Source organism: Lutjanus erythropterus, chromosome 23 (assembly GCF_056507025.1).
Source record: "Lutjanus erythropterus isolate fLutEry1 chromosome 23, fLutEry1.hap2, whole genome shotgun sequence".
Lineage (NCBI taxonomy): Eukaryota > Metazoa > Chordata > Actinopteri > Lutjaniformes > Lutjanidae > Lutjanus > Lutjanus erythropterus.
The window spans coordinates 19,986,599-20,118,904 of record NC_139339.1 but is presented as its reverse complement, the minus strand read 5'-3'; the positions used below and the strand labels follow the sequence as shown (position 1 = coordinate 20,118,904).

The 132,306-nt window shown below is 40.1% G+C and overlaps 1 protein-coding gene across 1 annotated transcript; it reads left to right on the top strand.

The window, feature by feature from the left end:
- The first annotated feature begins 15,076 nt into the window (after nt 1-15,076).
- Nucleotides 15,077-89,463, top strand: dnah2 (dynein, axonemal, heavy chain 2). Its single transcript, XM_084711711.1, has 87 exons — nt 15,077-15,177; nt 15,319-15,483; nt 15,713-15,938; nt 16,966-17,076; nt 17,423-17,661; nt 18,825-19,016; nt 19,590-19,747; nt 20,035-20,122; nt 20,748-20,953; nt 22,357-22,486; nt 22,845-23,030; nt 23,234-23,448; nt 23,700-23,843; nt 25,414-25,570; nt 25,787-25,896; nt 26,674-26,803; nt 27,569-27,757; nt 27,947-28,091; nt 29,493-29,685; nt 29,774-29,974; nt 31,160-31,316; nt 31,600-31,774; nt 33,437-33,600; nt 33,980-34,141; nt 34,591-34,694; nt 35,593-35,749; nt 36,247-36,329; nt 37,544-37,724; nt 38,488-38,626; nt 39,672-39,889; nt 40,140-40,232; nt 40,776-40,901; nt 42,087-42,200; nt 42,428-42,616; nt 43,321-43,415; nt 43,841-44,030; nt 45,038-45,218; nt 45,383-45,510; nt 49,252-49,404; nt 49,836-49,961; nt 51,139-51,357; nt 51,970-52,087; nt 53,119-53,255; nt 54,140-54,277; nt 54,378-54,536; nt 54,787-54,939; nt 55,506-55,597; nt 55,927-56,122; nt 57,979-58,203; nt 58,453-58,557; nt 59,834-60,022; nt 60,564-60,649; nt 60,872-61,002; nt 61,196-61,345; nt 62,325-62,492; nt 62,700-62,860; nt 63,236-63,375; nt 65,786-65,918; nt 66,417-66,556; nt 67,476-67,686; nt 67,920-68,036; nt 68,802-68,943; nt 69,249-69,418; nt 69,883-69,999; nt 70,102-70,266; nt 70,432-70,554; nt 70,769-70,917; nt 71,121-71,187; nt 72,868-73,018; nt 73,149-73,297; nt 73,658-73,791; nt 74,167-74,311; nt 74,512-74,711; nt 75,119-75,245; nt 76,189-76,375; nt 76,596-76,744; nt 76,928-77,111; nt 77,407-77,597; nt 77,796-77,987; nt 78,363-78,547; nt 80,402-80,636; nt 82,753-82,904; nt 83,720-83,834; nt 86,995-87,171; nt 87,607-87,681; nt 88,504-88,654; nt 88,864-89,463. The coding sequence occupies exons 1-87, from the start codon at nt 15,145-15,147 to the stop codon at nt 89,016-89,018; spliced, it is 13,308 nt and encodes a 4,435-aa protein (XP_084567837.1). The 5' UTR covers nt 15,077-15,144; the 3' UTR covers nt 89,019-89,463.
- The last annotated feature ends 42,843 nt before the right edge of the window (nt 89,464-132,306 follow it).

The following is a 132,306-nucleotide window of genomic DNA, read 5'->3' as shown; positions in this document are numbered from 1 at the left end:
CAAACTGTGGCTTGATATTTCTCATTAGTGTTCAGTTAGATGTATGGTTTGTAATTAGTGCATCGACTGTCCAATAAAAGTTTCTAGTTCTTGTCTAATTTGATACAAAGTATGGATTGTTTTATCTTTTAAGTGTAAAATAAAGTGCAACCCATAGTCTTAATAATAACATATAACAAACCCTGCTTTCCTATCTACTTTTCTTTCTTCCTTCCTTATATTATGTATTCTTTGCCCTTTCCACTTAGTTTCTTCTCAGCATTTTCTTACTTTATCCATCCATTTCCCCCCTTATTTCCCAACTGCCTTGTCCTCTGGTTTTACCCTTCTTATCCTAGGTTACAGGGATCAGGAGAATAGCTATAATGAGCTGCAGAAGATGTTGATGTTGTTAGCTCTCTGCGTCAGAGCCGCACCTTCTCCTCATCACCTCCTTTACTGTTAACAACATGGGCTCTCGCTTTGTGGAGCCTCCCGCTCTTTACTGCTCTTCAAGCTGTGAGTGTCAGCTGCTATCCCATCAATCCCTGTTGCCTCTTCTGTCTTGTTCTTCTCTGCCCATGTGGCCGTCTCTCTTTCTCTCTCCCTCTCTGTTTCTGGCTGTGTGACTGAGCGCCTCCTCCCTCCCACCCACCCACCCACACTCCACCATAAGCCCCTCTTTGATTAACTCTGATGGCTAAAATGGCCACCAGAGACCAAGGCAGTGCCACAATGGTGCTGAGATTCTCACTTGTTGAGTTTAAGTTGAGAACTGTATCAGACTTGAATTAAAGAAACCTTTCATGCATCAGTTGTCAAATTCTGTTAGATAGTAGCTCACTTGAAAACTTGAAATCTCACAAAATCCCATCACAGGGTTAGTATTAGGTGTCAAGTGAGTTACACCATGTTGGCTCATTCATTTTCACTTTCTCTGCCCTCTCCCCAGGTTGTGTAGGAATCCTCCTGCAGGAATCCTCTGATCTCTGTTCTGGCTCCTGGGGTGGACCCCACAGGAGCCCTGCTGCAGCTGGCTGAGGCCTCTGGCATGAGCAACCACTTCCATGCCCTCTCCCTGGGCCAGGGACAGGCCCCCATTGCCAAGAGCACAATAGAGGAGGGCATCAAGAGCGGTACAACAGCATGTTTGCTCTGTCTTCCTGCTCCTCTGTCCCTGATGCTCAGCAGTGTTGTTTTTTTCTCTCATAAGCATTTCTTTTAGGCTTGAGTGTCATTTGTGCCTGACAAAGTGCACGAAATACTTGATGAATATTTGATTGATTTGGCTTATTCAGATGAATCTTTCGCTCTGCGTATCGACCCACTGTTCCCCTGCTCTCTCATGCTCATCAGCATGATTTGCAGCTATTTATTAAACCAGTGGAGGCCTGACTGTCAGTTTCTATGGTTTGTTGCTTTTCAGACACGCCTCTCTGTAACTAGGGAAATGTCACTGTTATACATCAAGCAATTTGTTTGTTTGGGGAAGTCGATTTTTATTGTCTTTCCTTTGATTCATTTTCAGCCTTCCATGTCCTCCCTCTTCTTTGCCTTAGATGCATAACAGCCGTAACGACCTGAGCACAAGTGGCACACAACCAACTGCTGCTGCCACAGAGGAATCAAATCATCGCTGTAACCTTACTGTGCTTTCTACGAAAGCAATGATTCTAAATAATATTACATTAAAGGTAGAATATGCAGGATTTTTCAGTTGCTGTTTGTTCACACCAGAAAGACTGATTTTTGAGTCTCAGTTGTCAAATACTGATGCTTTGGGTTGATAAGTGTCCGAAACACAGCAAAATAATAAGAAAATAAAGTAGTAGATAGTTTTGGCAGTAACTAGATATGTAGCTAAATATTTTATTTTATTGGCTTGCTTGTTTCTTTTGTCTTACCTGCAGAGCATAGCAGATGTAGCAAGCGAACACAGCTTATTCCCTGATCTATGATCTAATGGCACACAACCTCATGGTCAATGGTTATGTATTAATCACTGGAGCAAAGCTTGGTCGACATATCCAGCTTCCTTCTTTTACTAAATCATACTGTCAAACCCATAACCAATAAAACTGCAGCTTACAGGTAGATTCAAGTCTTTGCTGTCCTCTTGTGTTTTGGAGTATTAATAACTCCATTACTGATAATGGGTGCAATGGTAAATAAAAAAAAATGATGTTAGTTTTCAATAAAATATTAAAGCTACACTAAAATTATATAAATGCACTAAAATAATATAGCCATGTGTGCATTAATAAGAGAATTATGGCAGATGTTTAAAACTTACTTTAATGAAACATGCTTCTGCTGAAAGCCAGCATACCGGTGTTTATGAGATCGCGGTCAAGGGTCAGTTTCTCACTATTTACTGCCAATGCAGGTGCAGCAAGTCTTGGCATGTGAAACAGCCCTGCTTAGACCACTACACTCTTTAATATACAGTACATTAGGTGCTTGATTGATTCATTAGGTCTCTCATTAAGCTTGGATACAGTCAAAGCCAGCACCTTCTTAAGATACAGCACCTCACCTCATGTTAGTTAAAGACATGCATGAAAATAGGCGGGCGTGGTGGGCCAGTGCTTCAGACACATACCAAGCAATGTCCCCGGTTTGATCCTGACAGGGGATATTTGTCGCATGTCGTACCTCTCTTTTGCACCCCTGTATCCCTTTCCTATCTGTTATTCATCTGCAATGTTCAGACCAGTCACCTCTCTCTCTCTCTCTCTCTCTCTCTCTCTCTCTCTCTCTTGGATGCCTGAGTTGAACAAACCTAATGGTGCAAAAGCCCCACTGGGGCCCAATATAAAATTCCATATGAACATAAGATGTGCATTATAGTATGAAAGTTTGGAATCACCTTGCACAAAAGCTTGATTTGGTACAATCAAATGGCTCTGACAACTCCTCTATATGTCTGAATGGTCTGTCATGCTTTTATGTTGTAGAAAGACCTCTCTATGAATAGAAGTTATTTTGTATGTAAGGGTTTGAATTTTTTTTTTGTACATAGAGAGCAAGATGCTGAACAATAGTTCAACCAGACTGACAATTGAAAGAGCAGAAAGAGACAAATATACTGCTCAGCAACAGGTGAATAAGAATAGAAGAAATCTCCCATCACTGGTAAAAGAACCTAGAAGTATCAAAATAGGAGCAGGTTCCCATTTCACTGTCAAGCACACAATGAAGCTTCTAACAAGCTGAAATCAACAGGTGTGTTGCCTGGTTGGGAGGTCGGTCTAGTGTTAGCATGATTGGAATATCAGCTGAGAATACAAAGAACTGACAGCACCATTTAAACCTACTCAGTCCAACCACTGACTAGACAGCAGCTGGCCCAAAGAAACACTATGTAGAGCCCAGTTGTAAGCGCTGTTTTGGTTCGATAATGATCTCGGATCACTTACACTTTTCTGGACTGGAACACAAATTCAAAACAGTACATCAACTAAATGGAAGTTAGTATTTCAAATGTAGATTAGAGAAGGTCACTGACTAGAGTGCAACTCTCCGCCAGAATATCTGTATTTAACCCCTTTGAAATAACCAACTTTCTAATTAGTAAATCACTTATTTTTTATAGCAATTGTAACAGATTACAATTACATCTATTTTGTCATTTAATTAGTGCATATAGTGTCCTGTAAGACATTTGTGTGAATATTTTGTCATTATTAGCATCTGAAGTCTTAGTTAGTTATACCACTTTGCAATTAGTGAGTTATGGCCACAGATGTGTTGGTGACAATGACCTTGTCGGGGAAAATACATTTATTCTCTGAATTATAGTGTTTTTATCTATGTTAGAATAGCCATTGTTCAAGTAGAAGAAAAACATCAATATAACAGGTGCTCCCAAACTTCTTAACATTACTGTAGAGTGAAACATGTACATTGGTGTGAATGCCAGTGTGAATGAACATGAACATTTTCTACTGGGGCTTTTTCTCCCCATCCTGCTGGAGAGGAATAAGTTTCTGCAGTAGGAGCTGGAACATTGTCTTTCGCTTCATGTGATACTGAAGGAAACAGTTAATCAGTGACAGTTATTGGCATATCCACCATCAGATGGACTGCCATCAGTGCAGGGGAGATGTCGATGGTGACAACTACTGAATGATCGAGTGACGATGGCTGTGATGTGGCAGTAGTTATGACGATGAAGACTGAGTGGAATTTATTCATGGCTGATGCGTTCTTTGGCAGTAATGTGCTTTAAAACTTGAATTTAGACTTAACTCAATCAGAAAGGCCATTTTATACCCTGTCAGAGTGAGGGCCAGTTAGACTAATGAATAATGACAATCTTGTTCAAATGTATGTGGCTGAATCCGACTCATAGCCCTTTAAACATTTCTCACATTTTTACTGCTTCTGTCCACTTTCTGCAGCAGAGAATTTCTTACTTGCCCTTGGTCCATATCTTGCATTTCTTATCCTCTTATTCAGTCTGTTAAGATCATCGTCTTGATGCCCCCCTGGGTGAGTGAGTCTGCTGAGTCTGTACCTGGATGAATATGAAGAGATTGCCTGGGATGCAGTGAAGGATCTCATTGCTGGGGTAAGCTATGGAGGTCATGTCACAGAGGACTGGGACAAATGTCTTCTAACCAATGACTGCTGTGATGCTACCATTAACCAGCCAGTTTTTATAAAGCGCGCCTGCAGGCTCAAACTATGCTGCAATGTAAGTACCCAGTATGAAGGTACTATATTTAAAATGCACACTGATCAACTTTACATAAAAGCACGTATTTGTGTGTTTGTGTCCGAATGCCGCTGACGTTATAAACACCTTATTTTCTGAGGAAGCGCACTGCGGCTGCACTCGGCAGACAGAGGCCACTTCAGCTCCCTGCTGAAGCCCCCTCCGGCCGCAGGGTGCCAGCACCACCAAGTGGACCCTCCGATTATTACATCCGGGGAAATATATAGACACAGTGCCACCTTGATGAACACTGACAGGAACACTTAGTCCTTGCTTTTTTTCATTTAATCACTTACACAAATGCACACAGGCACCCGTGTCCACTCACTTCATTTCTAACCAACCATTTTCAACAGACTTGAGGCTGGGGCAAGCTGGTGGTAGAGCAGATAAAATGCCACTTCGTATTCACAAAGAGCCAGCTGAATTGAGGTCTTCAGGATTTTTGTTGTCACTTGATCCAGCTGTCATGACATGATTAAGGTGGAAAGCCACATGAGTAAAGCAGCTCCTAAAACACGAAAAACCAAACCAAAATATTTGAATTGAACTGTGGCAACTAGTTATTCATTTGGCTTACTTTTTGTTTATTTTTGCTATTTTTATTCTACTGTATTATATGCTTTTATCACAATAAAATAAATAGAATAAAATGTGAAGATTCTCAGCTATCAAGAAGAAAGTATATCTCAATCCAAACAAACGCATATTAATACATAACTAAAACATATATAATGTTTTAGCTACTGTGTCTGACAGTATTTGCAAGTTCTGATGGGTGCTTTTGTTTGGTAAAGCATGAACTTTTGTGTTTTATGAATGGGTAATGAAGAGGTTGTGGCCAATATATAGCTGACTTTGCAAACATATTTTTTTTATTCAAGTAAGTGGAAAGAAATGTTTGAAAGTTGTACGTGGAGGTGTGTGTGTGTGTGTGTGTGCCACACACTGTCGAGTAAGGTAAGAAATCTCAAGATTGATGGAATACTCAACGGCCGGTTTACATAAATAAAAAGTAAACAACATTAATAATTCAGGTAATGTGGAATAATGATGTATATGTGAATGTGTCTCTGAGAACTACCAAGAGTTACCATAGTTTCACAGACTGTGTTCAACGCTCCTGCTTTAACTTTTTCCTTCATTTGAAACAGATTAAACAGATAGTTTGGATTATTTGAATGGGGTTTGCTATTGATAGTCAGTGAATTAGGTACAGTAGATGGCGGTCAACACACCACCAGTTTGGAGAAACAAAGAGGAATGCTAGCACAGAAGCTAAGTGATGCGTCTGATATAAAAATAATCAATATTAGTTCAAGTGTATGCTATATTTAGAATATTTTCACCACTTAAAAAGCCTTTTCCAACATGAAATAACATTATATGTTTGTGTGTGTAGTGTTTTGTCCGTGTTGGAGCTGGAGAAAATGGCTTTGTGGTGATGTCATTCAGTTTGGAGAAGACCTTCTACTGCAGCTATGACGTCTGTGGATCAGCACTGTGGGAGAAGGTGCCAGACACTCACTACACTCACCACACAGACACGCACACACATACACACACACACACACACTCCACTAAATCATCTCCCAAACCAAGTTCTTCCAAGGCTATGGCTTTTTGTGTTTTTAATGAATTCTTTCCCAAATCACAACATGTAATTTTCAGCTTCTCACTCATCATACTGATGCACTCCTTTACTTGCTGCCTTCCTTTTTTCTCACTTCATAAAGCGGACAGACACAGACTAGAATGAAGAAGTGCTTGGATCAATAATATTGACACAACTCGGAGAATGAGTAGTCTTGAATAAAATGAAACAAAAAAAATAACAAAAAAACAAAAAACAATGCTGGGTCAGGATTAAAAATATAGCAAAACAATGCTTTTGTTAATTTTCATCACACTGCCCACCTGATCACTTACAATTTATTTAAATACAATAGACTGTAGCAGGGTATCATTTAATACTCAGTTATACAGTGTGGTAATCTTAAATATTCAGGATTTTTGTGTATTGATCTTTGTGACTGTGATCTGATCAACTCTCCTCTATCCCACTGCCTTCAGCCAGTCAAATATCTGCAGGCCTCTCTCTGTACTGACTCACTGGTCTGTTATTAAAGGTGTATTTATCCATCACTCTGCCTGGCTGCACAGACACACACTTATTGTTCTCTTCTATCCGCACACACACACACACACACACAGAATGATGGGGCTTTGGCAGCAATCCAGCTGTAATTCTGTCCGAACTCTCCACTCTGGCTTCATTATCACTGGACCTCTCTTTACAGTGGGCTGCTGTCGGTCTGGGTCAAGGGCCTAGAAAAGATTCGGGCTACAAGTGTGTGTATGTGTGTGTAGTGTATGACTCAGTGGAATGTGTGTGTGTGTGTGTGTGTGTGTGTGTGTGTGTGTGTGTGTGTGTGTGCGTGTGTGTGTGTGTGTGTGTGTGAGCCGAGGTCACTGGGGGCAGTTCATGTTTATCTTCAAGTGTCTGATTCTGTCCTCGTTATGGAATGTGCATGAAAGCATGTATGTAGATGCATGTGTATGTTTGTGTGTGTGTGTGTGTGTGTGTGTGTGTGTGTGTGTGTGTGTTTGCACGTGTGTATTTGTGAGTAGCTGCTCATCAGGTGGAGCATACCTCGGCCCTCAGTGGCTGAACAAAGCCAGCGTCTGTGGACTAATCGTAGTGTAATAAGCAAAGTAAACCTTCCAAGGCTGCTCCACTTTCCTAAAATGACCCTGAGCTCATTGTGCTCGAGCCAGCAGCTTATTACTGCTGGATGTACTGTATGTGCACTCTTACAAATAAAGATGCTAACTAGAGCTATAACATGTTCTTCGGCTTGTCCCCATAGGAGAACCCTTTTTGGTTCCTGATAAAATCTTTTATAAAGTTTCTGCTTTGATTCAAATCAGATTGTTTTAACTACAACCCAACATTAAGGGTTATACCTACAACCCTGTGAAAGGTTTCACTCAGAACCCCCTATGTGAGGTTCGACAGAGAACCCTTCCATGCTGCGTTGGTTCCACCCAGAACCCTCTCTGGGGGTTCTATTCAGAACATTTCCACCTTCTAAGAGTGTTAGAAGGTGGAAATGTTCTGAATATTTCCACCTTCTAAGAGTGTTAACAAGAACCCACTCAGGGGGTCCTACAAAGAACCTTTTTTTTATATTTAAAGGGTTTAGTCGAGAACCCATCCAGAGGTTTCTCCTAAGAACTTTCTGGTATTCCAAGGGTTTAAACTAGAACACGTCCAAGGGGTTCTACCGAGAACCTTTTCATATTCAGAGGGCTTTATCTGGAACCCATCCACGCTCAACCGAGAACCATTTTATAACCAAAGGGTTTTGTCTAGAACCCACCCTCGGGGTTCTACCGAGAACCATTTTATATTACAAAGAAACCTCGATGACCTTTGATGATAGAGGGCTCTTTCTATTTAAAAAAGGGTTCTGATTGGAACCCTTAAGAGCCATCTACACCAAGAACTATGACTATATTGTAAAAAAAATCGCTCAAACTCAAGATGATGGTGAAGTCCACAACCAAACTATAATGCTGCAACTTAGCCATCCACTTTCACAATTATATATTTATATTTATAATACTTGGTATGGATAGAACAAATAATCATTGATGAACCCTTTCTTTTAAAAAGAGTTCTTGAGAAGCAAATGGTTTTAACCTTGGCCCTGCAGGGAGAACCCTTTCGGAACCCTTATTTCTAAGCGTGTTCATCCCTCTCTTTCTGCCTCGCTGTATCTGTGTCCTTTTATAGGAGTATTGGAGAGCCATTAAGGCTGCTGCCTCCAGCTGAGCTTGTCTATTCTCCTGACCACTTCTAAACGAGACAACTCTCTGCTTCTCTGTCTTTTTAGAATTTATTTCTATTTGTGGCTTTCATCCATCCCCTCCATGTTTTCTCATTTTACTAAGTGATGCGGTATATCTTTGGCCTCATCTGGTCTAAACAGCAACAAGAACCCCTCTCTGGACTCTGTCCTGCTTATTTATCCCTCCATCCCTTCATCCCTCTCTTCTCCACCCCTCCTTGGCATGGCAGCCTGTCATTAGTTCTGAGCTCACGACTCATGGCTTTCATTTTGGCCTGCCTGCCTCTCAGTCTTTGGATATTTTGTATCTGCTTTCTTCAAAAGGCTGTGCTATATGTGTGTGTGTTTCACTGTGTGTTCAGTGATTATATGGCATAATCATTAGATATTATGGCTGTTTTGCATGCATAGGTGCTTTCATCCCTCCACTTCACACATGCATGCATATGTTAGCATCTAATATGTTCATGGAGCTTTAGGACCTCAGTCTAATCTGTCCAGCCCTGTGTCTGCATACATGGAAACATCTATAGAGCCTGTGACGGTGCCAGGATTACATCATGGTGTAAACTGGAGGCAAAACAAGGGAAAAACTGGAGGCAAACATGAATCATCACATAGTAGACCACATAACCAAGCAAAAATGTCATATTGCTGTGCTGCTGGGTGCCAGAATCAAAGTGGTAATGGCTCAGAATTGAAGTTTTATTACCTACCCAAGTGCCACTAGCTGCCAGTCAAAAAAAACCCCCAGAGATAACTTTGATTAAATGCAGTAAGACAAAAGCTGGGAGATGTGAGCGAGCTGTGAAAAAATAAACAGACTGAATTCACAAAATGTCAAGATCTATTTTCCTCATTAGACAAAAAATGAAATGAAATTAAATAAGATGAGCTTTAATTGCCTTGATAACTCCTTAAAACACACTTCATTTAAACTATTCAGACCGATAGAAACAAAATAAAACCAAATCCATTTTGGTCAGTCTTTATAACAATAATCAACTCCGATTGGGTCGAAATAAATCCTTAATTCACCACATTAGATGTGACAGTATTCTGGCTCTACAAGCTGTTTTGCTCTCACTCGTCCTCTGGCTCAGTGGGTGTGTACTGTGCTGCTGAGTGCGACCATTAAATTAACACTATAAATTCAAAAAAATTGGCCAGGAAGAACAACTGGTGATGGATTTTACTAGTTGAGGATAACCAGTTTATTTGTCCAACTGTAAGAAGCTCGTCCATCCGTTGAGTGAGCGTGTACAGGTCGGTCCGTTTGGTCTCACTGATTAATGTGAACTTTTTCAGGTAACACTGGTGGTACTAGAGAGTGAGTGACTGCACATATTCAGAAGAGCTTGTATTTCTTCAGCTGATGTTAAGAAACCAGCCAATAAAACTTGCTAGCTAGTGTTAAGTAACATTATTTTGCCTCTACCTAAGCTCCACCAACAAAAAAATATAATGTTTATCAGCAGAACAGGGGTCAATCTCACTGTCAGTTTCTCACTGTCACTTGAATTCAACAGAAACAAGTCAGTTATTGGTCAATATCTAAAGCACAGAATAATATTTCGAAAATTACACCCATGCTTGATTTGACCCACCCAGATTCAGAGAAACTTGCACACAGTAAGAAAGACACACATGCAAACAATACAGTTAATCAAGGTGAGGTAAAGGATATTTTTATGCTAATACACATTTCCCCCAAGCTGCAAAAGAGGACAGAGGGAGGGAGCGACTGAAGGAGAAATGAACCTATTCAAACAAATGAATTCTAATGAAGCTTCGCAGACAAGACGTTTGGAGTCACACAGCGTTGTGAGAGAGAGAGAGAGAGAGAGAGAGAGAGCGAGAGAGAGGGCCTGGACTTCCCCACTGAAAAGAACTCAGCCCAAACTCCTGAAAAGGAGGGAGAGAAAAACAAGAGAAGGAGCCTGGAGAAAGTGAGCCGGGAGGAAGAATGGTCCAGTAATGAGGGAGGGTACCAAGGAGGTGGGGGCTGAGTTCAAGGTTGTATTCAGACGTAAGGATTGTCCCCCTAAAGACCGAACACAGACTTCCTCAGGGTTTAAGAGCCTCTTGATCAGACCCAGGTCAGTGTGTGTGTGTGTGTGTGTGTGTGTACACTGGTGGTCTCTGGTTGGGTGGGAGATGGAGGGGGGCACTCATAACAACATGCTGAATTCAAATTCAAATTGGTTTATTCTCAGGCCTGGTTGTAACAAAAATATCACACATTGGAGGTGTTTTTATGGATAAAAGCTTCGGCTGAAATGAACTAGAATGTAAATGTGGTGTGAAAACAGTTAAAATGTGTTATTTATAATAGGGCAGTAATTAATTTTCTACTAAGTGAATAAGAATAGTGTATCCCCAGTACAAGAATGCTGTCTGTTTTGTGACTAATTTGCTTCAGAAAAGTGACATAATGATGCAACTCTGCATTTTGTAGCATTTTGTTAGAGGTAATGTCCGGCCTGTGAGAGTCTCCTTTTGTTTTTTCCTTTCCCAGTCTGTGGAAATATTTAGTGCCTGGTTGCAAAAAGCACCTTAAGTTTCAAGTTTCAGTTTTTGTCCTTCGAGAAAAGCATTTCCCTAAACTAGGGGGTCACTTAGAAGCATTGCATGAAGCCTCTTAGTTTGACTGCTTGCCTAAGTGTGTTGACAAAGGCTTTCACTGCAGTTACTGTCATAATACAGCACTTTAGTTATCATGGTTATGCTTCATTTACTCATTATTTAATGTTACTAAACAGCATTAATGTGTTGTTATCTAGCTCAGATATCACACTTAGTTATAGCTTCTCCAAAATGGATAATAAAGAGAACAGAAAACGAAAAAGAAAGCCAAACTGGATGAAAGATGAGAATGTTGTTCTCCTTGAAGAATGTGAAAAACACAAGCAATCCCAAATAAATTCAGCCTAGCCTTAATAAATATTTAAAACAAGCAGAATTAATGGAGAAATATAAGGATATTACTGTGACACCAAGAAAGGAGATCCAAACATTGATGCCCAAAACAAAATTGATGAATTTCAATAAATCAATATAGCTCATGTTAATATATGAGACAGATCTATGTTAACATTTGTCTAACTAGCTATGCAGTTGCTAGCGCTAAAGTCAAATCTATACTCTCTAACAATTTGCAAACATTGCTCATAGTGTCCACTGGGTTTTCCTGAAAAATGCTTCTTGGTATCTCCTCCTCCTCTTCGAGAACCATTAATTCAGACATTGCCTTATGTTCCATAAATTATTTCACTTTTAAGGGACTGTTATGGGTCCCCCTTTTGAGGAAAATGGTCACGCAGGACATTCTAGCATATTCAAGAAGCTAAAGGCAAACGCTTGGTAATCTAAGGGTTTCCCTTACAACAGCCAGCGGAAATCCTCATAGGGATTTCATGCAAATTATTTTTTCTCAGGCATCCTCAGATGAAAATTTAAGGGAAACCTTAGCATTAGTGGATTTATGCAACTGGGCATGGTTCTTTGGGTCATTTTAAGCCAAATCCTTCCATCTGCTTATCCACTTAAAATATATAAAAAAGGTTTATCTGTTAGTTACACTTAGTAAATGTCAGTGATTCAGTCAGTCAGTGAGTTACCAACTTTTTCATATTATAGACCTCTTAAAAATCTATTTTCTGCAGACCTGTGGACCCCCATTAGCAAATGTTTTCTGTAACTAAAGTGGAAAAAGGGTCATTTTCTGACTGAAATAATTATTATACTGTCTGACGACTGAAAGCTTTATTACTGAAGTTTGACAAATGTGCAGTTTACCGCATGGCGCTCCCACTAACAACACTTGCTGGGTGGAGGTGCTTGATGAGTTTGCCTTGAAGTTTTGAACCAAACCAAATTCCCCCAATGTACTCTTGCTACAAAACACCACTTTTGATTCCTTGAGAGACTCTTGGCTCTCAGTTACTACCTTCCTTTGCTCTTGAAGCTACTGGAAAGATTGGAGAGATTTAGATTTCCTGCACCAGAGGGAGATTTACACACAGCAACATACAGATATAGATCCATGGACTGAAAATAAATCTGCATGAGAAGTGAGATAAAATGAGAGAGGGGACAAGGGAAAGGGGTCAGATGTAATTCAGTCTGTGTTTCAACAGAAAAATAAGTGCAGTTTTCAAAGACTGTTGGCTCTGATCCCTTTGGACCATTCCTCTGTGAGAAATGTTGCTTACTAATAATATTTTGGAGTCACTGTGGAAGCCTACATTTACAAGTAGTGAGAGCAACCTAATCTGCCATTTTATTATGGATGCGTATAGGATACTTTTTCTTGTTTATTAGAAGTGTACTTCAGAGGAGGAAACGAGCTGTGCGATCATTAAGATCATCATTTAGAAAGGCAATATGACTGCAGAGGTGCTAGATTGGTGATAAGTCTATCCGTCATGCCGAGCCCATGGGCGAACACGTCTGCATTTTGTCAGTCTGGGCTGTGATGTGGCTCCTTGTGTCAACGTTAGTATCTAATCGCATTATGGATGTTTGTTTTTATTTTTGAAAAGCATTCTTACTTTACAGCATTTATTCACACCTACCTAAAACTTTTGTACAGTACTGTATATCAGGTAAATATTTAATATCCAACTTTAATATAACTGAATGAATAGTTGTTGGGTGATGTGACAAAAGTGTCACATTTCCTTTTTGAAATGTACAGTAATGGCAAAGTTTACACTGATTTTCTTCACACTTCTTTGTCCTTGTGTCCCTGCAGCACTGTCGTTATTCTGCCACTGGATGGCAACCCAGGACAGCTGCTGGTTGTTGGAGAGACTACATAGTTATATCCTCACTAACATTTCTACGTTTTGAAAATATTTTTTGAGTGTTTATGTGGTGAGTTTCTTTAAAAAAAAACACTGCTAAGCAAATATGTTCTCTTATGTTTACTGTATTATACATATGATTTTAGTGTAAACTATATATAGTTTGGAATGAATAGTATAATAGCATAAAATATCTTTAAATTTATCTCTATCAACAATGACATTTAGAGAGAATTTTAGGTAGCTGGCAGCTAATTGCTGGTTGCTGTTTTTTTTTTAATTACAAGCACTTTTCATCATAGATATGACATACAAACACACTGCAGCATGGGATCAGCCACAGTGTTGCACTGCTTCTGGCTCTCAGCAACACTTTGTCCTAAATCCACATGGCTTTCTCACAGTACATAACACCATGCCTTGAGACATCACACTCCAGGACGCCATCTGGGCTCCACTGTGTCGAGGCAGCTTGGACCTGGATCAAGGCCCGGAGAAGGTCAGCATGTGTGGAGAAATCTGTGGCATACTTTTTATATATTAACAACCTACATCAGTGACATACTTTTCAATCTTATAAGCTAGAAAATATCTACATCAAATGCACTGCAGATGAGTCGGGTACTTTGATAAATTAAAATACCCCTGGCAGGTTCTGTCCATCTTGCAGGGGTTAAGAAGTATGGCTACTTAGATGAGGTTATATGGTTATTTTTAAATCAACCTCCCCAGTCACACTGAACATGAAACATGAAACAGGACAAAATATGCTTTCTGTGTTCATTACATTCACCCTACCCTTAAATGTTACTGGAGTCAAAACTAAAACACATTGACAGGTGAATGTTGTGGTCAGTTTTATCTGTATGGTAGGTAAGTTCTTTTGCCACATAGCCAGACTTATCTCCACAGACAACTTGTGCATGTGCATCACTATGTAGTGTTTGAAAAGTCTACATGTCACTCCTGCATCATAGCCCACGTCGCTCTACTGTCATTTCCAGAAGGGGAACCTTAGTTTGCTAAACTCTCGCGAGATTTATATGTTTTTCTTCATTTTGCACCGTGTACAAACTAGTTATGTTTCTATGTGTGTTGTGAACACACCGTTATTAAAATAGGTTTGCGGACAAAAAAACGGTTGTTTAGGGTAAAGGAAAAGTCATGGCGAGAGCTTTACTGTGTCTGGGGTAACCTTCTAATCGCTCACATGCTTAACCATGCCCGGCCCCTCTTCAGAGTTACCCAGGCGACCAAACGTTTCCATGGAGATATACACATTCACCGGTGCTGAGCTCAAACTCAAGTTTGACTGGAGAAAGAGAAAATGAAATAATAAAGGGGAAAAAAAAAGTATTTAAGAATGACTTTTCGTAAAGCACTTCACTCGTAAAGCGAACATGAGTGGTAAGTAACCTCGCTAACGTCAGTTGCTAAAAGTTTGTTAGCTGGCTAACGCTAGACACATGCAATCCGACCAGCTGCGCTTGTTAGCTAACATGAGTGGTAAGAAACCTCGCTAACGTCAGTTGCTAAAAGTTTGTTAGCTGGCTAACGCTAGATTATGTGTTTACAGCTAGTTTGTAACAGCCTAGGGCTACTTTATAAGCCAACAGTTAACGTTACCCAATCTAGGTTCAAAGCTTGATTTGCTCATTAGCTATATATTGGTGTCTCAGTGTGTCATAGCATGTGAGTGTATCTTTTGTGTGTTTGTGTGTGCTTATCTGCTTCAATAACTATAGAGGAAGAAGAAGTCTTTGAGCTGGAAGCTCAGAAGGAAATGGAAGAGGCATATTCTAAAAATATTCGTCAGGTAAAGCTGGGTCATCAATTTCAATTTGTACTTTTTCTTCCAGTACCATTACATCCTATCACTACATAACCACATATATCTCTTTCCCTCTCTCGTTTTCTTCTTGAACCCCCTCCTTTCATCTCTCCATTCCCCGGGAAGATGTTTATGCGTTGTGTGTGTCTTCCTGGTGTAACTGAAGAGTTGTGGAAAGAGGAGAATAAGAAGGCAGTGGATCAGTTTATTATGGACACCAGTATCAAAACCATGGTGGTCTACGTGGACACCTACACCAGGCTGCGTGTAGAGTACTCCATACCCTCACCGGTAAAACTCACTTTCCTCTCTGCTTTTAAACCTATAATGGTCATTTTGAGCAGTTTAATATTCAAGTACTTGTGTGATCCTGACAGTGGAAAGTGTCCCTTTGTTCACACGCCTAAAAAGCATACACCTTGTCTGAAAAGGTTAAGTGCTCTCTTCTCCTCCTTTACAGTGTGTTTTATTTTTTGTATTTCGTCTGTCTCTCTTCACCAATACCTAAACATTTGTTCAGGTGGTAGAGCCGCTGTGCATATTCATACGCAAGCCAGACGCCATAATCACACCAGAGATGTTTGAGACTGTTGTGATGTGCGACACACTGCGGGGAAACTCTGCCAAAAGGCAGCTTCAGTACATGACCTGTTTGCATGCCCAGGCTATACTCAGCAGCTACGAAGGGAGGAGCTTCAAAGGCAACTATACCAACAACATGCACTGCTACCTTTCTGGTCTTACAGGTGGGTGCCTCAAGGCAGAGGAGACAGTTCACTGGTAAATGACACTACACAATATCTTCCCTCATTTTCTGTCTTACAAAACAAAAACGCTTTTATTTCTACAAAAAACAATTCTGATAATATGAAAATAACAGATAAAGTCAAATAAAATAAATAAAAATAGAATATAATTATACAACAGAAATACAACAAAATAAGTGAATAAAATAAAGTCAGTAATGTCTATAAACACTTCAGCTGCCCTCAGATCCTTAGGCAGACTCTTCCAGTAGCTGGGAGCATAAAAACTAAAAGTTTCCTCACACAATTTTTTTAGTCCTGCACTTGAACAACAATTTTACTAGTGAAGCACATTCCATGTGCACAGCTTTTGAAAATAACAGAAAACTCCTACTTTTTATATTTTGTGAACTTATTGTGCAACAGTCAGTGAAAGCCCAAAGTTTCAGTGCAGTCGACAGTAGATAACTTCTGTGTATTAAATACCAATATATTTTTTTTCTGTGATATTAGTTACCCGGGACCCTGAAGTTTGGTTTTCTATTGTCTGTGTCTGTAAAAATGTCAAATGTTTGCCACTAGTGTGGAATGGTTGGATGAATGGATTTGATGGTGTTTCCTGGTTTCTGTATACAGATAGCTAACAAAAAGGATGCTTTAGGTTTCCCAAATGACAAAGATAATCATGACAGAGCCAGACCACCAAGAATCAAAGGCATTTCAAAGAGTTTCATCCCATATCTCTCTTTTGTAGCCATAAAAATTGATTCAGTAACTGTGAAGCTACTCTATGATTGCAATTGGTGGGTTTAAGGACAAAGGTATATTTATAGGCGCTGGTATACAGGTTGCACTCTGTGCCAGGATGATATGGTACTGTATAAATCATGAAAAGCAGAAGATATATCACATGGACTTCACATTTGGTACAGTGTTCACAGGATGGCCATCATAGCTTGTTGAATTTTCAAGGAGCCACATTCACAAGTGCTGCAGTGTAATATTTTATTGTTTTATTGTCGAGCAGAATATGTTTACAAGAAGGAGGGCACAACCGTGCTATATATTCCAGTGGAAGCTCTACAGTGCAGCCCTGAGAAGGCCAGCAAGGACAAGAGGCTGGTGCAGAGACTGGAGAGTAAGTCTGGGAAAGTCTGTGTGTGCATGAGGGGGTGCCTTTTTCTTTATCTTTGTCTCTGTGGGGTTTGTGTCAGACCTGTGGTCTGCAAGGTTCTGTTCAAAGCAACATTGAAATTGCAACGTCAGATTTCTGTTTCAGATGCAACCTGTTTTAATTTCTCCCCACAGCTCCTTTTTGTCATCAAATCCATGTTTTTATTCCTACATTTCCTGAGTCATATTTAGTGCCTTACCTTTGTTCTTCTTTGTTCCCTCCATACCTGTCTTTTCCTTGTTCTGCTTTTGCCTTTCCTCTTACCGTTATCTCTCCCTTGTTTCTCTGTACTTGTTCTTACTGTTTTTAGTTGTCGTGATCCACTGGACAGATCAGATCAAGCACGTACTGAATGACCAAGAAAAAATGAAAATGGGGGACAATTGTGGCCCGCTGCAGGAGATCGCCCTCTGGAAGAGTCGGTCTGCCAAGCTGCTGGACATCAGGCAGCAGTTGCAAAATCCAGGGGTCAGGCACATCCAGAACATCCTGGAGATCTCCAAGTCTCTCTACGTGACGCACTTTTGTAAACTGGCCAAGGAAATACAGGTGCAGGAGGTCTTAAGTCTAAATTCTTAAAAGGTTAAGTTAAGGGGATCTATTGGCAGAAATGTAATATAGTATTCAACATTCAAGTATGTTTTCATTAACTTATAATCACCTGAAAATAAGGATCATTGTGTTTTTGTTGCCTTAGAATGAGCAAGTTTTATTTACATAGTCCACAGGTCCTCTTTACGGAGTCTTCCATTTTGCACTGCCATGTTTCTACAGTATCCCAGAACAGATTGACAGCGAAAAATGAAAATTCAGTCATTATCTACTCACCCTCATGCCGATTGAAGTTTGGGTTTAGCTTTGCTTTTTAACTCTGCTGGATTGTCACTGGAAAACACTGTTGAAAAATCTCCCAAACAAAGTGAAAGGTGACCCGTTTTCAAATGGAAAAAATAATCAAAAACAGAATATAAAATGCCTCCAACCTGCTTGCCTGGCATAAATCCAACATCAGATGAGCAGTATATATAATATATAATATTACGTATTTTTTTGTGTTTTTTTTTTTTCCTAACTTTTGAAAACTGGTCACCATTCACTTATTTTTTTGGAGAATCTGCAGCACTGTTTTCTAAAAACTAAATGCAATCTTCAGTCAGCATGAAGATGAGTAGATAATGACAAAATTTTTATCTAGGGGTGAACTATCCCTTTAACATTGGCTCTAGATAAAGCCTTTTTAAGTTTTTTGCTGATCTGGCTTGACTCAGTTTGACTCGGCCCGCCGGCAGGGGCAGGGGATGGAATTTCCATTACAACAGGGCTACTCACTTGAAGATGTGTCTTTTAACTGAAGACAAGCTTGAGGAGACTCGAGTCAAGCGGCGTTAAGTGGTGGATAAACTTTCCATATATGTCTCTGGTGTAAACATGCCATTTCCTTAAATTCTTCAGAATAAAAGTCCCCTTTTGTTTTGTTATTTAAACACTTTTATTATGAGGCAGCATGGAGCTGGTACAGACAGTCGCACAAGTTAAAATGAGTGTTTATCTTGCATGACACATGCAAGTGAAAAATATGTCTGACTCATTTGCAGCTGAGACGGGGATATTCACAGACTTGAGTGCTGCTTACTGTTGCTGCTTATTATTGCAAAACTACTGCATCTAAGTTATAATAACATTAATTATCGTTCATATTATAAATTGTCCAGGATTGTTCTCTGGAGGCCGAGTCAAACCTGGCCTACCTATCCATCCTGAAGGAGCCATGTGAAGAACTTGCCCAGCTCAAGCCTGGCCAAGTTGCTTCTAAGCTGCGACACATTGTTAATCTCATTCGCATCATCTGGATCAACTCCAAACACTACAACACCACGGAGAGGATCAGTGGTCTGTTCCTCAAGGTACTTGCAGTTTACTACATTAGAATAATGGCAAGTAGTGTATTAATACCAGGTTTCTTTTATTAACCATTTTTATGACTCTCATTTACTTCCATTAATCTCTCACGCAAATGCCCTTTGAATGCATTGTACATACACAGACCTGGTGCAGTCCTTCCTTCATATTTTTTTTACAGCTGCATTGTAGACAATTGATAGACATGTTACTTGAAGTTACACAAACAGTCATGTATTGCACAGATAAGTGAGTGGAGCAACATGAATAGATAACCCTTTGCTGTCAGAATGTCGGTTGTAGATCAGCTCTCCAGTTGGATTAGGTTCACATCAGAGTAACAATACTATGAGAGTGAATACACCAGATAAAAGGCCCCATCACTGTTTTCATTATCGCCCAACTCTTTTCATTTGAATAGATTTGCATTGCAGACCAAGGAAAAAATGTTCAACCTTAAATAATTATGTTCTTACCCACCACTAAGACACAAGGAGATGTGAGTGAGATGCATGGACTTGGCACGCACCCCAATACTTACTATTTATAACAAATGTGCGTTTTCCTTTGTGTTGTAGACAAGTAACGAGATCATCCGCCTGTGCTTCCAAAGCATTTCTCTGGACCGGCTCTTTGAGGGCTACGTGTTATCCGGCAAGCAAAACCTCAGTGACTGTATCCAGTGCTGCCTGTCCTGGAAGGAAATTTACCAGCGCGCCTCAGAAGTTCACAGCAAGTAGGAGAAGTCTCACTTGTGTAGACTAGAATATAGTGTGTTTGTTTTGATTAACTATGTAATATTCAGTGCTTGATATGACTTAAGTGTAAAAATGAATTTATATTTTGTTAAGACAGTAAGTTGTTAAGTAGAACAAATGTTTATTGTGACCTTAAAGACCAATATCAGACTGTAAAGCGTTGATACACCCAGTTCCAAAATACTTAGGTGCCCTGTTTCTCTCCACTACTTCCCCATCTCATGGCCCTCCTCTTTTTTCTTTCTCTTACTCCCTTTTACATCAGGTGTTCTCCCAAAGGGTGGGTCCTGGACCCAACAAGCTTTTTTGTGGTGGTTGACTCTTTTATTCAGAGGTTCAGAGACCTGCTTGAGGTGAATATGCCCTCACTCACTGATATAGAGACATAAACACATGCACAGTCACACATCTCCACACTACAACTCTGTAAATTCTTGTGAAATGCATGCCTGACCAAGCAATCTCACCTGTAATTTTGTGTCAGGGTTTTTCTCAGTGGTTATGTCTCTTTGAGTTTTACAACATCCAAAACAAAGATACAGTTTATAATCACTGTTTTTTTCCACTAAATAGCTCCATTACAACATCTGTCCTCAAGTGATTTGTCATGACAAATGTTGGATTTGTGTATTATGTCAAGTATTATAACTTTTCATATGAATAGTCTGAGTGAGGTTGTATTGCCACAAATATCACAATAGAAAACGTCAAATTGAATGTGATTTGTGTTGTCGTCATTGTGATTTTAACAGATCTGACTCAAATACAGTGTAAGAGTAGCTTTCTTTTCCCATTTTGTTTCCACTTTGTATTCATATGTTTTGTGTCCCTGCTACATTGTCCTCAATGTAATGGGATATGACCTCAAATTTATTTAGTCTTCAAGCTGTGCATTACATTCCTACATATTTTTCTTACCTGTTTATCCAGTATGTATGTTTGTTATTTTTGATAGTATGTTCTCTTGTCTTCTCTCAGGTATGTAACTGTCAGTATCAATTTGCCCGTTGGGAGGATGGTCAGCAGAGGGACCTGCCATGCTTCGGTGGTTGCCAGGGACCAGAGTTCACCCGCTCGCTCCTGGAGATAGAGGGCAACTTACACCGTGGTTTACAGAACCTGCGCTCTGTTGACAAGGGCATCCTTGATGTTGAGAGCAACACATGGTGCACTGAATTCAACAGGTAGGTCTATTTCTCTTTAACACAATCAACAAAGACTAAATATGATCGTATAAAAATGTTACATGGTTTATAAAGCCCCCCAAATAAGTTCAGTTCAGTTGCATCCTTTATTATGTTAAGTTACAGAAATACAAACTAAAACAAAAAAAAAATCATTCCTGGTTAAGTGGGGTGAACTATTTTAGAGAAATATTGTTATAGTTGAACCAAACCATTCCTCCTACAGTGCTCCTTCAGAAGATTTACCATCCCTTTGGCTGGAATAGTGTTGTGTGGCACAGTCTGAGCCATTTTATGTTTACCGTTTACAGAACTCAAGCTTTGGATCAGAACAGAGAGCTAGAGGATTGTGAGGAGATATTTGCTGAATTTGATAAAAATCTGATAAAACCCCACCTTTAATACACGCTAAGCAAAAATTTTAGCTACTCTTTGGCTTCAGCTAATTTCTATCCGTTTCTCCAGATATCCATGTATAGGCTCTTTTTTCCTGAAACAGGGCACAAATCCAAGCAAAAGCCAAACCGAAGCCGCAGCTTCAGTGCATGCAAAAAAGTGCATCTCCATGAAGCACCTGAAGTTCACACACAATATCTCAAACTGTAAAAACCAGTATTCCTCACCCTAAATAAGCAGGAAATGGTAGAATGAATGGCTGATGTATCTTGTTTCTCCAGCTGCTGGAAAATCCACTGGTTTTGTTTGCACAAGCAGTTAATAAAGGCAAAATGTTACATTTAAACTCTGTGGTTCTTCTCCTCCTCTGCTTATTTGAGTATACTAGAAAACACAATAGTGAGGGAACGTCTGCCCCTGTAATCGGCATGTATCACTATGTTTTTATTTATTTTTCATAATTTATTACTTCTTATCAATTTTCCCTTGATATTATCCTGCACCGCAAGCCTTGTCTACCCAGCAACATCTCTGAGCCCACAGTATACATCATTTCGAGTCAGGTCAAGTCTAATATGAACTGTCACATTGGGTCTTGAATTGATTTAGAGATAATTGCATGTAACCAATCAGGTAGCGTTGAGCTTTGCCAATACAGGGTGGGTACAGGTTTGCAAACTGGACTTGTGCGGGCATGCAGGATGGATCACTTTGTGGTCTTACTGATTATATATATGCTACCATGCACATAATTCCCAAACACAAATGTTTCAACATATCATCGTATTAGTTTGGAGCCAGGAAATGACCAAACAGGTACAGAACACAAAAAACAGCCTAAGGAAAACTGCGTAAAAACTGTCTGCCTGTCTGCCTATCTGTCTGCAGGAAAATAGATCTCTGTGTGTGTGTATGTGTGTTTGCACTTCTGTTTTGGTGTGTTTTTGGTATATTTGTCAGCTGATCATCATGCACATGTGTATTCATGTGTGGATATGTCCGCACAGGTTTCGTGCATTGGTAAAGGATCTGGAAATGATGGTGCAGAACCTGATCAATTCAGTGTTCAAGACAGTGTACGCAGTGGACGAAGGAGTTCGGCTTCTGGACATTTTTAGGCCTATATCTGAACGAGAGGTGTGTCTCTCACAAACACACACACACCCATCCTCAGATTGCTTTTACACCACTCACTAAACATGCATTACTCAGTTAAACATATTCTCTTGCCTTCTGTTTATTAAATGTTTGGAGTTCCTATAGCTATATTGGTTTATTCATTAGATATTTGCGGTCTCTGCAGCTAACCCACACCAAATTAGTCCAGGCATATAGTGTTTCATTGTGTTCTTTTTATCTCAGTTGCATTCAGTGCAATGCTAATTCGCAATTTTCTTTGCTGCTCAACTTTCATATTTCCCTCTTTTTTTCTTTTCTCATATCTCCACACAATTCATGTACTCATTTTCTTATCATCCAATCTTCTCCATCGTAGGTCATTAAGCGCATCCTAGAAGAGAAGGCTGAGGAAGTGTACAACATTTTTAACAAGGAGCTCAAAATGGTCAACAAGGAGCTAAGCAAGAGGGGGTCTGACCATATACCTGACCATATCCCCCGGATGGCAGGCCTGGCCCATTGGATCAAGTCCCTCAGAAATCGCTTAGATAGACCAATGGAAGTGAGTTCATCAAACTGCACAATAATCTTTTCCTTTTTGTCTTGGTACATATGCCAGAACTCTGTCCATACTGGATCTAATTTGATTGAGTTTTAACCATATATTGACTGTAAACCGATATTATTCATGGTCTTAAGTGAATCCTCCTTCTGGACCTCCCTTCTCAAATTCTTCCTTCTTTGTCCCTGATGCTTCCCTTCTAGGTGCTTCAGAAGGCCTACTTTATGCCTGAGTCATACAGCCGCAAGCAGGTAGTTTCCTACTATACTCAGACAGTCCAGGCTTTGGATGAAATGGTGAGGAAGATCTTCAGTGAGTGGAACCAGAACCTGGATGGGCAGTACTTGAAGAAACTGGAGCAGCCACTAATGGTGCGCTGCAAGGGCAATGCTGCCCTGCTGGAACTCAACTTTGACAAGTGGGTTACACAAACACACAACACACACAAGGCATTCCACTATAGACTGTAGTTACTGTACTTGTGACACACAAAAACTTTCGCCCATATTTGTGCATTGATGCGTACGCAAGAGGTTTAGATGAACTCTCAGCGTCACAGTATTTTCTCTTGCACAATAATTTTATTTTCATGTAGAAGCTAAACAATTTACACAAACACAAAAACACAAATATGACACGTACATGTTCTAATGCTGTTTTCTATTTAAGCAACCTGTTGGACCTGTTCTCTGAGATCCACTACTGGGATCGACTCAAGTTTGAGGTTCCCCAGAGTCCTGACATTTACCAGGACAGGGAGGAGCTCCGAATCCTGAGGGAGAAGACACTGCTGCTGATCAGGAATTATAACAGGTCTCTCTCTCTCTCTCTCTCTCTCTCTCTCTCTCTCTCTATACACACACACACACACACACACACACACACACACACACACACACACACACACACGCACACACACACACACACACAGAAGAGGAGATTAAACATCCATGTTTTCTGATATCATAGATCTGATGCATGATTATGCTTTTAACTTCCTCTATACTTGCTGCTTGCACAATAACTTTGTTTATACGTGTCCTTTGGGGGCCAGGCACAAGATTTTAGCCATAGTGGGCAATTAATATCACTTGCACACTTGTTGTTTTGTGTTAGAGGGTGAGTCTATTTTTTGCTGACAGCTATCGATCGCACTGAGCATCTTTGAAAGTGTTCATTTTTGGCTGTTTTTTTGGCTGCATTTGTAGCCTTGCAACAAAATGAAAGGCCTACCACGGATACTGATGTGTGTTTTGTCATGACCTCAACACTGTCAAACATTCTGAGGTTTCTGTGCCAATGACAGGGATCAGTGTTAATGTATTTTTTTTCTTCACTTGCACAGTTGGACAAGTGGGTCAAAAATCTTATTTCTCATTCAGTTTTTACTTGCCCCTTGTTTAGAGGCGATCACACAACGATAAAGGCTTAAGTTAATTCCCAGGTGCAAAGTCCAAGTTGATTTCATAAAATGTCTTTGTCAGTTCGAAACCCAAAAATATTCTGTTTAGTATTGTAATAAATGAAAAAAATCCTGAAATTTCTATATTTGAGAGGCTTAAAACAGCTTTTTTCTGCCATTTTGTATGAAAATGACTTGCAAATGACTATCAAAATTGTGAAATTCTTTTAAAAGAATGTGGGCAAGTTGCGTTGGGCAAGTGAGTTGCTAGATTTACTTCCCCAACATGGCATTTTACTTGCTCCGAGCAAACGGGCAATCCTTGTTGTTGAGCCCTATAATTATGATAAAGCTTCACACAAATGTCTAACAAGTGTCTGACAAAGGTCTAATATGATGAGTAGATCATATTAGAACATTTTATGTCTGAAAGATCAAAGGTCAACGTCATGATTGACCGCCTAAAACTTTTGTAGCCTCTGATTGCTTATTATGGGTAAAAGTAAGAGTTAAAACATCATGATGTTCTGCAAAAACACCCAAATCTCTTTATTACTCCTCGGTACTCCTCTTTGAAAATAGCCTCCAAGTGAAGACGAAGATGAAGTGAAGCTTGTTTCTTACTAGAAATTACTCACTGCAATAATACATGTCAATGTAGTGATTACATCCATTTCAAATATACTCTTAATGCCTGTTCCTAATTCCTTTAAAGTCTACCCAGGCTCTTATTATGAGTCTTGACAGACATGGATGTCAACTGCAACTTGACAGATGAGCAGGTGCATACATCTGCGAGGTACTAATTCTAGTTCCATCAAGCATAAATGTTTGTGTTTCTCTTAGCCGGCAATACAAAACTTTACAGGGGATTTAACACACATCAGCACTCACAATGACAAACTTTCAGTGGTTGTCACCCAGTAAAGAACACACACTAATATTTACATAATGCCTCTCTCATGTTTGTGTGTGTGTCAGGATCATTGGAATGTTGTCTCCTGACGAGCTGTGTCTGTTTCGGGAGCGAATTCGTTTCATGGATAAGAAGATTGAGCCGGGACTGACCAAACTCCAGTGGTTTTCTAAAGGAGCTTCTAACGTCTTCATCCGAGACTGTCTCCCGCACGTTGACAAGGTTAGAACACACAGTTCACCACTTACTGGCATGGGCATGTGTACAGTTTTATTTTTACTGTATTAGCTTTTTTTTTGTTTACTAACTGTCTCATCATCAGGTAGCATGTTACCTCAAACAGATCTGAAACCTATTCTTAGCCCAGTAAGAAAACCGCATTGGATTGTTGTCACTGAGGATCTCCTTTCCTCTTCTTTCCTCTTCTTTACACTCCAGGTCCAACTGATGGTTGATGAATACAAAATATCCAATCAATCAATCTCCAACCTCTGTCGACAGATCAGTGAGACATTGCTGGTTAGACTGGATGGAAAGACTGTGTACAGGTAACAAGAAATATGGGTTTTCTTCCTCATTGCATGGGATGCCTAATACAGTAAATTCACAAATCAAATAATGTAAATATTCTTTATTAAGTCACTTCTGAAAACATGGATCATAAATTTAATACTGCACATACCATTAGGTAGAGTAAAGTAGTGTGTAAGGCAGCTTTTTAGTTTGATTTTAAACATCACACCATTTCACTGCATTCTTCTTACTCATTTGTTCATTCACATACTCTTGTACTCAGTGGAGACATGTAGCTTTCTTCTATGCTACCTATGATTTGTTGAAATCTCCTTCCCCTCAATTCAGACGTAGAGGTAATTGGCTAGAAAACCAACAGATATGTGACACAGCTTGCGCTCCTGGCACACCTGACTCTTAAAGGTGATGAGAGCTGACTTTCTGATTGGTTTATTGTATGTTCGGCCTAAACTCACAAGGGAATTAATGAGGGCACTTGGGCACGCCTTATAGGTGTATCCTGCTGTGCGCAGCTGCAAGGGGCAGGACAGGGCAGGATACCCCTGTGCCTCTGGTGCAAGATGGAAAATGTGTATTTGGACACACCTTGAATAAATTAAATTCATTGCACCTCACACTTTCCACTTGTGCTTTAGATCAGCGTAAGATAGGGCCCCAAGTGTCTCCACTTCCTGACATTGTCTGAGGCAATGAACATGGCCTGCATCTTAATTGTACAGTGGTTACAAGTGATGTACATTGATGTCCTGTGTTGGTTGTGTCTCAGGTGTTTCTCTTGTTGGAATTATTAGGAATGTGGAGTTTGAGGATGACCAGAAGGCTCACCAGCAGAACTGTCTTCAAATACTGCGCTCAGCACACCAGGATATTGTTGATATCATGACCCGCATTCACAAGACCTTCTCTGATGACGGACCTGAGGTTTGTTGTTGTTATTTTAGGCTTACTTTATGTAATATACTGTGAGTATAAGAGATGTCATGATTCTCCAAATCCATGATTGATTTTCAATTTCATGGTCAAGATTACATTTTTGATTTAAACTTTTTTTTTTTTTTAGCACTGACAGCTTTTCTATTGTTAGACTACAGAGTCTTCCTTTGTGAAGATCAGCATATCATCAGTTTCATGTCCTGACAACTGTTGAGCTACGTTGTTTAGTTTTTGAAGTGCTGTTTTATTTATTTATTTATTTTTTTCTTCAGACATGTGCTGGACACATTCAAGTAGGTGGGGGGGAGAAAAAAAAATGCTGGGAGAATTAGTGATCCTGCTTTTGATTTTGATCGATTTTTGATTCATCTCAAATTGATCAATTTTTGGTTTAAAATTGAAATCATGACACCCCTAGTAAATATGCATGGTTGAGGCAGAAACTTACAGGATAGAGAGACAAGATTTTAAGTGGTCATTAGGTCTTTTCGTTAAGATCAAGTTTACAAAAATTGCTGGATGAAAAAGCAAAGTTTGGACCCACATGAGTAGTTGTTCAACTAGTAGGAAGAGGACATTTTCAAATAAATGAACTTAATTAAAAATGTATGGATTAAAACTTTCTCAGCTGCTGCTCGCAAGAACAGCTTCTTAGCCATGTTTATTAAGCCTGCAGCCTTCAGTTTGATAACAGATACAGCTCAAATTTGCACCATTGTGTTATGTGTGTACATTTTTAATGTGGTGTTTAAGGTCCAGGAGCACTGGGTGACTTACACAGAGAAGACTGACCGTAAGGTAGAGGAAGCTCTAAGGAGCAACATCAAGTGCTCCCTGAAGAAGCTATCCAGAGCAATCAATGGAGACGGCAAGGCGTCACCCAACCCCTTGTTGAATGTCCTGGTAACACTGCGCCAGGCAACTCCCCAAACCCCACCAAAGGTACCAGAAACAACCTATTAATGTAATCCAGTTGGGTCAAGTGATAGTGATTTGTTTGTCCAAATATGGTAAGATTTGTCTGCAAAGTTCACACAAACTAGCATACAGTTACAGTGTGTGTGTGTGTGCGTGTGTGTCTGTCTGTTTGTCTATCTGTCTGTCCTTCTTTCCTTCTTTCTTTCTTGACAGATCGAGTTCTCCCCGACTCTCAAAAAGCTTGCTCAGATTGTGGACATTATGCCTCAGCTCATCCACACCATCTCAGAATTTAAACGACTGCCTGAACTTATTGCCTGCCAAGGGTCACAGGGGAATCCCATACACATCAACATTGGTTTGAACAATTTTTAAATGTATTTTAAAACTTGTTTTTTTTTTCTTTTTCATTTTACACACCCCAGTTCCAAAAAGGCTGGGATGCTGTGTACAATGTAAATAAAAACAGAATGCAATGATCTGGAAATACGTTTGTCTGATATTCAGTTGAATACAGTGCAAAGACAAAATATTTAATGTTCAAACAGATAAACTTCGTTGTTTTTAGTAAATATACACTCATTATGAATTTGAATCAACATGTTTCAGAAAGGTTTGGACAGGAGCATGTATCACAGCACCCAGTAAGCATATGAGAATTGAGGGCACTAAATGTTAATGATTTGAAAGTGAAATTCCTTACCTTTCTTGGTTGATGTTTGACTTGACAGATGCTCAACAATCCGGGTTCTCTGTTGTTGTATTTTGTACTTCATAAAGCACCACACATTTTGAATAGGAGACGGGTCAGTCAAGTACACACACTCTTGTACTATAAAGCCAGGCTGTGGTAACACATATATAATGTGACTTGACATTGTCTTGTTGAAATAAGCAGAAACATCCCTGAAAAACAAGATGTCTGGATAGCAGCATATTTTGCTAAAAAACCTGTATATACCTTTCAGCATCAATGGTGCTGCTTTTGAAGTTAGTGCTGGTAACACTCTGGATGATCCTTCTCCTCTTCAGACCAGAGGACACAACGTCCATGATTTCATGGACATTTCATTCTGAAATGTTGACTCATCAGGCTACAGGACACTTTTCCTCTTTTCCAGTCCAGGGCTTTCACTTTGCATGGCAGAGTTGTAACTTACCTTTAAAGATGCACCAATGAACTGTGTTCTACATGGTGTTCCCACGTCAAGTAATAGAAAAGTTTTGATTCTTGCCCCATCCTTGCTTTTTTAATGACTGAGACTTTCGAGGATACCCCTTTAATAGCCAATCATGATACTATGACTGACAGTTGATTTTTGAGCATTCCACAGCTTTCCCTGTCTTTTGTTGCCCTATCCTGATTTTTTGAAACGTGTTGTAGGGATCAAATTCAAAAACAAGCAACAATTTTACTAAAAACAAGTCTGATCATTAAATATCTTGTCTTTGTACTGTATTAAATTGAATACAGGTTGAACTTTATTTGCAAATCATTGCTTTCTGTTTTTATTTATATTTTACACAACTTTACTTTGTATCCACCAAACTTTCAGCAGGGAATTGTATTGAAAGAGTACCAGGGTGCCCAGTGTTTTTATTGGGTGCTGAACAATTGTAGACCTGGTGTGTACATAAAAATCCTTTGAACTTATGGATTTATAGACAGTGATTACTTAGTAGTTGTGTGTGTATGTACGTTTGATCATGTCTTTCTGTCTGTCTCCCATTGTCACCCTTGTCCTTTTTGAACCTTCAGAGCAAGACGAGGAGCTAAAGAAGATTCAGACTGCAGTTGCCACAGGGATGACAGCCAATGCCAACCAAATTCAGACCTGTGTGAAGACCTGGGACAAATACAAGGATATCTGGGAGATAAACAAGGACTCCTTTATACGACGCTACCAGAAACTTAACCCACCAGTCACCTCTTTTGATACAGATATACTCAGGCATGGTGCAGTAAAAACAGTCAATTTGAACTTGAAGTTGAAGTGTGCAGGTGTATTAATCTTGTCTCTTTTTCTGGTTCACCCCCAGGTACAGAGAAAGGGCCAACAGTATTGAACAGTTAGAGACAGTGCTAAACATCCAGTTTGTAACGCTGGACTTTGGACCACTCAAGTCCTCCTTGGTGCAGCACTGCAATGAGTGGCAAACCAAGTTAACACAGCTGCTCAACCACATGGCAAGCAACCGCCTAAAAGGTCTTCATACCTCACTGCAAGACGGTGCCAACAGGTGGGCAGCAAAGACTTTATTTTTTAGGGGCTGCTTTGTATGTGTTTATTAGAGATAGTATAGATAATAAATGATAGGCAGAAGGGGACCGAGGTTTAACAAAGATCCTCTGCCAGACTCAAAACAAGTTTCATGGTTAGCAACTTCAGCCTAAACTACTAACCTAACTACTAAACTAACCCTCCAATGCACCCTGAAAGTACTTTATTTAGCAGGTTAGGGTTTTTGTTTTTTATATTTAAAAAATATAAAACACACACACACACACACACACACACACACACACACGCACACACACTGCAATTAAATGTGGATATGCTGCTACAGCTGCCAACAACAAATTTGTATTAGACCTTTTATTTGTATGAAAACAAAAACATTCACCCATTTAGCTATATCATTTATCTGGCCCTTTCAAGACGTCTCACACTGTGACTTATATATTCTGATTCATACTATGTTTCATATTTTGTAGGCTGTAGGCTACACATTTACTAAAGAACTAAAGTCTTGCAGATGATATTTAGTAGGCATAGCTTTCTTTGTTAGAATATTATATTGAGGTAAAATGATTATGTCAACACTTGTTATGTTAAAATGTCATTTATGAGCCTTTACAAGTGATCAATCAGTTTGTGCACGGTGGTGAAAGACAGCTTACAACTTGTGATGTACCTTAGTAGCTCTTCCTTAAGGGCACCCGCTAAGGGATAGTCTGGGAAACACTAGTAGGAAAAGAAGGTACACCTTAGAAACCTTCGTAGAAGACTAAGGTACATTGAAACTGGGAAACACGGCCCTGATCAGTATGAGATTGTTCAAAAGTTTCAAATAACAATTTGGTATTTATGTGTTACTTACTATGGTGTGTTACTTACCACATGATTGTCGGTCCATGTCTGCCCAAAGCTGTGTCCACCAACATCTGCTACAGGTGTTGTGGAACTGCAGGCCATTTGCTGTTCAGGACATGTCAGTCAGTCTCCACACAGAATATACACATTAGCTGGAGCATCCACTCTTTATGACATAGACTACTATTTAATTAATTTAACCTATCCATGCCTCCTCAGTCATGAAAGTAAGAAGAGATGGGGAAGGAAAGGGAGAAAGTTTTGATCCGTAGAGAGATATTCTGCTAAAGCTGGTGTGACTCATTGTTTTTATTTGTTTGTGTGTGTTTAGGCTGAGACAAATCCCCCAGACACTGGCAGAGCTTGGTGAGAGCTTGACACTTTTGAAGACTCTCCAAGGTGATTTGGCCAAGACAGAGGCTCAGATTCCTATCATCCATGATCAGTTTGCTATCCTGGACAAATATGAGGTCTCAGTGACACAGACGGTAAGAACTATGCTATATACAAGACTGTATATACACCAACTGTGACTGTGTTTGTGTATAAACAGTATATAATTAACCATGACTTGACTCTTGTGTTTGCATCACTGTAATGTCGCTCAGGTTTTCTCTCCCAAACATTCAGTTAGTGAAAGAAGGTCCCAGCTATGAGCACTAAGTAAAATACCTGTCATCATCTCTTGTGGTCACGGGTATTGTATATCTACACATAAACGAACACCCAGAACATGCCTTCTCATCAATTTTCCACTTGGTTCACCCACAGGTGCAGGATATGCGTGAGGTGCTGAATGATGAGTGGGTGTGGTTCCAGCAGGTGTTAATTGACAGCGACATCATGCTGCAGAAGCACAAGGAGAAGTTCAAAAATGGCCTCCTTCTCTCCTCCGAGGAGTTAAAGAAGAAGATCCAGACCACTTTGCAGGAGTTCAGCAGTACAGGTCATACATTTTTTCTCTTTCTCACTTATTCATAAACTCATATCATTATGTGTCACTTGTTGTTGATTACTCTGATTATTTTCTCTATTACTTGATCAGTTATTTGGTCTGTAAAATGTCATGAAATGGTGAAGAATGACAATCAGTGTTTCCCAAAGGTCAAGATGATGTCCTCAAATGTCTTGTTTGGTCCACAACCCAAATATATTCAGTTTACTGTCATGAAGCAGTAAAGAAACCAGAAAATATTCACATTTAATAAGCTAGAAGCTAGTAATTTTGACTTTTTTTTCTTAAAAAGTTACTTAAACCAATTAATCGATTATCAGAATAGTTGATGATTAATTTAATGATTGATAAAAGTTAAAGTGTGAGAACGCACAATATATGGAGACGGCGGGTTGTCTCCAAAGCAGCTTCATGTGTAAATAGTTTATTTACATTAACACCTGAAAAAAAGTAATACAAACATAGCTGAGTGCTATCTTGTCAAAGATTCGCCAAAGATTTTGCGCTTCAACCAGATTTTAGCCGATCTAAGGCACAAGCGTTTTTTACTCCAGTGCACCAAGCACAAGATACCAAATGCACCCAGCCATGCCTTTGTTTTGCTTTAATTTTTAGACCTCCCTCCCATGGCCACACAGACCAGGAGCAAGTTCATTTGCTACCTTTTAAATGTGGCAAAAATGGCAACCGCCTGCATCACGGCTGTGTGCCAGGTATGAGATAGGGCCCTATAACTAAATATTTAATGGTTAATGAATCTCTTATCACTCAAGGTAAAATTTACCACTAATGTGGATGTCCAGTCAGTGTTGATTGTAAATGTAGTCAATTGAAGCAATAAATTCCTTAGTGCGTGCTATATTTACCAAGAAAGCCGAGTTCCCCTGCTTGTGGAGCCATTCAGCAGTGCCTACATATACCAGGATGGATTGGCCAAAACAGAGTGATAGGTGATGAAAATACTCATCTGGCATGCTCTCTGACCACGCAGATGTGGAAACTAGAAATCCAAGCTGAAATAGCCTCCTCCTCACATCCAACTACATCACTGGATGCAGGAAGAACAACAGATTTAGCAGCAGGAGAACTCAGCTTTCTTATTCAAAATAACATGCACTGAAAAAAATTATTGCTTCAATTGACGACGTTTACCATCTATCACAATCAAATCACTGTTGTTGACTGGCAGTGCAGTGCTCTGGAAGTCCTTGGAAATCAAGCCCAGTGCATTCTGATTGTTGTATTTTTTCTCCCTTTAAAGCAAAAAGGAATACCCACAGGCCTTTTTCTCTGTTTTCGCTGGTCAGGTAGCATCGATTTCAAAAGTATCTGTGCCTTTCTACCACATAAGCAGCACAGGTTTTATGAAAAGACCACATTTTTAGCAGTATCCGTTCAACAAATGTCACTTTTCTCGAGGCATATATCGACCTGAGCATGCTAGGAGAAATTACCTATGTTGTAAATATCTTTAGTATTTTCTTTTTACTTTCTCTTTACTCCCACTATGACACAATAGGCATTGTATAATATGTTGTTTTGCCTGTGTTCGTGTGATTTTGTGTGTGGACATATAAATATGCATGTTTGTGTGTTTTTATTCTTTTTCATATATATGTGCATGTATGTGTGTTACTGCATGTGCATATCCAGGTCCATTTGACAGTAACCTGAACACCGAACTGGCCTTAAAGCAAATAGAAGGGCATCGCAGCCAACTGGAGGCTCTGAAGCAGGAAGAGAGCACCATCCTTCATGGGCTGGACTTCTTCAAAATAGAACAGTCCCCCTCCAAAAGCATCCAGTCCCTGGAGAAGGTCTGATGCAGCACTAGGCTCATGGTCCTAACATACTGTTGTCTTTACATTAGCAATACAGACTCAAAGTAATGAGTAATTAACCTAGAGGTTACTGTGGAAACTGGTTCAACATGTGTGTATGATGCAAGCAGTTTTTTAAACATTTTTTGGGCAATTAGTGTAGTAGTATTTTATTATATGATTTGACTATAAAGTAGTAGGAAATTGATAGGACACAAGAGGCTCAGTTTAACTCAACAACACCTGAGATCTTGTGATAGTTTTTAAAGGAATAATTTTTGTTGCAAATGCTAGTCTTGCCACAGTAATGAAAAGGGCATTTAATGATTGAGCTTTTGTTTGTGTGCGTTTGTTTGTGCCTGTATGTTTTCCACAGGACATAGACCACCTGCAGCAGGTCTGGGAGATCACACAGGACTGGAATGCCAAGTGGAACATCTGGAAGGTCGCTCAATTTGCTACGGTGCAGACGGCGAGCATGGAGAGCATAGCACAGGACATGTTCACAAAACTGCACAAACTCCAGAGAGAACTAAAGGTCAGTTCTGCCACACAGAGTTATTAAATAGAAGCAGATTTTGGCTTCTTTCTGAAGTGTGAGAAACACAGTTTAGCTGAAATATATTTCCAGTGTAAGCTTAGGCTTTGTTTCATACAATCACACTGTACATACAGTAAATACCAAAACAGTGCTGTACTTTACTGACAGTCTCTGTAGACAGAACACAGAGGGGCATGTTGTCTTTAATAATGGATACAAAGTGTGCAGACTCTTAGGTGACATCATTAGAAGTGTTTTTAGTTTTGGGCCCACAGATCTGCCTAAATGTATTTTACAGTGACAGCTAAATCCATGGCTGTCCCTCAGAATGCACAAAATTTGTTGCTTATATCACAAAATGCATAGCTGCCCTAAAACAAACACACCAGCAGCTCTCGCATTTTGTATTACACGTTGGTGAGGACTTAATCTTTGCCTGATTGCAGGATAAGGAGTGGGACATAGTAGATTTCTCCAAGAGCAAGATTGACCAGTTCAAGAGGATGATCCCAGTCATTGCTGATCTTAGGAATCCAGCCATGAGAGACAGGTACTGTCTGAAACCAAGGTATCTACATGTATTGACCTGTCATATAAAATTTGTCATTTCAAAATATCTTGTAAATATTGTCTTGCAATAGTTACTATATAAAAGACATGGCAGGATTGATTCAATCTGTACTATATTACTTTTAGATGTGTATATTACCATGTCATCCAGGTGGAGCTGAAAACTTTTAGAACCATTGAGTGGAGGTCATTCATAAAAATGGGCAAAAGAAGTGGACCCAGAGTTGAGCTCAGAGGAACGCCTTTGTCATTGTTGTACTAATGTTTCCTATTTGGTTCCCTGTATGACGACACACTCTTTTCTGCTATGGGGATAAGAATCGGAACAAAGTAAAGCATTATGTGGCAGGCCAATATAATAAGGTTTATCTTAAAGAGCCAAGTGATTGACTAAAGTCAAGTAAATATAAATTGCACCAGTTAGTTTACAATTGTTACATGCAGGGGTCGTGGGCTGCTGGAGTCTATCCCAGCTGACATTGGGCGAGAGGCAGGGTACACCCTGGACAAGTCGCCAGTTCATTGCAGGGCTGACACATAGACAGACAACCACTCACATTCACACCTACAGGCAATTTAGAGTCACCAATTAACCTAGCATACATGTCTTTGGACTGTGGGAGGACACGGGGAGAACATGCAAACTCCGCACAGAAGGGCCCTGCCCCAGCCGGGGAGCCGGGGGATCGAGCTCAGGACCTTCTTGCTGTGAGGCGGCAGTGTTAACCACTGCACCACCGTGCCGCCCATTATTATTATTATTTATTTATTTATTTTCTTTCTTTTTTTTTATTTATTTATTTATTTATTTATTTATTTTTTCTTTAGCTGATTTGCATTTAAGACAAACCATGCTTTCAATGTCACCTCTCTCTCAGGCACTGGAAACAGATCTGTGAGGAGCTGCAGTGCTCTTTTGACCAAACCAGCCCTGACTTCACTCTTGAGAAGATCATATTTCTGGGCCTTGACAAGTATGCTGACAAGATCAGTGAGATCTCTGGAGCCGCCAGCAAGGAACTCTCCATAGAACAGGTCCAGTCTCTTCCTTTAGTCTAGACTGATGCTCAGAAGGCATTTTCGCAGCTTCTTCTGCCTTTATTTGTTCTAACCAGGGAACACCTTTGTCAGCATCAGTTCTGCCCCATCCCTTCTATACATCCTTACCATGCACCTCAGCACTCACAAAGGTTACATAGTGGAAGTTTGTTCTGTGCCTTCAATTTGCACCCACAGTCTGTTTGGAACTAGCAGCTGATTGACTAAAACAGCAGATAATTGTGCAATTAGAAACATTTCTGTTAGTGAAAGAGAATCTAAGAATTAGAAAACTACTATTTCTTTTTACAGATATGTTTGTGGATACAGTTTATTGCTGTATTAGTCATTATACATACTTCCAAGGGAATGGAAGGAAAATAAACATTAGAAAATGTTGCACATGAGCACAAAAGAATAGTAATAAAAACCCAAGTTCAGGTACAAGTCTATTATTTGCCCCTTAACGTTACTCTTCTTGTTCAATATTTAAGGGTCTGGAGAGCATTGCAAAGACATGGAAGGAAACAACCCTGGACATTATAAAAGCACCTTCTAAAAACCACCACCAGCTGAGGTGAGAAATGGTTTGGGTAGAGGGTTCAAGAATTTATAAATGTAACCCAGACTGAAACTCACTCCTACTTATGATCATACCTGTGACACTAGATCCTAAAGCCCAGTACAGTTTGATACTGCTACTTCCTTATGTCTAAATCTAGCTTTGTCTGTACATTTGTTTGAATGTGAATTTACAATTATTTTTCATTGTCGATTAAATCTGTCAGTTATTTTCTGTATTAATCAATTAGTTGTTTGATCCATAAAGTGTCAGAAATTGTGAAAAATGTTCTCAAATGTCTTGTTTTGCCCAAAACCAAAGATATTCAGTTAACGGTCACAAAGGTGTGATGAAACCAAAAATATTCACATTTGAGGAGCTTGAATCAGAGAATTTTGACTTTTTTTTTTCTTAAAAATGATTCAAACCGATTTATTGATAATCAGAATAGTTGGTCCTTAATTTAATGATAGATTCATAATTAATTAATTGACTAACATGGAGTCGTGGGAGTGCTGTAAAAAAGAATTAATTTGTAAAAGAATGAGAGAATAGATGTGAATAGTTTGACTGTATATATTATATTTTTTTTGTCTTCTTTCTCGCTTTGTAGATTTTTTTAAACTTTATATTTACTTTTTTGATGTTCCTGTAGTAACTTTGTGATTATTTGGCAATAGATTTCTCTGTCTATCTTTTATGTGGCTGGTGATCTCTCCTTCGCTGCACTCCCCATAACCTCTAAGGTTTATGTAAATGAATGCATGATGATGACATAAACATTCAACTTTTGGAGTTATTACTAGGATTTGGCAGTAGTGATCCTGATCTGATCCAGGTGTAAATGTAATCAGGTTAAATCATGTCTGGATACAATCTAGATGCAAGACACTTTCTCTGATTAAATGTTTGACTTCATCATATATAGTCAAATAATGATTATGAATACTAATAGGGGCTTCCTTTTAGTTTACACGCAGGATTTACCTCATGATGGTCACAAGAGGGATTGAATTAAAACCATTTTAACATAATAATCCTCACAACATGATGTGGTTCATTACAGAAAATATGCAGCTACTAGCGTTTACACCAGCTGTGCAGGTTTACCTACCAAACTGTTAACTTAAGTGTATGCATCAATAACTTTTTCCAGTGTGTCACCATTGGAATCCATTATACACAGTCAGCAGTGGTCATGTTTAATTCTCACTACCTGTCTCTCCCAGGGGTACAGAGGAAGTTTTCCAGGCCCTGGAGGACAACCAAGTTATTCTGTCCACAATGAAGGCTTCTCGGTTTGTCAAAGCCTTTGAGCAGGAGGTGGATTGCTGGGAACGCCGGCTGTCCGTGGTATTAGAAGTTATCGAGATGATCCTTGCCGTGCAATGTCAGTGGAATTATCTGGAGGTACAAGAAACATACTTGTATACTTAATTGTTTTGTAGGATTCATTATCATACATGGATATTCTTTGCTTTATGGTTGCTGTTTATTATCATCTGAATGTTCATCATTTGATGGAGTACACATTTACTTTCAGTAACAGTACTTAGTAGAGTTGGACAATTAATCGAAATTTTATTGAAATTGCAATGTGGCCTGCTGCAGTGTGCCATTTGCCACAGCTGCAATATTTGTTAAAGATAAAAGGGGTGTCAAAATACCATTTTAAATTAAATATCTAAAATATTTAAAATGTTTATATCATTTTAACATTTTTTTAAAATGAGAATAAGGGGTGGCCAGGTAGCTCAGTTGGTAGAGCATGTGCCCCATGTACCGAGGCTGCGAGTCCTCTGTAACAGCTGTGGGGTCAAGTCCCTTCTTCACAATGTCATTCTGTTCTGATCTGTAGATGGACAACCAGAAAAATACACCTGAAACACCAACTGTGTAGTTACACCGTCATAAAATATAATTATGTTTGATTGCAATGTTGTTGCCAGTCTGCATTCTGAGGAAGGACATCTGGCTGAAAAGCCCATACATACATACATTGATGAAAGTTTCATTTAGTTTCAAGTGCAGCCCTACTAAATGATCTCTGTCACGGCTCTCTGGTTCTGCTGATCTCAGTGTTTTCTTACTATTATCGATTCATTATCCCATCACCTTCCTCTTTCAGTCTCTTATACAATCTTTTTTTCATTCATTTTTTAAATTCCTTTAGAATATTTTCCAAGGAAAGGACATCAGGGAGCAGCTGCCTCATGAATGCAGAGAGTTTGAAGACGTTAGCTCTGGTTGGAAGACTGTCATGGACCGACTCAACAAAAATAAAAATGCCTTGCAGGGAACACATCATCCCGGTACGACAACATATTTCATGTTTCTTTAAAGAACATACAGTTATCAGGACTGTAGACTGAGTCATACCATTAGAGTTTTATCTGTGTCCTTACGGCGTAGAGAAAAATGTCTTTAATCGAGTTTGGTGCATTTGAGGCCTCTATAAAAGTCTTAAACGTGTGTTGTGTTGTTTAACCACACGTTTGCATTTGCGTTGTGTTTCTGATGACAAGCTCAACAATCACTACATGGACGCAGGATATGCAAGCCATGATGGGTATGGATGCGTAGGGGTTCATATGTAAACGCATAGTTAAAAACAGGTATATATGAGGTGTATGTGTGTGAAGGTGTGTGTTTCTGTTCATGCCAGTTGGTTAAAACGGGGCGTGGTAATGGCCTATGACAAAAAGATGCTGAACTGTAAAATGAATTCACAGAGTCACACAAGATTTAGTGAAAAAGTTGGTCATGAGACAAAGGACAGCTGATTAACTGTTCATGCCAACTGACAAAAAAGTGGGTGTGGCAGTGGGACTGGCCTGTAACAAAAAGGTGCATGACTTTTAACTTGGCGAAGCTAATGAACCGTTTGTCGTAGACCCTTGTGGGAGACATTATTTCTTTGTTATTAGTGACTTATGACTCATCCCCTACATTGCAGCCATAACCCCTTTTCATAATTCATTAATCTTTTGTCGTAGACATTTGTGGGAGGCATCATAGCACTCAGCAGAGACTTCCTGTTTCAGTAGTGAGATATACCCCGCCCCCTATATTTTAGCCACACATTCTTTTAACTCATGAACTGTGTGTCGTAGATGGCCACAGTTTGCCTCACACCCTATACTTTAGCCATGCCCCCTTTATTAACTCAATGAGCCTTTAGCCACAGAGGTCAAGGTGTCTGTCTGTGTGACTGCATGCACACGTCGATGCATGTGCATACATAAACCGTAGTAGCTTGTCGCAGCCATTACAAATTTGCGCTTGTTTATATATAAATATATTCAGTATTCAGAATTTAGTAAAGCCTTTGATCAGCCTCTCTTCTCTGTCTTTCAGGCTTGCTGGAGAAGCTGACAGAGATGAGCGCCAAGCTGGAGGAGATCCAGAAGGCCCTGGAGGTGTACCTGGAGACCAAGAGGCAGATTTTCCCAAGATTCTACTTCCTGTCCAATGATGATATGCTGGAGATCCTAGGGCAGTCACAGAACCCAGAGGCCATGCAGCCTCACCTGAAGAAGTGTTTCGACAACATCAAGAGCCTGCAGATTTGCAAGGCAAGGAACTTTAATCATGGGCACCCTGACACACAGTTATTGAATCCTATTTCGTTAAGATTAGATTACTAAACATTATACAGTTATGTGTTTGGAATTTCTTTGCCTGATGTTCTTTGCTGCAACACATTCACTCTTCTACTTTATAATAAGTGTAATAGACATATAGATTGTATTCAGATGATACAGAATCATACAGGAATGGACCAGTATATACAGAGAGCTGCCACTTTCTGTTTGTTTTCTATAGGAGAACCAATCCCAACAAGCCAGAGGGATGTTCTCTGCTGATGGGGAGTTTGTTGGTTTCATCTCTCCAGTGCAACTGAATAGACCTGTGGAGGTACAGCACTGATGATTATGATAATGACCATGGTGATAAGACTGCTTTGTTGATAAATCTTAGTGTAGTGCAGAGGGGTATGCCATCAGTGAGGATAAAAGAAAAGCCTGGCTAATTTTGATAAGTCTGGCTAATTTAACTGTGAGATCCATTCCATGACTGTGGTTTAAAGGAATCACTGCTCAGTAACTGGTTCCTCGTACCACTGAACTAGCCCACTTTTTTTCAAACAGACAGAAGTTGAATCTCAAAAGACAGTTCCATCAACTGTCTTTTTGTTCTCTTTTTTGTTCACTTATGTCCGTATAGAAACAAAAGTTCAGAACTTTTTCTATGTGAAAATGATTTGTGTGGCCATTTGCTCATCATACAGCTGAAGATAGGAAAAGGAGGAGTGAGAGAGAGAGGATGACAGCCGTGATTGGAAGTTGAAATTAATTCAAGCCAGGCTTTTTCACATAAGCGCAAATTTATTTAAGTTACGGTGGAGAATGTCTGCACCATTTTGTTTGTGTGTGTGTGTGTGTGTGTGTGTGTGTGTAGGTTTGGCTGTGTGATGTTGAGAAGTCCATGCGTTATACACTAAAGGACTGTCTGATCTGCTGCCTTGAAACTCTGAAGATGATGAAGGCACAAAGAGACAAATGGGCCAGAGATTGGCCAGGGCAGGTATGTTTGGATTTTTCCTGTTTAATTGCCCATCCTGCTGTTTACTGCCAGTGGTGGTCATGAAAAATTAGCTGCATTTTAAAGCAATGCAAATGTGTATGCCATTTAAAAATCTATGTGTAATAGCAATTGACCCTTCCTAAGTCCTGGCCCTTTTTGCACAGTGCTTCAATAACAATTGAGCAAACTTGGTACCTCGGTCAACTTCCGCCTTTTCCTGTATAAGCAACGTATGGTCACATCTTAAGTTAGCTAATGTTAATAAAACGCTGGCTAACATTAGCTAACTGAAGGATCTGACTATATGTCACTTTTACAGGTCCTCCAGCAACATCTTCAAAATTTGTTTTTATTTTTAACATAGAAGAGCACAGCACATAACATATCCAGCTTAGTGCTGCAGTCAACTTTATGCTATCTGTGTTAAAAAGAAAAATAAATTTTGAAGATGGTTGAAAGATGATGCTAAGATTCACATCTTAGCTAATATTAACAAAACATCAGCTAACTAGCCAACTTATCTATGTCCATCATTTGCTAGCATGTTAGCTAGCATGTTAGCTAACATTAGCTAGCTATTTAGCTAGTTTTTTGCTAAGATTAGCTAATTTAAGAAGTGAAAATATGTCACTTTTACAGAGTAGTAGTAATTGTATGTATTTATTTATTTATTTGTTTGATTGTTTGTTTATTTCTTTACCCACCGTATCTTTCTAGTTTGAGTTTTTATCCTGCCTGCGATGTTTCCTATGATAGCGTTTCCTCTGTTTATGTTTTTAACACTTTGTGTTACGTTTTGTTTGTATGAAAAGAGCTATACAAATAAAGTCTGATTGATTGAATGATAATGTGATTGAGAGAGTTGACCAAGGTACCAAGGTTGCTCAAATGTTATTTTAGCACAGAACAAAAAGGGCCATTTCTGCTCAATTTACAAATCCCAATTTCTGTATAACTTGATTTTTTTTTCTCAATGCGTGTCATTGGGATGCTGTGGTAATATCTTGCTTCATGGTACATGAGCTGTATATTCTCTAACATCAAATTTGTAGAATCTTCCTCTGCTTGTGGAGTTACATTAAGCAAAGTTAATATTTTAATGTTAACATTAAATTAAAACCAGGTTCCTAGATTCTTTAAATGAAGGATTCAGTTTTTCTTCAATGTGTATTCTTCCTGTTTTAGATGCTGGTCACTGCCAGTCAGATCCAGTGGACCACTGATGTCACTAAATCTCTCAAGAAGATCAGCGAGGAGAGAGCTGATAAGTCCTCTCTTAAGTCCATGAAGAAGAAACAGGTATACATACACATTTTTTTAAATGAAATAATTTTGATGATATTTAAACACACCAGCATTGCTCCATGATAGTGCTGAGTTTTTAAAAGCTTGTATTATCTGTGTGTATCTGAATTTTATACCTACATGAAAATCTTTGCAACACCATGGATAGCCAACAGAATGATGTTACGGATTGACAGGCTTCCAATAAACTCATGAGTTCTTGTGCTGAAACTCTTTCTCAGGTTGTCATGCTTCAGCGCTATTCAGAGACCATCCGTGGCAACCTGTCCAAAGTCTTACGTCTGAAGATTGTAGCGCTGGTCACAGTGGAGGTTCATGCTCGGGATGTCATTGATAAGCTGGCCAAGGCAGGCTGCAGCGACATCAATGCTTTTGAGTGGCTCTGCCAGCTGAGACTATACTGGGTGAAGGTACAAGTACAAAACAACAGACTGGAGACAGTTTGGAAAAAAAGATAGAGACACACAAAAAGGAGGAGCACACAAGATAACTTTTATCAAACCTTGATTTCAGCAACATTTGTTAGTGGGTGTTTGTAGCTTGTGCAGCTTTGATTTGTATGATGAGGGCTGGACTCCCTGTATTGGATATATATTGCATCTTCTCTATGGGAGTTTTCCCATAAGGGTAACTTCAGTATTTTTCAAACTATACCCTATTTTCCCATGTTTTTGTGGTTTAGTAACAAATGGGGACAACAATTTGTGATTGGTTCAGTATTAAGGGAGGGTGCTGCATGTTGCAGAAGCAAAACAAAGCTACAGCTTCCACTAAAAGTGCTTGTTTTTGCCACTGATAGGCTCAGATTGTTATTATAAGTGTCTGACAACATTATGGAAAGAATCACTACAGAGTTGAAAAATAGCAAAGTAACCCTTAAATGACATTTTTTTAACATTTAATTGACATTATAGCTTTTAATGATGTAGATTAATATACCTACATGTTCATATACGCTCTTTCTGTTCCACATTTTTTAGATATTTAAAGCATTTCTCACTCTCCACAACTCAGTTTGCTGACCCAAGGGCAATAACAGATCAATTTTGCTGAGCTAAGATGAATAAACCTCCACTGAATTATTTTATTCCTGTTTTGTTTTTTCTCCCTGAAGGATTGCATAATCCGACAGACCAACACATGTTTCAAATACGGTTATGAGTACCTCGGCAACTCTGGACGGCTCGTCATCACTCCACTTACTGACAGGTCAGTATTATTAGAGCAGATCAGTAGTAAATCAGTCAATTAGTGTGCCAACCAACTCAGTGTATCAACACATCAATCAATCTGTCACACATCAGTACATTAATTAATTGGTCATTATTTATCTTCGTATTTTTATGTTTAATATGGATACTGAGTATCAGACAACTAAATGATTTCCCCTTTCTGTCCCATGATTAGTATCTTGTGTAATTAAATGTCAAACAAATACATATTGTGTTTTTATTACTACAGATACCACTTCATGACATTGATGTCCTTGTTTAAAGTTTCAGTATATGTTTATTTAACGTGTTTAATATTGCTTTAATACCAAAAATATTCAGATAATATTTGTATACATATAATAAATATTTTTCCTACATTGATTCTGTGTGGAGTAAATATCCATGTTTGACTCTGTGCAGGTGTTACATGACCCTGACCACAGCGCTCCATCTCCATCGTGGGGGATCTCCTAAAGGCCCAGCTGGTACTGGAAAGACAGAGACAGTGAAGGACTTGGGCAAAGCTCTTGGCATGTATGTCATTGTAGTTAACTGCTCTGAAGGACTGGACTACAAATCCATGGGACGCATGTTCTCTGGCCTGGCACAGGTAGGAAAGAAAAGGGATTGTGATGATAATGATGATGATGTCTATATAATAATGAAGTTTTCATACCTTTAAATGATGACATTTGAGTAAATATGCTGTTCACAGAGTTGGGTGTGTGTGTATGTTATGGATGGAATTTGTTTTACTACCCAGTAAGTAGTAGGTTCTTCTATCTAGTTATGTTTATTGACCATGTGCACATTTTAATGATAGTCTACAAGTCTGTGTTTTAAAGGCATAACAAATAAACAAATATAGTCTTTAGGCATTTTTTGCTATGAAATTGCAGAAGTAAGTGAAAATTTCAAACAAATGTTGGGATCTTTTCTTTTTTTATACTTCATTTACAAAGGCAACTTGCTCCATGGAGAATTAAATCAGTGTTCTAAATAACCTAACCAAAAATCTCAGGATTACAGTAATTAAATGAATTTGCTTCTTTGTAAATGAAGACGTGCATCTGAAAGGTATCCCACAAAATCTTTTTGGAGCTCAAACTCTGTTAAAACAGCAAGCACAAAATTATAAAATGTAAAAGTGCAAATAGTATTAAAAAATGTCAGTAACAAAAACAAACCTCCTGGTTCTTGTCAGTACCTGTGACAGAATTAAAAAAAACAAAAAACAAACACAAAGTAAAAAAACAAAAACAAAAAGTAAATAAAAAAACATTAAATTGTAAAACACTGAGTCAGTTCATTGAGATGTATATTCATGATTTTTGAGTGAGGGACTGCTATGATTGGTGACTAGTCAAAGTTGGGGATGGTTGCAGTGATTGGACCATTTTTTTTGTGCTGAATTAATGGGGATTGGTTGAATTTGTGTTGATTGTTCCGATCGTAACATTTTATGTTCTGGGAGGAACTTGTTATTCAACTAGGCAAAAAATAATCTATACAAATCTTTTTGTCTAAAATTGCATATGTTTTTTCTTTGGAATGGATCACTGTGTTTTTCAGTATAACTTCACTTACTCTGTATGTATTTCATTGTGTCCTGAACAGACGGGAGCCTGGGGGTGCTTTGATGAATTCAACCGCATCAACATTGAGGTGCTGTCAGTCGTGGCCCAACAGATCCTCTCCATCTTGTCCGCACTCTCAGCTGGACAGTCCAAGTTCCATTTTGAAGGACAGCACATAAAGCTGGTCAGGTCATGTGGCATCTTTATCACCATGAATCCCGGTAGGTCAGCAGTAACATACAAATACTCACACCGCAGGTTATGTCACCATATGTTGTTGGAACACGTTTTGAAATCATACTGAGCCTTTAAGTAAATAGATGAAAAGAGGGTTATGTTGCATTTATAATTATAATCCTGTCTCTTCATTTTTATTTTTTACTAGGTTATGCTGGTCGTACTGAGCTTCCAGACAACCTGAAGTCCATGTTCAGACCTATCTCCATGGTGGTGCCAGACTCTACTCTAATTGCTGAGATAATACTGTTTGGAGAGGGCTTTAACAACTGCAAGGTACTACCTCTCAAAATTTATACTGGTATTGTGCTTGAAAAAAAGCTTAAAATGGAACAGATGAAAGAAGAAAAGACCGTGTGTAATCAAGGTTAGATTTAGTGTTAGTATTAAAGACTTCAGTGCTTTCTTAGTTAAATGCGGTAGACATTTTCTACTATAAGTGATACAGAACTTGTTATTTGACAAACACAAGTAGCAGTGATATTCAGTGCTCTACATGCACATAAGTACCCTGGTTGTGACTGGGGTTTTGATGTATTTGGTGGATTTTTATGTGTTGCATGTGTACATTATATTCTGGTTTCACAAATCTACATAAAGCCTTATCCTGGCTTTGAAAAACCTCAATATATTACTTCTAGTACTCTTAGAGAGTCAGGATACTGCGGGATATATACACTCTTACAGTATGTAGTGGCTGAGATCATGAGAAATCAAAAACCAGCTGCACACAGATGATCAGAATCCTTGTTTATGTTATGATCATTTATACAGGGATATGAATAAGCAGGTATCCCATGTTCCTTGTAAATGTCATAGCCACATATGATCAAAATCAGGATATGACTCAAATCCTGTAGCCACGATTGGTCTGCCGGGTGTAGCCTAGTGACAAAGAGTTGCAGTTTATTGCATTACTCCACGTAACTGTAGAGAACTTGCTTCAACCCTCTCACTTGTCAGTAACAAGGTGTTGTCTTTGTAATGGCTGTATCAGTGAAATTAAGTCTGGGTGCTATTTTTACCCAGTACACAGTTCTGAATACACACTGATTTCGAAAGTATATTTTGTTGAATAATCACAGCCTTAATGAAGTATCCCTCCTTCTTTTATGTGAAGAGCTCAGGCAATCAGCAGATGAGATCGAGTTCTTCTACACTGATAGATACAACATCATCAAATCAATCTGATTGAATTAAAAATACCCTGCTTGCCTGTTTTTCTTGATTCATCAAGGTTTTGTACTGTACATGTCATTCATAGGGATCTTGTTGGAAATGGCTGGAGTGGTGGGCATGGCTCACTCAGTGATGGGTGTTGGTCCATCTGGTTCTCCTGATTTCTAGCTCCTTTTAGCAGGATGTGCCGGTTTGAGATCAGAGTCAGAATGGTGTTTGGTCCAGGGCCAAGGTGTGAGAGCATCTGCTTATGTATGTGTGTGTGTGTGCGTGCATGTGTGTGTGTACAAGTACATATGTGTGTAAGTGGGATGACTGCTGCAGACACTTGATTCTCTGGGACTAGAGCTCGAACAGGATTCCTGCTGACTCACCAGGGAGCTCTTTCTGCATGTGTGTGCGGGGATGTGGATGACATAGTTGTCTGCTTGCCACAGAGAGATGAAAAGAGATGATGGTAGTGCCTGCCTCCTAACCAGCATGTTTTAACAAGATTCTAATTCTGTCTTTCACCTGTACATGAACACCTATTTTGTTCCTTGGAGATTTCAGCAAAATCCAACACTGCAGCCCACACAGACACACACACGCTAGGTTGAGTTGTTTTCCTGCCATGCATCCTGTTGAGAGACATAATTATGTACCAGAAAGAGAATAAGGAGTATTAAACAAGCAGCAGTGCAAACAACAACAGACTAAACGCCTTTGACACCCAGGAACTGCCTATACACTGCATTGCCCTGCACCAGCGTAAGGTCTGACAGTGGGTCTGAGGATTTTGTCACAGTACCTAACAGCAGTCAGGGTACCGTTGGCAAGCACCTGGAAGCATGTGGAAGTCCACGGATATGCCTCCTTTGTCACAGCATCTCAGCATTCTCAGACTCTTTCACGTCTGTCACATGTGCTCATTGTGAACCTGCTCTCATTTGTGAAGAGAACAGGGTGCCAGTGGCAAACTTGCCAATTCTGGTATTCTCTGGCAAATGCCAGTCGAGCTGCACAGTGCTGGGCTGTGAACACAGGTCCCGCTAGGGGATGTCAGGCCCTCATGCCACCCTCATGCAGTCTGTTTCTGACTGGTCAGGAACATGCACACAAGTAGCTTGCTGGAGATCATTCTGTAGGTCTCTGGCAGTGCTCCCATTGTTCCTCCTTCCTCAAAGGAGCGGTCCTGCTGCTGGGTTGTTGCCAAACTACAGCCCTGCCCAGCTCTCCTCATGTAATGGCCCATCCCTTGGTATCTCCTCCACACTCTTGAGACTGTGCTGAGAGACACAGCAAACCTTCTTGTGATGGTCCGTATGGATGTGCCATCCTGGAGAAAATGGACAACATGTACAACCCGAGTAGGCTGCAGGTACTTCCTTGTGCTACCAGTAGTAACACAGGCACTAGCAAAATGCAAGACTAGAGAAAAATCAGTCAGGAAGGATTATTAAAGAGAAATGGTCTTTGGCCACCACTCAAAAAGTGTTTCTGAAGTTTGATAACCTGGGCGCAAACTTACTCATAAGTTATCCAACAAGTGTACACAACCAGCATCAGGCTCTGACAGAAGTACACATACCTTTTTCTCCCCGGGTTTGGACTGGTCTCATGGTCAGATATACATAACATCTTGTTGGTTTTGTATGTTATAGATCAGTGGTTCCCAAACTTTTTCTGGCGTGGCATGTCAGAGGCCGAAAAAAGTTTGTGCCCCCCACACCATAATTTTTATGAGTTATTAACTATAATTGGGGATGAAATGGACTAAAAACATCGTTAAAATGTTGAATTTTAGTGAAATAAAGGATTAGGATTAGGATAAAATCAACAAAGTCTTGTTTGCTTATTTCCCCAACATAGATCATATTCGTTCTTTATGTCTCCTCTGCTCCTCTGTGCACCTCTTGCACTGCCCCCCAATTTGGGAACAGCTGTTATAGATCATAATTGTGCAATCCTTGATTTTTGGAAAACAAGGAAGAAACACGCACACGGAAACACTACAGCTGCTCCAGCTGTCATGTTGACTGATTTGTTAAAGACGATCTATCAGTTGTGCCCATGTTCATTTTGCAGGTCTGTTCAGATTTATTAGGCTTTATTACTATAATAATAATAATAATAATGATAATAATAATAATTCCTAATTAGTGAGAATAATTTTAGACACGCACACTGTTTTGTGATTGTAGAAATGTTCATGTGCCTTGGTCAAATGCAGCAGTTTTATCTTGTGCAGATGGACCTACTGCACTATAGACATTGCGCTTCACCAGGTTTTGAGGTTTCAACTCCAATGCACCGACCTCCTGCCAACCTTTAGACCTCCCGCCTATGGCTGCACAGATTAGGTGCAGGTTAATTTGCTATCTTGCAGATGTGGCAAAAATGACAGCTGCGCCAGTGTGAGATAGGACCCTAAACCTGCAAAAAAAAGACAAAGCTACAGCAGCCTGAAACAGCTTGAATGGACGTTTACATCCTGTTAACCTGGTGTCCCTGCAGCTTGAAGATTACATGGACCGATGACTGTATCACAGACAAAACATGTTCCGTTCATTTATTCCCCTTTGCTGCAATGCAGGTTGCTTGTATGGTTGACCAGATGTATGATTTGAAATGTGACTTTGAAGTCCACTGAGGGAAGTGATGGATTTATGTTCAGTGACACGCTTTACTGGCAGAGTGACCTGCCAAGTCCCCCTGGCTCATCGCTGGTTTATACTGCAAACTTTAATCCTATTAAAGCTGACATTCACCCCTTTCCCTCTTTTGTTAGTTCTATTTCTGTCTCTTTATTTATGTCTCTGTGTCACTCTTCTTCTGTCTGTGTCTTTGTCCTCATAGCTCCTGGCTAAGAAAGTGTTCACCCTGTACTCACTGGCAATGCAGCAGCTGTCTAAACAGGACCACTATGATTTTGGCCTGCGTGCTCTTACCTCCTTGCTTCGCTATGCTGGAAAGAAGCGCCGCTCCTGCCCCAATGTTCCTGACGAAGAAGTAGGTCTTTCTCTCTGTCTCTCTCTCACACACACACAGGCACACGCACACTCACACACATAATATGGGTTTGAGAACTTGCTAAGGTCTCATTAAAATCCTTTACCATTTAACTCTTGCAGTGTAACTGATAGGAGACACAATCTACAGCCTTCATTCTGTGCAAAAAATATGTTGCAGATGCAGTAAATAAAAGGGAATTTCATACTGAAAAGACTGTAACTTGGATGGGAATAGCAGGCAGTTGTTATGACTGCGTGAGCTGGAATGTCAACCAAAACTGTGCTGTCATCTCTCTAATTTGATGTCAAATCATCGGAGAACCATCACATATAATTTAACTAACGACTGTCCTTTCCTTTCCAATGAGCTAAAGTCTTCAATAAGAAGGGTAATTGTGATTGAGTCTGTCTTTGTATGTCCGCCCTCAGATCCTGCTAATGGCCATGAAGGACATGAACATTGCCAAGCTGACCTCGACTGACCTGCCACTGTTCAATGGGATCATCCAGGACTTGTTCCCTGCTGTGGAAACACCTGTGATAGACTATGGCCAGGTAAGTCAGCAGTTGAGATTGGCATTCCTTATGTTAAATCATAATTAGTCTTTTGTTATAGTGTGACTTTATGACAATGTTCCTTTTTCTTGGATCCCCCAAATATTAAAGGATTTATTTCTTATCTGTGTCAGCTGCTTTGATTGTCCTGAGAGCTATCAGCTACTCTTAATAAACATTATATACATACAGCTCAACAGCTCTTACCAGTACTGAAATTGAAATGCCCTGCAAAATTCAACAACATTTAGACGCCACTGCTGTCACTGCATCTGCTGTCTAACTTATCAGTGTCTCTCTGTCTCTATGGCTGTCTCTTTAACTTTGGTGGAGGGTGTTGATGAAGTTAGTTGGTTAGTTGATAAACAGATATATAGGTGTGTAATTGTACAGATATGCATCATCACATGCAAAGCACACACAGCGGACACAAATACAGCCTAAATAATTAATGCAGCTTAGATGTTCCATTTTTGTCTCTGCTCCAATCCATGAGAAACAGATTTTTTTTTTTACAGTGATTTGGACAAAAAAGAGTTAGTTAGATGGATGGGATAGTGTCATGGTCCAAATATCTTTTTCAGTCTTTCTCCAGTCCTATCTTTTTCATGCCTAAAATGCATTGCTTGACTCTTCGCTTGTGCCTCTGTGTATGTGTGTGTACTTTGTCTTCTCAGCACAATATTGCAGTATGTATTTATGTATGCATGTATGTATGAACATATACATCTGAATTCATTTTTACACAAACATGTTTATGGCTTGCATGAGTCTATCTAAATTCATATTTGACATGCAGTACATGCAGTGTGGATATGAGAATTTCATTATTTTTGATAATGGATTCTCAGCCATCTGTTCTGATAGACTCCACTGGTTACTCATTTCCAATTCCACCTTGAGAAGAGATTTCTTTTCACTCTGTCTATAAGCTCTGAAAGGGGTTATACCCCTGTTGCCTGTCAGCATCCATGTCTATCTCTCTACCAGTGTAGATATTTGTTACTGTGTCCCTCTCACCTTTCATCACTAGTTGTTCTCTGTCCTGTCTTCGACCTATTATGTATATTATATATCAAAATTGACAGACATAATTAAACTTGACTCTGGTATCTCACTGTGAAATATCTAATAATTTCTGTATATTTACAATATTACCTTTGTTATTTTGTTGTAGTTGAAAGAGGCTATAGAGGTGGAGCTCCGTCAGAGCGGTTTGCAGGTGACTCCTTTTACCATGACCAAAGTCATCCAACTTTACGAGACCAAAAACTCTCGGCACTCCTCCATGCTGGTGGGCAAGACAGGCAGCGCCAAGAGTGTCACCTGGAGGACCCTGCAGAGCGCCCTCACTGCCCTGCACCACAGGGGGGTGCCTGGCTTCCAGCTGGTCCAGGTGGGTGAATTCAAGACAGTCAGATTCACACAAACTGACAAATAACATCTGCCTCCAAAAATAATTTAATTTATTGTTTTAAATTCTCAACTCTTTGCAAATTTGTCTGTTGTCCAACTTAATTAGTGAAAATCATGAGCAAATCATGGAATAAAGGGACACATTATGAACAGTGATTTTGTTGTGACAAATCAGTTCAACAGTATTACATGCTGTTAAGTGTTCAAATATCTACATGTACTTCTCACCAAAATACAAATCCTTCAAAGTAGCCGACTTTATGCATTTCCCCCATTTTATTTCTACTTCTTTGTTTATGTACCCAGGAGACAAACAAGTGACTGGTTTGAGAGATATGTTTACTCTACTGAGCTTTTCTTTATCTCTTCCAGTGAAACAAAATCACAGACTTGCTTTCTTCTTACAGCTCTCTGTGCTGTCCTTGCTTACTCCTGCAGCATGTGTAATTATAATGTTAGTACGCACCCTAAAGATATATACGTATCCTTGTCAAAAAGTTTTAAGTAGTAATAATCTGTCATTATAGCTTAGAACTTTGTGTCATCTCTTTATTATTTTCTCTTTCTTTCTATGGTCCCTGTGACACAACAGGAGTATCCTCTGAACCCCAAAGCAATGAGTCTGGGAGAGCTGTATGGACAAAATGACTTCTCTACCAATGAATGGACTGATGGAGTGCTGTCCTCCCTCATGAGATTGGCCTGCGCAGGTGCTGACACATTGCTCTACATACTACACAAAGTATAAGTCAACACTTACTAGGGACTGATGATTTTTCCTCTAATCATATCCCATTCCCATTTCTAATCTGCAGTTCAACTGAATCGCATTTGTATTATCTCACAGAGTGTATTTATGCAGTCTGAATAGCTTTTAAATTAGTAATACTAAACAGTGAAAAATGCAGAGTGAAAAGAACGTCTTTGACATCTTTAGATGGATCAAAGCTTCTTTGGCAATTTACTGCTCTACACTCAGACTGCAGCCTTTTACTTTGCAAGCAGTGGCTTCAGACAGTACATCTAAGATTGTAATTATAAACAACTTTTTTGTTTCGCCATGCAAACTGCTGCTTTGGGAATTTGGCATATATTGTGCACGTATACGGAGTATAAAGAAGCTGTATGTTGCTGTGCTGTGATTGTCCCTCTTCTCCTTCTTACCTAAGGTGTGCTGAATTGCTAATAGACATGGGATTTATCTTACCATTGGAACCCCCTTTTTAAATTCTGACTAAAAAAGCAAAAGGTCCAGGCAGAGAAGGCAGTTGGAGTAAATCTACTGAGAAAATAGTTTTATTTAATGTACCAAAATGTTTTACATTGTATTTCTTCGCTTTACTAGCACACAGTGAAAACTGAGCAAACTCTTTTTTTATAGACTGGTCTTTTTGTGGTCAATATTGAACTGGTATTCAGATAATCCAGAGATTGAAACTTAAATTTCCTTAGTGTTTTTTTTAAATGAAAGTTAATTCTACTGTCTGATTGAAAAAAATGTAATGTAGTATGAATATTGCCACTAAATAAATAGCAAAAACAGATCAACACCATTCTTAAAATTAATAAACCAAAACCAAAACCAAAATATTTTCCCTGAGGAAAATAAATAAAAATGGAGATAAAGTTTTTTTTTTGCAAATGAACCATTCAAATATTGTGGCAATTTTATATCAACACTTTTTTATTTTATTCATTTTACAGTTTCGATCACACATTACATCTGCTCTTTATTCTTTAGATGAGAAGCCAGATGAGAAGTGGATTGTGTTTGATGGGCCGGTTGACACACTGTGGATAGAGAGTATGAACTCTGTTATGGATGACAACAAGGTACTCACGCTCATCAACGGAGAGAGAATCTCCATGCCTGAACAGGTGAGAACCAGACTTAGTTGCATTTTTCACAGCAGACACTTTGACTCTTCATAGCAGGAAAAGCCATGAAACTGAAGCAGCCAAAATTCAATCAGCCATCAACAATCTGTGCTTTTTCTGCAGTTAATTTTCAAAATTCCTTCCATCAGAAAGCCTTTTTAACGTAGGAACATGTGCACAATGTGTTAAGTGTTCCAGTGGATTGATGGTGACCATGTATACTGCAGACATAATTCATATGTTTTCAAGCAATCAGGAACTAGGCATTGCCAACTAGTCGCCAGTTTCCAAATGGAATGACTGGAAAGCAGTGAATACGCAGTGACTAAAATGCATTTTGTTCTGGGCATCAACTGAAAGGAAACAAACTGAACTGTTTTGGTTTCTGTTTAGTAAATCCTACCAAGCAAAAGCATGAAGACGGGGTAAGATTAATAGCTTAAAACTGAGAGGGAGCCAGAGCTTTCGAGTGGCTTGATCCATTTAGCTGGCTCACATAAGAAATAGAACAAAGTGACAGCCAACAAATCAACACCATGCCTGTGTACTCTACATAATTAAAAGAGGGAAGGAGCTTTTAATAAATTTACCACACCAACTAATGAGCTGAAAAACATAAATGTCCACTCTACACATACTGACAATATATTATTATTAGCCTTAACGTGCAGAATCAAAAAGCCATTGTGTTAAGTTAATTAACTTCACTGTTTCTTTGAAATTAAGCCAGCATTCTCTCTTGAGTAGAGACCATAATAACACTGAAATATATCTTTTACAATAGCTGTAATCTGGTGTAATAAAATGTTTTTTGTGGTCCCAAACCATTAACAAAACTTAAACCATCACAACAGAAAACATATCTGTAAATTCTTTTGTCATAGGTGTCTCTCCTGTTTGAAGTGGAGAATCTGGCAATGGCCTCTCCAGCCACAGTGTCTCGCTGTGGGATGGTCTACAATGATTACACTGATCTGGGATGGAAGCCTTTCGTTCAGTCCTGGCTGGACAAGCGACCCAAGGTACAACACATTTATTAGAGAAACATAACAAAAACTTCATGAATAACACACAGATTCCATCTCGATCTGTTGATCTTGACATTGCTCAATTTCTCCTCAGGTTGAAGCGGACCATTTGAAGTGTCTTTTTGAGAAATACATTGAGAGCATGCTGAACTTCAAGAGGAGCAACTGTAAGGAGCTGATTCCCATCACTAAGCTTAATGGAATCAGCTCTCTCTGCCGCCTTTATGACTCTCTGGCCACATCCAGAAATGGGGTATGATAAGTAGAGTACAATCTGTAACCTCCACTACACCTTTGTAATCTCACCAGCCAGTGTCCAGCACAACTAAATTAATCATTGATGGTATTTGATGTAACTGACTTAACACTTGTGACTGAAATTAAGACATAGATTATCCAAATCCACCTCATTTCATTAGGAAGTAAATCCCAAAACATTAGCTTACATCATATCCGAAGTAGGTCTAGTGTGAAAAATTATGTATCTCTCTCTGTTTCCTCAGGTGAATACTTCAGACACAGAAAACTTGGGTAGGATGGTGCACCTCTGGTTCATTTTCAGTCTGATCTGGTCCATCTGTGCCTCTGTTGATGAGGATGGACGTGTGAAGATCGACAACTTCTTACGGGAGTTGGAGGGCACCTTCCCCAACAAGGTACACATTTGCAAGATATATAGTCAGTCAAATCACACTCTACCTCTTCACTGGGTTGCTTGCTTGGCAAGTCTTAAGTGTACTGGAAGTTGTAACTGCCATAACTAAACAATGATTTTCATATTATTTTGGTCAAAGCTACCAAAACTATTAATGTTAGAGTAGCTTTGTCCGGCTAGAGAGGTATTATGATACTGAAAGTACAGTTAAAAGAGGCTTTTACTCTGAGTATCCATGACTACAGAAAGTCAAATACAACAACTGATATTGCAGAGGTAGCTTGATGCCATGACAGTTTGGAAAATAAGTCCCATTTTGTGCCAAGTTTTACTGTAAGACAAACACATTAACCATCTTTTCTACAGTTATTACATTAACCATTACAGTAGATCGATATGATTTGTAGATGGTTTAACAATTGTGAATTGGATTGTTGTAAACATTTAAATGCACCACAATACTAATAAGACATGATATTTTGCATTCACACTTTTCATCAGCGAACTGACTGAATCTGTCTCAGCAGACACCAACATTCTTTGAATTTTTTGTGAAAACTTTTTCAGGACACCGTTTATGAATACTATGTGGACACCAAGAACAAAACCTGGGCTTCTTTTGAAGATAAGCTGCCAAACAGCTGGCGCTATAAGACCAAGTAAGTAACCATGTGGCCTTATGTACCTGACATCAGCTGTTGGATATTTTGTCCATTTCACTCTCTGACAACTCAGTCACTTAAATCTTTTACAATGAACTTTCATGTTGTTGATATTGGAGGCCCATTAGTGTTTCTACCATAATAACCACAAAGTATAGCCTCAAAATTAAAATTATCTCAATAAAAATCTGCTTTTTTTTTTTACATGGCTAAAGTACTACTTGCTATAACCTTTGCCAGAAAAATGTAAACACAGGCTTGTTTCAGCTGACATCAGCTCAACATCTAGAATACCTTCATATCTCTCCCTCTGCTCTCTCCTGCAGCGCTCCATTTTATAAAATTATGGTTCCTACAGTGGACACAGTTCGTTACAACTTCCTGGTTAAAGCTCTGGTGTTGGGCCAGTACCCAGTGCTGCTCACGGGGCCAGTGGGCACTGGTAAAACATCAGTGGCCCAGAGCATCCTGCAGGGATTAGATAACAGGTGGACTGCCCTCACTGTCAACATGTCTTCACAGGTCGGTGCCTTTGCATGGTGTGTGTGTGTGTGTCTCTTTGTATTCTTCCATATGTGTTATATTAAAAAAAAAAAAAAGTTTGCTTTTGGAAAAAAAGGTCTCACAGAGGAAGGTCATTTTGGTGAGTGGTTTAATTCAGTCTTTGACCTTGTGTGTGTAGGGCTGCAACTCACGATTAATTTCATCATCAGTGAATCTGTTAACTACTTTCTTGATTCACTGATTAGTTGTTTGCTCTATAAAATGTCAGAAAATTGTGAAAAATGTCAATAATTTCTTTCCAAAGCCCAAGATAACCTCCTCAAATCTCCTGTTTTGTCCATAGCTCAAAGATATTCAGTTTACTGTCATAAAATAGTAAAGAAACCAGAAAATATTCACAATTAAGAAGCTGGAATCAGAGATGTTTTTTACTTTTTCTCTTGAAAATGACTCAAACCAAGTAATCAATTATCAAAATAATTGGCAGTTAATTTAATTATTGATTAATGATTGATTAATTATTGCAGCTCTAGTTCAAAGACAAGAACATTAGTAATAGGGGATTCTATATAGCTTATTGAATATTCTGCCCCCTAGGCTGAAACACACATGCTGTCAAACAGTCTAATCTATAGACGTCACACCTGCACAAAATCCACCCACATGTGCACAGGCTGGCGCACACATCTCATCTGTCCACTAAATATAACTTTGGATGAGCCGCCCTCATTCGCGGCATGAGATACAGTCACATAGAGATGATTGAGTACAGGTGTTGGCTGTGCGTGCGTGTTTGTGCATATTTCTGTGAGCGAGTGCAACTGCCTCCATCTTACCACATCACGGCTCTGAATAGCCTCCATCTCAGCTTCACTACAATTAGAGTCAAAGTGCTGCGTCTCTCCAAAGCGGACGTCAGTGCTGGATAGCGGTAATGAAGGGCTGTTAGGGAGCCAGGGATGATTGAGGCACTCTTCACCCCCCCCACCTTTATAGCCATCACCATCACCCCCCACAGCCTAGCTCTAACCTGGCAGCTCTTTCCCCAGCATTTTTCCTTTCTCTTCTGCATAGGTCTCATTTCCTGCCATATAAACTGAGTCTTATATATTTTGGGGATAAGTGCTCCTTATTAGTCTTTCTTCTCTGTCTTTTTCATCTCTCCCTCCGTCACACACTCTACCTCCTTTGGTTCATCTGCACATCTTGAATGGTTGATATTTCACTTTTTCTCAATCTGTGTTTTGCGCCACAGTGTTTTTTTCTCCTCTTGTGTTCCTCGACGTCATTCACGTCTCAGTGAATTTTTTAATTTAATCTGCTCATATTTGAATGTTGATTAATGCTGTGTTCCACATTTGGCATTAGTGTGTTTTTGCCACATTTATTAGATAATTCTCAGTGTCAGTATCTTGCAAACCTGTGACAAAATAATCACTAAAGTTGATATTCTCCATAGCAGGATTTCACCTTAAATGCACTCATCACTAGTAACAGGTTTCATGATCACTTTATCTTTAAATGTAAAGGTTTTCTTCCCCATTTCAAACTAAAAAAACCACACACAAGGCAAGTGCCTGAATCAGATTTTTGAATTTTGGATCAAACTCAAACTTTTACTTTTACTTTTCTCCTTTTGATAAACTTGACCCTTTGAGATTCAAAATCTGTTGAAAGAAGTTGCCTCGAAAGTTACATAATTGTGCTCACATTCAGGCACGCAAATATATTTTTTACGATTAACTTTTTAATTGCCTTCGTTGCTAATTATTTTGTCACATTGTTATTTCCTAATGTATGAAGCTTTTCTGAGGTGCAGGATGAAACGTACCAGTTCATCTTTTCTCTGTATTTGTTTCTCCATTGCTGTACAGACCACCTCTAATAACATCCAGTCCATTGTGGAGAGCCGCATAGAGAAGAGAACCAAAGGCGTGTTTGTGCCAACGGGTGGGAAGCGCCTGCTGTGCTTCCTGGATGACCTCAACATGCCAGCACATGACCTCTTTGGCTCCCAGCCACCGCTGGAACTGCTACGCCTGTGGATCGACTATGGCTTCTGGTACGACCACCAGAAACAGACCCCGAAGTTTATCAAGGTGAGAAATTAGATATTTTTAAGGCCAAGTATGAGGTCTTTTTATAGGTATGGGTGAGACTGAAATATAATTCTTTTGCCTTCTTCGTGCCTCTCCTATAATAACCTCTAAATTAGCATTCTTTTTCAGAATGTTGGACAAGAATTTTACACATGAAATATTTTTCATTTCATAGGTGTGCGTTACTTAGAGGCCATTAAACTGCACCTCTCTGTTATGTTTGTGTGTTGATATGTCTGCTTTGTTTAGGACATGTTCTTGTTGGCGTCCATGGGGCCCCCAGGTGGAGGGAGGACTCACATTTCTGGCCGCCTACAGAGTCGATTCAGTCTAATCAACATGACCTTTCCTCATGTAAGTCTCGTTGAATATGTTTCTACTCCTTTTCCTTTACCCCTGAAGATTAAATGTGATGAAATTACAGAGATGAATTGATTTTTATTAAGACAGTCATTGAAATCTATTAAATACACCAATGTGCTTTGTCTTTATCTCTGTCTCCTTACTTATTCCATCATCCAGTAGTTTTTGTGCATTTCAGCAAGGTTGATCCTGATCTTCCACCTCTCAGACATTTTATTGTCTTCCATCACCATGTGTTGACTGTTCTCCCATCTCATGATGATTATACTCATAATGATAATGATAACCACTGCAAAACTACACACTCTCTCTTATATCTTTATATCTCTTATATATAGCACCTAGGAGATTATGATTGTCTGAAAGAGTTCCTGCTAATTTATCTTGTCTTCCTCCTCTCTCGTGGTGCCATCTTTTTGTTTGTTTTGTTTGTCTTTTTCATACTTTCCCTGCACCCTCCGCATTGTTCAGTCCCTCTCCAGATCACCTCTTGTTTCTTTGCAGTCTTTTCCAATTATCTTTGTTGTTGTACTCCATTTAACCTTTCCTGGTCCATCTTTTTTCAGCACTTATTTGTAGTTTCTCTCTTGACGTTTCTCCTCACTCTGCTTTTTGTAGTGCCACAAAACAATGAAATAAATTTGCTTTTGAAAATGGTTAGAAAGACACCTGACACTTCACAATAAAAACAATAATAATAATAATAATCTTTATTGTCCACAAATGTGGAAATTTGCCTTTGGCTTCACAGGTTGTCTTCACTGTTGAACATGCGAAGTGGAAAACATGAAATTTAATTGTTACACCCTGTTGAACAGAGATGCCCAAACTTTTACTTTTGAAAGGCCAATACTGAAACTTATTGTATTGTATTGTTTGTGGTACTAGGATGCCAAGTTTCTAATATTATAAAGATGAAGGTCGAGACCTGCTCTACATGAACAGTTAAAATTTTGCTTGAAAACTGACTTAAAATGATTAAATGATTATTTCCAATGTATTTGCAAGGGTTTCACAGTACAATGCCAGTCTCAGAACATATCACAGTATCACAATATTGTGGTATATTAGACAAATATTAATATCAGGGATTCTTTTTTGCTAGAAACATCTGGCAGGCTAAAATGAATCTTATGGCACTACTGTGGGCAGACCTGCTTTATAAAATTCTTTTTCATTTTTTTCTTTCTCTTGACCAGTACAACTTTGAAATACATCTCTCTTATTGCTTTGGCTGTATCATTTACAAGATGTACCAAACTTGCAGGAGTCTCAGATCAAGCGGATCTACAGCACCATGATCAACCAAAAGCTACATGGGTTTAAGGAGGAGGTGAAGCCCATTGGAGAGATTTTGACTCAGGCCACATTAGAACTGTATGATGCTGTTTCAGCTCGTTTCCTTCCTACTCCAGCCAAGATACACTACCTCTTCAACCTCAGGGATATCTCCAAGGTACACATTAATATATAAAGAGGGGGTAGATCGATACAAGTATACCCACATCACACATCTAAAATGTGCTTTAAAAAAAATACGACTGAAGTCTTTTTCGCAAAGGAGCTCAGTGTAGGAAAGTACTACATAGTAAGCCTCACATTGGTTAAATAAGTATAACTTGCTTTGGTAACGTATTTTCTTGACATCAACTGACAACAATGGTTATGAGGTTATTTAGATCTGTTACTAATGCCTTTATATGACCTACCTAAGTTAACAATACCATCACTAAGAAGACTGGCTGTTTTTATGTAGTTATTCTGCCTCCTGATGAAATGAGCCTGTGTTCACGTTTTCACAGGCTAAACTGGCTAACATACTACTCACTGTAACTCTACAGTTTAAAAGAAGCAGGAGGAGATTTTTATTTAGATAATTATATTTTTGACATTATATTTTGTGGGTTTTATTGTTGAAACTAGTATATTTAAATATTTGTTAATTGAAATGTCAGTTGACACATCCATGACTTTTTTCTTGTTCCACCTCTTTTTAGGTGTTTCAGGGTCTGTTAAGAGCTCACCCAGACTTCCATGACACCAAAAACAGTATCACACGACTGTGGATCCATGAGTGCTTCAGGTAACCAAGGATATTTTTTACACCAAATTTATGACCTTCTCAAAGTCATACAGAATATTTACCATAGTTCCAACCGCATTTAGCATTATTATCCCTTAGCTGAAGCCAAGGATAAATCCATTTGTGAATGATTTTCTACTTTATTTTATATTAACCAAAACATACGGGTGTATTTGTTGAGTATATGCTGGGTATTTGTTTATGTTTTGTGTTTGATTTCAGGGTTTTCTCAGACCGGCTTGTAGATCATGGTGACATGGAGGCTTTTGTTGCTTTGCTGGGGCAGCGACTGGGCTCACTCTTTGACCTCACATTCCACAACATATGCCCAAACAAACAGCCGCCAGTATTTGGTACATTTATTATTTTACACACACACATGTACACAGCAATGTCAATCTCACACCAGTGAGTGTAAAAACCTCTGATAGATAAGACACGATTGGTAACGTACTGTAGTTTAAGCATTATAAAACTGATAGACTAATGACTACACCAGAAGATAGGAATTTGCATGTGTGTTTATATTCTGTTTATGTGTGTCAGGTGATTTCCTGAGTGAGTCACGTGTGTATGAGGATCTACAAGACATGAATGGTCTCAAGAAGTACATGGAAACCCAGCTGGAGGACTACAACCTCACACCTGGCATAGTGCCCATGAGCCTGGTGCTCTTCCGAGACGCCATCGAGCACAGTGCGTCTGAGAATGCAACACACACATCCACACACAGTGTCATACACATATTGAAACAGACAACATGCTGTGAATAAAATTCTCCTGATACATCAACTCACAGCGTCAGTTCCACCCGTCCCATTCTGTCCAGTCAATCCAGTACATTACCACAATCAATATAAAAGGTCCTCATCTGCTGTACTCTGGTGTGTCTTTGCTGTGTTCACTGTGCACACAGTTTTGTGATTTAGGCTCAGTTTGAAACTCCTCTGAAAAACACAGCGTGAGCTGTAGCTAAAAGCTCCCCTTCAGCTGAAAGAGAGACAGCCTCCCAGTACCAGCCTCTGCTCTCTACACACTGCTGTCAATGTGCCACTTTACCACACGCTACCGCAAATCAATAGCACTACATTACTATAGAAACAACAAGCAACACAGGGTCTTAAAGGTCTTAAAATCATATTTTCTAATAAAAGGCCTTGAAAGTATTAAATAGCCTGAAATTCTGTTCGAGAATGTCTTAAATATGCCAAATATGCTAAATATTGTGTAGGGAACATTGCCAGGTAAATAATAGACCCTTCCAAAGTCTCACCACTTTTTGCAAACTATAAAACAGAGAACTACAACAATAATACAGCCTGGGTCTAAATGATTGGCAGCATAGGAATTTGGAATTCTACCTTGATTCAGACTCATTTCAGAACAGTTGTAGTGATTTATATAATTAAGAAACGAATAATAAATGCATCAGTACATAGCAGTTATTGGCATTTTACTTTACCAACAATTTTGTAATGACAATATATGTAATTACTCTAAAGACTACACTTATATTTTCACATTTGATGTTGAGTTTTGTGGCAAAAATGTCCTTTTAATGAAATAAACAGTGGCATTAAAATGTCTCACATTTAATTTGTTGATATATTTAGACAACACTTGCTTGTACGTATTGTTGGTTTGTATGGGTAATATGTTTGTGTTCCCTCCACAGTTACCCGTGTAGTACGTGTGATCAGTCAGCTCAGGGGCAACATGCTGCTGGTTGGTGTTGGGGGCTCTGGGAGACAGAGCCTGTCCAAGATGGCTGCCTTCATCTGCCAGTACCAGGTCTTCCAGGTGGAAGTCACCAAGCAGTACCGCAAACAAGAGTTTAGAGAAGGTGAGGTCAAACACACCACTATTATAATCACAGATGTTTGAGAAAGGGAAAACATGACTGTATCCAACACTTTCCATTCTTGAAGGAAACCTGTGGTCTGGAAATTAAAAACTCAACTCAGGAAAAGCTCAAAGCGAAGATGGAAATTGATTGTTTGATGTATTACTTTTCTTCATACAGTCAGTTCTTTTCTGTCCTGCCTTTCAGACATCAAGAAGCTGTACCGTTTGACTGGCGTGGACAACAAGCCCACAGTCTTCCTGTTCAATGACACCCAGATTGTAGACGAATCATTCCTGGAGGACATCAATAACATCCTCAGCTCTGGAGAGGTGCCTAACCTCTACAAGCAGGATGAGTTTGTTGAGGTCTGTATTGTCTTCACATCCATCTATTTTCATGTCTACTTGCATACTCTCATATCTATTTGATGAAGTCAAAAGGTAACACATGGCTGATTAAAATGAAAGCAATTTCAACCACGGGGTAGTGAGGAAGATGATCTAGGCTGAGGGTTGTCTCACAATCTGTAGAGATTTCATTTGAACTATTTGAAATGCATTGGCCCTATCAAAGCCCCAATTTAAGTATTATTCTTGGTCAGTTTGCTGGCTGAAGCTTTTATGATCAAAGCAGCATATTTAACATTTTGCAGGTTTTCTCAGTTTCTCATTTCATTCTCATTTCAGTTAAAACCTAATTCCAATTGTAATAACACATCTCTGTTGTCATTCTACCTCTAGGTCTGCAGTGCTCTGTCGGAGTCTGCCAGGAAAGACAACGTGGTGGAGACTCCTGACTCCTTGTTCAGCTACCTGATAGAGCGAGTCAGGAACAACCTGCACATAGTTCTCTGTATGAGCCCAGTGGGAGAGCCTTTCAGGTAGGTTCTGATGTTGTTTCATGCATAGTTTGCTTTTGTTGTCGACGCATTTTTTTAAGTGGCACAGCATGAATCCCATTGCAGTCCTTGTAAGCTGAGCCACAGTACTTCAACAGCTTCTGTCTCGCAACTGTATGTGCATTGTTGCCATAACAAAAAGGGATTACATGAAACAAAGAATTCTTATTTAATTTTATGGCCATTTTATTTTACACACAATTGAATACTACAGTTGGGTATCATTTGGGTTTTTTTCTGATACCATTGCTGTAGTAATCATTTTTAAACAGCACTGCTGCTTAAACAGTGCCTGAACCTTTAAAAAAGATGCACAAAGTGATGGTTAACAACATTCAACAATGTATTTTTTGTTAAGGAAAAAAAATAAAACTGTTCAAAGTTTACTTAAATGTATAATTTAAAACAAATACAAATCACTTAACAAATGAGCAGAACAAATTTGCATTATTAATAACCTACCCAAATTTACCACTAAATAATACTTATTAAAGGTTTGTGTGTGTAAAAACGTATGTAAACTTGATACTACCTGCAAACAAATGTGCAAATTGATCTACTAACAGTGCACACTGAGCATTGCGTCTTTCAAATGTGGAAGACAGCGTGCACCATCTATTTAGTATGTTTGCCTTAATGAATATGCAATATGGGCCATTTCTACCCTAGTGTGCAAAATATACTGGTAGGAGAAAATGCAAATAGGTTAATTTAGCACACGCGGTGCAATTTACCAATCCTGAAAACTTGATCTGTTCTTTGCCTTATATCTTGCCATCTTCTCTCTTCTCTTAATTTCTTTCTGTTCTTGACCTTTTTTGCTGTAGCTCAACAAAATGTTTATTTGCCTTTTCCACTAATATTTCCACAGAATCAACATTTTGCGCTTGAAGTCTTTTTTCTTTCCATCCAAACTCCCCATAGGGGAAACCTGCATATGCAATTTAGCACTCATTATTTGGGATCTTAGTAAATCAGGCCCTTACAGTACTGATAACAGGAAAATAAAGTTTGGTTTGGTATTCTTTATTTTTCATATCGTACACGCCTAATTTGCAAGAATTCTCTTCAGAGCCGTAGAAAAGGGCCCTATCTGGCCCGTGGGCTGCTAGCTGAGTAGGCTTAATTTAGAACATTTAGCTTGGCATTTTAAACATGTTTAAGGTAACTACTAGTTAACAGTGGGCTAACATTACCTGCTGCCAGAACCATGTAGAGAGGGTGCTGCTGTAATGATGACTATCGATGGCATATGCAGTGAAGCCTCTTGTATGTAACGGCCACACATGCAACTATGTCAACAGACAGTTCACAGCACCAAAATCTGTTGAGAGGCAGTCCAGTGTGCACAAGACAGATGGGAACAGCATCAGGTTTCAGTACCCAAACCTATTAAATACTGGTCTTCACTGTAGTGTCCGTATAATGTCCAGTAGTCTGTGTTGGTGTAATTGGATATAATTTTGCTATTATATTATGTTTATTGAATAGATATATGTCTGTGTCTGCACTTGCTACAGTACTCTGCTGCTGAGAGGTATCTGTAATATTACTGTAAAATTAGTGTAGTTATGCCTCACAGCGAGACAGTGTGTTAATGACTGGTTCATGATTTGTCTTCAGCAAATGAGGTCTCGTAACTTGGGTGATTCTGTGGCAAGGACATGAGGCTTGGTGTATTTACAAACAGGTTGGATGCGGTGATAGAGAGGACCTGCTGTCCGCACACACACACATATGTAATCTGCACACAAATGGACACACATTTTCTGTTATTCATTCTCTCTTCCCCTTGTCACACACATTCTTCTCACAAAAACACCTCTTCCCCCTCAAGCATTGATGGCCTGGCTGGTTGTAATTAGTGGCACAGGGTAGTGGTCACACATAATGCTGCTAATTGGGCTGGCAGGCACCATTACCCAGAGCTAATCACCATTCTCTGGGTGACGAGGCGTCCTGGCCCCCTGTCACTAGCTGCTAGCAGGATCCATATCACATTGCCAGAGCTCAGGGAGCCCCGCTACACCAATTAACCAGCTAAACTCACTAACTCACAGTCTTAGTCTGCCGTACCTTACTGTAGGAGGATCTCTCAAAATGAGTCTGCTAAGAGTTTTTCTGTCATTCTGCCTAAAGCTAGCCAGTTTTACTATTTGCAGATCTATTTTAAGGTTCCCATCTGAAAAGACAGGCTTTCCAGCAAAGAACAGCATTAGTTTTAATTACTCTGAATTACATCCAGGGTGAATAATGGCTTCATTATTCTTAACCAACTGCCAGATGTACCTGCATTAGTTTCCAGACCCTGTGTCCACAGGGCTATAGTGGAGATCATGATACAAACAAATTATATCTGAATAAAATTCCTAAATGGCTGTTTCTCTAACAGGAACCGCATCCTCCAGTATCCAGCTCTCGTCAACTGCACCACCATTGACTGGTTCTGTGAGTGGCCCAAAGATGCTCTGCTGGAAGTAGCTGAGAGGTACTTGGATGGACTGGAGCTGGGTTCCTTGGAGGGGGTGAGGAATTTTACATGTAAACACACATTTGTACATGTGGGAACTTCAGGTCACAGTTAAACAGATGCCTGTTTAACTCTGTGATGAATTCTGACACATGAATCTACTCTACGAACTTCTTAAAGTTCAACCTCACGTGACCATGATGTCATCTTTTAAATGGGAAAGATTAAAAGGAGAGGATCACTATTTAGGATAAAGGGAGACGCCTGACTGAACAGGGACAGGGAGCTTTACAGTTTTCACGTTAAGAGCATTAATATTTGTGCCCACTAATTGTCCACCTCAGATTGCATTTACAGTGCACATTTCAAAACCTTGATGAACTTAATTGAATTGGATTAAAATGTGAGTTTAAGCAGCTGGTATAAGCTAAACTGTGAACTGCACTGAACCCTGCTGTGACACTTCCTCCCATCAGTGTATAAATAGTAAATAATCTGATTCCTGAAGTTTCATTGTCTGAATGTCAGATCATTATTTTGAATGGTGTTGTAGATCCAGACCAAGGTGGCCAGTATCTTTGTGATCACGCACCAGTCGGTAGCGCAGGTGTCCCAGAGGATGAAGTTGGAGCTGCGGAGACATAATTATGTTACACCCACCAACTACCTGGAGCTGGTGTCTGGATACAAGAAGTAGGTACCCTCAGAGATTCTCTTTTGCTCTTGTCACACCACCTTCAAATGCTTCATGTGTGTCTTCAGGGTCACATACATGGTTGATTAAACTGGTCCTGTTGTAGTCTCTGTGATACACACCTAAAGCTTAAATACACTGGTTGTGGGTGCTTTGTGTATTTTGGGTGTTATATGAGCACAACACTCACCTGGTTAATTCTAGTGTGGAGGATGTTCACTGTACAATTGCCATTTGTCTTCTAACTCTTAAGGCTAACACCAACTTCTGCCAGACACCATGTGTCAAACAGCCGCCTGTATTATTTACTATGGACAAGTCCCACAACTGTGGCAGCCAGGCGTCTGCCTGCATCTGAGAGCATCACCGTTAGTCACTTTGCCCCACCTATTTCCAGCATTGCGGTGCCTGAAAAAATGTCCAGTGTGAGGCATATGATACACTGCAATGCTGAAAGGATGTGTTGTAGGTGCCAAAGGAACCATAAAAGATTTTTTGGCTTGTCTCCATAGGGTAGAACATTTCTTAAAGGTTCCACTTGGAACCTTCTACCCAGAACCCAACGTTAAAGGTTATACATAGAACTATCTGTGAAAGAGTTCATCCAGAACTGCAGATATTCCTTTTCTATCTCAAGGGTTTTATCTAGAACCCCCCCAGCGAGGTCTACCAAGAAGATGAACCCAATTTTCAAAAATGGGTTCTTCAGAAGCAGAGGGTTCTGGTTAGAACCTCAGCCCTTCAGGAAGAACACTTTTGGAACTATTATTTCTAAGAATGTACTATAAGTTCAGCTAATCCTCCCCTGTGGATAAATGGCTCTTTCTGTCTATTAAATTTCACTTAACACCTGTAAATGAATGTGAATCACCCTTTTAATTGTATTTGATGTGTATGTTTGTGTGTGTGTCCATCCAGGCTGTTGGCAGAGAAACGCAGTGAGTTCGGGGAACAAGTGAGCAAGCTGCGTAATGGCCTACTTAAGATCAGTGACACACGGAAGAAGGTGGAGGCCATGTCTGTGGACCTGGAGGAGGCCAAGAAACAGGTGGCCGAGCTCCAGAAACAGTGTAACGAGTTCCTGTCTGTCATTGTACAGCAAAAGAGAGAGGCAGACAATCAGCAGAAGGTAAAACATGTATACATGCACACAAACTACTAAATAGATTTAAGTAATAGTTTATTAATGTACTTTCATGGTTCACATCCACCTGACTTATGCAATCATCCTATTGAATAAGAAATTGTTTACATTAGTGGTTTAATTTAGGATTAGTGTGCAGTACTGTAGTTGGCTAATAGTAAAGAGGCATATGATAGTCAATAACAATTTGGAGTATGTTTGTGTGTTTTTGTGTTGAGGTGGTGAGTGCTAATAGTGAGAAAATTGCAGCAGAAGGGTTACAGTGTAAAGCCATGGCTGACAATGCACAGAGAGACCTGGACGAGGCCCTGCCTGCTCTAGAGGAGGCCATGAAGGTAGAGCTCTGTCCTGGTGACTGTTTTGTCATTATGCCAGTCCCTCTGTTGGTTGGTAATTTGTCTTTACTGTATGTGCTCACTTTGTTCATCATTATGTCTGAATCACAAACACCAAACTCCACCAAACAAGTTGGGATGCTATGTAAAATATAATTAAAACATAATGCAATGATTTGCAAATCCTTTTTGACTTAGCTTGCTCGGGAACACTTCAGGAGACTGTTGTTGGTAAACACAGTTCACTGCTGCATCTATAAGTGCAAGTTAAGACTCTACCATGCAAAGCAAAAAACAACAGCCAGAAATGCTGTCTACTTCTCTGGACTTGCAGTCCAGACCTGTCTCCCATTGAAAATGTGCGGTGCGTTGTGAAACACAAAATACAGCAACGAAGACCTGAACTGTTGAGCCACTGAAGTTCAGGAAGAATGAAAATGAATTTCACTTTCAGAACTTTAACAATTACTGTCCTCAGTTCCTAAGTGCGTACTGAGTGTTGTTTAAACAAAAGGTCATGTAACAGAGTGGCAAACACACAGCGTCCCAATTTTGTTGGAATCAGAGTTTGTATTTCCTTGATATTTAATGAGTAATGATCCTTGACCTTTCACTATATCTCTCTTCTGCACTAATGTAAGAACCTTGTCATTTGATTATTTGCTTTCTGTCTGTCTAAACTTGAATCAAACATGACTCAGCAAGCTGCCTACCCTGCCTTCCCATATCCATGCATTCTGTATTCTTTCCTCTTTTTGCCCATAGGCTCTGGAATCTTTGAATAAGAAGGACATGACTGAGATCAAGTCATACGGTCGTCCCCCGGCACTGGTGGAGACTGTGATGCAGGCTGTCATGACCCTTCAGGAAAAAGAGCCTACCTGGGCAGAGGCCAAGAGACAGCTGGGTGAGAGACAGAGTGCAGAATTTAGTGATGAATTGAGGCAGAGGTTGGCAAAGAAAGTGACTGGGAAAAGTCAAGCACAGTTCACTTAAATTATAATTTTTATAAGATACTGCTCACAAAAGGATTGACCTTAAAACTGTTTTGTCAAATGGTGTTCATACAGCAAAAGTCCAATACAGTACAACACTTCGAGAAGAATGATTGAATGAATCAAACTGAGTATCATGTGTAATAGGAATTGTGCAAAGCATGTTTTGATTTTCATGGTTTTCTCACCTATGTGACCTTGGAATACTTTTTGGCAGGTGAGTCCAACTTCATCAAATCATTAGTCAACTTTGACAAGGACAATATCTCGGATCGTGTGTTGAAGAAGATCGGCCAGTACTGCAGACAGGCAGACTTCCAGCCAGACATCATTGGCAAAGTGTCACTGGCTGCTAAGTCCCTCTGCATGTGGGTCAGAGCCATGGAGGTAAAATGGTGTCTGCTGGCTACCAGCACACTGTCACACACAAACACACACATACACACAGTTATAGATATCAATAGTGACTATAAACCACATGTGCACATAATAGAGTGTAAAATTATGTTTTAATAGCTGGTTATGTAATGCAGACAGTGGTACTAATTTTGACACAGTGTACACATACGCACAAATCCACAATGAGCTGTATGAATTTAAGCTACAGTTGGCAACTAATATAAAAGTAACTTTTTGTCATATTTGCTCAAACTGTTACTATATCCTGACAGTAGCATGAGACAGATAATCTGTGAAAAAATTGACCACACACAAATGAAAACAACCAGTCAGAGCCAGCTTCTAATCCAAAATGTTGGTATTTGACTAGTGGCTCTCAAATACTGATGTTTATATGAACAAGAAAATAAGAAGTAAAACTAAATCCATTGACATGCACACTCTTCCTTCAGGTGTATGGCCGTATCTACAGGGTGGTGGAGCCAAAGCGGGTCCAGTTGAACACTGCCATGGCCCAGCTATCAGAGAAACAGGCTGCACTGGCTGAGGCCCAGAACAAACTACGAGAGGTAAGGCATCTGACAGCCACTGTGATAGACGTTCGATCACATCAAGTTTATATACTATGAGTTTATATAATTTAATATAATTTGTGGTGTGTGTGTTAACAGGTGGGAGAGAAGTTAGAACAGCTGAAAAAGCAGCACAATGAGAAGCTGAACATGCAGGACAATTTGAAGAAGAAATCAGAGGAGATGGAGGTGAAACTGGACCGAGCTGACAAACTGGTGACTGGACTTGCTGGAGAGAGGATCCGCTGGGAAGAGAGAGTTGCTGTAGGCCACACACATGCACACACGCATACTAACCCCTCCCCAACTCTAACTGAAAATCTATCATTTCAAGTCACATGCCAGAAACAAACAGATCATACAATGCGTAACTCACATACTTGCATACACACATACCTATGAAGGCTAATTTGGGCGTGTGTGTTTCAGGGTCTTGAAGAAAACATGGGGTACCTGGTAGGAGACTGTTTACTGGCAGCATCTTTCCTGTCCTACATGGGACCCTTCCTTTCCAACTATAGAGAAGAGCTGCTTGCCATCTGGATGAAGGAGGTGACGCACAAACACAAACACACCTCGTAGAATGATGTGTCCTGATGCGCAGTTCAGTGAAAAGCTCCCTATATACTTGTACTCCCTCTACCATTAAAATGTTTCAAGTGAAATTTTATTTCATTTTACAGTTTTATGGTTGTATTTCCAGACCTCACGTTTAACCCCACTCTTTTGTTCTTTCTTATTGTTTCTCTGTTTGTCTTCTCCTCAGGTACGGGACTTAGAGATCCCATGCACACCAGGGTTCAGTTTTGCAGTTTTTCTGTCCAAGCCGACATCTGTTAGGGAATGGAACATTCAGGGACTGCCCTCTGACGCGTTCTCTACTGAGAATGGAGTTATTGTCAAACGGGGGAACCGGTCAGTACTTGTAGACACAATTCTTTTTGTTTTGTTTTTTAGAAAGGGTTTATTAACTATGATTCAATGTCACCCAGTAAACATACTAAGTTAAATGCTTTAAGGAATCTTTATTCTTGGATTTTGTTGTGTTTGTTGTACAAAATGTGTTTCATACTGTTAATAGAAGTTGACTTGTTTAATGTTCTTTCCCTTCTCTCAAGATGGCCGCTGATGGTGGACCCTCAAGGCCAGGCTCTGAAGTGGATCAAGAATATGGAGATGAAGAGAGTAAGTCTTTGTTTGTTTGTTTGCCAATCGTGTTACATTTCTGGAACTTCCATGGATATCTGAGAAGAAACAGAATTTAAGATTGTCCAGAGAAGGCAGCGAGTTTACAAATACAATGACATATTTACAGCTAATAGTATTCAGGATTTTACATTTTGTCTCATTTATTGCCATTGATGTTGAACAAAGTTGTAAAAATTTGAAAATATTGTCAGTGTCTGTACAGTGTGAAGCAGTGGCTGCTTGTGATTCAAAAAATGTAGGAAGACAGGAGGAAAACCAACCCATGTTATTTTGCACTAATTGGCTACTTAGCTCCACTTTCTTATGGTCAATGAAAAATTAAGCATTAAAACAATGGCTTGCAAGATCTCTTAAAGACAATACATTTTGTTAATCCTGTTGTTTCTAGATTAATTATAAAGCCCCAATGTAGAAGAGTATGTATTAAGATTGTGGATAACCAGGAGAACATCACAAACACATCAGGTTACTGGTGCTAAGAAGCAGGGTTGCCCATAGTTACCTTGATAGCTTTGCTGAATAAAAACCCTGAACACCTTCACACTTGTTTTGTTCTTTATTCAGTTACACAGACGATGCTGTAAAACTGCTTATTAGAACTGGCCTAAAGAAAGGAATTTCATTAATAATCGGGAGGAAACATTTCTTTTGTCCCAAAGGAAGTTCTACAATTTAACAGCATACAAATTTCAGCTTTTCTTCCCTATGGTGTCTTCACATTACAGCAGAGGAGGCATGCCAAAGGCTATTTTCTGTGATAATGTGAATATTCCTTTACTTCCAATGATCATTCACCATGCTGTTCACTTTCTCTATTTAAAGCAGTTTCATTCTCAACCTTTAAAAGATAAAGAAAGACAATCAATGTTTTGAAGACCTAACATGAAAACTGGAGACCTTGTTCAGGTTTTAGTTTCTCTCTGTCCTCCCAAACTGCTGTGACTGAACTTCTGTTTTCCCTCCTCAGCACCTCTCTATCCTTCCTTTTTTGTGTGTGCTATCAAGAATGCTTTTCCCTTTTTGGTCTCTTTGACCTTTCACATTCTTTCTCTCTTTCTTCAAGTCTTTGCTCTGTTGTCACAGTGTGACATTTAAGGATAATTGAACTGTGGCTGTGAAATAGAAGATTGCAACTGCAGTGATTTGAGTGATATTTTTGTATTGAAATCAGTTGAAATCACCAAACACAATTAGCAGTTTACCACTGTGTTCTGCCTTTCATGTCATGAGATACATATCATACTTATCACTGTGTGTTACTTGAAAAATCCATAATTTTTTGTTTATAAATGTCTCATACTAAAGCTGCCTGAAGCTACAGTTCATCAGAACAGAATCCTGGACTGGCTCATTTTTGATATTCCACGAATAAATAAATACTAACTTGGGAAGACTGCCTTCTAGTGATTTTCATTATTTAAAAAAAAAAAAGATTTTACATTTTTAGAGTTGTGTGTGTTTCTGTTGTTTCTTGTATGTGCATTTGTGTGTGAGACAGGCTGTGTTTTGGTGTTCCTTTTCTCTGCTGTATTTCTCTAGCTGTACTCTCTTTAAAAAGAGACCTTGACATTAGTGAGACTACCTGATTAAATAATGGTTGTATTTGATTTATTTCTCTTTCTGTCTTCCTGTGTTCATGTGCGTCCACATGTGCAGGGTCTCAAATTAATAGACTTTAAAATGCCAGACTACCTGCGGGTGCTGGAGAACGCCATCCAGTTTGGGAATCCTGTTTTGCTGCAGAATGTCCAGGAGGAGTTGGAGCCCTCTCTCAACCCAGTTCTTAACAAGTCCCTGACACGGATAGGTCAGACACACACATACACACATGTGCACAAATTCACTCACTAGTTTTCTGCAGAAAATATTCAGCTTAATATGAGAGGAGCCTGAATCTGTTGTGTGTATGGGTGTACTTTTGTGTGCACTTTTCCCAGGCGGCAGGCTGCTGTTGAAGCTGGGTGATAAGGAGGTGGAGTACAATCCAGAGTTTCGTTTCTACATCACCACCAAGCTGTCTAACCCCCACTACACACCAGAGATTTCTACAAAGACCACAATAGTCAACTTTGCTGTCAAGGAGCAGGTCAGAGCGGGTGTGTGTGTGTGTGTGTGTGTGTGTGTGTGTGTGTGTGTGTGTGTGTGTGTGTGTGTGTGTGTGTGTGTGTGTGTGTGTGTGTGTGTGTGTGTGTGTGTGTGTGTGTGTGTGTGTGTGTGTGTGTGTGTGTGTGTGTGTGTGTGTGTGTGTGCGTGTGTGCATGCATGCCTGTGTGTGAATGAATATGTGTCTTCTGCATGTTTTGGCTCCATTTGACCATTATGTACTATACCCAAATCCTCTATGTGTGTATACATTTGTGTACACATACAGTTTGAGAGTATGAGCTGCTGCCTTAAAATGTCTGTTTATGTGTGTGTGTGTGTGTGCGTGCGTGCGTGTGTGCAGGGTTTAGAAGCCCAGCTCCTGGGAATTGTGGTGCGTAAGGAGCGTCCAGAGCTAGAAGAACAGAAGGACTCGTTGGTGATCAGCATCGCCTCTGGCAAGAAAAACCTTCAGGAGCTGGAGGATGAGATCCTCAGGTTGTTCACCTAAAAGTCTGGGACACTGTGACCTTTCTCATACATAAGTTATTACTACATTTTATTAGTAGTCTTAGTAGTATCAGTACTAGCTGTAACAGTAATAATAGTGTCATGTATTGTCCTTCTCATAGCATTAAGCACACTTAGAGTAGCATTAGTGATACAGGAGCAGCAAGACCTACCTCAGAGCATCTGAGCTGACTATCACAGCTCCTCTTTAGACCTCAACAGACCCTTTTTTGTCTTTTAAAGCCCATAAATATTGTTTTTGGTCTGTCATGCTTAGTAGGCAGTGTGACAGCGCTTTATTTCTATATTTTTTTTTTTTATGTTTTATATAATTTACGTGTGTGTGTGTGTCTACTATACCAGGCTGCTGAATGAGGCGACTGGCTCACTGCTGGATGATGTGCAGCTGGTGAACACCTTGCAGACAAGCAAAGTGACGGCCAATGAGGTTTCAGAACAGCTGGAGACGAGTGAACAGACCAAGATCAAGATAGATACTGCTAGAGAGGTCAGGTGTATGGATGAAGGGATGGGTTCATTTGTGTCTAATGATAAAGTGAATGCCTTTAGTGTTTTGGACCATTAGTAAGACAAAGTAAGCAATTGTAATCAATCACTGGGGTTTCTTGAAAATTGTGATGGCATTTGTTATTCATTTTAGACTACACATTTAATCAAATTAAATTTAAATTGTTCTCTCTTTAACAGGCCTACCGTCCATGTGCTCAGCGAGCTTCTATTCTCTTCTTCATCCTGAATGACATGGGCCGCATTGACCCAATGTACCAGTTCTCACTGGATGCCTACATTGACCTGTTCAACCTCAGCATAGAGAAGAGCAAGCGCAGCCACAAGCTAGAGGAGAGGATTACCAACCTCAATGACTACCACACATACGCAGTATACAGGTAAGCTGCAGCAAGAGAGGCTTTACATAACTCATGTCTTCGTTCAGGTGTTCGTGGGTCAAGCAAATTGCAGTTATGAAATATTTTGTATAGACTGAGAGAGACCATGGGCCTTGTTTATTATGTACAAAAAAGCTATATAACTGTCTAAAAAAGTAAATGGATAGACTGCTCTACGGACAAAGTGCACTATAATTCACCCAGCAACACTAGGGTTCAGTGACTTGCTCTGCTACTACTTCGACATATAAAGTGGAGCAGCCAGGGATCAAACCACCAACACTGCATTTAATGGACAACCTGCTCTATTTCCTGAGCAAATATAGAAAATATCCAAATACTGACAAAGTGAAGGAGAGCTGTTTTGTGGTAATTCAGACTCTAACTCGGTGTGTTGTCCTCTGCAGGTACACTTGCCGTGCTCTGTTCGAGGTCCACAAGCTGCTCTTTAGCTTCCAGATGTGTGTCAAAATCCTGGAGGTGGCTAACAAACTCAACATGGATGAATACAGCTTCTTCCTTCGAGGAGGACTTGTAAGAAATTACAGAACACACACAAACATCTTGATTTAAGATAATCAAACAAGATACAACCTTTTATTTTCAAAGGCTTGCGCCTCATTTAATACCCCAAAAGATATTCCACCGTGTATTTAAATGTTCAGTCATGTAGAACTCATGCTTCCCCCATACACAAGTTTGTCACAGCCATTAGGATATATATTTTTATGAAAAACATATATCCTAATGGCGTTTCCTTTCTTTACCACTTAATTTTTTAATCTCCTTGGGACTGGCCTGACACTGTTCAGACTGTCAGACTCTGCAGTAGTCACACGTGTTTATTGGCTTTAGCTCCAATCAGCAGTGATGGAAATAGGGGTGGACACACTAATTTTCAGCCCTTTTCTGGTGGAGGCAATGAAGGCTAGTTGCCTCCATCAAAAACATTTGCGACTCTTTCACGCCTTTTCCATACACATGCAAGGGCTTCGTTAGACTCGGTGTGACTCAGCTCAGTCTTGAGTTCCTATAAATTTTCCTATAAATTCTTCACAATAAGAAAAAAACTCCCCCTGCTCTCTTGTTATCTAAAAGCTTTTATTGTAAAATGAGGAAATGTTGGGCTTTCATCAGCAGTAACGTATCCAGCTAAAAGTGAACACGAAACAGCAAAATGAATCAGACTTAGGAGGAAAACTTAAAACCACAGGGTTTCAGTTAGAAACTACACAAGTCTGCACACACAGAGGCTTTAGAAAATCTCTTTGGTTTCCTGCACTCATGACTTGAGTCTTCACCTTTGGCCCATGTCACAAAAAACAAGGCAAACTACTACTACTGCTAATTCTGGTGTCTACTAATTTTAGTGTAAAACGGTATAAGATTAATGTGTTGCTGGGTTCTTTGATGTATTTATTGGTACACTGATGAAATGATAGTGTGACTCCTGATTCATTGACGGGTGTGTTTCTAGGTACTTGATAAGGAGGATCAGATGTACAACCCCTGTACCAGCTGGCTGGCAGACTCCAGCTGGGACAACATCACAGAGCTGGATAAGCTGCAAAACTTCCATGGCATCATGGCCTCCTTTGACCAGTACCCCCGAGACTGGAACCTTTGGTTCACCAGCACTGAGCCTGAGAATGCCCCACTACCAGGTCTGTGTATATGTTGAGGGAGGATTTCTTTTTCTTTTGTACTGTTACTGAAGACAGTTCTTCCCACCTGGAGCAATGAAGTTATATACTTCAATCCTATATTTCTTGCAGCCTTTCTTCTTTGTTTACCGCCCTTTTCAGTTCCTGTTCACTCAACTCTATTAATAATAAGAGTTCTCTGGTTTTACTCTCTCTCTCTCTCTGTTTTTTTCCCTTCTAGGTGACTGGGAGAATAACTGTGATGAGCTCCACAAGATGCTCATAGTGCGCTGCCTGCGTCAGGACCGTGTCTCCTTGTGCGTCACCTCATTCATTGTTCACAACCTCGGCTCTCGCTTTGTGGAGCCGCCTGTTCTTGACATGAAGGCTGTGAGTGCCAGCTGTTATCCCTTTTCTTCTGTCCTGAGTATTAGTTTGGAAGCTTTGAACGTAAACAAAACAAATGTTTTAGACATCCCATTTGTGTAATTCAGTATGATTGCTTCCCATCACAGCATTTCTACTTGGTGTCAAGTGAGTAAACCTGTTTTGACTCATCCATTCTTCCCCCAGGTTCTGGAAGAGTCCTCCTGCAGGACTCCTCTGATCTTCGTTCTGTCTCCTGGGGTGGACCCCACAGGAGCTCTGCTACAGCTGGCTGAGGCCTCTGGCATGAGCAAGCACTTTTATGCCCTCTCTCTGGGCCAGGGACAGGCCCCCATCGCAAAGAGCATGATAGAGGAGGGCGTCAAGAATGGTACAACGCTATCTTTGCTCTGTCTCTCTGCCTGCTCTTCTGTCTCTGATTCATTCTGTAGCTTAGCTGAACTATTTTTTTCCTCCCACGTCTCTTTTAGTTTCTTTAGTCACGTGCACCTGACAAAGTGTACAAAGCACTTAAATTGTTCACTTACCCAAACACACAAAAACAACTATACTACAAATAAAAGTTATTTTGTCAAAAGTGGTTGGTAATTGAAGCCCTTCTCTCACAAAGAACTCTTGATGAATTGTTTTTTTAGCCTATGTTAAGGCCTTTTTACTCTGCACAGGTCACTGGGTGTTCCTTGCCAACTGCCACCTTTCTCTCTCATGGATGCCTGAGTTGGACAAGCTGGTAGAGCAGCTACAGGTGGACAAGCCCCACCCAAACTTCAGACTTTGGCTCAGCTCTTCACCACATCCTGAATTTCCCATTACCATCCTGCAGGCCAGCATCAAGATGACCACCGAACCACCAAAGGTGCATGTGCTCACACACGCAGACTTCCAAACTTTTATCCACATATCCATGACACAGACTTACATGATAAACATGGCAACAAACCTCCAACCTAATTCCTGTATATTGAGGTTTACTTGCTCACACATATTTTACAGTAAGATACATCCTCCATGTAACAGCCTCCATAGTGTTAACACTGCCCTGTGTTGTTCTCAGGGTGTGAAAGCCAACATGAAGCGTCTGTACCAGCTGGTGACAGAGGCTCAGTTCAACCGCTGCTCCAAGCCCGCTCTCTACAGGAAGCTGCTCTTCTCCCTCTGCTTTTTTCACAGCATCCTGCTGGAAAGGAAGAAGTTTCTGCAGCTGGGCTGGAACATCATCTATGGCTTCAACGATTCTGACTTTGAGGTCAGGGCCTTATCTGATACTGAAGGAAACAGTGACAGCTGGTGGCAAAACAGCAAAAATTGAAAGATTACAGTTTTGTTCTGTCCTGTGAAGATGTAAGTGGTGACAGCCACTGAATGATGCAGTGAAGAAGACCAGAATGTGGTTGTCATTATGAAGGAAATGATTAGACTAACGAATAGTGAGAATCCTGTTCAAATGCATGAAATTGAATCCCACTTATTACATTTGTTGACATTTCTTCCCCTGAAGTCTCTTTTTGCTGTATCTGTCTACTCTCTGCTGCTGAGAATTTACCTGCCCTTCATTTATATCTTGCTTTTTATATTTTCTTAGTCAGTTTGTTATAAGATCATTGTCTTGATGCCCCTCTAGGTGAGTGAGAGTCTGCTGAGTCTGTACCTTGATGAATATGAGGAGATTCCCTGGGATGCACTGAAATATCTCATTGCCGGGGTCAACTATGGAGGCCATGTCACAGATGACTGGGACAGACGTCTTCTAACCACATACATCAATGACTACTTCTGTGATGCTGCCATAAACCAGACCTTCTTCAAGTGAGACACTAACACACATATTTATTCTACCACATCTTAGTGTACTATTACCAATGTAAGCAATATAAATTATATATAATATAATATAAACACACTGTTAACAGGTATGTATTGCAAATGTACACATGCTTAGAAATTCAGATATTTTAGAAACAGACCCCCTGAAAATAAATTTCACCCTTGTGGAAATGAATTCTAGTTGCCACTTCAACAGCCTGTGTCAGTTCTTAGCAGGTCACAGAGTGCTAGCACCATCACATGGACAATCAGATTATTACAACTGAAGAAATGCAGGCTAAGGTTACTCGGTTATGGTTAATTACAGAAAAAAATAAACTAACATGATATTGTATACTTACAAAACTAACTGAAATTTAAAAAAAAATACAGGAAATGTCTTTAGTTTTTGTCACTATGGTCAAATTTATCAACATAATAAGTATGAGGATGCATTAGTGTTTATTGAGACTAGGACATCTACAGTTACCTTCACAAGGTGTTGCGTTTGTATTCTTCAGAACTTTTTAAATATTACCCCTGACAAATACTATAAATAAATAATATACCCTATATTAAAAACAAAAACAACACTATAAGATGGCACATATGCTGTGTCTCCTTACTTTATACCCAACCAAACACACATAAATACTAAATGTGTTAAGTGAAATCTATTTAAAAATCATTCAGTGCATCAACTCAATACATGCATATTTAAAAAGTGAGCTTTCTAGCACTCTGTATATTCAGGCTGAATGGATTATAGGATCGTGCAGCTGTGGTGAGGGACACTGGGCGTCCTGCAGTAGCTTCTTCCAACAGCTGCTCCCAATAGAATAGAATACACTAATATTTATGTATATTTTTGTCACCAATATTTATATTATATTTATGTATTTATATTGTTAAATATTTATTGCCATAAACTTGCATAACTACAATAAATCACATTCGACATGATAATAAATAATCTTAACAGGGAAAGTGGGTCATGGTCATTGTTTGGCAGGAAGTAAAATTGAGAGAAGCAGTTCTCCAGTACTGTAGTCTTAACAATCATTAAAACATTATGTATTGATGTAAATGAAACAAATGAAATTCAGAATGTGCTCATGTGTGTAGTCAGCTATTCACATTGTTAAATGTACATATGCAGATAAAGTAAGTAAGTAAGTCAGTCTTGTATTTAAATGAATACAGCGCAAAGAGGGGTTTTTTTGTAAATATACACTCATTCTGAATTTAATGCCTGCAACATATTTCAAAAAAGTTCAGTCACGGGTAACAAAAGACTGGGAGATTTGTGGAGCATTTAAAAAAAAAACTGTTTGGGTCATCCCTCAGGTAAACAGGTTAATGGGTAACAGGTGACAATATCAAGATTGTTGTAAGGTTCAATCATTCACAAGCATGGATGGGCTGAGGTTCACCACCTTATGCATATAAATAGTCTAACAATTTAGGAATTTAATATATAATGGCCATGATGTTTGACCCCTCAGGCAGCGCTGCATTAAAAACTGCATTAAAAAACATACTTAATACTTCGGAAAACTATTGTTGGTAAACGCAATTTGTTGCTGCATCAACAAATGCAAATTAAAACTACCATGCAAAAAGAAAACCATACATCTTGAAATGCTGCAGACTTCTTTTGGGCTTATGCTCATCTGATATGGACTGAAGCAAAGTGGGACAGTGTGAGTGTATATTTACAAAATGCGTTCTGTTCTTACTTCTGTTTTGAACAATCTACCAACTTTTATGAAACTGGGGTTGTACTGTTCCTCTCCAAATTTTATAAATAAAATATAAATCACTGATTTTGTATTCTGTCGACCCCCTTACTGTCAGGTTGTCCTCCTTACCCTACTATTACATCCCCTGTGACGGTCCCCAGTCCTCATACAAGGAACATATCAGCAAGCTGCCCTCCACAGAGTACCCTGAGGTGTTTGGCCAGCACTCTAATGCGGACATTGCTAGCCAGATCGCGGAGTCCAGGATGCTGTTTGACACCCTGCTCTCCCTGCAGCCCCAGGTCACCAGTCTCACTGCAGCAGGAGGCGGGCCCAGTAAAGAGGACAAGGTGAGGGGAAAGGGCAGAGACTAGTTGAGTGGAAATTCACAACTTCATAGACTGGCATAACAATTTTGTATCTACACCAGAACCGAAATATGTATTTAAATTAGCATGCTAACCAGCTAACCACAGTCTGTGCTGTCTATTACTTCGTGCCTCAATAAGCAGTAGTCTGATTCCCTTGTAGTTTCAGCTGGGAGATGTGTGTGAGCGCTTAGGTTGCTATGTTCACAAGTATACAATGCTATGTGTTTGGAGTTAACAAGTGGCCAATTTTTACATGTTGCTGTAAGTATTTTTAAAAGCATGTACTCTGTTACTTTATCTCAAGGAAAAAAAGATTGAACAAGCATGTTCTCAATAACTGTTTGTCTGTACACACAAATGCAAACGGTTATGAGAGTATCAAAAATCTCACCCGTTTTACAAGTATTTAGTTGCCAAAGACATATATTTTATACAGTCTGAATGAGAACTGATATACTGTGATATCTCGCCTAAATATGTATTTATGTAAGCCCTTTCAATTATTTTGGAAAGGGTTATAGCTCCACAGAAATAACAACCCTGAGATCATGAAAAGTTTGTGCCATAAACAAGAAAGCCAGTAGAGCAGGCTGCAGAGAGAAACAGGTTTTTACTTGAATATCTTAGATGTTTACCCATGAGGTCATATCTTGTTTACTTAACATTTATGACAGTTCATTAAGCTTCACTAGCACACCTTCAGTTAAATCAGTAACAGTAAAATACTTTTCTCTCACAATAGTGTGAAGTGCAGCCAAATGTTGTTGTTTTTTTCAGTCAGGTTTAATGTGTAGCTCTACAACTACAAGGTGGTGTTTTTTATCATCAGTACGCCCGACGCTGTTTTCCTTTTCATACATTAGTTCTGACTTATGGCATATGTCTTGTATTTATCATGTTCACCAATCGGGGTTGTATGTTTTCCATGTTTAGGCACGTTACTTGCTTGTCTTTCTGATATACACTGATATATTTTGCCAGCACTCAGGTCTTGATCTTCCCAGTAGCTTGGTATTCTCCTCTTTGTTCGGAAGGGACTTGTGTTGGTCAAACATTTTCTCACACAGCAGTTTGATCACATGCTGATCTTTCTTTTCAACCACTGCATATAACGTGCCAGAAAGAGTGTGTGATTGAGATGTATTTGGCAGGGCGGCAGTCGTGGTTGTAGTTTCAGTGCCAAGTCTGTTTTTGAGGCAGACCAGTCAATATTCAGAGTAATTAGCTCAAAAAGGCTCTCTTCATGAAGCCAATGTCCGCATTTGACAGATTTTTCCCAGCAATGCTGAGACATCCATATGCTTGTACAACACTGGCAGATGGTCGTCAGTGTAATAAGATACAGATCGAGGAATCTGGGCTTCTAAATAGAGAACACTGTGCTGTGAAGTTTTAAGACAGGTCTCAGAGGGTACCTTTGGACGCTTCAGAACTGAATCTTTTTGTCACTACCAGGATTTCGTCCTGATAAATTGAAATAACAAATGTTGTTTGGTCAGTCACTGACAAGGGACAAATAAAACACTTATTTATATACCACAAAACTCAAATTGTATTCAATAGGAGTCACACATGCTGATCCCACTCAGGTGCTGCTTTAACATATTTTTAATCACCTGTTCATAGAATATTTTCCAGTCAGGGTTAGATGTATTTCTGAGCCTATAGAAATGGCCGCTTTTGAGGTTAAGTGAGAATTATCTCTTAGGATTCTTTCTCCATTGAAATACTGACTGTTATATAACAGTGGCACTAGTTTTTTTTTTAATGTGCTTTAAATGTTAAGTGTAACAGTGCAGAGAAGTGCATGCAAGTGGTCCAAATTATAATGACTTTCAGCAGTGTAATCCTATGATTCAGCTCATTTTTAGTGGCTCTTGTGGTTATTGGAGTATGGTGGAGAATGTGTGTATGTGTGTTTTTGAAAGGATTACTATCAACAGTCTTAGCCTGAACTATTGTAAGTCCTCTAATTTCATGCAGCTCTATGGTCTGACTGCAGTTTCTTCACTGCCCATACTTGTGTGTTGTGCAGGGCCTTTGTACATTCATTTATCTCATCTGTTTTTGTAAAATGTGGCATTGGTGCTTCCAGGTACTAGAGCGGTTGACAGATATTCATGGGAAGATCCCAAATGTGATCGACTATGAGGGCACCAGGTCACTCCTCCAAGACAGTCCTTCACCTCTGAATGTGGTCCTGCTGCAAGAGATCCAGAGATATAACTCTCTGCTGGACACCATCATGTATGAACTTTGGTTTGTTTATGTGTGTTTATTTGAGTTTGTCTCCTAATAACACATTAAGGTGTTACACAGTATTTGTGCCTACACACCATAGCAAAAAATGCATAGCAGGTGTCAAGTGATAGAGAATTAAGCTGAGCAGTTCATCAGGTCTGGTCTAACCCATCCAAGATGATTTACCAACATTGTTTCTTGCCCTAATGCAGTGGTCAAATTAAGGTGATTAAACCATTCACACAAATGTATTTGATTACACTACAAAACCCAAAACAAACCATTCATTTGTAAGTGGCACAACAGGGAGTGGAGAATGGTTCAACATTATACAAAAGTCCTGACAGCCACGACTCAAGCAAATTTATAACACTTACGGAAAATGAGTGTGGTGCAAGGAACAACTGCTCAATCACCCTAACAGTCAGTTTACAGCAATATGTCTAAGTGCATAGTACAGACCAAGGTAACTAAAAAAGAAGGATGAGTGATTACATCAGTATAGAGCATTCTTCATTGCATACTATAGTGTCAGTTCTGAAGTGTGTTCTTTCATTTTTGCATTGTTTAGAGGCATGTCTTCATCAAAGCTCATACAGTGTAGATATGTTGGGTTTTATTGTGCTTCTCCTGTGGGCTAGCACCAAAGTTTGGCACCAACAAGAGTATAGATTGTTCTATAGCTCTGTATGTATGTTGAAGTCCTTCTCTTTTAGTTTCCTTTGTACAGACTAGGAAGTAGTAACTACTACACAATTACAGCAACAAATCTCCCACTTTACCTCCTTTTACTGTATTGTAACTGTTTGTTTGTGTGTTAGTGTGTCCCTGGTGGAGCTGGAGAAGGGGATCAAAGGCTTTGTGGTGATGTCATCCAGCTTGGAGGAGATCTTCCAGTCCATCTATGACGACCGTGTACCATCACTGTGGGAGAAGGTGCCAGTTACACACACATATAACCACAGAGAACCCACAATAACACACACATTTGTCTTCAAGTCATCCTCCAAAACAAGTTCTTCTGATGTTACTTAAAATAAATGAACACAAATACACTTTACTGACATAATTTACTCTCTGCATTTTCTGGTTAACCTTTCTCTGCTGCTTACTTCATCTAATGTATACACAATGCCCACACACACTTCTGTAAATGTGATGCACATGCAGTATAAGAGGTGAAAAGTGAGAAATGAGCCTGCACCTGCTACCTTCCCTTTATCTTATTTCATAAAATAGGCAGAGAGACTACAATGAAGAAGTGCTGCTAGGATCAATAACATTGAGACAGCTGCTCTTTGGAGAATTGAGTGGACTTGAATAACACAAGACAAAAAAAGATTATGCTTGCTCAGGATTAAAATTATAAAAAGAATGGTTTGAAAATGGTAGAGAACCATGAAAACATCCAAGGTAAACAGTGAAACAAATGTAGCCTTGTAGGTCTGGCTGCACTGTGCTGTATAATCAGGTATTGACTGAGCATGTCTGTGTTAGGTCCACAGATAATTTTTCAATACAGACAGACAGTCACGTTTATTTTTCCATTACTTATTCTGAAAACTTCTGTGGTGTGCTGCCATGTAAGGGAGACCATTCAGATTTTCACTCAGCGCCCTTGTGTATTGATCTTAGTGATTGTGATCTGATCAACTCTAATCTATTCTGCTGCCTTCAGCCAGTCAAACAGCTGCAGGTGCCTCTGTACTGACTCACTGGTCTGTTATTAAAGATGTATTTATCCATCACTCTGCCTGGCTGCACAGACACACACTTATTGTTCTCTTCTGTCCACACACACACACACACACACACACACACACACACACACACACACACACACACACACACACACACACACACACACACACAGAATGATGGGGCTCTGGCAGTAATCCAGCTGTAATTCTGTCCGAACTCTCCACTCTGGCTTCATTATCACTGGACCTCTCTTTACAGTGGGCTGCTGTCGGTCTGGGTCAAGGGGCTTGAAAAGATTCTGGCTACAAGTGTGTGTAGTGTATGACTCAGTGGAATGTGTGTGTGTGTGTGTGTGTGTGTGTGTGTGTGTGTGTGAGCAGAGGTCACTCAGGGCAGTTCATGTTTATCTTCAAGTGTCTGATTCTGTCCTCGTTATGGGCTGTGCATGAAAGCATGTATGCAGACGCATGTATGGTTGTGTGTGTATTTGTGAGTAGCTGCTCATCAGGTGGAGCATACCTCGGCCCTCAGTGGCTGAACAAAGCCAGCGTCTGTGGACTAATCGTAGTGTAATAAGCAAAGTAAACCTTCCAAGGCTGCTCCACTTTCCTAAAAAGACCCTGAGCTCATTGTGCTCGAGCCAGCAGCTTATTACTGCTGGATGTACTGTATGTGCATCCGTGCGTGTGTGTGTGTATGTGTGTGTGTGTATATCTATTTCCTTTTATAGGAGTGTTGGGCAGCTATTAGGGCTGCTGCCTCCAGCTGAGCTTGCTGTTCTTCTGACCACTTGGTCTGTTATCTTTTTGCGTATGTTGGTTTGCTCACCGTCTCCTACAGCTTCGTCTGCATGTCATTCCTTTTTTTTATCTTCCACCCAGCTTTCCCTCCATTCCGCTCTCTTCTCTATTACTCCATGCTTCATCTGGTGTAAGCAGCAACAACAGCCCCTCATCGAGTCTCTGTCCTGCTTATTTATCCCTCCATCCCTTCATCCCTCTCTTCTCCGCCCCTCCTTGGCATGGCAGTCTGTCATTAGTTCTGAGCTCACCGACTCATGGCTTTCATTTTGGCCTGCCTGCCTCTCTGTCCTTGGCCATTTTGTATCTGGTTTATTCACATGGCTTTGCTGTATGTGTGTGTATTTCTGTGTGAGTGTTTAGAGACTTTACAGCATATGTGCATGTAGAATTTTGGAAGAGATGTGAATATCTGTTATGTGAATGTATAAAGGGTAATGATGTGTTGCATATAGCAACTGAGATGTGGTGAAAGAAAGTTACAAATAAGTAAAAATAATAATGATAAATAATAATGATAAACTCAGAATTACTTCCACTCATAAGGACCATTGTGTAAGATTTAGTGGCATCTAGTTTCAGATTGCAACCAACTCGCCTCACCCTCCCCTTTCAGATGTGTAGGGGAACCTTTGTTGGCCATGGAACCTGTGAAAGGCTTTATCTAGAGCCTGCCCTCCTTTGTAGATATAAACAGCTCATTCTGAGGTAATGAAGACAGAACAATTCTTATTTTCAGGTGATTATACACTAATTAAAACATATTAGTGAATATTATTTTCTAGGGCTGCACAATTAATCAAAATATTATCGAAATCTCAAGATGGCCCAGTGCAATATCCAAATCTCAGAAGCAGACATTTTTTTATAAGGAGAAATGTATGACAGAACAGTATTATGATGTAGTGCTGCAGAGACATTCTGGCCTACAAATTTTCTTCTCCAGAGATTTGAGGAAACATGTTTGTTTGGTACAGACCCCAAGAAATTTCACACCCTCACGATTTTATTGCATTGCATTGAAAATTGCGATACAAATATGCTAATTCCCGAAAATCTTACATAACACTGCAGTCACAACATCTGTCAACATAATTTTAACCAGATCGTGCAAACCTGTTTTATTTAATTTCTGCCATATTCTGCCAATTCAACCCCCTAAATCTTACACACTGGACATTTAATATTCCTGAGGCGGAACAGAGAGTTCAAGTTAAACAGTGTAATGGCACCAGCTCCACTCTAGGAATTTACAAGAAACATTCTCAATTTTACAAGCAAGTAGCTAAGTCATGTTAATATTAGCATGCTTTTTGTATTGCTTGGCAAATTAAAGTTATATTAAACAAAAGCTATTTAAAATATGCAGTTTTAACTTTCATTACCAACCAAAGGAAGTAAAAGTTATCATATTAAAATTTAAACGATGTTCACACCTCACCTGTGAATTTTCACACAATCTTTTAACACCACTCTTGTGTGTGCTACTGCACTGTACTGAACTTCTTCCTATTATGAACAGCTGCCAACAGATTGTAGATTTGCCATGTCTGTGTCTCTCTCACTCTGTCTGCGTCACTCTCTTTGTCCACTAGGCGTACCCCTCGCTGAAGCCCCTGGCAGCGTGGACCAGGGATCTTTGCCAGCGAGTCGATCAGTTTGCACGCTGGGCAGAGACGACCCAGCCCCCCAACTTGTTCTGGCTCTCCGGCTTCACCTTTCCCAACGGTTTCCTCACTGCTGTGCTGCAGTCCTTTGCACGACAGCACAACGTGAGAGCTCACACAACCACATGCACATAGGAAGGAAAACAGTTGTGTAGTGATTGAGGGAGTTTATCCAGTAGATGTTTAAAAAATTTTTGTAAGTCAAAGCCAGTTAACTATGTGATTCTACAACTGAAGATTACACTGTGAATGATGTGATTCAGTTTTCACACATTTAACTGTCAATTATGTTCTGTTTCATTTTCACAGTACTCATAATACACACAAAAAAAACCTTGGGAAACACTGTGCTGCTTTGACAAAACCAACACTCTTTCTCTATTATAAGTATCCCTATATTGTTGGTATTATCATGAGGAGTTCTGTTTAGCCTCAGCTTTTCAGCAAACCTCAATATATTCAACATCTTTCATACATTCTCGGTATTAGTCAACTTTTCAAGCCAGTAACGTCACCATGATGTGAATCTCTTTCTTGCAGATATCAGTGGACACACTGTCTTGGGAGTTTATAGTGTCCACTGTAGATGACAGCAGCCTCCTTTACCCGCCCAAGGTGACTCCCTATACACACATTTTCTATTTCCATAAAGATTTCCATAAACTTGCCACTTTTCTGAGCCATTAGCTTTCAGCTGTCATCGCCACTTTACATCACATTTTTCATTTGTACCTTCTTTCTAACCCTGAAAAGTGCATTTTCATTCAAAGCAGCACACCACGTTGCACCTCTCTCTTCCCATTCCTCCTCTCTGCTCTTGCATTTTAATTTTTTTTTTCACAAAGCAGTTTTACAATTCAAATTTTGACACTGGTGGGAAATGTTTTAATTTGTCAAATTGCTGCCGCTTCAGGATTTCTGTCATTGTAACTCATTATTTCTCACTCACTTCATCTTACCTTCATTTTTTTTTCTGTATCAACTCCTCTGTGCCTCCCCACACTTCTCTTTCCTCTTTCTTTCTTTATTTTACTCCCTATACTACTCTAAAACCAATGCTCCATTCCAGCCCTTCTTGCCTTTTGTGCTGCTTCCCTCATGCTTCTTTTAAACTCTCTGACTCCATTTCCTTCTGTCCAAGCTTTCTCACCTCTCTTCCATTTTCTCTGCGATTGTTCTTCTCCCTTTCTTTCAATGTCCCATCTCTCCTTGCTCCTCTAACTCCTCTTCTCCTCACCATTATAATCATTACTATCTAACTTCTTTTCCTCTTCTCTATCTCTTTCTTTTCGCCTGTAGCCCATCCCTTCTCCTTGTTTTAAGCCCTCCCTCTTCTTCCCTCTCTCCGTTTCATTACCTAATTGGCTTGGCTGTTTGTCATAAGCATTTTTTTTCAAAGCTGTATGTCACTTGTGTATATCTCTCGCCCCCTGCCAGGATGGAGTATTCATCCGAGGTTCGTACCTGGAGGGAGCTGGCTGGGATAAGAGGAACTCCTGTCTGGTGGAAGCAGAGCCCATGCAGATGGTCTGTCCCATGCCCACCATCCACTTCAAGCCTGTGGAAAACCGCAAGAAGATGGCCAAGAGTGAGTTGTTTGGGACTTTTTGTCAGACATTTCCTGACTCATCCCACCTACTGTCTTTCCATCTTCTTTTTTTTCTTTTAACATTTTCTCTTGCCTTGTTTTTTTTTTTTTTTGTTCTTGTTTTCACCATCTGCTTGTATGTAGGTTGTGGTATCATGCTGTGTAGTTTCAACTCTGTCTTGTGTGTGTGTGTGTGTGTGTGTGTGTAGGTATGTACCTGTGTCCTTGTTACTACTTCCCGGTGCGTTCAGGCGGGCCAGGCAGAGCATCTTTTGTGGTCAGTGTAGAACTCAAGTCCGGAGCTGTGACCCCAGACCACTGGATCAAGAGAGGGACCGCTCTTCTCTTGAGCCTGGACAACTGAAGCCTTTAACACCCACAATCGTATGTTGTCTCTGACACTTTGTTTCTACTGATATTTATGTATTTTTTAAGCGTTTATTTCTTTATATGCTGTATGTCTTATAACATTTGATATTATATATATTTTTACCCTTTTAAAGAACCAGTGTATAGGATTTAGTGACATCTACTGGTGAGCGTAGAGATCATAACTCACCACACCCTCCCCTTCCAAGTGTGTGGGAGAACCTATGGTGCTGGGGCTCTCTCTAAACCCAGTGTTTGGTTTGTCCGTTCCGGGCTACCATAGAAACATGGTGGTGCATTTTTCTAAGATAATGAAGACACAGTTACTCTTATTTTCAGGTGTTTATATGCTAATCAAAACATATTTATGAATGTTATATTCCATTTTTGCCATATTCTGCCAATCTTAAACACTGGTTCTTTAAATGCCTCAAGACTACAAATGAAATTTGTTCCTGTGTTCCTCACAAATTTATTGTATAAGCAGGTTTTCACACCTGGGGCTGAAACAATAAATAGACTGAGTCGTTCTTTGACACTTTGAAGTTGCTCTGACACAATTCTGGTGAAGTCTCTCTCTCTCTTCTCTTTCTTTTCTTGTCTCCATTCTCTGCCGTCAGCTGACCGATTATTCACTCCTCTTCTCAGACATGCATCAGTCTTTCCATGCTGACCCCCTTTTACCCTGCTCAAACATAGACACTCGCTGACACCCGCACGCGTACACACACACACACACACACACGCACAGGGAATAGTCTCTTACTGTGAACTGTGTTTTACTGGAAACTTGCTTCCTTGCAACATCTGGATCAAGTGACTGTCTGGTCATGTAAGTGTTTGCTGTGCTCATTGAATTCCTTGGTAATCTGATGAGCTGTTAGTCATTGTCATTGTGTTGTATTAACACTTGACTCTCCTGGGCTATAAAAAATATGTGTAGAATATGTGCTAAATAACATCATTGGGGATGAGTGTTCTAGTTTTGGAATACACAAAATTTCCAATTATTAAATGGTTGCAACTGTAAATTTACATTATTGTAAAACAACGAAACATTATTAGTTGGTAAAACTTTTTCAAAACTTAAGAGTTTGACTTGGGCTCATAACTGAAAAAAATGGTTGAAGGAAGTTGCCTTAAAATTTTGAGTTTAATTTTAACAGTGTAGAGTCCGCCCACTCCACCGTGTTGACTGAGTCTCTGAAGAAGCTAGAAATGGACTGTAAAGAGTTGATAATTCAGTCTCATATCAGGCTACTTATTTACTAAACATTCCTTGAAATACAAATCAATTAAAATTGGAACAAATGTCTATATTTACTGGTATTTTTATATCTTTAAAGAAAAGAATAATATTTTAATTTGATGAAAATTCGATTCATTCTTGGCTTGGCACACTCCTGCACGGAAACTTGCACTCAATAAGGAACACACACACGCAAACAATACAGTTAATCAAGGTGAGGTAAAGGATATTTTTATGCTAATACACATTTCCCCCAAGCTGCAAAAGAGGACAGAGGGAGGGAGCGACTGAAGGAGAAATGAACCTATTCAAACAAATGAATTCTAATGAAGCTTCGCAGACAAGACGTTTGGAGTCGCACAGCGTTGTGAGAGAGAGAAGGCCCGGACTTCCCCACTGGAAAGAACTCAGCCCAAACTCCTGAAAAGGAGGGAGAGAAAAACAAGAGAAGGAGCCTGGAGAAAGTGAGCCGGGAGGAAGAATGGTCCAGTAATGAGAGAGGGGAACCAAAGAGGTGGGGGCTGAGTTCAAGGTTGTATTCAGACGTAAGGATTGTCCCCCCTGAAAGGCCGAACACAGACTTCCTCAGGGTTTAAGAGCCTCTTTATCAGACCCAGGTCAGTGTGTGTGTGTGTGTGTGTGTGTGTGTGTGTGTGTGTGTGTGTGTGTGTGTGTGTGTGTACACTGGTGGTCTCTGGTTGGGTGGGAGATGGAGGGGGGCACTCATAGCAACATGCTGAATTCAAATTCAAATTGGTTTATTCTCAGGCCTGGTTGTAACAAAAATATCACACTTAGGAGGTGTTTTTTTTTTTTTATGGATAAAAGCTTCGGTTGAAATGAACTAGAATGTAAATGTGGTGTGAAAACATTAACAACATTTAGAATATGCAGTGGTAACTAACCCTCCTGTCCAATACATGGATTGGATTTTGTGTATTCCAAGACAAGAATACAGCATCCAGAGTTTTATGGCTGTTGTATTTTTAAAAAGGTATTTATCATTTCGTAAGAGGTGCTATCTCTGTCTTCAAACAGTGAGTGTCTTATTTTAGAGCCAAGGTTTTCAAACACTCCCTGCCCGCAGAAATATTCATTTCTTGAGGGCAATTGGAGCCAACTTCTTCCATCTGCTTATCCACTCAGAAACTCGAAAACAGCCGCTTCTGAAATTCCTACCTTTTGAAGAAATGTGGACATTCATTGAATATTTGTGATGAGGAATCCAAACTTTTTGTTATTTTAATATCCTTTATTTATTCATTTTTGTGCCTTATCAAACAGCTTTTTAATAGCTGCTGTTAGGGTCGTAAATATTTTGTTTTCCCTAACCAATAGTTGAAAACACTAAGAAAGTAAACAAGTAAATTAAAAAAAACATTCAAAATAACATAAAATTAAACTAAATAAGATCAAGAAATACCTTAATATTCAAATATAATATTTATCTTATTCCATCTCACATCAAAGAGTTTAATTTGATTCCTGATGTGATTTTTTTCCCCCTCTATTTTATAGATTTTGCCATTTGCTTTATGTTGTGTCTCAGGTTTCAACCATTTTTTTGTTATTCACACAAGTGTCTCTACTGTTAAAATTCTTTTAAAAAAATAATTAAAAAAAAAAATACTTTGCTTATTGTTGACAGAGGGGCTGTGGTGTTCTTCCAAGTAATAATATCTCAGGCCCTCTGCACTGAAAAGTGGAATCCTTTGCTCATTTAAGTTCAAACTGTTTCATGTAGTAAGAACCTATAAAACCTATCCTCTGCAGACCTGTAGACCCCTGTTCGGAAAATGTGACATTAGAGCAGGGGTGTCAGACTGGTTTTAGTTCATGGGCCATATGCAGCCCAGTTTGATCTCAAGTGGGCCAGAACAATCATTCATAAAACAGACCATGAAGAGCCTGAGATGTCTCAGGAAAAATAGTGCATTTTCAGTTATATTGTTTTTTCACATTCCATGTGTATTTTGGCACTAAACAACAATATATAATTTTAATAATTTTTGTGATTCGCACAACTTGATAAGATCTTTTCATTTTTTCAGACATTTCCACTCCTGTGTAGTGAAGCTAATGAGAAACAAGATTAATAATTCTAAAACAAATTATTTTGTACTGGGTAACACTTTATAATAACCATCATTAGAAATGGTAAATTGATACTTGATTAAACTACCATTAACAAACATTCAAATCATGTTTATACTATAATCATGCGTTATAAACCACTGAAGCATCAGTTGCAGTGTTATACTGGCCTTCCAAGCAATGTTTATTGACAGTTTACAAATTACAAACCATTAAATAAGTTTACAAATATCTGGTCCATCTATGTAATAATTTCTTAAAAGCTTAAAAACAATTTGGCAGTCATTAACGAATACTTGTAGAATAAAATTTTATGTGCAACAACAAACTTTATTTTACTCATTTAATTAGAATAATTGTGATCATGTCATACCATAAAGTAATTATTTTATATTAAATGATAAAATAAATTATAGCATTACTAATAATGTTTTAAAAGAATTAATTGTTAACAGTGATATAGCCATTAACTTAAGTTTAATTAACTATCAATGCACAATTTATCAATGATGGTTATTACAGAGTGTTACCCATAGTTCTTATAATTAAGCTAGTGGGCAGGATTGTACCCTTCAGAGGGCCTGTTCTGGCCCACGGACCATATGTTTGTCATCCCAGCATTAGAGGAAAATCATGAGAAAATGTCTAATCAGGTCATAGAGTCTCTTATTGAATGTATCACCAGTGAAATTTAATCAATCTCTAGTTTGCTGTGGACCCCCTGACAACACTTGAGGCACCCCGGGGAGCCAACTGAACCTCAGCGTGGGAGCTACTGTCCTTGATGGGTTTGCCTTGTGCTTTAATTTGATTTCCCAACATGCCCTTGTCCTAGTTTTCAGTTTCTTGGGAAATGACAGGGACCTGACAAGATTAGCAGTCATCCTTAAAACACAACTTTTGATTCCTCAAGTGGCTCGTGGCCCCTGACCGCGAGTTTGCCTCTTGAAAAACCTGGGGTCCAGTTGTTCTACATTGAATAGTAGTTAATAATGGAATTTGGGCAAGTTGTACAGTGTGTTTGCCAGTGACTATGGAGGCGGGGCAGTTAATGTCCAAGACTCTTCCACCGAAAATAAACCTGCATGAGGGAAGAGAGAGAAGGAGGGAGAGAAAGGGAGAGGAGGGAGGGAGGAGGAGGAAGGGAAAGAGCCTTTCAACGGGGACAGAAGGGAAAGAGTCTCCGTTTCAATGGAATAAAAACTGCGCAATTTCTTTAAGGACTGCCTGCTCTGGTCGCGGTGGACCGTTCGCCTGTAGGAAGCGGACAGCAGTTGTGTTTTTGGATGATCAGGGAATCCGTGCCCATTGCAAACCCCCGCTGCTGCCTTGCTTGGAGGCTACAGGGGCTGGCGATTTTTTTACCAGATGGTCTTCAGAGGAGGAAACGAGCTGTGCAATCATTTAGGAAGACGATCCGACTGTGCAGAGATGCAAGATCAAGTGATGAGTCTTATCCGTCATGCCTTGCCCATTGGCGAACGCATCCACATTTTCTCAGCTCAGCTCCCCGTGTCGACGTTTGCACCTAAACGCGTTATGGATGTTGAATGGGGGCTTCATGTTTTTTTTTTTTTTTTTTTTTTTTTTTTTTTGGGAGAGGGCTTTTTGGGGGCTGCGTCATCCGTGGCTGGGGAAAGGAGATGGACTGCTGTGCAGATTTTCCACTATTCCACTGTTTTTAACAGCGGCGCCTCCCCAGCACATTTTGGATTGCACATAAAAGGTAAGCATAACGCACAGTATGACTCTATCAGGGATACATGCTGACATGTGAGGCTGTACAGCCCGTGTTACCTAATTGTAACAGGGGAACCAATCAGACACCATTGAAAACAACCTGAACTACAGTATGCTCATCCTGTATTAAACCTCAAAGGACACGATCAACATAAGGACAAACAATACGAGCCACTACAGCAACATTTGTATTTCTTTAGGATGCGACTCTTAAGTCTAGTGCAGAAACAGTATGCATCTGTATGAAAACAAGGCTAAATGATTTGAATGTATTATATAATACAGCGCTACGCAACTCTAACTTTACATGATAAGTTTCCATACTGCAGCAGTTTCGGGTTTCTGTGCGGCTGAACGCTGTTTTGTCTGTTTTCCCTAAATTCAAATAGAAACTGGTGTTGGTGATGTCATGTTTTTTACGGTAAGGAAGGAATAGTTTACGGGAAGGTAGGTCTGGAGTTGGTGATGTCGCAATCGCCTTATGTTCGTCTCGGCAAGGCGTTTATAAATGCACGAAAATGCGATGGATCGTGTCCGTGGGTGTGACATACACCGCGTGGCCGTGATATATGTGCGGGTTTATGGGGTTGAATCGCGGCTTGTTGAATGAAATGCGGGCTCGCTGTTGGTGGAGGAAGGAGTGTCGCATTTTCTTTCTGAAATGTCATGTGGTGAAGTTGTGGCGGGTTCTCTACTATTTCCAGGAAGAGCGTTTGAATTCTCTTCCCTTCGATTTTTTTTTCTGTCTCCACCCCTCTCTCTGCTGTTCCTGCTGCACCACCGGCGTGTGGCCACTGGAGGGCGACACAGGACAGTGAATTAGTTAAGAGTAGCCTACATGATACAGTCAAACTTCACTTCCAGCGTAAATGCAATTGTGTTTGTAGTTTGGACACTTTCACTTTGAAGTTATTTGGAAAATTGAATTGGATTAACTGAATATGACAGAAATCTCTGTTCACAATTCTAATCGATTAATTTTCTTATAATTTGACTAATTTTAATATTCAGAAAAAAAACTTGAAACAAGTTGACTGCTCATATTAAATAATTATTTATTCTATATCTGAATGTAATAAGCTGTTATTGCGTATAACCTTTACAAGCTTTGTAAAGTGTTTATTGATTTTATTATTGATTGAAAAAAGTGGGCGCACAGTGCATCTGAGGCACATTACTATTTGTCATATTTCACACCACCATGTTATTTTAATTACTCAGTTAATTCATTCATTAATTGGGGTTTTGTTTACACTTTATAAAGTGACAAAATGAAGTGGACTTGAATACGAATCTAGTATGAATAAGTCCCTTTATTTTTAGACTCCGCTGTTGATTTCTCGAAGAGAAATTCCCAGCTGCGAAAAATTAAAATGAATCACGAACAGCTGCGGAAGGACCAAAAAAGAAAAAAAAAAAAACAAGCAAAAAATTGCAATTATAATTGTTGGATGCTTAGATTTATTTTGTAATTAATAATTTATAAAGTCCTCATCTGTATAGCATCTCTCCAAAGCGGCAAATTGAGGTCCTTCGGTCCACGTTTTGTGTTGTCTGTTTGGACAAAACGGAAATGTCGTTACATTTATTTCCTGAACTAACGTTACAATACAATATTACAAAGTTGCAATATGTCACACCACTTTAGTTACAGTAAAATACAGTATGAATATGTCATATGTGAGGTTTGTCTTACAGTGCCTCATTAGGATGGTGCCACTTCACTGTCTGCACACTTAAAAATGGACCTAAATTATTGCTTAAAGACAGAGTGAACACACCTGTTTGCATGACAGCACATACACCCACTGATCACTTGACTTGTATGGTTTGCTGTGAGCCATCATCTAATTAATTTTGTATATTCATACAGAGATGAACACTTCATTTACAATTGGTATTGCCAAAATACAGGCCCAGTTACTGCCCCCTCTTCCCTATCCACACAGTTGTATAGTGTTTTCTGATAACATCTGTTATTTGCCTGCCTCTTCCTCTTGACTTTGTGTAAATCCAACTAACAAACTAAGCACCACCAGCCAAATGCTGGTAAAATATGCAAGTGGCTAGTAAATTTGCATCATTAATCATCAAAAAATCCTAATAATCTATAGAGTGGCTGATAAAATTTGAACATTCACTAACCATTTGACTGGTGGACAAAAAAAAAGTTAATTTTCACTTTGTCTATACCTCCTCTATTATGACATTTATTTGAAGTAGGAGATCAATAAGATATTAAGATTTTTACCTTGACTAAGATCATGAAAGGATTACATGCCAACACTGTTCTGTCATGTATGTACTAGTGTACATAGCTATAGAAATTGTACAAATTGCTCAAGTGCAAGATTGTGTATTGCCCCCTAGATGGCGATACATTCACAGTCCAACCCTGGTTTGTGTATGTCCTTTGTGAACAGCTGCAAATTTCTCACAGAGCAGTGGTGGAAGGGCAGATTGTGCTCTGAATACAAGTTTTTGCTGAATTATCTGTATTTGACCAGTAAATAAAACCACCAAATTCAGTGCAGCTGTGGTCCAATAAATGGCTATGTACTCTCCCATACCAATGAGTGTTATCAGATGTTAATCCTTTTCGTGAATACTGATTCATTATTTAAATCCCTGATCAAAAACAAATCTATTCCATTCACAGAGAAGGAGTGAGGAACATGGCCAGGCATCATTGTGCTGTGTTTGAAGAACCACCGGCGCCTGACTGAAGCCATGATGGAAATGTCTTACTGGGTGTCTGACCTACTGTAGGCATGAAGGGACAAACGTTAAATCATCAGCACAGCCTGTCAAGATGTACTGCACAGTCTGGGAGTGGAAAACGTGGATGCCATTCCATAGTGATGGTAAGATAGACATAGCCAAGTTTAATGCTCAACAGTTTTATTTAGGAGCTGGGCTCATGCACAGCTGTCACAGTCCTTCCTTGACTTTATATTATTTTACGTTTTTAGGTTTGTTAATTAGTTTTGGGGCAGGATGAGTTACTGGATCACTTACTTCTCATTCAAAATATTTAATTCAAATGATTTACTAAAAAACAAAACCAAAAAATGCAGCACATCCTGTCATTTTCAGACATTTCCCCACAACTAAATGTCAATAGCAGCAGACTAATTGGACTGATACCTATCACACCCATTGTGTATGTACTGTTTTCCCCACAGGGGAGCCATCTGCATTTCTTCAAGCACTCACCTGCCCAGGTAAGACCTCTTTTGACCTTTTACCCAGACTTTGACCCTGCCTGCAGTGGCACATGGGATGTGCATGACTTCACTGTTTGGTCATGTCAGGATGTCTGTCATTTCTGTTTAGTCTGTCCAGTAGATATGTTTGTTTGAGCCTCTTTTGGAACAATGAAATGTTTGACTTGTTGAGATGTATTGAAATACCCTGCAAATGGGTATGCACCCTCTGATACTGTGTAGTTCATTGTACTCTTATGAAGCTTATCACTGAGAGACGCATGAATCACTGCTGATATAGTAATTATCACTAGAGAAGCACCTCTTCTCATGTATTTCCATCTCAGCTTTCAGAAAAGACAACATAATTGGGGGATTTTGTGTCCTTTCCTTCTGAAAAGATTCAAATCCACTTCAAACATTAGAAATGGACATTCTAACAACTTTGCACTGTATTAGACTATAGTTTTTATCTTTATTATTGGGCTGGTAGTTTTAGAGTGTGACACAGCGTATACCTCACATGGATTAAAGCGCAGTCATTGTGGCTGACTCTTTCAGGCTTTGAAGCCTGATGGAAATGGTTTGCTACATTTATTGATCCACGCAGCCTCATTAAAAGTTTGTGCTGATCTGCCGCTTGCTTGCTAGAACATTACATGTCGTAAACAAGAGTGAATCAACCATGACGTCACTCTGACTTGGTTTTCTAACTACCATTTTTGAGTGTGTGCGGTACCAACAAGAGCATGGAGGTGGTGGGTACGTCCTGCGACCTGGGCAGCGTTTGGTTTTGGCTTGTCTGTTAAACAGGAAATCATAGCAGACTGCCTGGCCACAAAGTTTCTTGTGTTATTGCTAATCAGTACACTAAAATATGCTTCTGGAATAATGAGAAATAGGTAATGTAGTTACATTCCATATTTGACAAACACTGCCTAGTTTGTGTGTTTGATCTGAGTTTTGGAGGCTCAGTTGGAAAGCAGGCCCGAAATAGTGGCCATCTGGTAGCAGCCTTTCTTGTATTACAGCCAAAAAGTACACTAAACATGTTTCTGAAAATATTTTAGGTTGAACATATGCAATGTGGTAACAGTTTCTTGGTCCACATTCAGTACAGATCAGTACTGCCTCAGTTTTGTGAGTTCTGTGTGTTACACTGGAAGGACTCACTAAGAATGAATTGTCAATCACAGTGTAGCCGTGTCCCAAACCTTACCCTGCTTTATTGTTTCTTAACTCTAACCACCACAATTTGCAAAACATCATGCTGTACTGAAGAAGATTTGAAACTAGCGGTCGAGACCCTAAAATCATTAGGAAACAGTTCTGCTGAAGTCATAAATACCGTGAGAACTCCATACAATCAGACTTCTTTCTGAAACCAGTGGAGTCACCCCCTACTGGCCATTAGAGAGATCGCATGTTTAAGTCACTTGGTCCGTGGTATTGGATTGAACTCATGATGTGCTGACTATTGAAGATTTATATATTCAACTTGCACCTCGGCTTTTTGTGGGTATGAGTCTTTTTCTCTTTAAATAGAGACGCTGCCGTCGTGGGGCCGGAGACAAGCATACACACATACATACACTTCAGCTGAGCTGTACAAATTCAACACCTTTACTTGGGTTTATACACACCTAGTCCAACACAAGTTCTGTTTCATTTTCACACACGCAGCCCTGAAACACTTTCTGACGCACTTCTCACTCTCTGTTTTGATCTCCCTCATAGGGACACACACACACACACACACATGCACACACACACACACGCACAGTAATGCCAGCATCTCCCAGGACCGCGCCAAGTCTCACACACCTGGGGTTTTCCATCACTTGGCCTGCTCAGCTTTATTGCATACATTTACAGCCAGCCATGAATCAGATCCATTATAACCATAAATGCACATACACATATATAAACACAATCCTGTTTAAGGCCAAGTAGACACCGTCCATTATGCATGTAGACAGACACACACATACATATATGTGAAGCATAGTCTGGCTGCAAGCTTTTCTGTAGGAAAGGATGCTACTGAGTAGAAAGGAGCAAGGGAGGCTGGTTGTTGCAAAACGTGAATGAGGCTCAACATTTAGTTAATTTATTTCAAAATAGTATAACCTCACACAAGTCCTGTTGTTCAAAATATGCAAATAAATTATGCCCAACTTCATGAAAGATTACTCAAAGACTTATCAACATGATGGAAGATGTACACTTAGAAATTAACTCACCACAAACTCATTCCTTAACCGCTTCACGCCGTTGGTACCTGCTGTGTCTTCATCGTCCCCGGAGTCACAGCCCTGTACATCACTGCAGTAATATTACAGTCCTGACAGCTGGTGTGTTCCCTCCGTTGCTTTTTCTATATGGACATAAAAACTGAGAGTGATGTTTGGATGAAACTATGGTGTTTTACCCACCAGTGGTCCTGTGTCTCGCAAACAGCCTGTGGTCATTTGTTCAGTAGAAGTCATATGTTGAAGGACTGAATGAGTTAACATGTATGTGAGAGAACGAGAGTGTTACTGTGCATGTTCTGGTAAAACTGTAACCAAGAGCGCCGGCATCAGTCAATCAGCTTGCATCTGCCTCCGACACACACACATGCCACTCTCACCCTGTAGACATGGTGACTCGTGTCACCTTCCCTTGGGTGTGGGTGTCACAGTGTATCTCATCTACTGCTATTACAGCTTGTAGCTTTTTTTTTTTTGTAGGCTGGTACTGTACAGTGGTGGCCAAGTAAAATATGTTGCTCATTATGCACCTGAAATGTTGTAGATTTGTGTGTCGTTCCCTCTAGTCTTGTTACGACTGTAAAAGTCGACTTTAATGCTAATAATAAATCTAAAGCTATGTTGATGTCACTGACTTGGCAGCCAGCTCCCTTTACACCAGGGTTTTGATGTTGGCTGGTTGTAAGTGAAATAATTCCATATGCTGCACCTGGGACCAGTTTTGTCAGACGGTGTATTTGGACAGGGTTCTAGTTTAAGACATGGTAGATGAGTGGCATATGTTCAGCTGCACACTTTTCCCTTGCAGAACAGTAGGAGTCCATAGAATCCAGTAAGGATACTGTCCTGCAGATGCTGATCAAGGGAGTAACTCACAAATTAAATTTTGAAAATGGGCGGGGGGTGGGGGGGGGGGGGGGCATATAAAAGCTTCATTCAAGAGAAACAAATAATGATTCTCAAGAATGTTTCTAATCTGATTATATCTATTATATAATTTAATATTTTTTTTATTTTTTCTAAATAAGCATCAGTGTCAAATCAAGAAGTTTGGACCGTCCCATTTATTGTTTCCTTATTAAGTTTATACAATTAGTTGAACCCAAGATGCTTGGTTACAATACCAAACTGAGACTATTCTATACAAGCAATCTTCCATAACGACCTTGCATGCATCTAGATATGACAACACTATAAAACACTATACTATACCCTATAGAAAACCTAATTCAAAATTTTGAAAATCTCTGCTGGTTGCATCTGGCAGTTGTGTTACCATTGCAGTAGGTGCTTCACCATCTGTTGCCTGGCATCTGTTGCCTGGCTCTTCTAGTTGAGCTTTTAAATATGAGTCACCCGGCACTGGTCCTAGAAATGGCAACACCACGAGTCATTTGATGTCACCCGTGGCCCGGCTCGTCCTCTTTCATACAGGCAGGTGACAGTTTGAGTGTTCGGGGGGGGAAGGACAGGACATTAGGACTTGGCGCTTGTTATTCCCATCTGCTTTGTCTCCATCCTCCTCCTCCTCCTCCTCCTCCTCCTCGTTCTTTTCTTTCTTATAAATGCTTCAATCCATGTGCCATCCACATGTGCCACACAGCCTGTGGAGGCAGAACAGAAAAGGATCTGTGCTGTCAGAACATTCAGTGGTGTTTCAACAGATTTAAGAAGATTCTTCTTTTTATTCCTTTTTTTATTGATTTAGTGGTAACTCCAATCTGTTCTAGCAGTGATGAAGAAGTGTGGATAGTCCAGTTACATAACATGAATTCATTAAAATACAATCCTGAATTTTAGGCCTTAAAATGTCTCAAATACAATTTTGAGAGGTCTTAAAAATGGGATCATGAAGTACTTTTATAAATTTGGTTGTGTTTTTGGAAATCAACCACCACCCCCACCAACAACAACAACCATAAAACACTAATGTAAACTATTCATGTACTTTTTTGGTCAGTATGGAGGTGAAATGGGTCTTGAACAAGGCTGGACAATTTGGAAAAGAGATGCAGTTGTGATTATTTTGAGTGATATTGCAATCGCAATATGATTTGCAATATTAGAGGGAATCATAATTTATACATCATTATTTTCATTTTCATTGAAACACTTTAAAATTGATTATTGTGGGGTTTTGAGGAGGATCTGTATTTTGAGGACGTCTCTGCAGCATCACAGTTTTTAAGTCAAACTGATATTTTGACACACCTTTCCCTTTTAAATATTGTGCCTCCTGGGATTTGAACATTTCAGCAGCAAATTACATTGACAAATGTCTTATAAAGGTATTAAAAAATCTTAAATTTAACTTGTTAAAACCTACAGAAAGCCTATCTTGGTTCACTCAGTCTCTCAGGTTTTCTGCTGCTGTTTTCTGATGTTAAATAAAACCACATCTCTACAAGTGTGAAACCTGCCTCTGACCCTGAGAACGAAGGGCATCATGGGATAAAGAAAAGAACAGTGCTTTTGTTCGAATGAGAACAGATTTGAAGAAAGGATATAGAGAGGGAAGTTGAGGAAGAGAGGTGGTGAGAGCTGACTCAGGATGCCCGGGGGGAGGACGGCAGGAAGCAGTGGGTGAGGAGGAGGACAGGAAGGAGCGGGAGGGGGAGCGACTCCTCTTCACCCTCCTCCTCCTCTGTCATCATCAGCAGTGTCATCGAGGGAGGACTGGCGTAGGGAGGGAACGAGGAGAGGTGGAGCTGACATCATCCACCTCCCGGAGGTCTGTGAGGGCGTATTACCACATTGTGCCTGTTAAAGCTTTTAACAGTCATTTTTCTGCCATCAAAGGAATTTTAATGCAACAACAGCTGGCAGATTAAAAAAAAAACCTCTCATTCAAGAAATGCTGAGTCTGTGTAAAGAGAACTGGCAGCGAATAAGACAACAAAAAGGAAGTGATAGAGGAGCATATAGAGCCAAAGATAGGAGGAATGGAAAGATGTGATGAAAGAAAGAGGTGTGCAGAAAGAGTGCTCCTCTGCCTTTCTGGTTATGTAACTTTCCTGCAAGAGAGGGCATTGGGTTTGCGTGTGTGCGTGCTATTTCTCATGTGAGCTCTCTTTGTCGGCTTTGTGTTTGTGTGTGTGTGTGTGCGCGCATGTGTGTAGGGGTGACAGAGTTTGCAAAGAAGATGCCCAACATGCCTCCTGTCCTCTGCCGGGCCTGTTGTTTTGCCCTGCGTTATCCAGCTGTTGCAGGCCTCTGTTGGTACGCTGTGTGTTTGAGTGTATGTTTTTATAAGGTGTGTGCGCGCTGGCACGTCCACCAGGGTGTGTGTAACTGTTTTAATACAGCAGCTATGTACATACTCTGACTTCTGTCACTAGAAGTGTTTCAGCGTTGAAGTTTGCACCTGTGTCTGACGGCCCATCGGTGGTTTTGGAGGCAGTTAGAGGGAGTTAGATGGTGTAGGATAAGTATGAGCAGGTTCAGGAAATCAGGTGATTTTGATTTTTAGTGAGATACAACCATCACCCCCAAACAACCCTGAACAAATGGTAAGAGTTGTGATGTTAGAAGGAAAACCAGAGTAGTTAGGGCTGCAAGTACCAATTATTTTCATTATTGATTAATCTGTAGATTATTTTCTTGATTAATGGATTAGTAGTTTGGTCTATAAAATGTCAGGAAATGGTGAAAAACATCAACTGATGCTTCCCACAGCCCAAGATGATGCCCTCAAGTGCCTTTTTGTGTTTGTCCACACCCAAAACACATTCAGCTTACAGTCATAGAGGAGAGAAAAAAACTGAAAATGACCTAATTCATGAATCTTTAATCAGAGAATTGACTTTTTTATTAAAAAACTCAAACAAATTAATAGACTAATAACGAGCAAGTGAGCGAACGCAAGCGGATGGAGGGCAAAAAATGTCCAGATATCTGTGGTGTTGCATTGGTGCCACTTGTGTTTTCTCCCTCTGCATATGAGTAAGTAAAGCTCCAAGTTATTTATTCTTAACTAACATCATTTTCTTAAATTAGCCTGGCTTATAAATAATTTGAACAGATTTGTAACACCCAACAGCTCCTTGTTTTCCCTTCAAACATCTTTTTTTTTTTTAGGATATTCTTATGAAAAGGGTGCTGTGGATGATATATGATGTGCTGCTTCTTAACCTCATGATGAAGTGGTATCTTGTCATCCCTTTTGGCTGCTGACTGGAGTGGAAACAGAAGCGACAAGGACATCAGCATCAGTTTTGACAAAAGAAAATAGTTCTGAGGTGACGCAAGTGTGTGAGTGTCAAAAATTCAACCTGAGTGAGCGTTTCGCAACATCGTGCTTAGCCTGTTTGCTGAAATTATTTTCCTGATACATTTATTGATTGTACCTTGTCTCTAAATTGAAGAAGTAATGTTGCACAAACTTGAAGTCACATAAGGACTCTGATGTACAAAGCCAACAGGCCACCGTCTTATGCCCTTGGGAAGTGCGTGACTGAACATCACTTGACAATGTGCGTCCCTGGATGGCTCTAGTAGGCCTTTTAATGAACATTTTCTTCTTCAACAAGTGAAAGACCAAGAAAAAGTTATATTGCTAACCCCCCTGTAAAGTTTTTCAGACTTATTCTCATTTTGTGTTCTGGCCATATGAGGGAAGTGTTTAATCACATTCGTGGTAGCACAAAAAATATTTGGCTAGTTTGTATTCCAAAGAAAATCACAGAGAAGATTAGACAAGACAAATACAAACTACTGACTCATTTTCTCTTCTCTGACATGCACAGAGTGTTGATGCATTCCAGTGGCCAGATGGAAGATGGTTGTAATCTTTGCACTGTGTTCAAATGCGTCTTCTAACAGAAGACATGATGTGAGGTTACTTGAGTCAACACAGTCGTCTGTCTTATTGGCACAAGTTTTCTGAAGTTGACTTGGTGTGTGAGAAGTCTTAAAATCTAAATGCCTGATCTCTTTTTAAAACAGAATTTGTTTCAGTGGAAAAATCATGAGAAGATGCGATGACAGGCAGTCAAGATCGAGGCGCTGAGGCGTCCAAAAGCAAACTAATGCCGACCTTACACCTAACAACTTTTGAAGCAATCTGTGACTGTAAACTGTAACTGTAAATTTCTAATGTCGGAGTAAAATAATGAGAGTCTTGCGTCCGTCATCCCAATCGTTTGGTGTAAGGTCTTCCTAAAACTCAGTCCAAGTTGTCTTTAGTCAGTCTTTCTCCTGTCTTGACGCTCTAATAAAATCAAACATGTTTAGTATTATCACAAGTCTTGGCTCATGCCGATTGTGAAATTCAATTACATCTTCCTCTCCTGAGCCGTGTGCAGGCAGTGTGTGTGACAGGAGGAGAGTCCAGCTGTAGAGAAACTTTCTGAAACTTTCTTTGAATATGAACTTATTAAAGTGTTACTGAGGTTCTCACTCTCTATGGATCTTGATCATATAGCTTATAAATATGTAAATAGTTTGTTTGAGCTCCTCTCTCACTCTTTCTCTGTAGTTCTCAATTGTTCCTATGTGGAGTCAGAGGAGTGCCATTTATAAAAAGAATAAATCTGTAAAAGAATAAGAAAATATATGTGGAAATAATTAGTTTTGGTATGGTAAATGTTTAAATAGTTAGTTTGATCTTGTAAATCTGTAAATAATTAATTTGATCCTCTCCCTTGTTCTGTAGATTTCATATATACTGTATATGTGCCCTGTAGTGAGTTTGTGATTATTTGGCTATATATTTCTTTATCTACCTTTTATATAGCTGCCAATCTCTCACTGCAATATAAGCAAGCTTTAATTAATTATTTTATTTAGATTTACGGATATGAGATTTTGCAATAAATGGAGTCAAAATGATGATATAGTTTCTTTTAAAAGCCAAACAATACTTTATCATAGGAAAGTGAAAATTCAGAATCATTATACTGGGACATAGATGTACAGACATCTTGACTAAAAAAGATTGGGGACAAGACCAAAATATTTGTAGTCTTGTCAATAGTCACCCAAGATTCCCAGTTTTTGGAAGGGGTGGGAATCTCTGGGTACCTCACGATTCAGTTCGATTCAGATTCAAAGGGCTACGATTTGATGATAAAATGATTCTTGATGCATCAGAAATTTAAGCTTTTTTTGAAGTAAACATGATACAAATGTTACATTTAGGGGTTGGAATCTTTTTGTCAGATTTGAGTCATATATTCTTCACTGAATCAACAGAAAAGTGGAACCATTTCCAGTCTCTTATTCCAGTTTCCGTGGAACACAATACAAAACCGAAATGGCACTTAAATAAATAATTAATGAATTTATCAATTTGGAAACACAATGCAGGATCCTACCTGTGTGACAGTAAAAAAATGAGGGGGAGGGGGAGTGTTTCCCTGTGTGTGTGTTGTTATTAACATGTCTCCAGCAGTGGAGAGCAGCCTCTCTGCTGCACCGTTATCTCTGAGGAGACACACTGCTGTCCAACATGCAGAGCAGGTTACAAAGTTTTTGAGGTGAACAGACTGAGCGGAGACTTATTTTCTTAACCGCTGAGTTGGTTGAAGTGGTTGAATGCTGTGATGTGAATCTCTCAGCCGCTCTCACTGCTCTGCTCCGTTCACGTCTAAAAAGTTCAGTAAAAAGTATTCACGATACACTTTATGTTTGGATTATTTAGACACTAAATGTGTGCGTGTTTGAGGAAACAGTTTATTCTTACAAGTTTATATTTGGTTGACCAAAATTGACCAAATTGAGCAACAATAATCAGGCATCAGTTGCGTGTTTGGTTGTGATGTTTATGTTCATTTACCTCCAACATCGCTGACCTCTGGATCGATCACGTGCTGTGAAAACACTCAATAGACGTCACAGTAAAGGACATGTTTTCAGAGAAAACCCAGCTCTGTTGCCGTGACTTCCACAGTTTATCTAGGAGAGTATTTCATAAATTCGGACCCGCAGCGTGATCATCTATAATTGGTCTCAGATATCACTTGGTCAGTTGTGTTGTCCAGGCAAAACAGTTTTCCCACAAGCTTTTTCAGAGATTTGCCTTAGTGAGGGAAAACACGTACTTGTAGGACGTTTGTACACGTTTGTCTGTCAGGGGTTTGGAAATTTTGGACATTTTCCTTCATAAAAACACATCGTTCACCTTCAGCTTTCATGCTTTGTTATGGGAAGAAAATTGAGGTGCAGTTGTTGCCCTGAGTAGCAAAGAGGGTACAATACATGAACCTGAAAGAGAGAAGCAACTCCACAGGCTTTGGTAGATAGTGGATGTGCATTTCCCAAACCAAATCCCTTTCTTGAACAAATCCACTGCCAGCCCCCCCCAACCCTCCTCCTTCAAAGTGGAAACAAAAAAACACTGCAGCTATAAGCTGTCTTGTGTTGTGCTCCCTCACCCTTGGACCCTCCCTTCTCACCATCGCCCCCCGTCTTTCTACCCCAGCTCCTGTTCTGGCTTTCTGACTCTCAGGTTTCTCCCCACCCCACCCCCAGCCCTCTACACCCCCGTGGCCCCCCTTTGACCCCCTGTTACCCCCCATCTACCCCCTCACCCTCCCTCTCCCCAGGGCAAGCCCACAGCTCCCAGCCCTTTGTGCCTTCCTCCCCCCTCCCTCCTCCTCCACCTCTGCCTCCCCCTGCCTTTGTGTGAGAGAGGCCAGCAAAGGGAGTGAGGCGATGGAGCTGCAGAGGAGGAGAGAGGAGCTGGAGGAAATGGATCCTATAGATCAGATGTGAAACTAGAGCTTCAAGCCTTTTTATTTTGACTTGACATGTGGATTTGCACCTCAAGTGAAGCCTGTACATTCACCTTGCTGAAGTGCTGCCAATGTCCTTTTATCCTTGTCTCACATACACATGGACAGTAATATACTGTTATACAGATTATTGTTTGTTTCACAATTTAGAGGTGAACAGACACTTTTTTGTTTCTAGCTCCAGTATTTTGAGGTGATATGAGTTGGATCGCCTTTACAGTGATGTATATTGTACCGTGAATCAGTCATGTCCTTTTAAGACAGCAACTACAGGAAATAAAGAGCCGTGTCAACTTTAGTTTTCCGTATATGTCATATTCAATTCTTTTGCAATTAGAGATGTTAGGGACTGTTTCGTTCTCTCAAGGCTGATGATGTACTGACACACACACACAAATCATTGCACCAAGTTTTGAAATCACACCATGTCTGAGAGACTGTTGCTAACTTCAGTTTTCTAATTGTTCTTCTGGATAGTATTTACTGCAAAAGCACAACAATCAAATATGATTTCGATGATTATAAGAATTTAACACAACAATACTAATTTTCAGGAATTTTACCACATCTATTGTGAAACCACTAATCATTTTATCCCTACGTTTGATGCTTTTGGGTTATTTTGAAGCAGACAAACGTATGAGAGACACACATTTTCCACATTTGAAGATGTTGTGTACATGGCACTAACCTGTCATGTTTAACTTTAAACACATGCATTCACGTGGAATTTTACTAACATACAGCACTTGTGTAGACATGAACAGAAAGCTTCTTAGTCCACAGATACACACACACACATTTGATTGGCCTTAATGAACTTCTGGATGAACTGTAGTTAAAGGAATGTATACTGTACATTCAATATATTATGTATGTACGGTATTTGCAAGGAGGATTCAATAGAGGGCAATATAGAGCAGTACAGATACAGTATACTAGACAGACAGTATATAGTGGGAGACTATAGTGATGCATCTTACCGTCTGTGTCCTCCAGTGGAGAGAGCATGCTGAATTTTAGGTTGCAGACATTAATCTTGAAGATGTTAATGAAATAACTGGAATTTGACAGTAGGATTGCACGCTGTCAGTTTTTGTTTCCACTGTAAGAGTGTGGAGCGACCGCTGTTAATAGGATTTTCAGTGTATCTGTAGACAGTGGCACACCTTGGCACAGGTCAATGAGTTCAGATTGTGGAAAAGCAGTGATCATATGGCTAAGAAGGCTTTAAGGTTGGTGTTTGACTCCAAAACAGGTGGCCAGATACTGAAGGCGTCATTCAACCTACTGACCTACCTAAATGTCTCAGAGCTGCTAACAGATAATCAAAACACAAAAATATATATAAGGAGTGACATACAAGCATGTTCAAGGTGTGTGTGTGTATGTGTGTGTGGGTTAGAGTGTAAGAGAGCAAGAAAGTGACACAAGGTGGTGTGTGAATGTACGGACGAATGTGTTAAGAAGCTTGTCTTAGTATGTGTACATGCATTTTACAGTTGTTGTCCAAAGACCCACAGCGCCACACATGCGTTTTTGAAACCCAGGAAAACACAAAGGAAGGTCACACTGGGTGCGTTTGCATTTGCGTGTGCATGTGCGTGCTTATCTGCGAGCGTGCGTGTGTATGTATGTGTGAAATCCACTTGCAGGGAGTGCATGCTCAGTAGGAGAGTATATTCCTGGAAAGCCAGCTGCCACTCCTGTTATCACAGCTAACTCGATTAGAGGAGCTTCTGCCGCCGAGCCCTCTGCTGTGAGAGCTGCAACATGCGCATGCACACACACACACACACACACACATACACACGCAGGAGGACCCCTACTCTTGATTTAATTGAATCAGCCAAAATAAAGTACATCGAATCTCCAACTAATGCAGCGTTGTAACCACTGCACTCAAAGCTTGTGCCTATAAAACTCCATGAGTCGCATGTCATAATGTAGACATTATACCAATAACATAAAAGCTGCCTGAAATGTGCAACACACGCTGGATCCTGGGTTTAATGCCAATCAAGATGACTGTGATTGGTTTAAAGAAATACAGACAAGCCTGAGCGCTTCTGTCCGTCACAGCAGAATGATGTTTAGAGCCAGACTTTTTTTATATTCTATCAATTCCATTTCAAAACTTTAACTTTCAGTTGCCTACATTTAACAGTCAGTCATCAAAATCTCGAGAACCCACGGACGAAACAATTAATTGATTAATCCTGAAAATAACTGTTAATTGCAGCTCTATTTTGAGTGTAAATCCATTGCACCCAATGTAGCCTCCAAGATGGCACCCTAATATGTACTTTTACTAACTGTTAATAGAAAATAGCACTTTGCTACTGTTGTACCAATTAACCACAGCAAAGCAGAAATGTCAGATAGGCAGCCAGCCTTTCATGTGAGGTGCTGACCTTTCCCAGTGATCATGCTAATCATTGATCACTTAGATAAACACAGGCTACCATAAGAGCCCATTATTGTCCCTCCCAAAGCTTTCCTATGGACAGCGGTTATAATTAGGCCCTGGGGTAATTGGCTGACTAATTGCTGTTGGTGGGATACATACATCGCCTATCGTCAAACCCAAGGGGAAGCTCTGCTATTACTTTTAATTACCTGCTGTTAAGTTTGACAACTGACCCCGAGAGCTGTTTTTGGAGCGGATGCTTGTGTTTGGTCTTGTGGGAGGGGACAAGGATAGTGGATATCAACCTCTAGTGTGGACACTGCCACAATGGCCCAGATGGATCACTCCTGTAGTTACACACACATTCTCCCAAACACACACACACACACACACGTATGCACTGTGGGGCGAACAGACACATGCTGGCTTTTTAGGCAGCAGACCCATTCATCATGTGTCTGTCTGTAGAGGAGCTCCTATTCATTGTCTCCGCTCCTGCTTATTCTCCAGGAGCCGGCCTGTCTCGTACGTCTCTCTACCTCTCTCACTACTTCTCTCTTTGTCTTTCTGCCCCCTCCGTCTCTCTCTCCCCTTGTCTTTATATCTTTGATAATCTCCCTCCCTCTCTTACACCCTTTATATACCTCGCCTCACCGAGAGAACAAAGAGGACATGGCTAGTTACCTTGTCTGTGTCTGACTGCCTGCATGTGTGTTTGAAATGCATGAAGTGTAATGTTAAGGACTCGTCCCTGGAAGCGAGTTTCTCCAGTCATGCTGACATCACTCCAACAGTTATTAGTGTGTTATGGATTACGGAGGGCTAAGAAGCCAGAACAGACGCCTGCTATGTAGCCTGCTGTAACCTTCCAGTTCATATCAGCTCAAACTCATTAGAACATTCTGAGAACAGAAAATGTGTTTCTTACTTATAACTTACTTTATATATTTTATGTACACCAACTAAAAACACCTGTCATATCATCACCTACTTATTGTATGTCTCTTTGTTGCCATCCTGTCAGTATTAGTATTGGTCACATGTGACTATCCACACCCAGACAACTTCATAATCTTAGATATGACAGGGTTTTGCTTCCTTTTTTTTTTTTTACACAGTTCAACACACTCAAGACTGCAGTGCAAAAAACTTTAAACTTTCATGTAAGTTCTGTTCGCATACTGTCAGTGTTGTATTTCTTTTGTTGGACTTGGATTACCTTCGCTAAAGATGTTATGTTTGTGTCTGCTGTCAGCAGGATTATGGAAAAACTGAAACTTTTTGGAAGGGTATAGCAGGCATCAAGTGGGAACCCAATACACTTTTGAGATGATCCCAATCACAGGGTGGATAGGTTCATTATTTTTCACTTCTCTATAAAAGTAAAATAAAAAAGAGAATAAAGGCACTTGTCCACCTAGAAGGGCACTCAGAGAATGCAGAGCTCAATCAGGTCCAATAGTCCAGTCCTCTAAGATATGCAAATGTGCAAGTGCATTTATTTGCAAAAAAAAAAAAAAAAAAAATTCTAAGAAATATTACGCCCTGAGAGACAGAAACATGAAACTTTAAAAAAAATGTATGTATAAAAAGTTTTTGAAAGTAAATAAAAAGTAAGAATGATATACATCCCCCATATGAGCAAAAGAAATTAAAGTTATAAAGGAGCTTTTAAAAGAGTAATCCCTCTTCAGAATTAAAGAAATCAAACTGTAGAATTCAATATCATATTTAAGCAAATGTTCATGGTTTATGATACCCATCATTCTTTATACCTGTCTTGGTCCATGCTACACCCTCCCACCAAATTTCATGAAATCGGGACAGCAGTTTTTTTCCATAATCCTGCTGAGAGACAAAGGAATAAACTGAACTGAAAATATGAAACTATAATAACCTCCTTGGCAGAAGTATTAACCTTGTTGCGAAGTAACCTTGAATTCATGTGTGTATAAAAGGAGTTATTGAAATGTCCAGTCCAGGGAAGGCAAACTGCCAGAGGAACTTGCTACCAACACATGAAACTGCCTGAGCATTTACAGAGTAAATGTACGCGTGTAAAAGGAAATTCAGATGTTTCTTTTTCTTTTTCTTTTTTGTCTCTTCCAACTTTGAGAGTGAATGTGAGGAAGAAGTGTGAGGATGTTTTACTTGAGGGCTGCAAGTAATGATTATTTTCATTGTTGAGTAATTTTTCCATTATTTTCTCAATTTAGCGATTAATTAATCCTGTCACAATCTTGACACACTTGAAAAATATGTTATAAAATAGGTTATTTTCATTATCATTTAATTTGATTTTCTTGATTGATCTGTGTTTCCCAAAGCCCAAGATGACGTCCTCAGAAACCAGAAAATATTCACATTTAAGAAGCTAGAATCACAAAATTGTGACTTTCTTCTTCAAAAAATACTCGAACCGATTAATCCATTGTCAAAATAGATGGCAGTTAATTTAATAATTGAATATTTTATAAACTGTTGCAGCTCTACTTTCATTTTGAGGATACAGGCTGACAGATGGACAAACAGAGAGTGGCCGTGTGTTTCTTTGCTCCATCATGAGTGTCAGTAGGTACTGGTCCAAGCACTTCCTGGGTCGTCGTCGTCTTCTTCTTCTTCACTGGGTGTAACACTTAAGCACGTGAAATTAGGTTTTGACAGGCCTGGAGACGCAGCACAGTTAGCTGTTTGAGTTAGCTTGTCTGCCATATGAGTTTTGTTTATATCTCTGCTGCTTTCAGACTAATTGCTTTGGCCTGAGCTCATCGAGGGTTGGTCAACATTGTACAGTATGTACAGTATAGTGTGTACATATGTGTGCGCGTGTGTACACTACACAGGCCACATCCAGGGCCAAGAGCAGGGTTGTGTTGCCATGGTGAAAATGAAATCCAAAATGCAGAGTTGCAAGGAAACCCCTGATTGGCTGAGGAGCCATGCATGGGATTGTGATGCATGCTGTCAGCTGGCCAATGGGACGCAGGCTGAGCCAGGACTGTTGCTAAGGGGAGTAGCTTGGATCAGAGTCAGCTGGGTTTTCTCTCTCTCTCTCTCTCTCTTCTCTCTCTCTGCATCTCTCAGTCAGTTTCTGGCTCGCTCATCCGCTCTCTCCTGCTGCTCGCTCTGCCTTTGCCCTCATTGACTCCTTCTCCCCCTCCTTCCTGTCTCCCCATCGCTCTCCCCCCTACTTTTTTTTTTTTTTTTTTTTTTTTGCACTTCTACACGTGCGAAAGGGGAAAGAGCACATGTTGAAAAATTCACTGAATATTTCATGCAGCTTGTTGTGTGGGGCTGGGGCTGTATCCAAAGAAGCGCTGCACACAAAGTGCTGTACATGTGTGTGTTTGTCTGCATGCATGGAAGTTTGCATGTTTGCGTCTGTTTGTTTATTTTATTCTGTGCATTGGTCTGGGCTTTTGTTTATGTGTGATTGTCCTTGTCTGTTGATGTTTTGTTCATGCTTACTTTGTGTTTTTTCCTTTTTTATCTTTGTTTACTTCTCTTGTCTTTTACCGCTCAGTGTTTGGATCTCTCTGGTCTTATAGGTGTGTGAAGGGGTGTGTGTTTAATGTCTGTGGGTTCGTGTTGCAGAGCTCTCCAGGGACTTGGGGCTCTCCAGCTGAAGTGGGGTGTTTTTGAATGCGAGCCAGGAAGTGTTGGGTACGCGCCTGGCGTCACGTAGTGCTGAACCCCCTCCACCCTCTCAGTACCCCAAACCCAACTGCTGGGTCATTGCCACTATTCACTTCACACCCTCTTTCTGTCCCTGAGCACAATGCTGACCCCTCTGCTACAAGTTCAGTCATGTCGAGTCTGTAGGCAGGTCAATAGATGGGGTAAATAGACTTTTTATTAAAGCTGCACAATATTATGCAGCACTACAGGACTTCATTTAATGCTGTTGGGTGACACACTTTTCCTTGCAGTTTCTATAATTTGGATATTGCACTTAAGATTTTAATAATATTTTGATTAATTGTGCAGCCGTACTTTCTATTAATATAATTTAAACTGATCACGTAAAATAAGTAGTATAATAGTACTCTTCAAAATAATAAATCACGCAAAACAAAATCATATTTATTAACTGTAAATCTTAAGATTCTATACAAAAGTGTGGTGTCTATGACATGTCTCAGATATACAGTCCAGGATGGCTACTCTCAAGCAACCCGATGACTTGTCTCTGACATGTTTCAACTCGGCGTCGCTCCTGTAATGCATGGCACGGTGGTTGCCATGCCAACTCTTGTACAGCTCTTATCCAACTCTCGTGGAGATTCTCTTTACACGAATCAAGGGTTCAAAGGTATAATATGTAACATTTTTGCATTAAAATGTCTAAAAATTTTAGACACGTATTTCAGTTGTGCACTTACATTATTATATAAATGTTTCTAACAATGGTCAGACAGAGGAATCTGTAATTTATTTAAGGTAACTGAGCCTTTCCAGCCATTTGGTAGCTGCTGTGGCTTTTGGGAAAATGTTGACTGAATAAAAGTGAAATACATTATTTTTCATGAGCATGATTTCTGCCAAGAGTCATATCAGATGGGTTTTCAACTGCAACGGTGGTTGTTGACGATGAAGACAACTCCCATGATCCCATGCTACTTGACATTGTCATCAAACTATGTCTAGTCATGTTTGCAGACTTCCTTCCTCATCTCTACTTTATTACATGTCTGACATACCCTGTGTCTTCTGATGTTATAGCAACTAGCAGCTTGTAGGAAACTGTTAATTGAAATGACAAACAGATTTATTTGGGTTTGACCATTGTTGAAAACATTTGGCTTAATATAAGTATACAATTCAACAAAATATATAACATATATAGCTTTTTTTTTTAGACATTTTAAACCAGAAATGTTACATATCATAGTTTTAAAGATAAGAGTGTTGTATATTGTTCAGATGGTAAAGCTCTGAGATAACTCTGTTATATTTGGCTTTATAAATTAAAGTGGACCTCTCGCTGTTTCATTTCTCACCTATTGAATGTAAAATCTTATAACAGTAGCATGGGACTTAATTAATTCACTTGGTTTGCCTCCCATGCCATTATGTGTGTTAATGACACACATTGTGCATAGGAGTAGGCTGAGGCACTGCGTGTGCATCCACTCATAAGAATGTGGGTTAGCATCAGTCACATACAGTCATCATCAATTATTTATTTATGACACAGTTGCTAGATGAGTTGTCAACTGTCCGACTTTATTTGTGCAGCGTTTGATTTGCGCACGTTGTATTCCGGGCAAGTTGAGATTAACATCCTGATCAAACTGGATGAATAAGGAGATCTGAGGTGTGTAGTACTGAGTCATGTCATACTCTGTGGTAGTCAATGATCAAACTTTGCCAACAGGCAGCGGCAACGCAAACAATGACCTTTTTGTTCGTTTTTGGAAAGGCAGGAATATTGTACGTCACCTCACAAGTGGGCAGAAACAGAAACAAAGCATCCGCTCTGTCTACACATTTTTCGGTCTCTCCCCCTTCTCTTTCCTTCCTCCTCTCATTTCCTCCTTCCACACTTCCTGTTTCCTGGCTCTCATCCTCTCTTTGTTCAGCTTTCTCTCTCACGGGTACATTTTTTTCTCCTTCCGCTGTCATTTAGTTTTTTGTGTGTGTGTGCATGCATTTGTGTGTGTGCGTGTGTGTGTGTGTGTGTGTGTGCGTGTAATGGATCTATTGTGCCGACGGCTGCCAGGGGAATCACTGAAGTGAGGCTTCCTACTTATGAATCAAACTCTGCTAATAGAGCATGGCTGGCTTTGAGATGACATAACACACACACACACACACACACACACACACACACACACACACACACACACACACACACCGTGGCCGTCCCATAGCCCCCAATCATTCATTCATAATAATCCTCACAATCAGTTATTCAGAATGAGAGATGGAGGGAGAAGAGGGATGAGTGAAAAATTGGGAGGGAGAGGGTGGCACGCACTCGCTTCATGTGAAAACAAAGCAATTACAGGCATTATTAGTCCCGTTAGCTGTGTGTGTGTGTGTGTGTGTGTGTGTGTGTGTGTGTGTGTGTGTGTGTGTGAGTGTGTGTGAGCGTGCACGCGCAAAGATAAGATCAAAAGCAGGAGCCCCAGCTGGGGCTGGAGCTGGGCTTTTAGCTCTCCCACTGGTTTCATTTGAGTTATCACCGTGGTCCTATTATTGATACTGTGTGTGTGTGCGTGTGTGTGTGTGCATGTGTGTGTGTGTGTTTCCTCTATACAAATAGTATAGGTAGGCGAAGTCCCTCCCCTTCCTGATTCACCTGATCTTGCTTCTGAAAAAATATAAACGTAGTTAATGGCTGTTTGAATTGTGCCATGAATTACAAATGGTGTTTGTCAATGTAAAAAAAATATTTACAAGACAAGAAAGTTGCAGTTTGTGGTTGATTTATTGTACTTTAGTTTTGTTTGAAACTGCTCGGTGAACTGCATCTCCCGTCTCGCACAATATACTGTATGTCATCAACATACCCTTTTCACAGACACATGTTCTGGCTTGGCTTGACTTGGTTTGAACTGAGGATAAACACCTTGTTTCCTTGAAATTTTTCACCATAAAAGTTCAGTTATTTTGTTATTTATAACAAAAATAAGGAAATGTTGGATTTTCATCAGCAGTAGCAACTCGACTCTACAGCTGAAAGTGAACACGAGACCGTAAAATAAAGCAGATACTTAAAAGAACAAACAGCAACACAAGAGAGAAACTAGACTTCAAATCACAGAGATTCAGTAAGAAGCTACAAAATAATGAGAGCTGAACATACAGAGACACTTTTAAGACTGCCTTTCTCTCTGCTGTCCTGCACACGAGTCTCAACACACACTTGTTTGAGGAGGAGATGGGAGGTCATCACGGATTGGCTGTGGCGGACAAGACATCACCACAACCTGCTCTCCATCTCGGGCACGACTTGCCACAGTTCATTAAAAGCTGTAATGGAAATGCAAATCAGCGCAGCACGTCTTGAATCTGCATGGCCAAAAGTGTAAACATCATATGTGTAATTCTCCCTCTCTCCATTGATTACTTTTCATATTTTTTCCGAAGGTCTCATGGTGGTCCAGCAGAAAGGGGAGGGACTTTGCCTCTCTGTTCACATGGCATTAATAGGTTCAACTTGAAATGGAAACCCAAATATCAAAAACAAACCAGGAATGAGAGCATTTGGGCATGCTTTAGTTAGTAAATGTAGGTGTGTTTTCAAGAACACACTCACACACACGTGCACGTGGTTTCCAGCTCTGTAACAATGGAAAACATTATTATACACATGTGCATGGGCACACGCATTCAGAAAGTTTCCTAGTGTGCACTTGTGCAGTCAGTGGGACTTATTGGAAGAGAATCAAGCAGCCAGCCGCTGTGCAGTGGTTTAAAAATAGAAATAACACAAACACACACACACCAGTACACACACACACACACACACACACACACACTCGGCTTGCAGCTCAGAAATAGAAGAAGCGAAAAGCCTCTGAGTAGCTGAGCCCAGTCTCTTTCCCCCCTTTTTCTCCTTTTTGCTCTTTTTTTCTTCTTCATCTGTCCTTTTCTGGCTTTTTTTTTCTTCTCTCCCTCTGCTCGCTGCACACTCAAAAACAAAGAGCGAGACAGCAAAGAATAAAGAGCAAGGAAGAGGTAAGAGAGCAAGAAAGAGAGAAATGAAAGCGAGCATCTGTGGGAATCAAACATGCCAAGTTTGCATCACCGCAGCGCCACGTGCGTGTGTTTGGGTCATGGGCACATGGAAGCGTGTGTGTGTTTGATGTTCTTCAGTGTGTCTCTGTGCGTTTAAGCAGCAAAGTCTGCATATATTGAAATGTCTGTGGAAGATAGCGACAGAGAGAGACTGTGGATGATGGAATTTCAGTAATCTCTCTCTCTGCTTCACAGGCAGGGATTCAGATAGAAGCAGAGAAATGAAAAAAAAAAAAAACTCAGAGGAAAAGATTTAGTGTGAGGGCTGAGCAGGTGTCATGGTGAATAACAGAACACACTGTTACTGCCAATATTTATCTGTTTACACAGAAAAGTTCCTCTCACCACTCTGCACGTCTTTCCATCTCCTGTGTGTGTCTGTGTTTTCCATGCAGCGCAGTGACAGTTTATTATCCCTCTGATCACTGCTGACTGCCCCTCCACAGAGAAAGAGGGAGTGAAGGAGAAGCAGAAATTTGATGTCAAAGACGGAGGGAGGAGAAAGATGAAAGCGGAGGAGAGGAGGAGATGATTATGCAGTTTAAGATAATGCTGGCTTTGAAGAGAGAAGAGAGGGAACTAGAGGGAGATAAAGAAAGAGGAAGGCAACACAGCTGAAGTTTCTCTCTTTATTTCTTCACCTGAACTCAGTTGGCTTTATTTGCATGACTGCATCTGATAAACATAAATTAATAAAATAACAGTAACCATTCAAAAGGGCATGGAGAACACTTGGAGCTATGAAATCTAGGTAAAAGTCATCCATGAGATAAACCTACAACAAATGAATCCCAGTAGGACCAGAAGTTTCTCTGAGTCAGGAATCAGGAAATGTTTTCTGTGTTTTATAAAACATTTGTCTCTAATACTTTCATATTGCTTACACTAAGTTGGAAAGTGCAGCTTTGTCTCATTTAACCCTTTGCAAAGCTCCAGCCTCCTCGGGCCTTCTGCACCCTAGTTGTAACTGCTAATCTGTGATTGGGCAGTTGCTGTTTGCAGGAGGGGCTTAGCAAACGGTCAGTTGTACCGTGGTCACAGCGGGAGCACAAACTCTCCTCTCTGGGCTGTCAGGTCTGTCTGTGTCGGCGTACCTCCACTGCCAGGTTGTGTTCACTGAGTCTGTATTTAGTCAGTGTTTTCCTGTTTTTTATCAGTCTGTGTACTGCACACAGTGTGCCCTCTGTTCAGTGTTAGATAGTTTTCCATTTTGTTCTGTGATTTTGGTATCTTTGTTTTTGTTCCTCTGTCATTACAATTTGGTTGGGTATAATTTTTTGCATGTAAGTGTCCTGAGGTCGAGGTAGTCATGGTGTAATGATCTGACTGGCTGACAGTTCGCTTAGCTTCAGGATAAGTGGGCTGAGGGGACTTTGAGTGGGTTTTGATACGAATCCAGAAAACCGGGGGTCATTTTTGGACGCTTAATAGCAGAGGCCTAATTCAACTCTACATGCACAGTTCAGAGGTCTTCTCTGCACCTGGAGGATAACTTTGCAGAAGTTGTGTGATGGTTTCATTTGGATGTTTGTCCCATTTTGTCGAATCCTGTAGAGTTTATGCACTCCACACCTGGCTGCCATATAATGCAATTGGGTCAATGATTTATTTGAATATTTTGATCAAGGTTCTGTTTGGTAATTCAGTTACCCCCTTTGCTTTGTCTTTCAGTTAATTCTTACGCTCTTTCTCTGTCTTCTTCCATTTTGCTCTTTTCCTTTGTGTGTCTCTCTGTTATGAAGTTATTTTTATCTCTGACTTTCTGTCTGGCTGCCTGCGAAAATCTCGAGCTATATTTTATAACAAAGGTGTAGATGGCATTGCTTCACTTTTTCACAAATGAGTCACGGTAAAGGGAAAAAAAAAACAAATTGAAGTGCAGGCAGATAAAACAGGATGAAATACTCATGTCTCAGGCACACTGCCTCTGATGTGCTGCTGACAATGCTATCATTACAAGTTGAACTGCACATGAATGAGACAACAAAAGAAGTAAATACGACTGCGGAGGTGGAAGTGCGTCTATGACATCTGAGTCGCTGACAGGGTATCAAGGGCAACAATTCACCTTGTTCACGCAGCCGCCCACATTTGATTAAACACTGTACTGACAGAAACAGAGGTAAACTCAGTTGGCCTTTTGAGAAAAGCACAAATATAATACTTCAGTCAAGAGATGCAGAAAAAAAGTAACTGTCATGTAACTCAGTGTTTTAGGCAGTTGGACCTTTTTTGAAGAATCACATGCATTAAGAGAAAGAAATACTAAGGTTAAAAGTTCACTCTTGACCAAGGCAGTCGAGAAAACATTCTTGCTACAAGCTCCATTAAGTAGCTGTTCCAGAGATTTTGATCAAATCGCCTATAAAAATAAATCGGCATCCACAGTCGCATTGCAGCCCATCTGCTGACAAAGATTACGTGACGATATCATGTGAAATACTCATTCATAGGGCTGGCGCGTGGGAACCAGATCCAAATCATTCGATCCATCGGATTTTTATTCCTCTGAGGTGATCAATTCCTTTTATCGATGCTGGCGTGTTTCTCTGACAGTTGAACATTCCAGAGCAGTGATGCAAACTCACGCGCCTCACTGCTGCAACAACAAAAACAAGGCAAAGAGGGAGAAATGATCCAAAGAGGGGCTTCATTTCACAAAGAAAGACAACACCAGCAATATTCTGAGACATCTTTCTGCGCTTCATGGGCTTATATTCCAAGAGATCCGCTGCTTCCCCACCGAGCAGCATGTCTGTTACCGAGGGTAACGGGGTACAAATATTTTCTCATTTCATCCATTTTAGATGGCAGATTGTCTGTTTCTACACTGTTCAGATTCAGAGATAATAAAACACTTGCACTGATGCTAAAAAAAAGTATAGACCTTTTTCACACAGGGAATTGATAATGGCGTCATTGCTAAAAGTATAAGGACTATACTCATGCACATGTGATGATGGTCAGCTGAATGTGTTTTTAGCTGTGTGAGACATATTTATGAGACAGCTGTGTCAGGTTAACCTCTCACAAGTTCTCACAATTAAGTTATGTTTCAGTTTCTCTTCTGCCTCTTTTCTCACAAATGCTCGCTCTCACCCACGTGCACAAATTCTTTCTCTCTCGTTCACACACTCGCTCGCTCTTTTCAGGAAGTGTCAGTCTGAGTGTGGTCTGAGTGTGTCTGCGAAATATTGCATGTCCAGTCCATTGACTGCAAATAAAGATGCGTGGTGCGTCTCCACTTTCTCCCATTGTACAAAAGTGAAGCCAGAATATCCCAGATACGTGCTGCCCTGCAGTCAGCTGACTCAACTGCAAGCAGAGCATGGCTGTCAATCGTGACATGAAGCCCAGTTTTTCTACCACCAAAAACTAATTAAAAGATGCTGGACCCAAAAATGCAGATGGAGCAAAGCAGAAAGATTTCAAAATGTACTGTAATAACAAGGGATGTTCCACAGACTTACAAACTAGATTGACTGGTCCAGTGCAAAGATGAATAAATAAATCCAAAGCGCAGGGGATTGACACAAAAGAGCGACAACAAACTGACACAGAAACAGAGAAACACAAGGACTAAATAGGCAAGGAACTAATCAGACACAGTTGGAAACAAACGATAATCAAAAAGCGACAGAAAAGGACAAAGACAGGAAGTAAAGACAAGACACACAAGGGAGGACCAGGGCTACATAATAAACAGGAACTAACTAACAAAAAACCCCCAAACTATGACTCAACCAACTGAATACTGCTGCCTCACCCTCCCCAACCAAGCATATAGAAGAAACTAACATGGCTGTGAAACCGAAGAATCAGTGTTTGGTTTGTCTGTTCTGGGCTACACGGCATTGCAACATGCATCCTCTGAGGGAAAGGACCCGCACCCTCTGTAGATATAAACCTTTTACTCTATGGTAATCTTATTTTCAGGTGGTTATACACCTGTGAAAACATACTTAGGAATAGTATATTCAATTTCTGCCATGTTCTGCCAGTAAACCCCACCTAAGTCTTACATCATGGACTTTTAATGTCTAAGATATTGACATTTGTGAGATTTTTTTCCCAAAATGCAACATAAACAGCAAATGTCAGACCATAAATCAGTTGAAACGTGCCTTGACATTAAATGCATTTCCTGAAATGCTCATCCCTCCTTTCTTTGTGTTGTTTTTTGCATCATGCAAAGTATCACTGCATTCACTCCTTGATGTTTTTAAATTCAAACAGCCACCAAAGAATTACTTTGGTCTGGGTCTGTTTTTCTATCATTTCCAACCAAATACTTGATGTCGCCTCCAGCTGTATTGATGAATCTCAAACGTCTCCAGTCTGAGATGGTTGGCTGAGCACTTGGAGACAGCAGTGATCTCTGTCACATCACTCTGTCTCATTAAATGTTTATCTCTAGTGTGTGCTGTACTGTTTTATGTCATCAGTTTGTCAGTCTGTGTGTGTGTGTGTGTGTGAGAGAGAGAGAGACAGACAGACAGACTGTGTGTTTCTCATAACTATGAGAGAGACAGGAAGACAAAACAAGCTTCTCATCAAATCAAAGTTTCCTTTACTGTTTCTTGTAATCACATACTTGTCACGCTGAAATACTGTGTCACGTTGGAGGAGACAATGGACATGTAGGCCGGACTAAAGGGCCTATTTTTTTTCCTACTTCCACGCACACACACACACACAAACAACACTAAATTCTAGTTAAAGGAAGTGGGCGTCGCAGTTTTGAGCCACTTAAAGTGGGGTTAAGGTGTCTGAGAAATACAGCAGAAAGCAGCAGGTGTTTGTCAGCTTCTTCTCAGCACTACTCTATATTTGAAAGATTTTCCCTTTCGTCTGGAGGTTGTGGGGATTTTTAGATGTCGAAATATAGTCTATGAACCTCTGAGACATTATGTAATACATAAATAAGAACAGAAGGCAATGATTTTCAAATCCTGTTCAACTTGTATTTAGTTGAATATGTCCAAAGACAAGATATTTAATGTTCAAACTGGTAAACTTGATTCTTTTTTTGTAAATATACACTCATTCTGAAAAAAGGTGACTGCTGATAGTATCATGACTGGGTCTTAAAGGGGCATCCTCAAAAGGTGAGGTGAGGTTCATCACTTTGTGAAAAACTGCGTGAGCAAATAGTCCAACAGTTGAACAACAACATTTCTCAACACAGTAAGTGTCGTAAGTTGGAAGGAAATTACAAGGACTGTCAAGACTTAAGTTCCCAAACACTTACTGAGTGCTTTTTTTTTTGGAACATATTGCAGGCATCAAATTCATAAGTGAGTGAGGAAGTTAAGTTCAAACGGCACGGCATTCTGTTTTTATTCATATTTCACAAAGTGTCCCAACTTTTTTTAGAAATTAGGGTGATGTATGTGAGTAACAAATGTGCAATAACAACTGTTTTGTGCAAAATGTCGTTGATAGTTCAACAGAACCAGTTTTTGCTGGGTTTTCTCTCTCTTTTTGTCTTTCCCAATAGTTTTCTATTGCTCCATCTCTCTCTCTGTCACTGGGATATGACCTCTTAGCCAGTGACCTCATCAATAAGGGGCTCGTTTGGGGGAAGGGCAGGGTCAGGGGTGTGTGTGTGTGTGTGTGTGTGTGTGTGTGTGTGTGTGTGTGTGTGTGTGTGTGTGTGTGTCTCTATGTTTGTGTGTGCATGACCCTGATGGGGCCCCTAGCATAGTTCGATTGAGAGAGGGGGGAGACAAGCAGGGAGGGGTCTTATATGGGCCCCCCATTTTCCGCCATCTTAGGTTTCTGTCTATTGACTGCTGTGGCTCCCCCCCAGGTCTCACGTCTCCTCGTGTGTGTCAGAGTGTGTTTGCAGTGTCTGTCTCTCCTGTCCATTTTCCTCACGGCCATCTCACAGGTGGACAAGACAATCACTCACTCTCATCTCTGTTTCTCCCTCTGTATAAATCTCTGCCTGTGTATCCTTCCACCCCTCCCTCACATTCAATTTCTTCATCCCCCTCCTCCTCCTCCCCCTCCTCCCCCTCTCCCACTTCCTGTCTCTGCTCTCTCATCCCTTTATTCCGTTCCACTCTCTCTGCCTTCCTCCCTTCCTCCGGTCAGGTGAGAGGGAGGTGAGGGAGGAGGAGGAGGAGGAGGAGGAGGAGGAGTATTAGCCTCACTGTCTGGAGCCAGTGGTAACCTTATATCTCAACAGAGAGAGACAGAGAGAGGAAGGGTTGGTGGTAACTTGAGCTTTAGTGATTGTACATTCAACACAGAGGTCATTTTTGTAGACACTGGATATGAGTGAACACACATACAGTACATACATGCACTCTCCCAGTCTCCTTCCTGTGCCAAAATATATGTATGTGTCCAACAAACACACACCGGAGAAGCGTACTTTCTGCCCTGTATCAGTGATGTAATCCCAATGCAACGTCGCCGTGGTGATTGTCCTCTCCCATCCTCCGGAAACAGAGGCTCTGAGGTCTGGGGCTGATTGGCTTGTCCAGGCAGCTGGAAAATGGAGTTTAGTCAGCTCTGTGCCCTCAGGCTGCTCTGTGCTGTAACGCACACACACAGACACACACAAATGTACATACAGTAAATGTATTCAACACAGATATACTGTATGAGCTAGAGGAAGAATGAGAGGATGAGGAATAGGAAATGAATTCATAATAGGGCTGAACCTTAATGTTTGTTTTCATTTGTCTAGTGGGGCAAGTGGGTCAAAAATCTATTTTATCTATTGCCTATTTACTTATTTTTACTTGTTGTATTTATTAGCAGATATCAGACAACAAAACAACTAGTGAAACAAGAAACTAGCTTTTGTTAAAAACATGATATGCTGTGGTAATCAGCTTTGCCTCCGCATTCACATACAAGCGATGGCAAGGCCCCGGAGGAGACGTAGTTGTCAGTACTTTCGCTTTTCATCAAGGGACTGGGATTGGATGGGGAAAAAGTAATGGTAACAGTAGGTCGGTTTTTTTGACATGTAGAAACATATGTGGACTGCGGATTGATGGGACTGGGATGGGAGAGGATTCATTCCTCCTGGATTGGGACGGGATGGGTTAAATCTAGTCCAGTGTCATCTTCTAGTTGGCAGCCCTCTTAGCTGCCATGCAAGCTAGATGCTGTTTGCTCTTAATGTGACAATCCAGCGATGTTTTTCGGAAACTTTATGTGCCTTTATCCAACTTGCTCTCAAACTTGTGAAAAAGCTGCACAATCCATAGTTGGACTTTGGCCCATGTCCTCAGTTGCCCCCCCAGTTCAACACAGTTCCAGGAGAACTGAAATGGTTGCATGTGCCTCACCATTCTCTTGCGAGAGCCCGATCAGTACTGTGTGTGTGCAACTCTGAACAGACATGAGAAGGAAGCGAGACGGCTCACTCCTTTGCTACTTCCAACAGCAGTTCATTAAAAAACAATGTGTTTAATTGTTTTTTATGACTTCCCAATTGGGCAAGTGAGTTGCTAGATATACTAGCCCAACGGAGCATTTTACTTCTCCCAGACAATCAGCCAATCCTTATTTTTTTAGCCCTGCATAATTAAAACAACCATAGAAGAAAGGAGGAAAACACGGATGTTTCAGCTTTGGAAACACATGATTTCAGTTTTGTTACGTGCTGTTATAAGTGTTGAGGATTATGTACCATTGTGTGTTACAAACCAACTAATAAATCTTTTCAACGAGGTTTTAATGTTTGAAACTATCGTTTGTCAGGTTTTTGGAATGTTTGTCACACAGTTGTGGCAATGTGTCGCTTAAGCAGTCATACCAGTAAAGTGACTTAACTAATGAGAAACAGGAAAGGGAGAGAGATACTGAGGCAAAACAGAGACACACAGAGGTTAAAAGGGACAGGAAAAGGAAACAGAAAACTCTGTAGCTCTGAGAAATCTAAAGAGACAGAGAGACTGATATATGGTAGCTTTCATTGGGTTTTAATCAGTCATAGCAAGTGATGGTGAAACAGTGTTCATTAGTGAGTGGCTCTGGGCTGAATGCTGCAGTTTCTTTCTTGCCTTCCAGTTACTTTCAGCTGAAATCTGATCTTTTCATGGCCTCTGCTGCAGCTGTTAAATTGATGCCAGTTATATATTTTCTGGCTTTGATTCAAAGACTTTTGCCCTTATGTTTTTTTTTTCATTGATATATAATGTCAAGTTTGGAGAACCTGTTTTTTTTTTTTTTCTATAAGTTGGTCCAACCTGCCCTGATCCCTTGAGTTGGTTCAACTTGACCTATTGAACACACAGGCATGACTCTCAGACATGGGAGGTGAAAAAAAAGAGAAAGAAACATTGTTGCCCCTGATGTTATGGAGCTTATTGGGTTTGCCTAACTGGGCATGTTTAGTAATAAAATAATTAATATAGAGGGGATACAATGATCAGCAGCAACATGTCGACAAGGAAACAATGGCATCATCCACTGGCCCAACCCCACATTATAGCCTCTCAAATGTGAGTGTGACTTTATTAATCCCTGATTCTAACTTTTCTTCACTATAAATTGGACAGTTGGTCAGATAAAACATGTCATTTGAAAATGTCTGCTGGAGCTCTGAGAAAATCTGGAGAGATCAGCTAAACCATTAACTGAAAAAAACAATCCGTAGAGTGATTGAAAACGAAAGTAAGGGCTTGAAGCAGCCCTGGTGCACCGTGGAGATGTCGGTGGCACCATGAAGCAATGTTTTGATGAGTGGCTCCCTGTTTTGATTATGTATTGCATCACCCACACATGTGCACCCAGGTGATGCAATACGCTTTTTACGCTAATCCACCAACAGTGGAAGATGGTGATAACGTGCCAAGAGAAGTAGCAATACAACAGCAAAAGGTGGGGCATGAAATACTGAATGTAAACATAACTGTGTTTACAAAAAACTCCACAGGGTACTGTTTAAATTTTTGAATTTGACTTTTCTGAACATTGCCTAAGTTATAATCACCCATAATTCAAAGCTGCCATTGTGATATTGTGCTGTAGAGCCAAAAGCAAAGTTTATTTTAGTCCCAGTATTTACTCCTGTGTCTGTATAATCAGCCCCGGGGCCACTCCGGCTCAGGTTAGACCACAGACAGACAGGTCTGTAGCCCCGCAGCCACAGCACAGTGCCAAGGTGAACGAGTCCTCACCAGGCTGAGGGGACCAGATGTGTCAAGTGGTTGAGCTGGGGGCACAATGGGCCCCCCGGGGCCCGTTGAAGTGCCTTCGGGGGGCTCGGACTCAACCCCCTTGTCCCTCTCAGGCCGGGGCTTTTCCTGGGCAGCGTGGCACAGTGTGTGGCCTGGCTCCGGGCCAGAGCAGCCAGCCTGCCTGCCTCTGCCAGCCTCCCTCCCCTGAGACCAAAGACAAAGCTGGGACCCAGCCAGACACTCCACGCTCTCTGTTTATCTCTCCATCAATCCCCTCCTCTCTCTACATTCTCTTTCTTTTTCTTCTCAATCATTAGGGGTCATTGTGTCCCTTTTTTCTGTCTGATATTTTTCTTTGTCACACCATCACATCTCTTTTCCCTTTTATTTCTTTTTCTTTCTCGTCCTTTTATTCTACCATTCAAATCCATCTTATGTTTGCCTTTCATCTCTTGGTCTTGTTTATTTTACCACCATCACTCCATATGCATCACTCCTAATCTCGTGTCCAGAGTTTCACACACACCCACACACTCACACACACACACACAGACAATGTTCCTCACGTCTGCACACATATTCAGGATCACAGGCAAAACTGTCACCCCCCCCCCCACACACACACACACACGCAGACATACCCCGACACACACAGGTTTACAGGTATCAGCCATTGAGCTGTGCACAGGCAATACGAAATTTAATATCATGATGCTTGATACCAGAACAATATTTGAGACTGAAACATTACTGGTTCAGTACTAGTATATACTAATATACCTAGATGAATGGATCAGAAGCTGAACATCCACAAGCGACATTAAACCTTTGACCCACAGAGTGATCAAAATACATGTACAGTGAAATATTAACTATTACATTTTAATTTCATAAATATCAACACAAATTGATAATCTGTGGTTATATGTATTGAGTTCAGTTCTGATTATAAGCTCTGAAGAGGCAATAAAATCACTTTTAAATCACTGAAATCAATTTTAAATCAACATTTTGTTGCAAGAAAATGTACAGGGAGCAGGTCATTATTGTAAAATAAACCCAGACGGGGTGATTCAGGCTGAGGGGTCTTGAATAATCCCGTACATTATCACTAACTTAACATACAGCCTTGGTGCTGTGAGTGAGGTGAAAATTTACTTCTCTTTCTGTGTGAACACACCAATATTGACCTACGACAAACACTGAGAAATTCTACTGAACTGTTTATAACAAAAAAAGTAATGAAAAAACTCCCAACCCACTTTACATTCACACATATTCAGTCTCTCTTCAGCCCCCCCACACAGATGTACTATTGCAGTTTTCCCATATAAACACACATATAGCCCAACTCAACACTTCCTCTTCCCACATCCACACTTGCACCCCCTCCCTCTCTCCGTAGTGTGTGTGTGTGTGTGTGTGTGTTACAGTGTGTCTGTCATCCTGTCGCTGTGTGTGGGCTCCACATCAAACCAGCTGCCTAACCAATAAAGGCTAGCACTAGCCACCAGGCTCAGACCGGCTAGCATGCATCACTCACTGAGGGTGTGTGTGTGTGTGTGTGTGTGTGTGTGTGTGCGCTCCATCCTCTATAGCCACCCACGGTGCTGCTGCTAACAACTCTGGCTGACTCCAAAACTTTATGGGGAGATGAGTGTTTGTGCCTCTCTTTCTTGTTGTCACTCTCCCCTCACATCACACTCATTTTCAACTTTCATTTACTTGTTTTCTCTTATTTGCACTCTTTGACTTTCTCTCCCTCCCTGTTTCTTCAACACTGAGATTTTTTTCATCTTCCATTTGTTTACTTTTGATTTTCATTATTCTTTTTTTTTTCTGTTTTCCTCTCTCACATAACTTTCTAATTACCGCTCTGTCTTTCACTCTGCCGGTCTCGTAATGACTCCGAACCACAAACTTCACACCTCACATGAAAGAACAATACGCACACACACAAGCTGGTTATGAGTGCAGCTCACACATACCCACAGTTACCTCACATGGCATATCACCTTATTCCCTCTCTACTTTTCAAGAATTTATTTTTTGAATTTAAATGCTTCCTCAGTCTCAGAGTGTCCTCTATTTCTGACTGACCTCCTCTGTTCTGTTCAGGCTACATCAGACTTGTGTTGTCCACTTTAACCCTTTAACACCCACCTATCTGGCAACAATATGTATTTTTCAAATATATATTTATTTATTGACATATTTCATCCATGCATCCTTGCACTCTGTAAATTCATATCATTGTACAGTGTCAGTTATATCAAGACAAAGAACATGCTGAAATATAGACATCCTGTATAGGTTTGATATCAATATAAGTAAAGAGAACCCCAAAAATAACACAATATACAATAATATAATTACTGCTGCCATCAATAGATAATTAGATAATCAGATAATCAATTCTGTTCTACATTGTAACTTTAAGTGAAGGGGTGTGTCCCAGTGGCCCCATGTTGACTAACACACACAAACACACGGTCACATACACACTTCTTCAATCACAAAACACAAATGGGAGCTTTACAACTGGTGCTAAGCCTGCATTCTTTTGTGTGAACTGATGTGGCCTCACCCCCCACCCCCTCTCTTCACCCTCACCTCTCAACCTCGCTCACCCCTTAACCATCACACCACAGCTCCTAATTAACCCTGAAACAGCCTCCTTCTTTAGAGGCCTTTCAATACAACTTGGGGTGATTACGAACCAGCATGCCTGTAACAACAGCAGTAATCTCTCATTTCTCAGGTAAACTGCGTGTGCTCGCAGTACAAGAGCTCGAAATCAAGCAAAATAATGAAAATTGTAAAATTGTGATGGATGTTTACTACAGACACTTTTGGACATCATTTTACCAAGTATGTTCTCTCCTCTGATAATCAAACTCCCCCTATGACTTATGAATTAACTTGGCAAGTACAAAGTTAATATTACTAGAGTTGATGGCAATTACAAATATAAGACCCAAGTTGTATAAAATCAGTTTCCCTTTACTTTAACAGCCCAAAGTGTGTAACTGTGTGGTTTTACAACCTGTAGCAGAATCCGTCTATCATCCATTAGCTACACCCACCCACAACTACAGGTTGTTTAGATTCACTAGAACTTGTTGCCTAACCTGCTTGTCTTCAGCCATGATAGAAGCACATGCAGAACACCCACGCAGGCGCGGGGTAAATTCCAAACGGAAACGCTGAGATGATAAGTTCAACCCCAGAAGCGTCTTGCTGTAAGGGTCAAGGTCAGTGCTATCCACCACACCACAAGTTCCATGTAGTCCCGTTCTATTTGGGAGAAGGCAGACATCTTTTCGGCCAATATCTGAAAAACTCTGCAAGTCACATCAAAAAAATCTAGGATTTTTTGATTCTGGATGAACTGCGGCTTTTAAATATATATTTTTTGTCTAGCAACCTACACTTTGGACTAATCAAAGTCCCTAACCAAAGAAGCTAAAAAGTAACCTGACCTCGACCTAAGAAACTTCTTGGTTTCGGTCGTCCCAGGATGTTTTTTTGATCAGTCATTGGTTACAAAGATAAGATACAGCAAATACAGAAAATGCCAAGTGAAAAAAATAGCAGTAGAATTTAAATGGATTTGAAATAGAGTAGAGTAACTGGTTTAATGTAGTGTGTGGACCCTGTAGAGGCTGCATAGTATAACACACTTATCACCAGCCGTACATAACTCAGTCTGTAACTTGAACACTGGACAGTTTCTTCCACTGTTACTATGTAAGATACATGTCACAATAAACCTGCTGATCAGCACTTTACACATTAACACACAGACCTGCAGCTTCATGGTGTGCTTGTGTAAAATTACATTACAGTCAAAAATGAATTGAATTATATGGCTGTGTATTAAAGGCTTCAGTTGGATTTTGTTGAGACTAATGCAGTGCATCACATTACATGATTCTGACGTTCTCGCTCGTACAGCTCTCGCCGGCTTAACTTGGGATCACGTTCTGTCCCTGCAGGTCAGTCTTTCTCTGCAAAGCTGACTGAGTTTTTAAGTTACTTCACAGACAAAAGACAGATTGACTGCAGGGCAGATAACGGCTCTCTGTCTATCTCTCTGTCTTCTTTCTTCTTTCCATCTCTCGCTGTAGGGCATGCTGACCGGTTATGGACTGATAGTTGTTCTGTGTGTGTGTGTGTGTGTATGTGCACATGCTCTACTTGAGAGAGAAGTGTGTGTGTGTGTGTGTGTGTATAGGGGAGGTAATCTTTTTAATTCTATGCAGTGTTTGAAGTTTTCCTTTGGTCGGCTCCAAACTTTAACATCAAACGCTCAGGTCACCCACCCTCCCTTCATCTCTGCGTCTTCCTCCTCCCATCACCCCCTCCTCTTTCTCTTTTTCTCCCTGTGATCTGGTGAGACTAGCACAGGAGTGTCCTGCAGATAAAGTGGGGGCAAGTAAGATTAGACATACTGACGCCCCTACACACATGCGCACACACACACACACAGCCAAGTAACAGTGTTTGTGCAGTGAGTGGAGACAATGACTTTATGGAGTTGCTGCACACATCCAAAACAAAGTGTGTGTGAGCAGCTGGTACGGCCAGTTGTTTCATCATCATTCTGTAACCACGTTTGACACACAGGGCTATTTTTACCCCACACTCAGACCCGCAACCCGCTAGATGACTCACAATTCACTGCGAGCCAGACGCACACACACACACACACACACAATCTGAGGATTTCCACTGAGATGCACGTGCTGGTGAAAAGGTTTCACACACCCTTGTCTACTGCCCAAGTAACAAACATATATGTTTGCCTCTGTTGCTACGGTGTCTGGTTGTCTTTTTGTGTATTTTTGTGTGTGTGATGTGCCTCTCAGGGAGACGCTGGACAGCTGCATGTGGTTTGTGTTTGTGTATCTGACAGCTCTCCTGTCTGGACTCATGGTGAGCCGTCCCCCTCATTCGCCAGCTATCAAAGCATTGACCAAATGATGAACATGCACACACAATGCCACATTCACTACACATACTACTTTGTTTGTGTTTAAGAGGAGCCAGATGCGAAGTAGCACACACTCATGTTCCTCAAACTTGTGTGTGTTTCCTTTGTTTCTGGGTGTTTCTGTAACTGTATGCACGTTTCTGTACTTGTGGGAGTGCAGTATGTCAGCGCACCGTACGTGATCATGAGTAAAGTTTAGTGTGTGCATGTGTGTGTGTGTGTGTGTGCTGTGTGTCTCCTGGTTACGGGGCTCATTGTTTTGTCTAAACCGCCCGTCTTTTCTCTTTTGGCGTGCTGACTCAGCTGATCTGGAGCATTTAATAGGGTGTGTGTTGCAGATCCGGCAGCGTTTAATAGGGTCTGTGTGCTTTCTGGGCTCCGATTCATGGCCCAGTCAGCCAACAAGTCTCTGAACGCAGTGAGTGTGTGTGTGTGTGTGCACGTGTGTGTGTGTGGCTTGTGTGTTCTGTGATACCATTTTAACACGAGTCATTACAGTATATGTGTTGGCAGAGGTATCCTAGAAAACTATTTACTGTATATGTGGTCCTTCTATAGGTGGACTGAAGGGGGGGGTGTGTGTGTATATATATGTGTGTGCGCACGTGCATGCATGTGTGTGTGCATGTGCATGTGTGCAATAATGTATTGACCTTGTCTCTCATTGCCAGTTCCCAGAAGGTTGATGAATAAATAAAGGCGTGACGCCTC

What these genes read in the sequence shown, in the direction of transcription:
- dnah2 (XM_084711711.1), top strand. Translation starts at nt 15,145, where the DNA reads ATGGAAGAGGCATATTCTAAAAATATTCGTCAG. An exon ending in TTGCCATCTGGATGAAGGAG is followed by an intron (nt 70,555 to 70,768) that starts GTGACGCACAAA and finishes TCTTCTCCTCAG; the next exon opens with GTACGGGACTTAGAGATCCC. An exon ending in CCTTTGCACGACAGCACAAC is followed by an intron (nt 87,172 to 87,606) that starts GTGAGAGCTCAC and finishes TCTTTCTTGCAG; the next exon opens with ATATCAGTGGACACACTGTC.